Genomic DNA, 144,179 nt, shown 5'->3' with positions numbered 1-144,179 from the left:
TAACAAAACGTGGAAACAGTCAAGTGGTCTGAATACTTTCCGAATGCATTGTATAGTAGGCCTAGTCTATAGAAAGCTGATGAGATCCTTCTCTTTTAAATAGAGGCCATCAAAACTCTGTTTTCTGCGTAGCCTATAGAAATGTTGCGTGAACTCGTGGGCTCTCATTAAGTGTTTGATTAGATCTTCTATTACATTTCCATTGATGTCAGAGTGATTAGAGGGACAATAGAGTGCAGTTTGCAAGTTTGGTAGGCTACTAATGACCAGCAGCTTCAGAGCTTGGAGAAGCCTAATTACTGTGATTTAAGCGGTCATGTGGAATTTGACTTCTGTCATGACTCGTGACCACCGAGGTGGTGGTAATACGGTCACCGCAACAGCCCATGTCATGCCTAAGTTTTCAAATCTTGTCAACCTAAAAGTTCTTAAAGTGGTTGGCAATATCAAAGAGTTTTGTTATGAACAAGCCATCTGCCTCAGTGAAGGATGGAGCGGAGTTTGCTTTTTTTGGCCTAGAATTTCATTTAAGGTACTCTAGAGCTTTTTACTATTATTCTTTATATAATTTCTCATTTATTTATTTTTGAAGTAGTTTTTTGGGGGGGTTGATCATCTTTAATATTGCAGATGGCGTGGTTGTAGCTTTCATCAATGTAATATATATATATATATATATATAAACTTAGCAAAAAAAGAAACGGCCCTTTTTCAGGTCCCTGTCTTTCAAAGATAATTTGTAAAAATCCAAATAACATCACAGATCTTCATTGTAAAGGGTTTAAACACTGTTTCCCATGCTTGTTCAATGAACCATAAACAATTAATGAACATGCACCTGTGGAATGGTCGTTAAGACATTAACAGCTTACAGACAGACGGCAATTAAGGTCACAGTTATGAAAACTTAGGACACTAGAGGCCTTTCTACTGACTCTGGAAAAACACCAAAAGAAAGATGCCCACAGGGTCCCTGCTCATGCCTTAGACATGCTGCAAGGAGGCATGAGGACTGCAGATGGGGCCAGGGCAATACATTGCAATGGCCGTACTGTGCAATTTGTTCCAGTCATTGGCAGCAGAGAACTGTAAGGAAAGGCGGCCAATTAGGAGATGGCTTTGGGGGTGACCAGTGAAATATACCTGCTGGAGCGCGTGCCACAGGTGGGTGCTGCTATGGTGACCAGTGAGCTGAGATAAGGCTGGGCTTTACCTAGCAAAGACTTATAGATGACCTGGAGCCAGTTTGTTTGGCGACAAATATGAAGCCAGGGCCAGCCAACGAGAGCATACAGGTCGCAGTGGTGGGTAGTATATGGGGCTTTGGTGACAAAATGGATGGCACTTTGATAGACTACTTCCAATTTGCTGAGTAGAGTGTTGGAGGCTATTTTGTAAATGAAGGATCGGTAGGATAGTCAGCTTTACGAGGGTATGTTTAGCAGCATGAGTGAAGGATGCTTTGTTGCGAAAAAGGAAGCCATTTCTAGATTTAATTTAGGATTGGAGATGCTTAATGTGAGTCTGGAAGGAGAGTTTACAGTCTAACCAGACAACTAGGTATTTGTAGTTGTCCACATATTCTAAGTCAGAACCGTCCAGAGTAGTGATGCTGGACGGGCGAGCAGTTGAAAAGCATGCATTTAGTTTTACTTGTGTTTTAAGAGCAGTTAGAGGCCACGGAAGGAGTGTTGTATTGCGTTGAGGCTTGTCTTTCGTTTGTTAACACAGTGCCCAAAGAAGGGTCAGAAGTATACAGAATGGTGTCGTCTGCATAGAGGTGGATCAGAGAATCACCAGCAGCAAGACCGACATCATTGATGTATACAGAGAAAATAGTCGGCCCGAGAATTGAACCCTGTGGCAACCCCATAGAGACTGCCAGAGGTCCGGACAAGAGGCCCTCCGATTTGACACACTGAACTCTATCTGAGAAGTAGTTGGTGAACCAGGCGAGGCAGTCATTTGAGAAAACAAGGCTGTTGAGTCTGCCGATAAGAATGTGGCGATTGACAGAGTTGAAAGCCTTGGCCAGGTCGATGAAGACGGCTGCACAGTATTATCTTTTATCAATGGCGGTTATGATATCGTTTAGGACCTTGAGCGTGGCTGAGGTGCACCCATGACCAGCTTGGAAACCAGATTGCATAGCGGAGAAGGTACGGTGGGATTCTAAATGGTCTGTGATCTGTTTGTTCACTTGGCTTTCGAATACTTTTAGAAAGGCAGGGCAGGATGGGTATAGGTCTGTAACAGTTTGGGTCTACCCCCTTTTGAAGAGGGGGATGACCGCGGCAGCTTTCCAATCTTTGGGGATCTCAGACGATACAAAAGAGAGGTTAAACAGGCTTGTAATAGGGGTTGCAACAATTTCAGCAGATCATTTTAGAAAGAGAGGGTCCAGATTGTCTAGCCCAGCTGATTTGTAGGGATCCAGATTTTGCAGCTCTTTCAGATCATCAGCTGTTTGGATTTGGGTGAAGGAAAAATGGGGGAGGCTTGGGCAAGTTGCTGTGGGGGATGCAGAGCTGTTGACCGGGGTAGGGGTAGCCAGGTAGAAAGCATGGCCAGCCGTAGAAAAATGCTTATTGAAATTCTCAATTATTGTGGATTTATCGGTGGTGACAGTGTTTCCTAGCCTCAGTGCAGTGGGCAGCTGGGAGGAGGTGCTCTTGTTCTCCATGGATTTTACAGTGTCCCAGAACTTTTTTGAATTTATGCTACAGGATGCACATTTCTGTTTGAAAAAGCTAGCCTTTGCTTTCCTAACTGCTTGTGTATATTGGTTCCTAACTTCCCTGAAAAGTTGCATTTTGCGGGGGCTATTCGATGCAGATGCAGTACGCCATAGGATGTTTTTGTGCTGGTCAAGGGCAGTCATGTCTGGTTACTACAGAGTTTGTGTGTCTAAACTTTTGACTGGTACTGTACATACACATATACATTTATATAATTTATCTTTGTTCTATAGTAATTAAAAAAACATAAAAAATAAAAAAACTTAAGTCTTAAAGTGCCCAGAGAAAATGTAACTACAGCTGTAGTCACCAATTAAGACTTTACAAAAATGATTGAAGTAGATTGTTTGTTCACTACTCAGGTTCATTATTATATGTGAATGTGTGTTACTGCTTTAGTGTTTTCTTGTGTGATTGTGTGTATAATATGCTTATGTTTGTCATTTACAACTAATTTCTTTGTTTCCAGGAGAGCACTGTGCTTCGAGGTCGATGGAGGCTTGTACTGCTGTGTCAGATGACGCCATGTTCAGAGACAAACTCAAACACATGGGCAAATGTAAGGCATCCTCTACCAGCAGGCCACTCAATACACATTATTACCATCCCCTGTCTCTCTCTGGCAATGGCCAGTTAACGAACTCAATCACTAGAACAGCATACTTTTGCAAACCCCCCCAATACGGTTGTCTTCTCTCCCACCTAGCAACAAGAAAGAAGCTGTTTGAAATCGCCAGATCATTCTCTGACAAGACAAAGAGAAGAAAGTTAAAAAGAAGAACGCTCCTGAAGCACCAGTCGTATCCTTCATTGCCAGTCGATACTAATTTCCAATCAGAAACATTGGATGGGTTCCGTTTTTGCAGTGATGGCTTTTTATAGAACTCAATGTTCAAGTGCCACACACTGTATAATACAGATGCATACAGTGCCTTGCAAAAGTATTCGGCCCCCTTGAACTTTGCGACCTTTTGCCACATTTCAGTCTTCAAACATAAAGATATAAAACTGTATTTTTTTGTGAAGAATCAACAACAAGTGGGACACAATCATGAAGTGGAACGACATTTATTGGATATTTCAAACTTTTTTAACAAATCAAAAACTGAAAAATTGGGCGTGCAAAATTATTCAGCCCCCTTAAGTTAATACTTTGTAGCGCCACCTTTTGCTGCGATTACAGCTGTAAGTCGCTTGGGGTATGTCTCTATCAGTTTTGCACATCGAGAGACTGACATTTTTTCCCATTCCTCCTTGCAAAACAGCTCGAGCTCAGTGAGGTTGGATGGAGAGCATTTGTGAACAGCAGTTTTCAGTTCTTTCCACAGATTCTCGATTGGATTCAGGTCTGGACTTTGACTTGGCCATTCTAACACCTAGATATGTTTATTTTTGAACCATTCCATTGTAGATTTTGCTTTATGTTTTGGATCATTGTCTTGTTGGAAGACAAATCTCCGTCCCAGTCTCAGGTCTTTTGCAGACTCCATCAGGTTTTCTTCCAGAATGGTCCTGTATTTGGCTCCATCCATCTTCCCATCAATTTTAACCATCTTCCCTGTCCCAGGTGGCTTGTGGCAAACTTTAAACTACACTTTTTATGGATACCTTTAAGAAATGGCTTTCTTCTTGCCACTCTTCCATAAAGGCCAGATTTGTGCAATATACGACTGATTGTTGTCCTATGGACAGAGTCTACCACCTCAGCTGTAGATCTCTGCAGTTCATCCATAGTGATCATGGGCCTCTTGGCTGCATCTCTGATCAGTCTTCTCCTTGTATGAGCTGAAAGTTTAGAGGGACGGCCAGGTCTTGGTAGATTTGCAGTGGTCTGATACTCCTTCCATTTCAATATTATCGCTTGCACAGTGCTCCTTGGGATGTTTAAAGCTTGGGAAATCTTTTTGTATCCAAATCCGGCTTTAAACTTCTTCACAACAGTATCTCGGACCTGCCTGGTGTGTTCCTTGTTCTTCATGATGCTCTCTGCGCTTTTAACGGACCTCTGAGACTATCACAGTGCAGGTGCATTTATACGGAGACTTGATTACACACAGGTGGATTGTATTTATCATCATTAGTCATTTAGGTCAACATTGGATCATTCAGAGATCCTCACTGAACTTCTGGAGAGAGTTTGCTGCACTGAAAGTAAAGGGGCTGAATAATTTTGCACACCCAATTTTTCAGTTTTTGATTTGTTAAAAAAGTTTGAAATATCCAATAAATGTCGTTCCACTTCATGATTGTGTCCCACTTGTTGTTGATTCTTCACAAAAAAATACAGTTTGAAGCCTGAAATGTGGCAAAGTTCAAGGGGGCCGAATACTTTCGCAAGGCACGTATGTATCAATATCCAGGCCTTTAGGTGTTTCCCTTGACCATATCCCCTCTAAGACTGGGCACAGCCAACTCCACAGCCAACCTCCTGGAAGATGTGGAGGGAAGCCCAGAAGATGGCCAGCCCAGAAGATCAGACACTCAGGAAGATGATGTGCCACACAAGGAGCCTTTGTCATGGTGAAAACCTGTCTCCTTCCCTGTTGGAAATTGTATCACTTTACTCTGTGTAACTACTATAACCGCTCTAATCAAACATTATTGTTGACTTACATCATTTGTTTATAGATAGGCCTTTTGGCTGTAATCTGACAAACATGTCACCTCCATTTCAGATTCTCCAAGGCTGCACCACATCAGGGTTTCCATGGTGACAGCAGAATGACCCATGGCTGGTGGCCACGCAATACTTTGGCTCCCTCCCCTAACACAGGCCCGCCAATCTCAGGCCCAGAAGTGACCTGGGACCACCCCCTCGCCCAGGAGGAGAGGAAGCAGACTGCTACCACCTCTCCTTAACTCTGACTGTTCATAACCGCATTGGATTACCATTATAATCTCTGTATTATAACTCTTAGTTAATATATGATTTCATATGTAAAGGGAAGATGCATTAGTCTTTTGACAGTTCTTTTTTTGTTGTTGTGTCAGCTCCCTTTAATCCCCATTGCAGAAGGCATGGCAGCCCTGCTGGTGATGATCTTAACATATGGACTCATCTAGTGTTACCACTCTAATCTCTTTGATATGGCTGGGGTAGGTCACTCTAGAGCAGGTCACTCTAGAGCCAAAGTGTGCACAAGCACCTCTGAAATGTCCCATAATAAATCATGTTCACTCCCAGTACCCATGTGTTGCTATGCCCATTTGGTCACAGTTTTAAACAGACAGTAACCAGTGATGATGTGGCAAGTTTTCAACTAGAATCACAGCTCAATCCCATGTTTCCTGAAAGTTCAGGACACAGAAACAACTTGTAAACAGAGACTCTAACATTACAGTTGACTCCCCCTTGTAAATCTGGATTTGCCTCGGAGCAATTTGACAGCAGATGATATCATCAGAGACCTGTGTATGTCAGTCAAGGGGTTGTTATTTAAGTTGCCCTGCTCAAATGTCAACAAACCCTTCTGTTGCACCCTCCTATATCAAAGAGGCATTCAAACCTGCCAAAAGGGTCACTTGTTCCAAGCGGGTCATATTTCATCCCATATTGTTATGTCAATGTGTAACTAAATGCCAAGTGTAACCTTTAATCCCATTTCAGGAACTCTGACAAACTTCTTAAGATTTCATGTGAACTGAAATATCCCTCAAGCTAACTGACTGCCATATCTCACTATTCTCATGTCTTTTTCAATACAGTCTTTATATACTAACCCTATTTCGTTGAGAGTAAGGAGGGGTGCATATTGCTGAATTTGTGTCATTAATGAGTACACAATAATATAACTAGTAGAAATATTTGCTAAACAAATATGCCAGTGATCTGTGCACATTGTTGATAAACGTGTTTTATGTGGTGTAATGGGAAATGAACCGTTTGTAATGGGAAGTGTTGGGCATGGAGAGAGCAGAACATGATATGGATGATGCCTCTGTGAGGTGAGGACTGGCATTGATCTTGATTAGATGCTGTTGGGTGTATCGGTAGAAAAGAGGAGGCTGATGATGACCCAGCGCTGTGATACGAGTTTCAACAGACAGTCGAGCTAGATTTAAAGTCAACCCTTTGAGCCACTATCTGATTCGCAAGGTTCCACATTGATCCGTCACTTTCCCAACTATTGGAAATGATTACTGTCTTATTCTGAAGCCTTCTCCCCGAAGGGTGCTCTTTGCTCACGATCGTTAAAAAGGAAGGGACAGACTGGTGTCGGAAATATGGTGTCAACTCTCTCCACCATGCTTCAAAAAATGTCTATGTTTTAAAATTGATGCATAAAAGTGAGCAAGCCAAGTGCACACTTTAGGGAGAAGGGTGGGGAATTGGAACACCAATTCATTCACTCTACCTTCTTAAATGGATTTACATGTAAATGTTTGATTTGCTACCTCTCAATCTAGATGGCTCCATGATTGAAACGAATGTTTTTACTATTGAAATGTAAGATGATTCAAATCAAATCACCCATTTACAGTTTTTCCTTGATTCAGGAATGAGACGTGTTTTAACCCTTCTCTGTCAGGATGTTGACAGAAGACCTCATTGGTGATAGGTCATGTGTTGTATATAAGGAGAAAGGTATGTTTGTTGAACATACGGAGAAAGTTTTCTATGTACAAGTATTGACTGTGATGGGAGGCTGAAATCGACCCTTTCAGTGTTCTTTTTGAAGTCTTGATGTTATGGATTGGGTTTGGAATTTTGCCCCTTTGACAATTTCTGTCTGTTGTCATTTTCTTGTTTGTTAGTTTTGCTCTCAGCATTTTTCTCATATAGGTCTTCAAACTCTCTAAACATGTTTGCCAATAAAATGTGTTTATTGCCCTTGCCATAATGAAAAAGATTAGCCATAATGTCACCCACTCGTTTATACTGTTTTTGAGCGGCAGATGGGGGGCGCCATTATCCAGCTTACTCAAACTGCCATCAGACTATCCAGACTTCATTGTTACTGTCATGCTATTCACATCAGTGGAGGCTGCTGAGGGGAGGACGGCTCATAATAATGGCTGGAATGGAACGATTGGAATGGCATCAAACACATAAAAACTATGTGTTGGATAACATTCAACTGATTCCGCTCCAGCCATTACCATAAGCCCGTCCTCCCCAATTAAGGTGCCACCAACCTCTTGTGATTCACATTCATATCCATATAGGTATTTCAAATGGGTATGTGTAATATACACTACCATTCAAAAGTTTGGAGTGACTTAGATATGTCCTTGTTTTTGAAAGATAAGCACATTTCTTTTGTCCATTTTAAAATAACATCAAATTGATCAGAAACACAGTGTAGACATTGTTCATGTTGTGAATGACTATTGTAGCTGGAAACAGCTGATTTTTAATGGAATATCTACATAGGTGTACAGAGGCCCATTATCAGCAACTGTCACTCCTGTGTTCCAATGGCACATTGTGTTAGCTAATTCAAGTTTATCATTTTAAAAGGCTAATTGATCATTAGAAAACCCTTTTGCAAAGATGTTAGCACAGCTGAAAAGAAGCAATAAAACTGGCCTTCTTTAGACTAGTTGAGTATCTGGAGCATCAGCATTTGTGGGTTCGATTACAGGCTCAAAATGGCCAGAAACAAAGCACTTTCTCCTGAAACTCGTCAGTCTATTCTTGTTCTGAGAAATAAAGGCTATTCCATGCGAGTAATTACTAAGAAACTGAAAATCTCATACAACGCTGTGTACTACTCCCTTCACAGAACAGTGCAATCTGGCTATAACCAGAATAGAAAGAGTGGGAGGCCCCGGTGCACAACTGAGCAAGAGGACAAGTACATTAGTGTCTAGTTTGAGCAACAGACGCCTTATTTTCAGTCCTCAACTGGCAGCTTCATTAAATGGTACCTGCAAAACACCAGTCTCAACGTCAACAGTGAAGAGACGACTCTGGGATGCTGGCCTCTAGGCAGAGTTCCTCTGTCCAGTGTCTCTGTTCTTTTGCCCATCTTAATCTTTTATCTTTATTGGCTAGTCTGAGATATGGCTTTCTCTTTGCAACTCTGCCTAGAAGGCCAGCCAGTTGAGGACTTGTGAGGCACCTGTTTCTCAAACTAGACACTCTAATGTACTTGTCCTCTTGCTCAGTTGTGCACCGGGGCCTCCCACTCGTTCTATTCTGGTTAGGGCCAGATTGCGCTGTTCTGTGAAGGGAGTTGTACACAGCGTTGTACAGGATTTTCAGTTTCTTAGCAATTTCTCCCATGGAATAGCCTTCATTTCTCAGAACAAGAATAGACTGACAAGTTTCAGAAGAAAGTGCTTTGTTTCTGGCCATTTTGAGCCTGTAATCGAACCCACAAATGCTGATGTTCCAGATACTCAACTAGTCTAAAGAAGAACAGTTTTATTGCTTCTTTAATCAGAACAACAGGTTTCAGCTGTGCTAAGAAAAGTGTTTCTTTCAAAAACAAGGACATTTACTGGATACTGGAGTGCTTTCATTTATTTATATAGAATACATTCTAACTCATATCTGCAGTAGCTGAGAGAGCATCTTTGATAAGACACAGGTTACGTTTGTTTACAAAAGCCTGTGACAGTTCACCCACTGACCAGTCAGCAGGTTTATGTCTGTCTATTACAACATTACATGATATCAGTAAGTCACCAAGTGCTTGCACTCCATTGGTCTATTGCTTAGTTTTGTTCTTTTCAGAAAAGAGAGAAGGGAAAATGTTTTTTTGTATCTTCAGTTCCAGGCTTTTGACTGACATCTGAACACGAGTGCAGTTTTGTTATTGCACTGTCGAGGGCAAAACTCGTCTGCATGGTTTTGTGACGTGATTTCAAAATGGCTTGATGTTTGATGACTGCTCATAGAAATTTGTAGATACGTTATCCTCTCAGGGAAGCTCCACTCTTTGTACTGTTCTTCCATTTCCAATTTGTGCGACTTGGTAAAAGCACAGTTTAAGAATATAAAAAGGTATATTTAGGCTGGTAGTTTATTTCTTTATAAGCTTCAGATATCATGTTGGTGGCCAGACATGATTTCAAATGCATACTGGAGCGGTCTGTGCGATAGACCAAAAAACTGCATATAGGCCTAGTTGTTGTACGGAAAAGAGCATACTCAAAATAACTTCAAACTTTAACGTTTAACCTTTTCTGACCAATAGACATGCAGCACCACAAATGCTTGGTTAATTCTGTTTTTGTTGAGATGTTTCTAAATACAGATTATTTTATTGTACTGTATGTGTGCCAGATAGGGTGATATGCTTCATTATGAATGTACATGAATAGAGATGAGGCCAGTAGTAGCAGACAACATGCTTGTTTACAATGTACTCATGAGCCTGCAATCTTCTATGGCTCATAATCCTATCATAAGAATGTATGCCATAGTTACGTTGAAGAACTACCACTACAGGCCTGATGGTTTGTAGTTTCGTATGGAACTCGTGCGATCTGTGTGGCCTGTCCATAAACGACCCCTATAGCCTCTAACCTCCAGGCATTTTTGTAGATCTGTTTCTGGACAGGACTGTAGCTAATCCTACCAGTCGGTCAAACGTATGAAAAGCGTTGCTCATTATCAAAACTGATATACATTTCAAGAACTTCAGAATTTGTATGATTCAACATGTTTGTTTGTGTCATATTTTGGAAGGACAAGGTCAGAAGCCAGTTTCTACCCATAACATATGTTTAAGGTTCTTTAAGTGATTGTTGTACTCAAGATTGATTTCTGGATCAGATTTTTCTTACACTTTATTAAGAAAGTTTCTTATAACTATTGAAATAATCAAATTGTCTTGTACCCTGTCTGATGTGATTGTGTGACATTTGTAAAGATTTATTAACCGATTCTGCTCATTAAAGTTGTTTATCGATCCCTTAGACAAGATTGTCACAACTGACCAGAGAAAATGACTTACAGTGCCTTGCGAAAGTATTCGGCCCCCTTGAACTTTGCGACCTTTTGCCACATTTCAGGCTTCAAACATAAAGATATAAAACTATTTTTTTGTGAAGAATCAACAACAAGTGGGACACAATCATGAAGTGGAACGACATTTATTGGATATTTCAAACTTTTTTACAAATCAAAAACTGAAAAATTGGGCGTGCAAAATTATTCAGCCCCTTTACTTTCAGTGCAGCAAACTCTCTCCAGAAGTTCAGTGAGGATCTCTGAATGATCCAATGTTGACCTAAATGACTAATGATGATAAATACAATCCACCTGTGTGTAATCAAGTCTCCGTATAAATGCACCTGCATTGTGATAGTCTCAGAGATCCGTTAAAAGCGCAGAGAGCATCATGAAGAACAAGGAACACACCAGGCAGGTCCGAGATACTGTTGTGAAGAAGTTTAAAGCCGGATTTGGATACAAAAAGATTTCCCAAGCTTTAAACATCCCAAGGAGCACTGTGCAAGCGATAATATTGAAATGGAAGGAGTATCAGACCACTGCAAATCTACCAAGACCTGGCCGTCCCTCTAAACTTTCAGCTCATACAAGGAGAAGACTGATCAGAGATGCAGCCAAGAGGCCCATGATCACTATGGATGAACTGCAGAGATCTACAGCTGAGGTGGTAGACTGTCCATAGGACAACAATCAGTCGTATATTGCACAAATCTGGCCTTTATGGAAGAGTGGCAAGAAGAAAGCCATTTCTTAAAGATATCCATAAAAAGTGTCGTTTAAAGTTTGCCACAAGCCACCTGGGAGACACACCAAACATGTGGAAGAAGGTGCTCTGGTCAGATGAAACCAAAATTGAACTTTTTGGCAACAATGCAAAACATTATGTTTGGCGTAAAAGCAACACAGCTGAACACACCATCCCCACTGTCAAACATGGTGGTGGCAGCATCATGGTTTGGGCCTGCTTTTCTTCAGCAGGGACAGGGAAGATGGTTAAAATTGATGGGAAGATGGATGGAGCCAAATACAGGACCATTCTGGAAGAAAACCTGATGGAGTCTGCAAAAGACCTGAGACTGGGACGGAGATTTGTCTTCCAACAAGACAATGATCCAAAACATAAAGCAAAATCTACAATGGAATGGTTCAAAAATAAACATATCCAGGTGTTAGAATGGCCAAGTCAAAGTCCAGACCTGAATCCAATCGAGAATCTGTGGAAAGAACTGGAAACTGCTGTTCACAAATGCTCTCCATCCAACCTCACTGAGCTCGAGCTGTTTTGCAAGGAGGAATGGGAAAAAATGTCAGTCTCTCGATGTGCAAAACTGATAGAGACATACCCCAAGCGACTTACAGCTGTAATCGCAGCAAAAGGTGGCGCTACAAAGTATTAACTTAAGGGGGCTGAATAATTTTGCACGCCCAATTTTTCAGTTTTTGATTTGTTAAAAAAGTTTGAAATATCCAATAAATGTCGTTCCACTTCATGATTGTGTCCCACTTGTTGTTGATTCTTCACAAAAAAATACAGTTTTATATCTTTATGTTTGAAGCCTGAAATGTGGCAAAAGGTCGCAAAGTTCAAGGGGGCCGAATACTTTCGCAAGGCACTGTATCGCTCAACATCAGGTTCCTGATGAGGCCTATCTCTTTGAAGAGAGAGAAAGATCTAGGACTTTCGTGAGCGAGATTTGAAGTGAAATGGTTCTAGCTAAGACAAAACATTTTGGGAATAGATACTAAATCAAATTTTATTTGTCACATGCGCCGAATACTTACCGAGAAATACTTTCAAGCCCTTAACCAACAATGCAGTTTTAATAAAATTTAATTTAAAATTTAATTTAAGTTAAGAAAATATTTACTAAATAAACTGAAGTTTAAAAAAATACCCATAATGACAAAAAAATATATATATATTTTTTTGTTGCAAATGTGTTCAAAATTTTTAAAAATGATCTCACATTTACCTAAGTATTCAGACCCTTTACTCAGTACTTTGTTGAAGCACCTTTGGCAGTGATTACAGCCTTGAGTCTTCTTGGGTATGACGCTCCTCTTAAACTCTGTCAGATTAGATGTGAAGCGTTGCTGCACAGCTGTTTTCAGGTCTCTCCAGAGATGTTTGATTGGTTTCAAGTCCGGGCTCTGGCTGGGCCACTCAAGGACTTTCAGAGACTTGTCCCAAAGCCACTCCTTTTATTTTTTATTTAACTAGGCAAGTCAGTTTAGAACAAGTTCTTATTTTGTAGGTGGGGATAAAGTGACTATGCATAGATAATAAATAATTGTAATACTCCAGGTTGCCATTTGATCAATTGTTCTGCATTCTAACGGCTTGGGGGTAGAAGCTGTTAAGGAGCCTTTTGGACCTAGACTCCGGTACCGCTTGCTGTGTGGTAGCAGAGACAACAGTCTATGACTTGGGTGGCTGGAGTCTGACAATTTTTTGGGCCTTCCTCTGACACCGCCTGGTATAGAGGTCCTGGATGGCAGGAAGCTTGGCCCCAGTGATGTACGCACTACCCTCTGTAGCGCCTTACAGTCAAATGCAGAGTAGTTGCCATACCATGCGGTGATACAACCGGTCAGGATGCTCTCAATGGTGCAGTTGTATAACTTTTTGAGGATCTGGGGACCCATGCCAAATCTTTTCAATCTCCTGCGGGGGAATAGAGTTGTCGTGCCCTCTTCACGACGGTCTTGGTGTGTTTGGACCATGATTGTTTGTTGATGTGGACACCAAGGAACGTGAAGCTCTCAAACCACTCCACTACAGCCCCATCGATGTGAAGGGGAGCGTGTTCAGCCCTCCTTTTCCTGTAGTCCACGATCATACTATAGTGCACCGTTTGCACTCTCCTTTCTTGTTATATTCAGAAAGGAATTTTAGATTCAGTGTAAACAATCGTGTTTTATGAATGGTAAAGGTCACATCATGTGACCATTAACACAAATGTGTGTCATGTCATGATGTGTCCCATTCCAAGTTCTACAGAGGGTGCTCCAGCAAATAAACAGCAGAGACCTGAGGACACCATCCAACCTGGAACTGAGGGAGTAGTGTTTGTTCTGATGCTATTTTGAAAGCCAAGAAGAAAATTATTTACAACTTTTTTTTAAATAATCACAATCACAATGATATTTTACTTTATGGGGACTGAATGTTTCAAGATGGCGTAGCAACTCATTCCAAGATGGCGTAGCATCTCATTCCAAGATAGCGTAGCATCTCATTCCAAGATGGCGTAGCATCTCATTCCAAGATAGCGTAGCATCTCATTCCAAGATGGCGTAGCATCTCATTCCAAGATGGCGTAGCATCTCATTCCAAGATGGCGTAGCATCTCATTCCAAGATGGCGTAGCAGTCGGACGTGTGTTTGTCTTTGTCTTATCCCGTGTAATAGTTTTTTTTGTATATACACTGCTCAAAAAAATATAGGGAACACTAAAATAACACATCCTAGATCTGAATGAATGAAATATTCTTATTAAATACTTTTTTCTTTACATAGTTGAATGTGCTGACAACAAAATCACACAAAAATTATCAATGGAAATCAAATTTATCAACCCATGGAGGTCTGGATTCTAACTCAAAATTAAAGTGGAAAACCACACTACAGGCTGATCCAACGTTGATGTAATGTCCTTAAAACAAGTCAAAATGAGGCTCAGTAGTGTGTGTGGCCTCCACGTGCCTGTATGACCTCCCTACAACGCCTGGGTATGCTCCTGATGAGGTGGCGGATGGTCTCCCGAGGGATCTCCTCCCAGACCTGGACTAAAGCATCCGCCAACTCCTGGACAGTCTGTGGTGGATGGAGCGAGACATGATGTCCCAGATGTGCTCAATTGGATTCAGGTCTGGGGAACGGGCGGGCCAGTCCATAGCATCAATGCCTTCCTCTTGCAGGAACTGCTGACACACTCCAGCCACATGAGGTCTAGCATTGTCTTGCATTAGGAGGAACCCAGGGCCAACCGCACCAGCATATGGTCTCACAAGGGGTCTGATGATCTCATCTCGGTACCTAATGGCAGTCAGGCTACCTCTGGCGAGCACATGGAGGGCTGTGCGGCCCCCCAAAGAAATGCCACCCCACTGACCCACCGCCAAACCAGTCATGCTGGAGGATATTGCAGGCAGCAGAACGTTCTCCACTGCATCTCCAGACTGTCACGTCTGTCACGTGCTCAGTGTGAACCTGCTTTCATCTGTGAAGAGCACAGGTGCCAGTGGCAAATTTGCCAATCTTGGTGTTCTCTGGCAAATGCCAAACGTCCTGCACGGTGTTGGGCTGTAAGCCCAACCCCCACCTGTGGACATTGGGCCCTCATACCACCCTCATGGAGTCTGTTTCTGACCGTTTGAGCAGACACATGCACATTTGTGGCCTGCTGGAGGTAATTTTGCAGGGCTCTGGCAGTGCTCCTCCTGCTCCTCCTTGACGGAGGTAGCGGTCCTGCTGCTGGGTTGTTGCCCTCCTACGGCCTCCTCCACGTCTCTTGATGTACTGGCCTGTCTCCTGGTAGCGCCTACATGCTCTGGACACTACGCTGACAGACACAGCAAACCTTCTTGCCACAGCTCGCATTGATGTGCCATCCTGGATGAGCTGCACTACCTGAGCCACTTGTGTGGGTTCTAGACTCCGTCTCATGCTACCACTAGAATGAAAGCACCGCCAGCATTCAAAAGTGACCAAAACATCAGTCAGGAAGCATAGGAACTGAGAAGTGGTCTGTGTCACCACCTGCAAAACCACTCCTTTATTGGGGGTGTCTTGCTAATTGCCTATAATTTCAACCTGTTGTCTATTCCATTTGCACAACAGCATGTGAAATGTATTGTCAACCAGTGTTGCTTCCTAAGTGGACAGTTTCACATAAGTGTGATTGACTTGGAGTTACATTGTGTTGTTTAAGTGTTCCCTTTTATTTTTTTGAGGAGTGTATTTTAATCTCACTTTCTATCTACAAACTAAATGTACTTTCCTGCAACCCGCCTCACCCAATGTGGTACGGATCTGCTATTTTTATTCCTTATAACTGGAACCTCCATCAGGAGCTAACTAGCTACTAGCTATCAGTCTTTGTTAGCCACGGCTAGCGGTCTTCCCCTTTAGCTCGGACACCAGCCAGCCGTTGTCTCCCACTCGCCTAGCGTAGTAGCGACTACTGAACGGCTCCCTGACTTAGCTATTGCTGCTCATTGGACCATATGATCACTCGGCTACACAGCTGATGCCTGCTGGACTATTTACTAACGCGGTACCTCTTTGTTTATCTGTCGGCACCATCCTCGAACTCAGGTCCTGTGTGTCCCTAACTGACCCTCTCTGCCCATTCATTTCCATCTACCCGTTGTTGTCTAAGCTCTCCCGATCCACACCCGTAATTGCTTTATGCCTCTCTCTAATGTCAATATGCCTTGTCTACTGCTGTCTCGGTTAGTACTTATTGTTTTATTTCACTGTAGAGCCCCCAGTCCCGCTCAACATGCCTTAGATAGCTCTTTTGTCCCACCCCCCAGACATGCGGAGACCTCACCTGGCTTAAATGGTTCCTCCAGAGAGGCAATCTCTCTCATTGTCACTCAACGCCTAGGTTTACCTCCACTTTACACACATCCTACCATACCCTTGTCTGTACATTATGCCCTGAATCTATTCTACCATGCCCAGAAATCTGCTCCTTTTATTCTCTGTTCCCAGTGCACTAGACAACCAGTTATTATAGCCTTTAGCCGTACCCTTATCCTACTCCTCCTCTGTTACCCTGGTGATGTAGAGATGAACCCAGACCCTGTAGCCCCCAGTACCAGACCTATTCCCCAGGTGCTCTCATTTGTTGACTTCTGTAACCGTAAAAGCCTTGGTTTAATGCATGTTAACATCAGAAGCCTCCTCCCTAAGTTTGTTTTATTCACTGTTTTAGCACACTCCGCCAACTCTTATGTCCTAGCCGTGTCTGAATCCTGGTTTAGGAAGGCCACCAAAAATTCAGAAATTTCCATCCCCAACTACATTTTCCGTCAAGATAGAACTGCCAAAGGGGGCGGTGTTGCAATCTACTGCAGAGATGGCCTGCAGAGTTCCGTCATAATATCCAGGTCTGTGCCAAAACAGTTCAAGCTTATACTTTTAAAAATCCACCTTTCAAGAGAAGTCTCACTGTTGCCGCTTGTTATAGACCCTCCTCAACCCCCAGCTGTGCCCTGGACTCCATATGTGAATTGATTGCCCCCCATCTATCTTCAGGGTTCGTACTGGTAGGTGACCTAAACTGGGATATGCTTAACACCCCGGCCTTCCTACAATCTAAGCTAAATGCCCTCAATATCACACAAATCATCAAGGAACCTACCAGGTACAACCATAAATCCGTAAACACGAGCACCCTCATAGATATCATCCTGACCAACTTGCCCTCTAAATACACCTCTGCTGTCTTCAACCAGGATCTCAGCGATCACTGCCTCATTGCCTGCGTCCGTAATGGGTCCGCGGTCAAACGACCACCCCTCATCACTGTCAAACCCTCCCTAAAACCCTTCAGTGAGCAGGCCTTTCTATTCGACCTGGCCTGGGTATCCTGGAAGGATGTTGACCTCATCCCGTCAGTAGAGGATGCCTGGTTGCTCTTTAAAAGGGCTTTCCTCGTCATCTTAAATAGGAATGCCCCATTCAAAAAAGGTAGAACTAAGAACCAAATATAGCCCTTGGTTCACTCCAGACTTGACTGCCCTTGACCAGCACAAAAACATCCTGTGGCGTTCTGCAGTATCATCGAATAGCCCCCGCAATATGCAACTTTTCAGGGAAGTTAGGAACCAATATACACAGTCAGTTAGGAAAGCAAAGGCTAGCTCTTTCAAACAGAAATTTGCATCTTGTAGCACAAATTCCAAAATGTTTTGGGACACTAAAGTCAATGGAGAAAAATATCACCTCCTCCCAGCTGCCCACTGCACTGAGGCTAGGAAACAATGTCACCACCGATAAATCTACGATAATCAAACATTTCAAAAAGCATTTTTCTACGGCTGGCCATGCTTTCAACCCGGCTACCCCTACCACGGCCAAGAGCTCTGCACCTCCCACAACAACTTGCCCAAGGCCCCCCAAATCCAGATAGCTGATGTTCTGAAAGAGCTGCAAAACCTGGATCCCTACAATTCAGCTGGGATAGACAATCTGGACCCTCTCTTTCTAGAATGATCTGCCGCAATTGTTGCAACCCCTGTTCAAACTCTCTTTCAAATCGTTTGAGATCCATAACGATTGGAAAGCTGCCGCAGTCAACCCCCTCTTCAAAAGGGGGTGACACTCTAGACCCAAACTGTTACAGACCTATATCTATCCTGCCCTGCCTTTCTAAAGTCTTAGAAATCCAAGTGAACAAACAGATCACAGACCATTTAGAATCCCACCGTACCTTCTCCGCTATGCAATCTGGTTTCCAAGCTGGTCATTAGAACCTTGAGCGTGGCTGAGGTGCACCAAACGATATCATAACCGCCATCGATAAAAGACAATACTGTGCAGCCGTCTTCATCGACCTGGCCAAGGCTTTCAACTCTGTCAATCACCGCATTCTTATCGGCAGACTCAACAGCCTTGATTTCTCAAATTACTGCCTCGCCTGGTTCACCAACTACTTCTCAGATAGAGTTCAGTGTGTCAAATCGGAGGGCCTCTTGTCCGGACCTCTGGCAGTCTCTATGGGGTTGCCACAGGGTTCAATTCTCGGGTCGACTCTTCTTTGTATATATCAATGATGTCGCTCTTGCTGCCGGTAATTGTACATAGCCCACCTATAATTTAGCCCAAACAACTACCTCTTTCCCTACTGTATTTATTTATTTTATTTATTTATTTATTTTGCTCCTTTGCACCCCATTATTTTTATTTCTACTTTGCACATTCTTCCACTACAAATCTACCATTCCAGTGTTTTACTTGCTATATTATATTTACTTTGCCACCATGGCCTTTTTTTTTGCCTTTACCTCCCTTATCTCACCTCATTTGCTCACATCGTATATAGACTTTTTTCTACTGTATTATTAACTGTATGTTTGTTTTACTCCATGTGTAACTCTGTGTCGTTGTATGTGTCGAACTGCTTTGCTTTATATTGGCCAGGTTGCAATTGTAAATGAGAACTTGTTCTCAACTTGCCTACCTTGTTAAATAAAGGTGAAATAAAAAAATTAAATTCTCTGATCCACCTCTACGCAGACGACACCATTCTGTATACTTCTGGCCCTTCTTTGGACACTGTGTTTACAAACCTCCAGACGAGCTTCATACAACACTCCTTCCGTGGCCTCCAACTGCTCTTAAATGCTTGTAAAACTAAATGCATGCTCTTTAACCGATCGCTGCCTGCATCCGCCCACCCGACTAGCATCACTACTCTGGAGGGTTCTGACTTATGTGGACAATATGTGGACAACTACAAATACCTAGGTGTCTGGTTAGACTGTAAACTCTCCTTTGACTCACATCAAACATCTCCAATCCAAAATGAAAGCCATCTTCACTCATGCTGCTAAACATACCCTCGTAAAACGGACTATCCTACCGATCCTTGACTTCGGCGATGTCATTTACAAAATAGCTTCCAACACTCCAACACAGCAAGAATCGCTGGAGCTGGAGACTTATATCTCCCTCACTTACTTTAAACATCAGCTGTCAGAGCAGCTTATCGATCATTGCACCTGTACACAGCCCATCTGTAAATAGCCCCCCCAACTACCTCATCCCCATATTGTTATTTATTTTTGCTCTTTTGCACCCCATTATCCCTTCTTGCACAATATCATCTGCACATCTATCACTCCAGTGTTTATTTGCTAAATTGTAATTAATATGCCACTGTAGCCTATTTATTGCCTTACCTTCCTAACCTTACAACATTTGCACACTGTATATAGATTTTTCTATTGTATTATTGACTGTACGTTTGTTTAACAACACTGATGTTAACCTTTCTGGTTATAACCTTTTTCGGCAAGACAGATCTTCCAAGGGTGGGGAAGTGGCAATCTTTACCAAGTCAGTCCCCAAACAATTTGATTTGCTGGTTTTAAGCATTAAACTTTCAAATAGCTCTTTGTTGACTGTTGCTGGGTGCTATTGTCCTTCATCAGCACCGGCCTGTACCCTAAACTCTCTCCTGGCTCCTTACACTAAGTCTGAATTTGTCTTGCTAGGTGACCTAAACGGGGACATGCTTAAACCACCTGACCAAGTCCTAAAGCATCCTAAAGGAGAGTAGCCTTTTCTGGGTGTTTGGAGTCATACCTTGTGGGATTGGAAATAATCTGAGAAACATTTAGGGAGTCCCTTAAATCTTTCTCAGATTATTTCCAATCCCACAAGGTATGACTCCAAACACCCAGAGAAGGCTACTCTCCTTTATGTTATCCTCACAAATAATCCTTATAGATATCAGTCTGGTGTCTTCTGTAATGACCTTAGTGATCACTGTTTTAAAGCCTGTGTTTGTAATGGCTCCTCAGTGAAACGACCTGTCCTTATTTGTCATAGACCCATGATAAAAAACTTTTAATGAGCAAGCCTTCCTTCATGAACTGTCCTCTGTAAAATGGTATAGAATCCGCTTGATCCCCTCTGTCGAAGATGCTTGGAACTTATTTTTTAATATTTTCAGTGTTATTGTTAACAAACACACCCCCATTAAGAAAATGAGAATGAAAAACAGATTCAGCCCCTGGTTCGACCGTGATCTTGCAGAGTTACTCCATCTCAAGAATTGTATTTGGCGCAAGGCTCGGCACACGCATACTCAGGCTGACTCACTCTTGTTCAGGTAAATTAAAAATAACTGCACTCAGGCTATCCAGAAGGCCCACGTTAGTTACTTTAAGGAGCAGTTCTCTCTCTGTGGGTCTAACCCAAAGATGTTCTCGGAAATGGTTAAAGACCTGGAGAAGAAACCCTCCTCCTCACAGCTGCCCATGTCCCTTAAAGTTGATGATGTGGTTGGTACTGACAAGAAGCACATGGCTGAGCTCTTTAATCACCACTTCATTAAGTCAGGATTCCTATTTGACTCAGCCATGCCTCCTTGCCCGTCCAACATTTCCTCATCTCCCACCCCTTCTAATGCGATTGTCCCCGATGCTTCTCCTTCTTTTTCTCCTGCCCGCTACAAAGTTTCTCCCTGCAGGCAGGCACTGAGTTCGAGGTGCTAAAGGAGCTCCTTAAACTTGACCCCAAAAAAACATCTGGGTCAGATGGTTTAGACCATTTCTTCTTTAAGGTTGCTGCCCCTATCATCGCCAAGCATATCTCCAACCTTTTTAACCTGTCTCTCCTTTCTGGGGAGGTTCCCATTGCTTGGAAGGCAGCCACGGATCGTCCTTTATTTAAAGGGGGCGATCAAGCTGATCCTAACTGTTATAGGCCTATTTCTATTTTGCCCTGTTTATCAAAAGTGTTGGAAAAACTTGTGAATAATCAATTGAATGGCTTTGTTGATGTCTAGTATTCTCTCGGGTATGCAATCTGGTTTCCGCTCAGGTTATGGATGTGACACTGCAACCTTAAAGGTCCTCATTGATGCCACCATTTCCCTTGATTCTAAGCAATGTTGTGATGCTATTTGTATGGACTTGGCCAAAGCTTTTGATACGATAGACCATTTCATTCTTGTGGGCCGGCTAAGGAGTATTGGTGTCTCTGAGGGGTCTTTGGCCTGGTTTGCTAACTACCTCTCAAAGAGTGCAGTGTATAAAGTCAATAAATCTGCTGTCTCAGCCACTGCCTGTCACCAAAGGAGTACTCCAAGGCTCAATCCTAGGCCCCACACTCTTCTCAATTTACATCAACAACATAGCTCAGGGAGTAGGAAGTTCTCTCATCCATGTATATGCAGATGATAGTCTTATATTCAGCTGGCCCCTCCCATATGTTGTGTTAATTGCTCTACAACAAAGATATCTTCGTGTCCAACAAGTTTTCTCTACCCTTAACCTTGTTCTGATCACCTCCAAAACAAAGGTTTTGTGGTTTGGTAAGAATAATGCCCATCTCCCCACAGGCCCATCTCCCCACACCTCATACCAGTACTTGGGAGTATGGCTAGACGGTACACTGTCCTTCTCTCAGCACACATCAAAGCTGCAGGCTAAAGTTAAATCTAGACTTGGTTTTCTCTATCGTAATCGCTCCTTTTTCATCCCAGCTGCCAAACTAACCCTGATTCAGATGACCATCCTACCCATGCTAGATTACGAAGACATCATTTATAGATCGGCAGGTAAGGGTGCTCTCAAGCGGCTAGATGTTCTTTAGCATTCAGCTATCAGATTTTCCACCAATGCTCCTTATAAGACACATCACTGCACTCTATACTCCTCTGTAAACTGGTAATCTCTGTATACCTGTCACAAGACCCACTGGTTGATGCTTATTTATAAAACCCTCTTAGGCCTCACTCCCCCCTATCTGAGATATCTACTGCAGCCCTCATTCTCCACATACAACACCCGTTTTGCCAGTCACATTCTGTGTAAAGGTCCACAAACCACACACATCTCTGGGTCGCTCATACTTTTAGTTTGCTGCAGCTAACGACTGGAACGAGCTGCAACAAACACTCAAACTGGACTGCTTTATCTCCATGTCTTCATTCAAAGACTCAATCATGGACACTCTTCCTGACACTTGGCTGCTTTGCGTGATGTATTGTTGTCTCTACCTTCTTGCCCTTTGCTTTGTCTGTGCCCAATAATGTTTGTACCATGTTTTGTGCTGCTGTTGTCATATGTTGCTGCCTTGCTATGTTGTTGTCTTAGGTCTCTCTTTATGTAGTGTTTTCTCTTGTCGTGATTTGTGTTTTGTCCTATATTTATATATATATATTTTTTAATCCCAGTCCACATCCCTGCAGAATGCCTTTTAGTAGGCAGTCATTGTAAATAAGAATTTGGTCTTAACTGATTTGCCTAGGTACAGTTGAAGTCGGAAGATTACATACACTTAGGTTGGAGTCATTAAAACTCGTTTTCAACCACAAACTATAGTTTTGGCAAGTCAGTTAGGACATCTACTTTGTGCATGACACAAGTCATTTTTCCAACAATTGTTTACAGACAGATTATTTCACTTATAATTCACTGTATTACAATTCCAGTGGGTCAGAAGTTTACATACACTAAGTTCATTGTGTCTTTAAACAGCTTGTAAATATCCAGAAAATTGTGTCATGGCTTTAGAAGCTTCTGATATTCTAATTGACATAATTTGAGTCAATTGGAGGTGCACCTGTGGATGTATCTCAAGGCCTACCTTCAAACTCAGTGCCTCTTTGCTTGACATCATGGGAAAAGAAAAATAAATCAGCCAAGACCTCAGAAAAAAAATTGTAGACCTCCACAAGTCTGATTCATCCTTGGGAGCAATTTCCAAACGCCTGAAGGTACCACGTTTATCTGTAAAAACAATAGTACGCAAGTATAAACATCATGGGACCACGCAGCCGTCATACCGCTTAGGAAGGAGATGCTTTGCTGCAGGAGGGACTGGTGCACTTCACAAAATAGATGGCGTCATGAGTATGGAAAATTAGGTGAATATATTGAAGCAACACCTTAAGACATCAGTCAGGAAGTTAAAGCTTGGTCGCAAATGGGTCTTCCAAATTGACAACGACCCCAAGCATACTTCCAAAGTTGTGGCAAAATGGTTTAAGGGCAACAAAGTCAAGGTATTGGAGTGGCCTTCACAAAGCCATGACCTCAATCCTATAGAAAATGTGTGGGCAGATCTGAAAAAGCGTGTGCGAGCAAGGAGGTCTACAAACCTGACTCAGTTACACCAGCCCTGTCAGGAGGAATGGGCCAGAACTCACCTAACTTATTGTGGAAGGCTACCTGAAAAGTTTGACCCAAGTTAACCAATTTAAAGGGAATGCTACCAAACACTAGTTGAGTGTATGTTAACTTATGACCCACTGGGAATGTGATGAAAGAAATGAAAGCTGAAATAAATCATTATCTCTGCTATTATTCTGACATTTCACATTCTTAAAATAAAGTGTTGATCCTGACGGACCTAAGACAGGGAATGTTTACTATGAGTAAATGTCAGGAATTTTGAAAAACCGAGTTTAAATGTATTTGGCTAAGGTGTATGTAAACTTCTGACTTCAACTGTAAATAAAGGTTAAATAAATACATCCAATAAATACAAATCCCCCAATGTAAACGATGCACATTTAATTTTGTTGTCCCCCACACCATAGCTTTAAGCTTCAACAGAAAAATAGTTCTGGTTTGAAAGATATTTGTTATATATACCCATTTGCCTTTGCAATAAAACAGTGCACAGTAAGAGAGAAATATATAAATGGTTGTAAATGAGAGTGGAAAACGGTTACAAATGAAGGGGAGGTGCCATTTTATCACCTTGGTAACTGTGATGACGTTTGACAAAAAAACTCTGCCACACAGATAGACCTCACCTCCCCAGTGAAAGAAAATATGCCATCAAGTCTACTCTTCAGCCATTGTATTTCAACGGTGTGCTTGTAACACAGTCATTTCGTGGATTTCAATATACGCAGATTTTAGCCATCCAGTTGAATTGAACAAAACCTAGTCTGCACACGGATTTTAAAGAAGATAATTTCTAAAATAATTGTTTTTTTTTAGGGCTCACGAGATATTACATTTGCAGCAGGCTACGTGCGCGACGTGCACAGCATTCCAGACGTCGGAATCCAGCTTTCTCTCTGGCTAATTATAACGCTAATTTGTTTATTTTCCACAAAACTTTTGCTATTAAACCAATAGTCTTTTCTCTACGGATCCGGTTTCTATTTAGATGGCAAGCTTCCCTAATTCTGTAAACGAAAATGAAATAGGTAGGTTGAGATCCTTTTCACTATCCTGCTCTGTGTTTGGGGTGGAGGGGTTGCAAACGTTAATGTTCATCTCGCTATCTAAGATACATTAACCTAGATAGCTAGCCAGCTACTATGTTACATCTTTCATCTCGGTGACGTCATAGGCAGTCTTACTATATGTTCTATTGTAGGTCAAGTCGTTCCTTCCATAGCATATATCCTATTTACTAGACTAGCGACTCACACACTACAGTCACATATTCACCATACACCCGCGGCTTATACTAGGTGCCACCACACCAAAGACAATATGGTAGAAACTCTGTATCCACACATCGCGCGAGCAGTCGGCACACTTTGTTTCTCAAGTCATTCCGTGGTGGAGGCGACGGCGGTAAACTACGTTTCTGAAGTATGACTCTTTAGTCGGGGAAGCGCACTGATTTATCAGATAACTATTGTATAAAATTGATGTTTTGTTGCAACACCTCTATTGCGTAATACATTAATGTGATATATGATGTCTCATTTATATTCCAACCGAATGTTTGTTACCCACTTAAAATAAGTTGGGCTAATAATAAATAAATACAATAGTGTGTTTTGTTGCAACACTGCGTAATAAATCAAAGTGATATATGTCTCGTTTAGCTACTTGGTCAACCATATCTTTATGATACACTTATTTTAAATGGGTATTTGGGCTAATAATATGTTGTGTTTTATAGCCAACTTCATTATCATTGATTTACATGTAATGGGATGTCAAATAACAAAACAGTATTGACTCTCAGAATCTCTCAGTAAAGTTACTTTTAAGCATCAATTCTGACATTGAACGTTCATATCCAGCTACACCAGAGGTTTCTGTTTAGGGTGGTGGAACCAGCCTGATCTGTGTTCGCCTTTAGAAATAGATTGATGAATGCAGCGACCAGGCTGGTGAAATAGAATGATGAAAGCAGTGATCAGGCTGGTTCCACCAGGCAGAGGTCAGTTGGCCCCGAAGCATCTTTTCTACACTATCATTCAGATGTTGCTCACAAGCACCATGTCAATGTGGTATTTGTGCTATTGTTCCCGTGCTGACCTCTTGTTTCTGTTTTTAGGTAAGGCTAAGTTCATTGGTGAACTCTTAGTGCCTGTTGCTCCCTTTGACCAGAAGTCTGGGCGAGAGACCTGGACTGTAGCCTTTGCACCTGATGGTTCCTACTTCGCTTGGTCTCAAGGGCATCGCATTGTGACGCTCGTTCCCTGGTCAAAATGCCTGAAGAATTTGTAAGTACCTGTACTAGGCCTAACCACGTTCTTGGTCAGTACAATTGTGATCAGAAAGTAACAGGTTAGGCCCTACTTCAGAGGTCTGTTTACATTTTGAGGGAGGCCTACAGAAGCAACTATTCCTTTTGAGTTTTGAAATTCAACAGTTTAACATATCTGAATAGCCTAACTAATTTGTCTGTGCAATGAATGCACTGACTGGCGTGGAGTCCTATTTGGCAGTAGAGAGCAGGGGAGCAAGAGAGACAGTGAATGTGGCATGTGCTGGTGTGTTGCTGGTGCCCACTGGGTATTCATTTGGCGGCTGCCGTGCCTGTTTCATTGTCTGGTGTTTTAAGGCCCTTTCAGCGCTCCTCCATTCTTACTTTAACAGGTCGCACGGCACACTTCCAAAGGCTTCAACAAGAATTAAGCACAAATACTGCATATACAACAGCCTCCTGTCAGGCCAGTGGTGGCGCTCCTTCTCTGACCACTGGAGCTGCGTCAGCCAGGCTACGCTGGCCTGTTACTCAACTTAAAAAGGAAGTAGGCTGTAGCCCCCCCACTGGTACTGTATATAAATAAATAAAAATCCCCCACAGTAAAATAAAGATAAATCATTGAATGAGTACGTTTGTCCAAGCTTTTGACTGGTACTGTATTTTTATACATTGTTGCATCATTCCTGTCTCCTAATGTTTCTTACAATATGCTCTTTTGTTTTGCTTGAATATCTTGATGGTGTTCTGTACTAGATTCTGCTATTTTTAAAGCAGCAGCTGATTGTTGATAACGTAGAGTGGACTTTCATTATTGAGGAGTTCTTGGTAAACCAAGTTAGAGGAAAGGAGACACTGCTTCTTGTTATTCAGAAGTGGATATATACTCAAGGGCCTTGTGTTATCTTAGCCTATAATTTTAGCACGTTAGAAAAGCTTCTGTAAAGTGCAGTCAAACTTTTCTTGTCTTTGGCAAGAGAAAGCAACACACAGCAGCTTAGGGTTTTATTACTGTATCCTTATGTTGTAAAATAATGTAAGGTTTACTGCCATGAAGTCAACTACTTGGTGTCAGGCTGTAAACCCTTCTGTAAACAATGACACATCAAATCAATACTAAAGGAAGGCTGAGGGCTATAAATGCACTTTTACATTATTTCAGGGCTACAGCCTACTTCCTTTTTATGTCGAGTAACAGGCCAGGGTAGCCTGGCTGACGTGGCTCAGGTGGTCAGAGGGAGCTCCGACCCTGGTCTGGACAGGAGGCTGTTGTAAAATGCAGTATTTGTGCTTCATTCTTGCTGAGCTTTGATTGGTTCTCTGATGTGTTTTTTTTTCATGGGGGGTTGAGACTTCACATTGTTTGAGTTTGAAAATCCAACAGTTGTATTGGAAGTGCAGTGCTCAGGGGCTGTATGTGGCTCACCATGTGGGTGTTTGAGTGAGAAAGACCGAAGATAACTAATTATTTAAAAAACACAGCCTTCATTATCGAGGCATCATGCTGACATCAAAATAGTCTATCCAGACTCTAAAGTCAGGAGGACTTCGAGTTAGGTGTCAGTCAGACTAAGACCTAGGTGCATCCAATCTGATTTTCTAATATCCACAACATTCTATAACACCACAGAACTGAAAATTCATTCTAGATTCTGACAGTCCAAATTGTTGTTTACAATTCTAGTTGAGTTCTTGGGCTCCTTCTAGAATATTCTAGTAGTTGTAGTTCATTACTTGTGCTATCCTTCCCTGTGAGGAGGAAACAGTGCAGTGTGCTGTGGAGCAAGCTACCAAGGACACGTGGCATGTATTATCAGTTGCCTTTCTGCAGAGCTGGCTCTTTTTCCACACAATAAAGCCTTGTGACCTCCCCAGAACCTTTTCAACTTGTCTGAGCAAAAAGTGCTTATTGTATAGTAGACATGTTGTAGTACACTGTTTGGTATTACCTATTGGATGTTGTTGTGGTTAGCTTGGCAAGTCCTGTCTAGTGGAGAGAGATTGTTATAACAACTAGGGATGCACGATATATCGGTGAACATATCGGTATTGGCCGATATTAGCTAAAAATGCCAACATCGGTATTGGCCCGATGTCTAGTTTAACGCTGATGTGCAAAACCGATGTCAAAGCTGATGTGCATACCTATATAACGTAGGTAGATGATGTAATGACGCCACATAAAACGTTGCGCTACACGTGCAACACAGCATTCCTGACCTAGCCCACAATGTCTGTTGTGTGGCTCGAGCAGGCATTTGAAGGAGTAAGGAAATTTCAGCGAGGCAACTCAAAGCCGAAATCCATTAACGGCAAGATAATGGAATTCATTGCCCATGACAATGAATGAGTGATATTGGCTTTCGCCGACTGGTCGAGCACCGGTACACACTACCAAGTGTGCTATTTTTCAGATGTTGCCCTCTCGGAGTTACACAGTAATAGCGTCACTGCTATTAGCTTCACGACTGACATGTGGACCAGCGATATCAGCCCTATGAGCATGCTAAGTCTGACAGCAAAGTGGGTCATCGAGGATTTCGTACTGAGGAAAGTTGTATCTGAGAAGCTTTATGTGCGTATGTAAAAAAAAAAAAAAATTCAGGTCATGAAACATGGGACCAACACTTTACATCTTGCGTTTATATCTTTTCTAACGCCACCGATTCTGTCACATAACAGTGGAGTGCGCATGCCCATTCTGACTTTGTCAATGCTAAGCTAACCAGTTAGCTAGCGTGTGGCATTAGTGCTGACTATTTTCTATGGAGTGAAGATGGCCCATTTTCCTGATGAGTTGGATGTTTTTACGGGCCCACATTGGCGTATGAAACAGTTGCCATTGACAACAGTTTGCCCCTGCAACAAAACGGCCCACACAGGCTGTGAACAAGCAATTCGGTGACATTCTCTCTTTACCCTGTCGCCACCATGCTCAATGTTATATACAAGGACCGCTACTGTGATGTAGACAAGAAACAAGGTTTACATGAAATGTACATACACAGCTGGACATGACGGAAACGGACACAGTGACAGTGCGCTCCGAGGAAGAGGCTACGGACAGAGCTGAAACTTCACTGCTTGACATATATGATGAAATCCTGGATGAGAATGAAACAAATGAATAACGAAACAGCACAGCAAGTAAGTGAAAGAAATAGGTTTTGATTATGTTTTACTGGTAATGGGGACCTATGTGAATGCCAACAAAATAACTTTTTGGTGTGTGTGTAACCTTTTATTTAACTAGGCAAGTCAGTTAAGAACAAGTTCTTATTTCCAATGACTGCCTACCCCGGCCGAACCCGGACAACGCTGGGCCAATTGTGCACTGCCCTATGGGACTCCCAATCACGACCGGTTGTGGTACAGCCTGGATTCGAACCAGGGACTGTAGGGATGCCTCTTGCACTGCGATGCAGTGCCTGAGACCGACGTGTGTGTGTGTGTGTGTGTGTGTGCGATTTAACTGTACTAGAATGCTGCAATATTTTGATTTTGTTGCAGCAAGAGAGGAGAAGCCTGTCTCACATAAGTATGTAGAATGAAAGGTAATTAATGTCTTCGCTGCCATCTCGCTGAGTTGTGGGTATTCTCTGCTGCTGAACAGCCAGAATGTGGAAAGGCACATCTCATTAAAATGAGTGTCCCGCTTTCTTTTTATTCTCGCCAAATTTGAGCAGCAGTCCCATTGGTACAGAGTCCGATATAACGTCCCATCGTAATCCATGTCCCGTTATGTAGGCCTACTTGTTCAGAACACAGAACATTGGTCAAAACATTGAATCAAGGCTTAGACCTAGAGGTTCAATAGACTATACATTTGAAAAGGACACCCATGGCTGATTTTTGTGGCTCATGGGCCCAGATATCAGTTACTAAGACCTGTTTATGATGACTTCTGTCCTTAGTGGTTACCTGGAGGCCAAATTCCAATAGGGAATAATCATCAGAATATCTTTCTTAACAATATGAAACTAATGGACCAAGTTAGCCAACCCTCTCTCACCACATTAGACTGCATGTATCACTCAGTCCTCTCCTCCTGTATGTGCATAATTATTTTAGCTGTTTGGCACCTGGATCTATTGAATTCAGGTGCGTAACATTAAAAAGTAATGTTACCTACATGTAACTCACGTTTCTCCCTCTCCTTTCCCTCCATTACCCTCATCTCCATTTCTGTCCCTTCTCTTTTTCTGCCCCCATCTCACTCTCCGTCTTTCCTCTTTTTCTATCCCACTCTCCAGTGTTGGGGAAGGCTCCACCGGAGCGGGCCCTCAGCGTTTGTCGCGGCAGAACAGCGAGGGGGGAACAGTGGTGCCAGTGGGCGAGCCCAGGGAGCATACCATCGACTGCGGTGACATCGTGTGGGGCCTGGCCTTTGGCTCGTCTGTGCCAGAGAAGCAGAGTCGCTGCGTCAACATCGAGTGGCACCGTTTCAAGTTCGGTCAGGACCAGCTGCTGCTTGCCACGGGCCTCAACAATGGACGTGTCAAGATCTGGGACGTCTATACTGGTGAGCACCTGATTAAACATGTCTTATTTATTTTACCTTTATTTAACTAGGCAAGTAAGGAGGAATTCTTATTTTCAATGACGGACTAGGAATAGTGGGTTAACTGCCTGTTCAGAGGCAGAACGACAGATTTGTACCTTGTCAGCTCGGGGGTTTGAACTTGCAACCTTCTAGGCTATCCTGGGTGCCCCAAACATGAACATCACGACCAGCTGGGCGGCTCTGTTTTCACAGTGCATTATTCCTAGTTCCATGTACCAATGCAAGTTATTGAATCAGTATGTCTCTTCTCAGCAGGGAGGAAGTTGAAGCCTCGTAGGGGCGTTTCTTGGATCAACTTTCTCCACACACATCCTGGGCTGTGTTTTCATTCCAGAAAATCCACTTCGCCCTTCTACCTTTTTTCACTCTCACAGATCTTAAAGTTGAAAGCAGCATGGCAGAAATTGGGTGGGGCTCTTTACACCTACAGTGGGGCAAAAAAGTATTTAATTAGCCACCAATTGTGCAAGTACTCCCACTTAAAAAGATGAGAGAGGCCTGTAATTTTCATCATAGGTACACTTCAACTATGACAGACAAAATGAGAAAAAAAATCCAGAAAATCACATTGTAGGATTTTTAATGAATTTATTTGCAAATTATGGTGGAAAATAAGTATTTGGTCAATAACAAAAGTTTATCTTAATACTTTGTTATATACCCTTTGTTGGCAATGACAGAGGTCAAATGTTTTCTGTAAGTCTTCACAAGGTTTTCACACACTGTTGCTGGTATTTTGGCCCATTCCTCCATGCAGATCTCCTCTAGAGCAGTGATGTTTTGGGGCTGTTGCTGGGCAACACGGACTTTCAACTCCCTCCAAAGATTTTCTATGGGGTTGAGATCTGGAGACTGGCTAGGCCACTCCAGGACCTTGAAATGCTTCTTACGAAGCCACTCCTTCGTTGCCCGGGTGGTGTGTTTGGGATCATTGTCATGCTGAAAGACCCAGCCACGTTTCATCTTCAATGCCCTTGCAGATGGAAGGAGGTTTTCACTCAAAATCTCACGATACATGGCCCCATTCATTCTTTCCTTTACACGGATCAGTCGTCCTGGTCCCTTTGCAGGAAAAACAGCCCCAATGCATGATGTTTCCACCCCCATGCTTCACAGCAGGTATGGTGTTCTTTGGATGCAACTCAGCATTCTTTGTCCTCCAAACACGACGAGTTGAGTTTTTACCAAAAAGTTTTATTTTGGTTTCATCTGACCATATGACATTCTCCCAATCTTCTTCTGGATCATCCAAATGCTCTCTAGCAAACTTCAGACGGGCCTGGATATGTACTGGCTTAAGCAGGGGTACACGTCTGGCACCGCAGGATTTGAGTCCCTGGCGGCGTAGTGTGTTACTGATGGTAGGCTTTGTTACTTTGGTCCCAGCTCTCTGCAGGTCATTCACTAGGTCCCCCCGTGTGGTTCTGGGATTTTTGCTCACCGTTCTTGTGATCATTTTGACCCCACGGGGTGAGATCTTGCGTGGATCCCCAGATCGAGGGAGATTATCAGTGGTCTTGTATGTCTTCCATTTCCTAATAATTGCTCCCACAGTTGATTTCTTCAAACCAAGCTGCTTACCTATTGCAGATTCAGTCTTCCCAGCCTGGTGCAGGTCTACAATTTTGTTTCTGGTGTCCTTTGACAGCTCTTTGGTCTTGGCCATAGTGGAGTTTGGAGTGTGACTATTTGAGGTTGTGGACAGGTGTCTTTTATACTGATAACAAGTTCAAACAGGTGCCATTAATACAGGTAACGAGTGGAGGACAGAGGAGCCTCTTAAAGAAGAAGTTACAGGTCTGTGAGAGCCAGAAATCTTGCTTGTTTGTAGGTGACCAAATACTTATTTTCCACCACAATTTGCAAATAAATTCATAAAAAATCCTACAATGTGATTTTCTGGATTTTTTTTCTTCTCATTTTGTCATAGTTGAAGTTAACCTATGATGAAAATTACAGGCCTCTCTCATCTTTTTAAGTGGGAGAACTTGCACAATTGGTGGCTGACTAAATACTTTATTGCCCCACTGTATGTGAAAGGGAGCAAACAAGGGGAGAGGATATGTCTTGGGTAGAGCTCAACTGGTGGTACCTCGTGTCCTAAATGGAATGTATTGAATTTTTTTCAGCAGCGGTGTCAAATTGAGCTTTTGGGGGCTTTCAGGCAGGTTCCTTTTTGCTGGGTGGGGTCAGGCACACCTGTGATATATATTTTTTTGCATGATTATGAGAAGGTCACTTCTGGTGACTTTTAAAAGGACATTACACAATTTAAATAAATTTAGTATAATTTCCAATTCAAAAGCGTTACAACCTTTTGCCCAATTGAGCTGTATAGCAGCTTTAAATAAATAGGCTGGAGAATGGGGTTGACCATCTGCATTTACCCAATTGAAGAACCACAAAAGACTCTGAATGCATTCAGTTATACAAATGTACGTTGTAACTTGGAACTCCAGGGTTTTATATGGATCAAAATTGGGCTTAGTATTTAGAGGTCCTTATCTTTTTTTCTGTTTTAAAGGGAATTTCCTGCAATTATACACAATGTGTCATGGTGCAGAGAGAGAACATTAAAGTTTTAAAGCTACTTTCCTGCAATTTTACACATTTTGCAATGGTTTATGATGTGTTCTTATGCTATCTAAGTGGCTCAATCATAACAAAATCAATGGGTGCCTCATGCCATGATATTTATTTTGATTTGGGTGATTCTTAGTGCTCAAACCTCCATAATAGGTCCATTTTCTTTTCCACATACTTTTTGTAGTGGCGGCAACGAATATAGGGGGAAAACACTGGCTCTGGATATATGTTTGATTGCTGTGACATCAACAGTTGCCCAGATGCAGGATTATTAGGTACTCTTTTTAGTAGCCAATCATTTAAAGAGAGTAGATTTATCCCAGTCGGGTTACATAAGCCTTCCTGATGCACACAGGGCTATAATATGAGTTTTTCTAAAAGTGCCAAGAGAATGCTCATTGTTCTGTTCCAGAAATGAAACAAGGTCACCATGCCATTCTGCCCATCTCATCATCTACCCACCCACCTCTAGCTGGCATCCTGTTTTATGGTCTTGTTAGGTTCTAAATGAACCTATTAAAACTCACGGACGATTAGTAAAGTTTAAACCAAGTTTATTCACCCATTGGTTCATACAGCTGCATAAGACAAATGCATATTTCCACCAGTGGTAGTATATAAACTCAGCAAAAAAAGAAACATCCCTTTTTCAGGACCCTATCTGTCAAAGTTAATTTGTAAAAATCTAAATAACATCACAGATCTTCATTGTAAAGGGTTTAAACACTGTTTCCCATGCTTGTTCAATGAACCATAAACAATTAATGAACATGCACCTGTGGAACAGTCGTTAAGACACTAACAGCTTACAGACGGTAGGCAATTATGGTCACAGTTATGAAAACTTAGGACATGAACGAGGCCTTTCGACTGACTCTGAAAAACACAAAGAAAGATGACCAGGGTCCCTGCTCATCTGCGTGAACGTGCCTTAGGCATGCTGCAAGGAGGCATGAGGACTGCAGATGTGGCCAGGGCAATAAATTGCAATGTCCGTACTGTTAGACGCCTAAGACAGCGCTACAGGGAGACAGGACGGACAGCTGATCATCCTCACAGTGGCAGACCACACCTGCACAGGATCGGTACATCTGAACACCACACCTGCGGGACAGGTACAGAATGGCAACAACAACTGCCCGAGTTACACCAGGAACGCACAATCCCTCCACCAGTGCTCAGACTGTCCGCAATAGGCTGAGAGAGTCTGGACTGAGGGCTTGTAGGCCTGTTGTAAGGCAGGTCCTCACCAGACATCACCGGCAACAACGTGACAAACATGACAATGCCACCAGCCATACTGCACGTTCTGCACGTGATTTCCTGCAAGGCAGCAATGTCAGTGTTCTGCCATGGCCAGTGAAGAGCCCGGATATCAATCCCATTGAGCATATCTGGGACCTGTTGGATAGGAGGATGAGGGCTAGGGCCATTCCCCCCATAAATGTCCGGGAACTTGCAGGTGCCTTGGTGGAAGAGTGGGGTAACATCTCACAGCAAGAACCAGCAAATCTGGTGCAGTCCATGAGGAGGAGATGCACTGCAGTACTTAATGCAACTGGTGGCCACACCAGATACTGACTGTTATTTTTTTATTTTGACCCCCCCGCCCCCCATTGTTTACACATGTTAAGTTTGAGAGGACGTACATTTTTTAGCTGAGTTTATGTACCACAATTTGGGTGGAGTCTCCTCCTCTCTAAACATGACATCTTTATTACTAGGTTAAGTGATACGGGCCACAAACTGTTCCTTCTCCCTTAAGCTGACCTGACCTCTACCCCCTTCCTCACTACTCCACAGCTCTCCACCATTATCAGTGACTGCAATCATGTGATTGCCTCTCCTCTACTCAGCACCTCCCAAAGCCCCCTGGCTCCTATCCAACCTTCCCTGACCCCATATACATTCCTCCTACAGATACCCATTAACTTCTGGTGTAGAAACTAAACTATGGCACTCCTCATGCCTCTAGTATAACTGATGATTAACAATATTTAAAGTTTAGAAATCCTACCCATCAGGCTCTGTTGGAGACAGTCAGTGGGTGATATAATGTGTTGACGTTAATTTTAGCCCAGCTGGCTAAATTGCACCTCCTCTCCTCCCATGTTTTTTACTGACACACCTGAATGATGATGTTTGCCCCGGCCCCTCTCTCCCTGCTGCCAACACAGTGCTGATGTCACAACCCCGCTAGGCCCCCCTCTCTCCTAGACTCTTTGGTTCTCTCTCCCACTCTTTCTCTCACACACCTACAGTTGAAGTCAGAAGTTTACATACACCTTAGCCAAATACATTTAAACTCGTTTTTTCCCAATTTCTGACATTTAATCAGAGTAAAAATTCCCTGTCTTAGGTCAGTTAGGATCACCACTTTATTTTAAGAATGTGAAATGTCAGAATAATAGTGTAGAGATTTATTTATTTCATCACATTCCCAGTGGGTCAGACGTTTATATACACTCAATTAGTATTTGGTAGCATTGCCTTTAAATTGTCAAACTTTTCGGGTAGCCTTCCACAAGCTTCCCACAATAGGTTGGGTGAATTCTGGCCCATTCCTCCTGACAGAGCTGGTATAACTGAGTCAGGTTTGTAGGCCTCCTTGCTCACACACTTTTTCAGTTCTGCCCACAAATTTTCTATGGGATTGAGGTCAGGGCTTTGATGGCCACTCCAATACCTTGACTTTGTTGTCCTTAAGCCATTTTGCCACAACTTTGGAAGTATGCTTGGGGTCATTGTCCATTTGGAAGACCCATTTGCGACCAAGCTTTAACTTCCTGACTGATGTCTTGAGGTGTTGCTTCAATATATCCACACAATTGTCCATCCTCACTTTTGTGAAGTGCACCAGTCCCTCCTGCAGCAAAGCACCCCCATGATGGGATGGTGTTCTTCGGCTTGCAAGTATCCCCCTTTTTCCTCCAAACATAACGATGGTCATTATGACCAAACAGTTATATTTTTGTTTCATCAGACCAGAGAACATTTCTCCAAAAAGTACGATCTTTGTCCCCATGTGCAGTTGCAAACCGTAGTCTGACGTTTTTTTATGGAGGTTTTTGAGCAGTGGTTTCTTCCTTGCTGAGTGGCCTTTCAGGTTATGTAGATATAGATACTTTTGTACCTGTTTCCTCCAGCATCTTCACAAGGTCCTTTGCTGTTGTTCTGGTATTGATTTGCACTTTTTGCACCAAAGTACGTTCATCTCTTGGAGACAGAATGTGTCTCCTTCCTGAGCGGTATGACGACTGCAATTTTTCCAAAAAATGACTTGTGTCATGCACAAAGTAGATGTCCTAACCGACTTGCCAAAACTATAGTTTGTTAACAAGAAATTTGTGGAGTGGTTGAAAAACGAGTTTTAATGACTCCAACCTAAGTGTATGTAAACCTCCGACTTCAACTGTAGTTCATTCCTGGCTCCAGTGATCGCGGGGAATTCTGACATCGATCCAGATCTCCAGTTCACTTTATCAATAACTGATTATTCTGGCTTTGCTTTCTTTATTTCATGGCTGAATATTGCCGCTGGCATTACTTTTGTTAGGATTTGGCTTCAGGTGCAATTAGGGTGTTATTGTAATAACTATTATAATAGATTATTATACCCCAATTTAGAGTTGTCAACTGTTAGCAGACTATTTGAGAATAGCTACTGTAATTGAGTCCCATTCTCCCCTCAATGGAACCAGTGTTTGGACTGAGTATCAGGAAGTAACAAATTGCAGGGTTTAATTCAGGATTACTCTGCTTTCAACTATTGTGTGTCAGTCTACCCAGAGGGTATTCTGAGTCACTCTTACTGTCAACACCAGGACCAGCCTTTGAAATAGAGCTCTCCTGGTCTCCAACTCATCATGTAAAGAAAAGAGCACAGTCAGTGGGACTAGTTGTTACATGAAGAATTCATTTGTGACCGCCCTCTTTCTTTCCCCTCTTAAATATTTATTTTCTATACTCTATCTAACTCTTTTTTTCTGTGCCTCTGTACAAACTGACAGTGCTCTGGTTACTTTTCACATGGGTGTGGAACCCACACTATTCTACACCCCACACCACATAAAGCAAATTGCAGCTCTGTGGCATTTTAATCCACAAATCATGACAAATTCCCCAAGGCTGTGTACACAGAGGTGGTGGAGTTGACCTACAGTAACTCGTCTGTGCTGTGTATCTCATTAGCTTTATTATTAACTCTGGGGTTGTTTGCCTTTACAGGAAAGCTGTTGCTGAATCTCATGGACCATACAGATATAGTGCGAGACCTGACTTTCGCCCCTGATGGCAGCCTCATGCTAGTCTCGGCATCCAGAGACAAAACCCTGAGGGTCTGGGACCTGAAAGATGACGGTAAGAACACTGAGCCCTGAGGAACACCTTTTTATCTTCTTGGAACTGAAACCATTTTCCATGCTTGTTAACATAGTTATTGTTTTTGTTAGAGATTTGTACAGCTGTGCCAGCAAGCCACACTGATGTGTTGAGGTCAAGATTATTATGATTCATGCAGATGTCATTTTTGTGTGTTTGCCTTATACACATCCACACACGAAGCTGAAGAAGTAGGGAGTATGTGATAAGTTGCTTTTGTTCCAGTGGAATGAGCTACTGCTTCTGGCGGTTCCACCTTGAAAGGCCCCTCACCCCCTGCATGCGTTCTAAGCTCACATGAGCAGAGAATGTTCAAATTGGGCCCAAGTCCAAGGTCTCCTGAACAAAAGTCTAGAGGAAGGCATAGCCATGGCATGGTCTGACCTAGTTTCTCCTCTATTGGCTAACACATCTATTTTATCTGTGAATTTTCAAATGACACAATCAACATATCCAAACGCAAGCAGTAGGAGCCTAGTCTCCAGAGCTTAATTGGAAAAACCTACATTTTACTATCTAAGCACATTAATTAAAATAGCCCAGTTATCCCTATTGAAATCTTGCAGACAATCCTATAAACCTTGGAAACATCATCAGCAGACATTTGTACTGTTACTTCATCACAATAATCATTTCTTTAAAGCAAAAAGTTTGTGCATTTTTTCGTCACATGTACATGTCATAACAACCTGTGATGCTGTGTTGTAGGCAACATGGTGAAAGTGTTACGGGGTCATCAGAACTGGGTCTATTGCAGCGCATTCTCACCAGACTCCTCAGTCCTCTGCTCTGTCGGAGCCAGTAAATCAGTACGTACACCTGTTCCCCTTTTTCTCCCTTTTGAGATGAACTGCTTCTCTGTGTGCTATTGCTTGTCTAGTTATGCTCAATGACCTACCAATGAAACACTCCCACCTTCCCCTCAACTGAATCTTGACCGTTATGCTTGGAGTCATGACTAGTTCAACAACCCTGCCTGTAGTTCGGTTTGGCTTGGTTTGAAATAGCTTTGGTAATGTAATATGCATGTAGACTAAACAAATGATCACACACTTTTTTGTAATAGTTCCGGTATTTATCCTCCATCTACAATCCAGCTCACAATCTAAACGGTTCATTTGATGCTTTAGAATGTGGGATGCAGATTGCTATGCTTTATTTAATGACCTTTGTACCTCAATGCAGACCAAAATCATTCAAAGAAATGTTCTAAATATTTTTGGATTTCCCTTTTTGATAAAATCTACCTGGTATTTAGTAAAGAGTATGCAAGAAGAAAATGAGATGGTTAGCTAAGTGGCGTAGTCCTCAAAATGGCTGCCCAGCCAGTGCGGGATTGGACCCAATGACTTCAGTCACAGATGTACACTTTGCAAGAACCTCATTAACATGCTAGTAGTTAGTTACTGTAGCCAGTTCCACCCTTCTTGTGCAGGGTGCAGCTAGATTGTTGTTAGGCTGTGTGTCCATAAGTGTCTTGCTTTCCCTGTCACAGGTGGCAGGTGTGTGAGTGTTTTTGAAGGGAGGGAGCGCCGCGCTGACATAAAGCAGCCGGTGCAGACGGCTGGCTGGTGGCACCAGTGCCACTACTACTGCCGGGCTGGGACGCACTGTGCCTCTGCCCAGGGGGCAGGGCAGCCTTGCACCTACCTGACCGCAAGGTCTCCCGTACGTAGGTGCTGCTGTCTCCATGTTTGTCTACCTCCGCTGTCGCAGTTCCTCCTTTTATATCAGTTCTAAAACAGTGATTTTAAAACTGCAGTAAAGTAAATACTTCCCACCCACATGGTCCCTTACCCCTCTCCTTCACCTCCTACTGTCCCTCCCTCCCTATCTCACCTCGCCCCCCACTCCCAAATGTACTTCATTAGAAACCCTACCTATTATAGCATACCTTAACTGACATTTTGTTAGTTGAGGAGTTTTTGTCAGTTCAATGTCAGTCTCGCCCTCCCACAGTCTCTAACTTGTATGAATGACATTGTTATGATTATTTATGTCTCTCCATAATGAGGAGGTTAACATCAGTTAATTTTAGTTTGATATCCTTAGTTCTCCATTATCCTCCTAACTTCTCTCCCTGGGCCCATGTTTAAGGGCCAGTCAGCACGCCCGTCTCTATTGTGGCTGCCCCGCTCAGCCCCTTTAGTAATGGAGTTAGTGTGCAGGGGTCAGGTCATTGTTGGCGTAAATGAGAATTGAAAGGACTCTTTGTGGCTCTGCAGACTGCCGTCATCCCCATAAATGTCTGCCTTTGTCCCAAACACTCCACCAAAATGAACATGGACTATGTTGGAGTTGAAAAAAACATGAAGTAAGTTAGTGAATTCCCTGTTGCCTCATAATTGGCCAAAGGGCAGTATTTTCCTCACGGAAATGTCCCATTTTGATTAGCATTTGCATATTTATTTGTTAAAACAGAGAAAACAAACCTAACGGTCAATCATTTTCTGTGACTATAGTGGGAGAGGAAGAACAGTCTCTCATACAGAATGACTGGAAACCAAAACACATACTCGTCATAGTACAAAAAACAAAACTGCTAATACATTCAAACTGAACTCTAAATTGCTTGAACAGAAATTTTATAGAGAACTGAGCCTCATTAAAAATGCCACAGAAAACAAAGGAGGCAACTGTAACTGTCTGCCATTTTGGAGCAGATTTTCCAGTCACTGGCAGCTGGCTGTCTTATAAACTGTGGAGTGGTGTAGCTTGCCTAAAATGCAGGCAGTAGCCTCATGCGTTGGATTCCTTTCATTTCACACTAACGCTAGAGGAGGGAGTAGGAGAACATTTTGAACTGAAGTAGCACCCAGAAACCATTGACTTGTTTGTGGAATGGCATTTTATCTACTTTAGCTGAAATGTTGCACTTTTGCTCAAGTGCAATGTTTGCAGAACTCCTTGTGACGTTTTCAATAGGCCTATACAATCGTGTTTTGGTTCTAAAAGTTACAAGTTCAACATCACTGTTAAAGCCTCTCTAGAATTGGAGTTTAATTAGATTTGCTCTGTTCTGGTCAGTTTAAAGTTTTAACAAACAACAAGGCATGTTCCTCTTGCGCATGCCTTACATTGCTCTGGAGCAAAGGAACATTCAAGGCTTTATGGCTGACTGTTGAAAACCGTGTGCACATGTTGCAAATGTGTGTCCAAAGGCGTCAACCTTTTGGCCATCAAATGTTTTTTTTCTCTTGCAGTATGTCTCTTCGTAGGCTTCCACCGGAGGTGCGAGTCTTTTGTAATCACAGTGAACTAGAACTCTGAAAGGGGAAACCAGTGGAGTAACATTATGTTACCTTAAGTTACTACTTGTTTTATTTTCTTATTTTTCTATAGACTTAAAAATGTTTATATTGAGAACGTTGTAATTGGATATTAATGTTTAAATGCTAGCCTACGTCAAGAAAACTACAATTTATATGGAGCACTATTTTAGCAGCTATGTTAAGAAATCAGATGTGCAGTGACATGCATTTTGTTACATAACATAGAATTGCTGCTTGAGTAGCATGAGATTTATTTTGTGCAGTGTTTGGTCTGTAGTTCAACACAAGCCATAAAATGACACTGAGCATACAAAGTTTTTTTCTGTTTATTTCTTGTTTTATTTTTGTTGCTTAATTTAACTACTTGTAATTTACATTACATCTGTTTTGACATTTTATGTCAGAGGTTTTTAGGTTAAGTGTTTTAAGTTGTTTAAAATGCTTGTCCCTGCATAGTGTTATTCCATTGGCTCTAACATGAACCTCTTCCTTCTGTAGGTGTTCCTTTGGGATATGGATAAATATTCCCTGATCCGGAAGCTGGAGGGTCACCATAATGACGTGGTGTCCTGTGAGTTCTCTCCTGATGGCGCCTTGCTCGCCACCGCTTCCTACGACACCCGCGTCATCATCTGGGACCCCCATGTGGGCACTGTGCTGCTGGAGCTAGCGTAAGTCACAGACACCAGGAACTAGGGCAAAGCAATGACACAATGATGTTGTTAAGACCTTGTTGAAGTTTTCTTATCTCTGTGTTTTTCTCTCCTTCAGGCACCTGTTCCCTCCCCCCTCGCCCATCTTTGCAGGAGGGGCCAACGATCGCTGGGTACGTTCCGTAGCATTCTGTCATGACGGGCGTCACATCGCCAGCATCACTGACGACAGGTAAGGAACAAAGGCTGAGACCTGTGTCTGGTGCATCAGAAGGGTCCAATAAGGAAAAGCTCAGCTTTAAAAATGTTTGAGATTCTTATGGCTACTTGATCCTCTCTCTAAGGCGTTCTCTTCTACCACACGTGTAGAGCGTGGCTGGTGTAGATTTGTAAGTTTGTGTTGGCCATAGCTGCTTCACCAAGCTCACTTGCGCTGTCACACTTCACATTGTACATGGTAAACTGCGTGCCCTCTGCTGATGAAAAAGTCTTAGTTTGCTGCAGTAGCAGAGCGCTGTGAAGCAGAGGGAGAGAGAGAGTCACGGCTCTTAATGGGGTCTGAGTGAGAACAGAGCTGTTGCAGCCAGGCAGGGCCCCCTTTGGGAATGGGTCACATGACGGCCATTAATCAACCGCTGACGCCTTGCTTCCTTCTCTCCTTAGCCCTTCCCTTCGTTGGTTAGGCTGCTAAGTGTTTACCAGTGTGAAGGCAGTGCTAGAGGGAGAGGAGGAACAAGTCTCACAAAATGGCGGGGACAAAAAAAATTCTCAGCCACATCTGCCAAGATTAGTTTGTCAGATAGGATGAGGATAAAACATTTTGAATTTGAACAGTTACATTTGATTTAATAGTGAAAATAAACCCTTTTAAAAATTGAAGCGGAACAATATGAATCCTACATTCTTTCAGCCAGCTTGTTTTGGCTCTAATGCAGTTCCCTTGTGATCTGTGTCAGCTGTGTCTGACCAGCGTCTATCTCTCCCTCTTTATTTTGTCCTTCTCTCTCTTCTACACACCCACTAACTCATTCTGTCCATCCCTCTCTCCCCAGAATGGTGCGTTTCTGGACCATTGATGAGAAGTCTCCCAAGGCCATCGCTCCCCTCATTAATGGCCTCTGTTGTGCCTTTTCCATTGATGGGAGTGTCTTAGCAGCTGGGTGAGGCGCACACACACTCCTACACACCTACTTACACCTCTCCAGACACACACACACCTAACTACACTTCTCCAGACACACACTCCCACACACCTAACTACACCTCTCCAGACACACACTCCCACACACCTAACTACACCTCTCCAGACACACACTCCCACACACCTAACTACACCTCTCCAGACACACACTCCCACACACCTAACTACACCTCTCCAGACACACACTCCCACACACCTAACTACACCTCTCCAGACACACACTCCCACACACCTACCTACACCACTCCACACACACACACACCTAACTACACCTCTCCCCACACACACACACACACACACACACTCCTACACACCAACCTACAGCACTCCACACACACACACCTAACTACACCTCTCCACACACACACCTACACACCAACCTACACCTCTCCACACACTCCTACACACCTACCAGCAACTCTCCACACACACACACACACCTCCACACACACACACTTCTACACACCTACCTACACCACTCCACAAACACACACACACACCTAAATACACCTCTCCCCACACACACACACACACACACACACTCCTACACACCAACCTACAGCACGCCACACACACACACCTAACTACACTTATCCACACACACACACTCCTACACACCTACCTACATCTCTCCACACACACACACCTACCTACACCACTCCACACACACACACACCTACCTACACCTTTCCACACACACACTCCTACACACCTACCTGCACCTCTCCCCACACACACACAACTACACACCTAACTACACCTCTCCACACACACACTCCTACACACCAACCTACAGCACGCCACACACACACCTAACTACACCTCTCCATACACACACACTCCTACACACCAACCTACACCACTCCACACACACACACCTAACTACACTTCTCCACACACACACACTCCTACACACCTACCTACATCTCTCCACACACACACACACACCTACACACCTACCTACACCACTCCACACACACACACACCTACCTACACCTTTCCACACACACACACACCTACCTACACCACTCCACACACACACACACACACCTACCTACACCTTTCCACACACACACTCCTACACACCAACCTACACCTCTCCACACACTCCTACACACCAACCTACACCTCTCCACACACCTACCTGCACCTCTCCACACACACACCTCTCCACACACACACACTTCTACACACCTACCTACACCTCTCCACACACACATATCTCTCCACACACACACACACACACACACACACACACACACACACACACCTCTCCACACACACACACACTTCTACACACCTACCTACACCACTCCACACACACACCTACCTACACCTCTCCACACACACTCCTACACACCTACCTGCACCTCTTCTCTCACACACACACACACACACACCTAACTACACCTCTCCACACACACTCCTACACACCTACCTGCACCTCTCCACACACACGCACACACACACACACACACACACCTACCTACACCTCTCCACACACACACCCACTCTCATACACACCTCTCCACATACATACACTTCTACACACCTACCTACACCTCTCCCCACACACACACACACACACACACACACACACACACACACACACACACACACACACACCTACCTACACCTCTACACACACACACACACCTACCTGCACCTCTACACACACACCTACCTGCACCTCTACACACACACCTACCTACACCTCTACACACACACACACCTACCTACACCTCTACACACACACACACACCTACCTACACCTCTCCACACACACACACACACACACACACACCTACCTACACTTCTCCACACACACACACACACACCTACACACCTTCCTACACCTCTCCACACACACCTAACTACACACACACACACACACCTACACACCTACACACACACACACACACACACTCCTACACACCTACAGTTGAAGTCAGAAGATTACATACACTTAGGTTGGAGTCATTAAAACTCGTTTTTCAACCACTCCACAAATTTCTTGTTAACAAACTATAGTTTGGCAAGTCGGTTAGGACATCTACTTTGTGCATGACAAAAATTGTTTACAGACAGATTATTTCACTTATAATTCACTGTATCACAATTCCAGTGGGTCAGAAGTTTACATGCACTAAGTTGACTGTGTCCTTCAACAGATTTGAAAATTCCAGAAAATTGTGTCATGGCTTTAGAAGCTTCTGATAGGCTAATTTACATAATTTGAGTCAATTGGAGGTGTACCTGTGGATGTATTTCAATGCCTTCCTTCAAACGCAGCCAAGACCTCAGGAAATAAAATTGTAAAAAGTATAAACACCATGGGACCACGCAGCCATCATACCGCTCAGGAAGGAAACGCGTTCTGTCTCCAAGAGATGAACGTACTTTGGTGCAAAAAGTGCAAATCAATCCCAGAACAACAGCAAAGGACCTTGTGAAGATGCTGGAGGAAACAGGTACAAAAGTAATCTATATCTACATAACCTGAAAGGCCACTCAGCAAGGAAGAAACCACTGCTCCAAAACCTCCATTAAAAAACGTCAGACTACCGTTTGCAACTGCACACGGGGACAAAGATCGTACTTTTTGGAGAAAAAAAAATTCATCTGGTCTGATGAAACAAAAATATAACTGTTTGGTCATAACAATTTCATCGTTATGTTTGGAGGAAAAAGGGGGATGCTTGCAAGCCGAAGAACAACATCCCATCCGTGAAGCACGGGGGTGGCAGCAAGCATCATGTTGGTGGGGGTGCTTTGCTGCAGGAGGGACTGGTGCACTTCACAAAATAGATGGCATCATGAGGATGGAAATTTAGGTGGATATATTGAAGCAACACCTCAAGACATCAGTCAGGAGGTTAAAGCTTGGTCGCAAATGGGTCTTCCAAATGGACAATGACCCCAAGCATACTTCCAAGTTGTGGCAAAATGAGCCCTGACCTCAATCCCATAGAAAATGTGTGGGCAGAACTGAAAAATCGTGTGCGAGCAAGAAGACCTACAAACCTGACTCAATTACACCAGCTTTGTCAGGAGGAATGGGACAGAACTCACCCAACTCATTGTGGGAAGCTTTTGGAAGGCTACCTGAAACGTTTGACTCAAGTTAAACAATTTAAAGGCAATGCTACCAAATACTAATTGAGTGTATGTAAACTTCTGACCCACTGGGAATGTGATGAAAGAAATACAATTTCAAATAAATCATTCTCTCTACTATTATTCTGACATTTCACATTCTTAAAATAATGTGGTGATCCTAACTGACCTAAGACATTACATTTTTACTCTGATTAAATGTCAGGAATTGTGAAAAACTGAGTTTAAATACTGTACCTACACCTCTGCGTGCGCCCGCACACACTCCTACACACCTACCTACACTTCTCCACACACACCCATACAGTCCATTTAGGTGCTCGGGGGGATTAATCCTGTTTGAATTGCACACACCCTAGTCTATAGGCAAGTGGCAGGTGATTAATCAAGACTGTGTACTGCCAGAAACTGCTTTTTTGCATGCTGTAGGAAGCGCAGCGGCTCCTATATGTTAATGGTTATCCAGGAGCCTGGGTGTATCTTACAATGATGATTCAACCAGTTCTGTTAGGTAGACCATGGCTACCTAGTACCTACCTTTCAGTGCTGTTGTGAGGGATAGATTGACATGGGAATAACTTTCTCTCGCCCCGTTTCTCTCTCAGATCTCGAGACGGCAGCGTGCATTTCTGGGCGTGCCCAAAGGGCATTGCCAGCCTGCAGCACCTGTGTCGCATGGCACTACGACGGGTCATGTCCACCCAGCAGGTGCAGACGCTGCCCATCCCGCCCCGCATACGCTCCTACCTGTCTTACCAAGATCTCTAGCCCTTCACCCTCACCGCTCAACACCGCACGCTGGAAACCAATGAATATTACCTTCCTAGAAAAAACACCCAGGATAAAGAAGACAACAAAAGAGAAAAACTTGATTTACAGACTAACACCCCCATGCTCTTCTGTGGCAAGGCAGCTTCTTTTTCTATGTATTTATTTTTGTTGGTTTACTTTCGTTTGTGCAAGCCACGGTGTCCCTCAGGGAGTGTGCTTGAATGGTTAAGTTATTTCAGTGGCCTGTCTCTCTGCTTAAGATGGCCTTACCATATCAGTCACCTCTGGATAGTTCTGCATTCTTCCTGCAATAGAGACTTGTTCTCTGTAGATAATTGGCCGCTTTTAGATTTTCGATGCTCCCTAACTGTCTAGCTTAGATTTCGAATGCTTGTTAGAAAGCTGGGCAAATCGAGGAGACTATAAAAGTAGGGGTCCATTATCCTTTCTACAATTTCCATTTGGTTTTGGTAATTTCAATATCAATTGAGATTGTTTTCCCTTTCCCTAAATACCTTTTTTTATTTATTTATTAAAAAAATAGTCAAACCATCTGCGGGTCGGCTTGAATGCACTCGCGGGCTGGATCCGGTGTTTAACATCACTGGAGTAAGTGAATGACTGCTGATAAGATTTAGTGTAGTGCCCTCCCAATGTTTTCTGCTACCCTAGATCTCCCCAGGTCTTAACCCTCACTCACTTGCTGCCCCAGCTCCTCAATGGGCTTTTCTTTCCACACTTCCATCCTCACTCATGTCCAGGAGGGAAATGAGGGCCTGTAGCCTTCACTGTCTCACATCTCACTCCAAAATAATAGCGACCCATGGCCTGACCTGTTTTGCTTCTCATAATATGTATATTTTTTACCTGTAAAAAAAACAAAATCTTTATAGACAATTGTGTGCAAGTATGTGTGTGTATATACACAATATATTAGAAATACCTATTATTATACCAGTATATGAATGTATCAGAGGGCGTAGTATGTTTTTTACTGCTGTTTTCTTTTTGAATAATAGACTGTTGAAAACGGGTTTTTCCCTCTGTACATAGTTTTCGCTCATTTTAATGTGAAGACCTGTAAATGAATGAATGAATGAGACGATCTCTTATTGTAGAGATCAGGGTGTATGTAGTCTGTGCTCCTTCAGAATCGGTGAGACGGAGACTGTGAAAGTGTGGATTATAGTGTGCCCTAGGACTTATTCAAAAACACAGAAAAAGCCTAAAAGGCGGTTGCCATCCGTATTAATGACGGTCTGAAACCCATTTTCTATCCTGTGCTATGCTGCGCAACTCTAAAGTGGTGTTTCTAAGTGTAAGAAATAACCTATAGGGGAGAGCTATACAACATCTTCTGAAAATAAGTATTTACAGTTGCCATCTGTAGCATGGGCTCTTTATTGATTGTGTCATACATGACTGGCAGGTTTTTGAAGGCAGACATTTGATAGTAAATATTTAATTGGAGGGAAAAATGAATTATTTTCAGACAGAATGTTGAGAAGAGCCTAATGCAATAGTATTAATGGTCTACTTTTTGTATTTTGTCTTATGTTGACCTAGGTAGTGGATACAGGCCTGCTGTTAATCAATCTTGGAAATACGTTTTCTGTCTGTCAATGCTGATGCCAAAGGTCTCTCTTTCTCTCTCGGTTTATAGCCTGTGCTCTTGTCAGTCAGTGACTTTTCTCTCTCATGGCTAAAACTTCTAACTATTGTGCATCTGTGAATTTGATTTGATTTATCCTGTTAGTAAAGCCATAAGGCTGTTGTCTTCAGTAACCGGTTGGGTTGGTGTGTTTAGTAAAGTCTTTGCTGATTAGATCTAGAGCCAGTGAATGAATCCAAGAGCTGGGTTCTCACCAGTGTTGGGTAGTAGTAAACTACATGTAGTTCAACTAGTAATTTAACTACATTTTGCATAAGCTTGGTGGTTACTTAATTCAATCTCGGTTGTTTTTTTTAATGTAGTTAATACATGTTTTTGCCATGTAGTGGTGTAGCTAACTAAAACTATGGGTGAAGTAGGCAATCATTTCCTAAATGTTTGGGCATCAAACCTGCCAAATTCTCAATTGGAACATTAGATTTAGTGTTTAATAGGCTAAATTACACATTTTGTTTAACATACTGTATGACCCCAAAGTGATCTTTGCTTGCAATTTATAGTCTGACATTTCAGATTTACATATACTTTTTCACAAAGTAGTTTGGATGTAGTGAACTACTTTTTCAAAGTAACTTTAAGTAAACTATATTTTTCAAAGGGTTAGCTTAACTTCTTTCAGTGTGAAGTAAGTTTACCAAGCTACCAATATCATTACAGAATAGCTTCCCCAAGTGTAAGTAAAATGTTGAATATATCAAATTTAAATTAAATATTTTTCTTTCTTTCTGGTCTGCGTCATGCATGTATTGTTTTTTTGCATTTATAGTTTGAATAAAGCCTTTTTTTGAAAACCAAAAATAAGTCATGTTTTTTTTGTTTTGTCCTTTTCTTGAAGTCTCCAGTCAAGCTTTATCCTGGAACCCACAAGGCAAAAGGAAAAGAGGTCACTTGAGAAACACTGAAGTCTTGTTCACACTGCAGGCCTTAATGCTGAAATAATTTTTTAAATTTCAAATCCATTTTGCAAAAATGACTATCCGAACAGCAAGTTTCAAGTGACCAAATGTGTGTGTTCAGACGACAGTCATTTGGTGACACTGTTAGTTGTCATAGTAATGATGGTGGTGTGTGCAGTGGTGGAGGCTGATTGGTGGTGGTGCTCGTGCTTTCTATTACTCAAGTTATGTAGCAAGCTAAGGTGATAATACCTGCCAAGAACGTTCCCCAGTTACTTTGAATGTTCAAAATCATAGCATACAAACACTTAAATCCTCCGCAAAGTGATCCAACTTTCAAAATGAGTCCTTTCTGGCAAGCCACAGCAGTCAACTAGCTAGGTAGGTAGCTGTTTCTGGCTAGCACATCAGTCAACTAGCTAGGTAGGTAGCTGTTTCTGGCTAGCACAGCAGTCAACTAGCTAGGTAGGTCGCTGTTTCTGGCTAGCCACTACAGTCAACTAGCTAGGTAGATAGCTGATTCTGGCTAGCCACAGCAGTCAACTAGCTAGATAGCTGATTCTGGCTAGCCACAGCAGTCAACTAGCTAGGTAGATAGCTGATTCTGGCTAGCCACAGCAGTCAACTAGCTAGGTAGGTAGCTGATTCTGGCTAGCCACAGCAGTCAACCAGCTAGGTAGGTAGCTGATTCTGGCTAGCCACAGCAGTCAACTAGCTAGGTAGGTAGCTGATTCTGGCTAGCCACAGCAGTCAACTAGCTAGGTAGGTAGCTGTTTCTGGCTAGCCACAGCAGTCAACTAGCTAGGTAGATAGCTGATTCTGGCTAGCCACAGCAGTCAACTAGCTAGGTAGGTAGCTGATTCTGGCTAGCCACAACAGTCAACTAGCTAGCTAGATAGCTGATTCTGGCTAGCCATAGCAGTCAACTAGCTAGGTAGGTAGCTGATTCTGGCTAGCCACAGCAGTCAACTAGCTAGCTAGGTAGCTGATTCTGGCTAGCCACAGCAGTCAACTAGCTAGGTAGGTCGCTGTTTCTGGCTAGCACAGCAGTCAACTAGCTAGGTAGGTCGCTGTTTCTGGCTAGCCACAGCAGTCAACTAGCTAGGTAGATAGCTGATTCTGGCTAGCCACAGCAGTCAACTAGCTAGCTAGGTAGCTGATTCTGGCTAGCCACAACAGTCAACTAGCTAGCTAGGTAGCTGATTCTGGCTAGCCACAGCAGTCAACTAGCTAGGTAGGTAGCTGATTCTGGCTAGCCACAGCAGTCAACTAGCTAGCTAGGTAGCTGATTCTGGCTAGCCACAGCAGTCAACTAGCTAGCTAGGTAGCTGATTCTGGCTAGCCACAGCAGTCAACTAGCTAGGTAGATGGCTGATTCTGGCTGGCCGCAGTAGTCAACTAGCTAGGTAGATGGCTGTTTCTGGCTAGCCACAGTAGTCAACTAGCTAGGTAGATGGCTGTTTCTGGCTAGCCACAGTAGTCAACTAGCTAGGTAGGTCGCTGTTTCTGGCTAGCACAGCAGTCAACTAGGTCGGTAGCATTTTCTGGCTAGCCACAGCAGTCAACTAGCTAGGTAGGTAGATGCTTAGCTGTCTAGCACATTCACTCATTTGTAAACTATTAACAAGATAATAGTTAGCTACCTCGTATTCTTGTCAAACTGTCAACAGAGTAGCTAGATATGCCAAATAGCATTCTAAAAACAAATCTGATTTCAGCGATTTGTATCTGACTTCAAACCACCTACGAATGGGATTTGAAATGTGGCTTGAAATATCCGATTCCATTTGCTTTTTGGCTGTTCAGATTGCTGGAAAAATAACAGATTTGAATCCGATATGCAAAAAAAATAGGACTTGAGTGACTTCAACCTGCCAATGTGAACCAGGTTTTAGAAACAGGAGCATGAGGCAAATTAAAGCAAGGTTGTTTGCCCCCCCTCTTTCTCAGCTGTGGTAACTGCCTCCACCGGCCTCCAGGACCTCCAGAAGATTCTAGTAGTCTGGGAGAAGGAGAGAGTGAGGAGTTACTGTATATCTCCAGCTGTCCTGCTTTGTCAGCTGTGACACAAGTGACCAGAACACTCCTGAAGCTTCATTTTGGTTTAGAACAATATCAGCTGTTAATTACTGAAGCCCAGTTTTATTTTACACCAGATCCATGCCACACTGACATATGACACACAGTACTGAATATCCAGTTTAAAACAGACCACAATCATCAGTCCTAGGCAGTGTTCCTTGTAAGTGTGTAAGATTCCGTTCAATCTCAATCTCTTCAAAACATGTCATGGGAAATTCTAAATCATCACACACTCCCGAGTGGGCTCCTGAGTGGCGCAGCAGTCTAAGGCACTGCATCTCAGTGCTAGAGGTGTCACTACAGACACCCTGGTTTGAATCCAGGCTGTATCACAACCGGCCAAATAAGAATTTGTTCTTAACTGACTTGCCTAGTTAAATAAAAATACACATACAGCTAAAATTTCACATGGGAAAACTGTCCTCGATTTTTATTTAACTAGGCAAGTCAGTTAAGAACAAATTCTTATTTACAATGACAGCCTATGAACAGTGGGTTAACTGCCTTGTTCAGTTGCAGAACAACAGATTTTTACCTTGTCAGCTCAGGGATTCGATCCAGCAACCTTTCGGTTACTGGCCCAACGCTCTAACCACTAGTCTACCTGCCTCCCCAATAACAGCACAGTACTGGAAAAATACGTTGTAGCTGTCTGTGATCACAAATTTGCTGGTTTATCATTGACTTGAACCCTTAATACTCAAGTTAAACATTAAGGGCCCTGACTGATTAATTAGGACATGAGCAGGCAGAGAGCATACCAGGAGGCTGTTGGCTCCACAGAGATGGAGATCAGAGATGAGAGATTGAGGTAGTAAGTAGCCTATGATTACAAGGAGGGCAAGAGCAGGTCCCCTGACCCACTAGCCATCAAAACAGATGTGCTGTAAGCTGACTGACTATCTGACTGTAAATCTTCCAAGTTCTTTTTTGGTGCACTGTGCTGTAACTATACATACATGACCTTTGTTCTCATTCAGGGATTCACCTCCCACACATTTTTTTCACTGTGACCCACCTAAAGCGTTTTGAAGTGTCTTGCTATTCACCAAGTAAACAAAAATATTGTTTCTTGTCAGAGGCCATGCAACCTAAAGGGTCTAGCAATTTTGGAATCACTCTTTTGAATTGTTAACAGGTGACTCAACGTCTCGATTTTAATGCCATTAGGTCATGATGATATTACAAATGTTGACAAATTCTCTCTCATGAGTAGATCAATCTTAGAATGGTAAAGGAGGAACATTCTTGTTTTTCTAATCCATAAAATATGGAACATTTTAGAAACAGAAATGGCTACTGTGGAGAACTAAATCTAATTTAGTCTTATTTCCAAACGAGTCAAGATTATTTATTTGGGACAGGAACTCTTCCATAAAGCCGTTATCAGTTCCTGTCCTTGACTGATAGGATAAAGATAGCCTCTGTGTGCTTGTGTGTATTTGAGGGCGTAGTGGAGGGCTTTTTCCTTAGCCTTGAAAAACGATTGTAAATTATGTGTTGGGTAGCGCAAGTCATATGCTCAACGGCCACGGTTCCTGAAACATAATAGTATTGACACCTCGTGGAAAAAAGTGGGAAAGAGGGGGAAAAGGATAGAGAGAGAGAGAGAAACGGAAATTGAGAGAGAGGGAGGGGAGTAGGGAGAGTGGGCGTGTAGAAACAACTATCACTTCATTTGGAAACTGGTCTGTCTTTTTCACTTTTTCTCCCTTTTTCTTTCTTTCGCCATCTGTAGTGTGTTGATTTTATTGTTTCAGTCTCACTCAGTAGTGCTTTCTGAGTGATTTCTGTCAATTTAGTACTGTTGTGCATCAGTGACTGGCCTAGTTGGCCCCTGATATCTGACTGTAAAGCTGCCTCTGTGGGTCACAGGTCAGCAGATGGAGGAGCTCAGCAGCCTAAAATAGACTCAGGCACCCTATCCCTCATGGGCTCTGGCCAAAAGTAGGGCGTTATATAGGGAATAGGATGCCATTTCAGGTGCACAACCCCTACTTTTAAACTATGTTTTGGAATGGCGGATGAAGAGAATCTGGCACCACAGGAGGCCCTCTCCTTGTGCCTGTGAAATATCACGTTGTTCTCATAGTGACGTGTACATGGACAAAGACACAAATTGATCCATGCACTGAGAACAGGGAGAATATGGTGGAACTGTGACTAGTACAAGTTTTTTAGCAGGCAGGGAAATGTGCGACTTAAATTGCACGTTCATTTGCATTAGCTGCATTAGCATGCAATAGCTGTTTCACTTGCAGTTGATCACATTTATACAACCATTTTATTTGTGTACTAATGTGACAAAGATCTTGTTTCTTAAACGTGGCATGACATTTGAGGATTGATTAAAAATATTAATATAAAAAGAACAAAGCGGATATGCAGAAATAAATATTGATACAATGACGTTACCGAGTATGTGGATACATTATAGAGGGCTGTAAATATCAAGGGATGAATTAACATTCTTTCCCTTCCTCCAATTGTGTCCACTTCCTGTCTCTCAATCTCCGTACAGCGTCACTCCCTGTCCTTGTTGAGTGTCTTCATTGCCAACTACGTCAATCTTTTAACAGACCTAAATAATATATATATATTATTTACATCGAAAATAAGGGCCACTTTAGAATTCATTCATTTAATTGACGGGAGGGGAAATGGGACTCTCTCTCTCTCTCTCTCTCTCTCTCTCTCTCTCTCTCTCTCTCGCTCTCTCTCTCTCTCTCTCTTTCTCTCTCTCTCTCTCTCTCTCTCTCTCTCTCTCTCTCTCTCTCTCTCTCTCTCTCTCTCTCTCTCGCTCTCTCGCTCTCTCGCTCTCTCGCTCCCTCGCTCTCTCGCTCTATTCACTGACCTTATTGTACCAGTAGATGGCAGTACATTCTCACAAAAAAGTAGGGACAAGAGGACAAAATAACAGTAATACAAAATTATGTTACAACAATCGTCCCCAAACATTGGGAGCAGAGTCAACTTTGTTGAGGGTAGCGGGCATTAGTGCCACGAAGGACCAGTTTCTCTCTAATCACTTGAAATCTAGGCAACTTGGCCCGAGGGCTCTGAGGAGGACTATGTCAGTGCTGTTCTATAGAGCCAATCGGTGTGAATGTGATTAGAATTTCATTAAACACAGCAAGTTGCCTGATGCCAGAACCCTCTGGGTTAATTACCCATTACTGTACAAATTCTAGGTGAGTTGCATTGGGCTTTGAGAGTGTATGAAATCCAATGTCTTTGAATTCTGTCTGCATCTGCCTCCCTTACAGAGCATTAAAGTATTCCCAAAGTTAAGGCACTTCTCCAGGACTCCAGGACTCCTGTCCTCCGGGATTTGGCTCCTCCTCCTCTCCTGCCTATGTAGGGAGATTTTTTTCCCAGCTGTTTTGGAGAGGGGAGCTTTCCTATGGGAAACACAGGGAGGGCAGATCACAGCATGCCAGTCAGAGCTTCATCTCAACACACACATTTAACAAAAACCTGGTTATTCTCTGCGCTCTGCCAACTACTCTGGTTCCCACCATAGTTCACAAATTGAACTATACCTGTATACTGGCAAATCACATACATAGAGAACATTTAGTGAGCATGTGCTGTGATCTTTGTATTTGGTGATAGTTAAGCCAAGGGTTATTGTGATAATCGGTGTGCCCTTGAGCAGGGCACTTAACCCTAAACCTTAACCCTGCACCATTGAGAGCATCTTGACTGGCTGCATCAACGCTTGGTATGGCAAATACTACAGAGGGTAGTACGTACAGCCTAGTACACACACTAGGGCCGAGAGGAAGGCCCCAAATTGTATCCAGCCACCCAAGTCATAGACTGTTCTCTCTGCTACAGTACGGCAAGTGGTAAGTCTGGAACCAACAGGACCCAGGACCCCCAACCAGCCACCTCTTCCCTCCATTCTATTGCCCAAGACGAGTGAACAATCTTGGCCAATAGAATCACTTGATAATAAAATTGATTATCTTCTATCATGGAATTGCCATCAACAGGGCTGTCGTAACTGCAATATTCTCTGCTTTTCTGAAACATGGCTTTTGGCCAAGATACCCCCCATGGCTATCCAACTTGATGGATTCTCCATTCACTGAGTGGACAGGACAGTGAAGTCTGGGAAATCAAGAGTGGGAGGGGTTTGCCTCTTCATCAACAACAAATGGTGTGCCGACTCGAGCGCAGTGGAAGTCTTGACCCATCGTTCACCCGTCTTGGACTACCTGATGGTCGAATGCCGACCCATCTACTTCCTGAGGGAGTTTTCAGATATTATTGTGACTGTTGTATACATTGCATCTCAGGACAAGAAAAAGAACAAGCTGGCACTTAACAAACTGCATGAGGCTATAAACAAGCAGTAAAACTTGCACCCGGAGGCTGCTTTCCTTGTTGACACGTGATGCCCAACTTCCAACAACACGTCTCCTTTGCTACCAGGGGCGAAAAAGTCCTAGACCCCTGTTACTCTACCCACAAGCAAGCATACAAGGCCCTCCTTGTCCCCCATTCAGCAAATCAGATTATGACTCTGTACTCCTGCTTCCTGTTACAAGCAGAAGCTCAAACAGGAAGTACTCTTTGCGTTGAGAAATGGTTATCAGAATCAGAGATTATGCTACAGGACTGCTTTGCTATCGTTGAATGGAATATGTTCCGAGACTAAACCGATAGCATTGATGAGCTAACCACCTCCATCACCGGCTTCATTAGGAAATGCATCTGCAACGTTGTCCCCACAATAAAGATACGCTGCTTCCCCAATAGACAGCCCTGGATTAACACAGAGGTTGGCACTAAAGGACAGGGCTGCCACGCACAGGGCTATCATAGACAACCCTGAGGCTACGGTTGAGGACAGGAACAAGTACAAGAAATCCCGCTACGAACTCCGCAGTCATCAAACGAGCAAAATGACAATATAGGAATAAGGTGGAATCATATTACACAGGCTTCAACGCCCGCCGCATACGGCATGGGTTACTGTCCATTAATCAGGTCAACACGTGCAATGCCGTGGAACCGGAAGATATTCCAGGGCGAGATCTCAGAGCATGCTCAGAACCGCTGGCAGGTCATTTTCAACCTCTCCTTGTCCCAGTCTGTAATCCTCACATTTTAAAATGACTACCATATTTTCTGTTCCCAAGAACTCTAAGGCAACATGCCAGAATGACTACCGCCCTGTAGCACTCACATCAGTAATCATTAAGTGTTTTGAAAGGCTGGTTATGGCACACATCAACTCGATCATCCCAGACACCAAGGACCCACCCCAACAGGTTCATAGACGACACAATCTCAAATGCTCTCCACACTGCCCTCACCCACCTAGACAAGACGATTACCTATCTGAGAATGCTGTTCATTGACTACAGCTCAGCCAGCGTTCAACAGCATTGTCGCCTCCAATCTAGTAATGAAGCTTAGGACCCTGGGACTGAACACCTTCCTCTGCAACTGGATCCTGGACTTCCTGACAGGCCGACACCTGGGCTCCATAGGGGTGTGTGCTTAGTCCACTTTTGTACTTCCTGTTCACCCACTACTTTGTAGCTACGCATGACTCCAACACCATCATTAAGTATGTATCATTAAGTATGCCAACGAAACAACGGTGACAACAGTGAGACAGCCTATAGGGAAGAGGTCAGAGACCTGACAGTGTGGTACCAAGACAACAATGTCTCGCTCAACGTGAGCAAGACAGAAGAGTTGATCGTGGATCACAGGAAAAGGAGGGCTGAGCACACCCCCATTCACATTGATGGGGCTATAGTTCCTCGTGTTCAAATCCCTAAGGACTTAAAATGGTCCAAACACACCAACACAGTAGTGAAGAGAGCAAGACAATGCCTATTCTCCCCCAGGAGGCTGAAAATGTTTGGCATGGGACCTCAGATCCTCAAAAAGTTATACAGCTGCACTATTGAGAGCATGGTTGCATCACTGCTTGGTATGGCAACTGTTCGGCATCCGACTACAGGGCACTACAGAGGGTAATGAGTTTTTTTGTGCTTGCCAGTTAGCTATAGTTACATGTCTATAGTTAGCTAGTAGTCTATGGTTAGCTAGCTGTTAGCAGCCAACGGCTAGCAGTTTCTTACTGGTGATAAAAACAGATGATTGCCATCATTTTTTCGAGACAATACTGAATTATTTAATGTAACAAATTGAACCTTGTAAAAATGTGTGGTAATTCATGGTAACTGCATAAACAATTCATTTAGACTCGCCGTTTATTTGAAACAGGCGTTTATTTGCTGAAATGTGGGCCGTTGCCCCACAGAAGTTAAAAGACGACCTGGAACGCGACCACTCTGTCAAACACCATGCAGAAATAAGTAATTTACGTAGCTCTTGAGAATACACGGAACCCACTGTGTGTTCATTGAAGTGACAGAGCTACCAATGTAAAGGTCGTAGATGAACTGTTCTATTAGTTCGCTGTTCAAACTCGTGTAAACCTACCAAGCCGTGCCAACGACGAGGAATGGATATTGTGCCCGTCAAAGGTGGAAGGATGGTTCAAAGTAATTAACTATCGGACGGGGACAGTATAGGTGGCGCAGCGATGGACAAGGACGCACTCCACCAGTGCGAACTCATCCAGAATATGATCGAGATCTCCATCTCTAGTTTACAAGGACTCCGAACCAAATGCGCAGCATTGAGCGACCTCACTCAGCAAGAAATACGCACTTTGGAGGTACAGTATGGGTAGCATAGGCATAACATACACTTTGACTGCTATCATAATAAAGTTCAGCTTGTTGGTGTGTGCCTGCGTGCGAGGGAGAGTGAGTGATGGTGGAAAATGTAAATGTTTGATGTGTGTTGTTCTCATGATATAGGCTACTAGATTGTTTTTTATATACAAGACAATAGACTAGACATTGCAGGCTCCACATTCTTAAAATAAATACAAATAATACAGTAATCTCGTGCATGTAGGCCTGGCCTATAGATGAACTGTCCTTGATGTGTTGTAGGCCTATAGTAGGTATATTGTATTTAGGTTCAACTTCCTTGTTCCTTCCATGCCCATAATCAATAACAGTTTCGTAGCCTAAGGCAACACTCAACATGTCACACATCAAAACAGCCTAACAATCAAAGTTTCAACCAATGTGTTAAAACTGTTTATTACAGATTCTAAACTAATAATTAACAGTTTATGAACTTTTAGAACTGTAAGACAGAAACATATTGATGAAAGAAAATGTGGTACAATGAAGGATATACCTGGCTGTCATCAGACAAAGTCTGTGTGATATTCTCACACATCTGTCCCCCTCAATGAATCCTGTCAGTTTCACTTCTCCCTCAAGTCAGTCTGTCCCTCAAGCAACCAACAATGCACATCTCTACTCCTCACTAAAGGAACATTGAGTAGCCACTTCCACCGCAATCCATTCACGTTGTTAATCAACTAGGTATTACAAACGGAGCAACGTCCTTATAATGTAAAGCCCTTTAGGATCATACATACTGTACATGGAGACGCCAACTATCATTATACGTTATTTTGTACATAATGTTTCTGCCACCGTATCTTATGACCGAAAAGCGCTTCTAGATATCAGGACAGCGATTACTACTACATACTGGAGGAATACTTTTTCTTCAACGAGTCGGACAGGAAGAATTTACTTCCCGACAAGGCCCTCATCCCCGTAATTCGCAGGAGAAAGAGACGGAGGAATCGTGTACGAGGATCCGTCGCCGAGAGGGTAATCTACCTTTACCATCGGTCCTATTTGCCAACAAACAATCAATTGATGATAAAATAGACAAACTACAATGATGTATGTCCCACCAATGGGACATTAAAAGCTGTAATATTTTATGTTTCACCAAGTTGTGGCTGAACGACAACATGAATAACATACAGCTGGCGGGTTTGAAGCTTTTTCGGCAGGATAGAACAGCGGCCTCTGATAAGACAAGGGGGTGGCGGTGGAACAGCTTTCGTTGGTGGTAGGAAGAGTGGACCAAAGCGCAGCGTGGAAAGTGTTCATGATTCTTTTATTTAAAAAAAATACTCAAACAAAATAACAAAAAAATGAAAATGCACAGCACTGGGTTGTGTTGGCGAACTGGGGATACCGCGCGTAGAGCTGGCGCAGGATATCCTGGGCCGAAGAGACCAGAGACCGGAGACCAGGAGCGCTGAGCCGGCACAATCCATCCTGGCTGAATGCCCACTCTAGCACGGCAAATGCGGGGAGCTGGAACAGAGCGCACCGGGCTGTGAATGCGCACTGGAGACACTGTGCACATCACCGCATAACAAGGTGCCTGACCAGTCACACGCTCCCCACAGTAAGCAGCACAGCAAATGTGGGGAGCTGGAACAGAGCGCACTGGGCTATGAATGCTCACTGGAGACACTGTGCGCATCACCGAATAACAAGGTGCCTGACCGGTCACACGCTCCCCACTGTAAGCACGGGGAGTTGGCTCAGGTCTAAACCCTGACTCCGCTAATCACCCCGTGTGCCCGCTACAAAACATTTTTTGGAGCTGTCTCTCGGGCTTCTGTCGTTGTCTTAACTCCTCGTATCATCCGCCGTTCCTCTCTTGCTGCCTCCGCCTGCTTCCATGGCAGGGTCTTGTCCCCTGCCATTACCTCCTCCCAGGTCCAGGATGTCCTCCACTCCCTTTTCTCCCGGGCCCAGGATCCCTGCTCCTTCTGGCCACGCTGCTTGGTCCTTTGATGGTGGGATCTTCTGTAACGGCTCTCGTTGGTGGTAGGAAGAGTGGACCAAAGCGCAGCGTGGAAAGTGTTCATGATTCTTTTATTTAAAAAAATACTCAAACAAAATAACAAAAAAACGAAAGCGCACAGTTCTGTCAGGCAGAAACACTAAACAGAAAACAAGATCCCCCAAAACCCAAAAGGAAAATGACAACTTATATGTGATCCCCAATCAGAGACAATGATAGACAGCTGCTTCTGATTGGGAACCACACCCGGCCAAAAACAAAGAAATAGAAAACATAGACTTTCCCACCCGAGTCACACCCTGACCTAACCAAACATAGAGAATAAAAAGGATCTCTAAGGTCAGGTCGTGACAGGCGGTCTATGTATATTTGTAAACAACAGCTGGTGCACGAAATCTAAGGAAGTCTCAATGTTTTGCTTGCTTGAGGTAGAGTATCTCATGATAATAAGCTGTAGACCACATTTTTTGCTAAGAGAGTTTTCATCTGTATTTTTCGTAGCTGTCTACATAACACCACAAACAGATGCTGGCACTAAGTCCTCACTCAATGAGCTGTATAAGGCCATAAGTAAACAGGAAGACGCTCACCCAGAGGCGGCACTCCTAGTGGCCAGGGACTTTAATGCAGGAAAATTCAAATCTGTTTTACCTAATTTCTACCAGCATGTTAAATGTGCAACCAGAGGGGAAAAAAACTCTAGACCACCTTTACTCCACACACATAGATGTGTACAAAGCTCTCCCTCACCCTCCATTTAGCAAATCTGACCATAATTATATCCTCATGATTCCTGCTTACAAGCAAAAACTAAAGCAGGAAGCACCAGTGACTCGGTCAACAAGAAAGTGGTGAGATGAAGCAGATGCTAAACTACAGGACTGTTTTGCTATCACAGACTGGAATATGTTCCAGGATTCTTCCAATGGCATTGAGGAGTACACCACATCAGTCACTGGCTTCATCAATAAGTGCATCGATGACGTCGTCCCCACAGTGACGTACATACCTCAACCAGAAGCCATGAATTACAAGCGACATCCGCACTGAGCTAAAGGGTAGAGCTGCTGCTTTCAAGGAGCAGGACTCTAACCCGGAAGCTTATAAGAAATCTCATGCCCTGTGACGAACCATCAATCAGGCAAAGTGTCAATACAGGACTAAGATTGAATTGTACTTCACTGGCACCGAAGCTTGTCGAATGTGGCAGTACTATTACAGACTACAAAGGGAAGCACAGTCGCGAGCTGCTCAGTGACACGAGCCTACCAGATGAGCTAAATTACTTCTATGCTCGCTTCGAGGCAAGCAACACTGAAGTATGCATGATAGCATCAGCTGTTCTGGACGACTGTCTTATCACGCTTTCCTTAGCCGATGTGAGTAAGACCTTTAAACAGGTCAACATTCACAAGGCCGCAGGGCCAGATGGTTACCAGGATGTGTACTCCGACCATGGGCTGACCAACTGGCAAGTGTCTTCACTGACATTTTCAACCTGTCTCTGTCTGAGTCTGTAATACTAACATGTTTCAAGCAGACCACCATAGTCCCTGTGCCCAAGAGAACACTAAGGTAACCTGCCTAAATGGCTACCGATCCGTAGCACTCACTTTTGTAGCTCACATCAACACCATTATCCCAGAAACCCTAGACCCACTCCAATTTGCATACTGTCCAACAGATCCACAGATGATGCAATCTCTATTGCACTCCACATTGCCCTTTCCCACCTGGACAAAAGGAATACCTATGTGAGAATGCTATTCATTGACTACAGCTCAGCGTTCAACACCATAGGGCCCTCAAAACTCATCACTAAGCTAAGGACCCTGGGACTAAACACCTCTCTCTGCAACTGGATTCTGGACTTCCTGACGGGCCTCCCCCAGGTGGTAAGGGTAGGTAACAACACATCCGCCACGCCAGGCCTGATCACCAACAATGACAAGACAGCGTATAGGGAGGAGGTCAAGAGACCTGGCCTTGTGGTTCCAGGACAACAACCTCTCTCTCAACGTGATCAAGACAAAGGAGATGATTGTGGACTACAGGAAAAGGAGGACCGAGCACGCCCCCCATTCTCATCGAAGGGCCTGTAGTGGAGCAGGTTGAGAGCTTCAAGTTCCTTGGTGTCCACATCACCAACAAACTAACATGGTCTAAGCACACCAAGACAGTCGTGAAGAGGGCTAGACAAAACCTATTCCCCCTCTGGAGACTGAAAAGATTTGGTATGCGTCCTCAGTTCCTCAAAAGGTTCTACAGCTGCACCATCAAGAGCATCCTCTCCCCACTGGTTGCATCACTGCCTAATATGTCAACGGCTCAGCCTCAAGTTTGCAAGGCACTACAGAGGGTAGTGCGTATGGCCCAGTACAGCACTGGGACCAAGCTTCCTGCCATTCAGGACCTCTATACCAAGTGGTGTCAGAGGAAGGCCTAAAAATTGTCAAAGACTCTAGCCACCCTAGTCATAGACTGTTCTCTCTGCTACGACACCGGAGCGCCAAGTGTAGGTCCGTCAGGAAGTCAGCTTCTACCCCCAAGCCATAATACCCCTGAACATCTAATCAAATGGCTACCCAGACTATTTGCATTGCCCCCCTCTTTTTCACGGCTGCTACTCTCTGTTTATTATCTATGCATAGTCACGTTAATAACTCTACCTACATGTACATAAACTCAGCAAAAAAAGAATTGTCATCTCACTGTCAACTGCGTTTATTTTCAGCAAACTTAACATGTGTAAATATTTGTATGAACATAACAACTGAGACATAAACTGAACAAGTTCCACAGACATGTGACTAACAGAAATGGAATAATGTGTCCTTGAACAAAGGGGGAGTCAAAATAAGAGTAACAGTCAGTATCTGGTGTGACTACCAACTGCATTAAGTACTGCTGTGCATCTCCTCCTCATGGACTGCACCTGATTTGCCAGTTCTTGCTGTGAGATGTTACCCCACTCTTCTACCAAGGCACCTGCAAGTTCCCGCACATTTCTCGGGGGAATGGCCCTGGCCCTAGCCCTCCGATCCAACAGGTCCCAGACGTGCTCAATGGGATTGAGATCCGGGCTCTTCGCTGGCCATGGCAGAACACTGACATTCCTGTCTTACAGGAAATCACGCACAGAACGAGCAGTATGGCTGATGGCTTTCCCAAGCTTTAAACATCCCAAGGAGCACTGTGCAAGCGATAATATTGAAATGGAAGGAGTATCAGACCACTGCAAATCTACCAAGACCTGGCCGTCCCTCTAAACTTTCAGCTCATACAAGCAGAAGACTGATCAGAGATGCAGCCAAGAGGCCCATGATCACTCTGGATGAACTGCAGAGATCTACAGCTGAGGTGGGAGACTCTGTCCATAGGACAACAATCAGTTGTATATTGCACAAATCTGGCCTTTATGGAAGAGTGGCAAGAAGAAAGCCATTTCTTAAAGATATCCATAAAAAGTGTCGTTTAAAGTTTGCCACAAGCAACCTGGGAGACACACCAAACATGTGGAAGAAGGTGCTCTGGTCAGATTAAACCAAAATTGAACTTTTTGGCAACAATGCAAAACGTTATGTTTGGCGTAAAAGCAACACAGCTGAACACACCATCCCCACTGTCAAACATGGTGGTGGCAGCATCATGGTTTGGGCCTGCTTTTCTTCAGCAGGGACAGGGAAGATGGTTAAAATTGATGGGAAGATGGATGGAGCCAAATACAGGACCATTCTGGAAGAAAACCTGATGGAGTCTGCAAAAGACCTGAGACTGGGACAGAGATTTGTCTTCCAACAAGACAATGATCCAAAACATAAAGCAAAATCTACAATGGAATGGTTCAAAAATAAACATATCCAGGTGTTAGAATGGCCAAGTCAAAGTCCAGACCTGAATCCAATCGAGAATCTGTGGAAAGAACTGAAAACTGCTGTTCACAAATGCTCTCCATCCAACCTCACAGAGCGCGAGCTGTTTTGCAAGGAGGAATGGGAAAACATTTCAGTCTCTCGATGTGCAAAACTGATAGAGACATACCCCAAGCGACTTACAGCTGTAATCGCAGCAAAAGGTGGCGCTACAAAGTATTAACTTAAGGGGGCTGAATAATTTTGCACGCCCAATTTTTCAGTTTTTGATTTGTTAAAAAAGTTTGAAATATCCAATAAATGTCGTTCCACTTCATGATTGTGTCCCACTTGTTGTTGATTCTTCACAAAAAAATACAGTTTTATATCTTTATGTTTGAAGCCTGAAATGTGGCAAAAGGTCGCAAAGTTCAAGGGGGCCGAATACTTTCGCAAGGCACTGTATGTAGCCTTGCTATTGTTATTTTAATGCTGCTCTTTAATTATTTGTTACTTTTATTGATTTGGGGTATTTTTTTCTTAAAACTGCATTGTTGGTTAAGAGCTTGTAAGTCAGCATTTCACTGTAACCTGTTATATTCGGCGCATGTGACAAATACATTTTGATTTGATAACATCACCTTTTCTGTACAGGTTATATCAGGTACACTAAATTGGCCTACTAGCCTCTCTCTCATGGGATTGTTCAATTCAAAGCGCTGGAGAAGGCCGTCTGATCTGGATTTCTCATCGCTATTAATGTAGCAGCATCTAAATTTGGACTTCTCTCCCTCCCACACATTCTCAGTGCGGGCTGTTGAAAGCTAAAGATAGAGTGAGAAACAGTGGGAGGAGAGGAAGGAAGGGGAGAAAAAGGGGAATGAGGAAAGAAGGGAGGAATATATGAAGAAGGAGATATCCAACATGGCTGTCTCTTATTAAAGCTGAATATCGAGGGGCTTTCTTTGAGACTGGACTGGAGGAACCACGGAACCAGCAGACAACAACATGGTTACGAACAAAAGAGGCAGCCTAAGCCACTGCCAGGCCTTTCTCTCTTTCTCTGTATGTCTGTGTCTCTTTCCTCTCCCTCTCTCCTCTCTCCTCTCTCCCTTCCCCCCACCCCTCTCTCTTTCACTCCTTCTCTCTTTCTCTGTATTTGTCTCTCTTTCCTCTCCCTCCCTCCTCTCTCCTCTCTCCTCTCTCCCTTCTCCCCACCCCTCTCTCTTTCACTCCCTTTCTCTCTTTCTCTGTATTTGTCTGTCTCTTTCCTCTCCCTCCCTCCTCTCTCCTCTCTCCTCTCTCCCTTCTCCCCACCCCTCTCTCTTTCACTCCCTTTCTCTCTTTCTCTGTATTTGTCTGTCTCTTTCCTCTCCCTCCCTCCTCTCTCCTCTCTCCCTTCTCCCCAACCCTCTCACTTTCACTCCCTTTCTCTCTTTCTCTGTATTTGTCTGTCTCTTTCCTCTCCCTCCCTCCTCTCTCCTCTCTCCCTCCCTCCTCTCTCCTCTCTCCCTTCTCCCCACCCCTCTCTCTTTCACTCCCTTTCTCGCTTTCTCTGTATTTGTCTGTCTCTTTCCTCTCCCTCCCTCCTCTCTCCTCTCTCCCTTCTCCCCACCCCTCTCTCTTTCATTCCCTTTCTCTCTTTCTCTGTATTTGTCTGTCTCTTTCCTCTCCCTCTCTCCCTTCTCCCCACCCCTCTCTCTTTCACTCCCTTTCTCTCTTTCTCTGTATTTGTCTGTCTCTTTCCTCTCCCTCCCTCCTCTCTCCTCTCTCCCTTCTCCCCCCCCTTCTCCCCCCCTCTCTTTCACTCCCTTTCCCTCTTTTTATTCTCTACCCCCCCTTTCATCTCGAACCCACAATAGGCCTGTCTGTCTGTATAGGGTGGTCAGGCCTGAGCTAAGTGGCTGCATGGGGAGTTGGGTTACTCAGGTCTGTCCATGTAAACGGCCTGTATTGTGTTTACATTGGATATTGGAGATGAGCAGCACTGTTCTACACTGTCATTGTCATAAAGTGATGGATAAAGGACTCTGACCACAAGGGGCAGATATTATGTCCGTCAGGACAGGTGTGTGGGGGGTTGGGATAGGCTAGACTTGAGCGTTGCTGGACACCAGATGAGGAAGAATTGGAGAGATGTTTGGTGCTGCCTGAAACATTAATCTTATGTAATTGCAGAAGTGGTGTTGTCTTTCCGACTGGTTTTCAACTTCCTCATATTAGTTGTACTGCAATTGCATAACAATAAGGTAATTATTGTGTGAAGAGGATCATTCTTGTGTACAAGATTGTCTTTGAATAGTTTGAACCAAAACACTGTCTTAGAAGATTGAGCTGTGCAGCTCGTAAACCAGGGAAGTAACCTTTTTAAAATCATGTCATCGGTCACGTAAACTGAAGTCGCTGTCCTTGTAAACTTCTCAGGCGTGTGATGTTGAATGTATAGCGAGGTTAATCCTGGGTGCTACTTAGGGCTGTTATGGTGACCATATTACCACCACACCAGCAGTCACTAGTCATGACCGCAGTCAAATTCCACATGACCGTTTAGTCATGGTAACTAGGCTTCTCCAAAACTGTGCACTGGCTGATGGTCATTAGCAGCCTACCAAACTTGCTAACTGCCAGTCGCTAATGGCCTGATACTCAGGGCTCTATTGTCCCTCTAATCACTCTGACATCAATGCAAATGCAATCGAATATCAAATCAAACACTTTATGAGAGCAACATTTCTATAAGCTATGCAATAGGGTGGGAAAACAGAGTTTGAGTGACCTCTGTTAAAAAAGGGAGGATCCCATCAGCTTTCTATAGGCTAGGCCTACTATATTTATTTCTCAACTTTTCTAATATTAATAAGCACATTGTTTCGCTTTACAACCGGAGTAGCCTAACTGGCTAGCATGAACATTAACCCCGGCAAAAGTGTCTTCCATGTGCTGTTTAAGTGCATACATATGACATGTATTTTTTCCCCCTGCTACATGTTAATGGCCTATTCTCAATCAAAATGTACTTCACACATACAGTGCATTCGGAAAGTATTCAGACGCCATGACTTTTTCCACATTTTGTTACGTTACAGCGTTTTTCTAAAATAGATCAAATAAAAACATGTACCTCCTCAATCTACACACAATAGCCCATAATGACAAAGCAAAAAACGTTTTTTAGAAATTGCAAAAACAGAAATATCTCATTTACATAGGTGTTCAGACCCTTTGCTATGAGACTCGAAATTGAGTTCAGGTGCATCATTTTTCCATTGATCATCCTTGAGATGTTTCTACAACATGATTGTTGTCCACTTGTGGAAAATTCAATTGATTGGACATTATTTGGAATGGCACACACCTGTCTGTATAAGGTCCCACAGTTGACAGTGCATGTCAGAGCAAAAATCAAGCCATGTGGTCGAAGGAATTGCCTGTATAGCTCAGAGACAGGATTGTGTCGAGACACAGATCTGAGGAAGGGTACCAAAAAATGTCTGCAGCATAGAAGGCCCCAAGAACACAGTGGCCTCCATCATTCTTAAATGTAAGAAGTTTGGAACCACTGAGACTCTTCCTAGAGCCGGCCGCCTGGCCAAACTGAGCAATCGGCAGAGAAGGGCCTTGGTCAGTGAGGTGACCTTGGTCAGGGGGCATTTAACCCAACCTCTCTGAATCAGAGAGGTGAGGGGGGCTGCCGTAATCGACATCCACGTCTTCGGCGCCCGGGGAACAGTGGGTTAACTGCCTTGCTCAGGGGCAGAACGACAGATTTTTACCATGTCAGCTTGGGGATTCGATCCAGCAACCTTTTGGTTACTGGCCCAACGCTCTAACCGCTACCACCCCAACCCGCTTGGAGTTTGCCAAAAGGCACCTAAAGGACTCTCAGACCATGAGAAACAAGATTTTCTGGTCTGATGAAGCCAAGATGGAACTCTTTGGCCTGAATGCCAAGCCTCACGTCTGGAGGAAACCTAGCACCATCCCTACAGTGAAGCATGGTGGTGGCAGCATCATGCTGTGGGGATGTTTTTGAGCGGCAGGTACTGGGAGACTAGTCAGTATCGAGGGAAAGATGAACGGAGCAAAGTACAGTGAGATCATTGATGAAAACCTGCTCCAGAGTGCTCAGGACTTCAGACTGGGGTGAAGGTTCAACTTCCAAGAGGAAAACGACCCTAAGCACACAGCCAAGACAATGCAGGAGTGGCTTTGGGACAAGTTTCGGAATGTCCTTGAGTGGCTCAACCATGGCCCGGACTTAAACTCGATCGAACATCTCTGGAGAGACCTGAAAATAGCTGTGTAGTGATGCTCCCCATCTAACCTGACAGAGCTTGAGAGGATCTGCAGAGAAGATTGGGAGAAACTCCCCAAATACAGGTGTGCCCAGCTTGTAGCATCATACCCAAGAACAGTCGAGGCTGTAATCGCTGCCAAAGGTACTTCAACAAAGTACTGAGTTAAGGGTCTGAATACTAATGTAAATGTGATATTTACGTTTTCTTATTTTTTTTATCAATTTGCAAAATTTGTAAAAGCCTGTTTTTTCTTTGTGGGGTATTGTGTGTAGATTTATGAGGGAGAAATACAATTTAATCCATTTTAGAATCAGGCTGTAACTTAATAAAATATGGGAAAAGGGGTCTGAATACTTTCTGAATGCACTATATATTATTTAGTATACAGTACCAGTCAAAAGTTTGGACACACCTACTCATTCAAGGGTTTTTCTTTACTTTGACTATTTCCTACATTGTAGAATAATAGTGAAGACATCACAACTATGAAATAACACATATAACACACATATGTAGTAACCAAAAAAGTGTTAAACAAACCAAAATATATTTTAGATTTGAGATTCTTCAAAGTAGCCACCCTTTGCCTTGATGACAGCTTTGCACACTCTTGGCATTCTCTCAACCACCTTCATGAGCTAGTCACCTGGAATGCATTTCAATTAACAGGTGTGCCTTGTAAAAAGTACATTTGTGGAATTTCTTTCCTTCTTAATGCGTTTGAGCCAATCAGTTGTGTGCTGACAAGATAGGGGTGGTATACAGAAGATAGCCCTATTTGGTAAAAGTCCATATAATGGCAAGAACAGCTCAAATAAGCAAAGAGAAACGACAGCCCATTATTACTTTAAGACTTGAAGGTTATTCAATCCGGAAAATGTCAAGAACTTTGAAAGTTTCTTCAAGTGCAGTCGCAAAAAACATCAAGGGCTATGATGAAACTCTCTCATGGGACTCCCAATCACAGCCAGTTGTGATACAGCCTGGAATCAAACCAGGGTGACACTTCTAGCACCGAGATGCAGTGCATTAGACCGCTGCGCCACTCGGGAGCCCCTAAATGGTCAGTTCGTCCATGGCCTGCATAGTTATCAGACATGTCACCCATTGAGCATGATGCGTTTATATTTTTGTTCAGTTTAGGAGGACCTGTTTCTTCGTTAACCTCTCAACACAGAATACAGCATTTCCTCCCTTGGAAATCTTTTGGAGAAAATGTCCTTTCTATTTTATTCAGCTTTGTTCAATTGTATTCTTCTTACTACAAAATAATATAAAATAATGCCACAGGAATTATAAGCAAATCTTGTCTGCTAAAATAACTAGTGTAGCACACAGATGTATGGCATAGCCAGATCAGGGCCTGACATGAAGACAATTTACACTATGCTATTCTGTTCTTCTGAAATAGACTACATTTTCTTCATATCATGTTTCTTTAGACCTGCCTAAAATAAATAATGGATGTTTTTTGTGATGATGTAGGCTAAATTAAATGGATTTATTGCTCTTAATTTGACTTTTTAAAATATAGATGTTCCAAACGTCTGTATCAGTGGCTTCTAGGCTATGCGTGGAAGCAAGGAGATGCTAAACGTGTTTATGTTAATTAACGGTCATTTACCTTGAGGCTGGCAGTTATTTGCATGACAATCACCGGCTGACAAAATGTCATGACCGTCACAGCCCTAGTGCTACTGGCACCTTATTACAGGGCTCTGTGACTCCTTCAGTCGAAAGTTAAATCTACAGACTGACCACACCTAACTAACAGCCTTCATCTGATTTCCATACACTAACTAATAATGCCAAGGTGGTCAGCTTCTACTCTGTAATCAGATCTGGCATCCCAGGGATGGACATGGCCCATATTATCTGCCCACATTGTCTGTTTCTGGGAAACCTGTCATTAAATAAACACTCATTAAATGACTATCATTTTGCAGAGATTTTTACTTTTGAGGCTCTTGTCACACTTTTTTGGGAAGATCATAGAAGTGCTAGTTTGATCATTTTGGCGATTATCCTAAGCAGCAGCTACGGTGCAGTCAGTGGAAGAAACAGAACTACAAAATGATGGGTCGTGTAGTGTCAGGAAACTCCCATGTGGTTTTGCAAACGATCTGTCTCTCGTTCCCCTCCCCACCTCTCTTTCTCTTTGTCTTGTTCGATTTCTCCTTCCTTTCTTGACCTTTTTGCTCGCTCTCTTTGTCACATCTATCACTGTTTCCTTTGCCTTAACTAAGACACACAAATGTTTTTTCCATAGATGGAAACTTACACGGAGAAGTGATGCTTACCATTTGCGTACTGTGGTATTTTTCATAACTGCAATATACAAGTCAGCTTCAAGGAATGAACTGTGGTAGTAGTTGAGAATGATATCTTGAGAACCAGTATCGTCCCTCCCCCACACAGGCGTTGTCTGGTACTTAGAGACTAACATTCAAAAGTTGAGTACTGGCAGCCAAGGCAACCTCCTTTATTCTTTCTGTGAAAAGGCCCTTTCCTTGGGTCATTGTCACACACAATAAACACAATTTAGTTACACACACTGTGGTAAAACATGTGGGCACAGATACGTGCTGCCTGTCTGCCCCATGGTCCCCACTCAGCCTGCCCCACCCCTCGCTGCATGTGCCTGCCATGTAACAGAGCTGGGAGATGGAGAGAAAGATAGACAGTGAATAACGAAGAGCGCCACAGCGGAACAAGGCCAGGCGGTGTAGGGTGCAAACCAACACCGCCTGGTTTCCTCTAGTCGCTCAGTGAAGTACATCAAATCAGCCATGGCCATTCTCTGATAGGGAAAGAGACAGGAGGTCATTCAGAGACAGCCTCCGTCAGACTGGTCTAGTGCTAATGAAAATTTAATGCTGTTCCACTAGGCCAGGCTCTCTAAAACCTACCAGGACCATCAGTGACTAACGATGGGAGCCTAAACATGAACTTAAACCTATTTACAGTTGCCTACCCTCTTAACTCACTCACCTTCAGCCCCAGCTTTTTGGTTGAAATAAGCTAAACATCCAGCTTTTAAAAAACAAAATACTTAAAACAATGACTGAAATTCTGCAGTCGTATTACTTTCAGAAGTAATACTTCTGGCTGGACAGAGGGATAAGACTAGAAGTAATGCTTGTGGCTAGACTGAGGGATAAGACTAGAAGTAATACTTGTGGCTGGACAGAGGGATAAGACTAGAAGTAATACTTGTGGCTGGACAGAAGGATAAGACTAGAAGTAATACTTCTGGCTGGACAGAGGGATAAGACTAGAAGTAATACTTGTGGCTGGACAGAAGGATAAGACTAGAAGTAATACTTCTGGCTGGACAGAGGGATAAGACTAGAAGTAATGCTTGTGGCTGGACAGAGGGATAAGACTAGAAGTAATGCTTGTGGCTGGACAGAGGGATAAGACTAGAAGTAATGCTTGTGGCTGGACAGAGGGATAAGACTAGAAGTAATGCTTGTGGCTGGACAGAGGGATAAGACTAGAAGTAATACTTCTGGCTGGACAGAGGGATAAGACTAGAAGTAATACTTCTGGCTGGACAGAGGGATAAGACTAGAAGTAATGCTTGTGGCTGGACAGAGGGATAAGACTAGAAGTAATGCTTGTGGCTGGACAGAGGGATAAGACTAGAAGTAATACTTCTGGCTGGACAGAGGGATAAGACTAGAAGTAATACTTCTGGCTGGACAGAGGAATAAGACTAGAAGTAATACTTCTGGCTGGACAGAGGGATAAGACTAGAAGTAATGCTTGTGGCTGGACAGAGGGATAAGACTAGAAGTAATACTTCTGGCTGGACAGAGGGATAAGACTAGAAGTAATGCTTGTGGCTGGACAGAAGGATAAGACTAGAAGTAATACTTCTGGCTGGACAGAGGGATAAGGCTAGAAGTAATGCTTGTGGCTGGACAGAAGGATAAGACTAGAAGTAATACTTCTGGCTGGACAGAGGGATAAGACTAGAAGTAATACTTCTGGCTGGACAGAGGGATAAGACTAGAAGTAATACTTCTGGCTGGACAGAGGGATAAGACTAGAAGTAATACTTCTGGCTGGACAGAGGGATAAGACTAGAAGTAATACTTCTGGCTGGACAGAGGGATAAGACTAGAAGTAATGCGTGTGGCTGGACAGAAGGATAAGACTAGAAGTAATACTTCTGGCTGGACAGAAGGATAAGACTAGAAGTAATACTTCTGGCTGGACAGAGGGATAAGACTAGAAGTAATACTTGTGGCTGGACAGAAGGATAAGACTAGAAGTAATACTTCTGGCTGGACAGAGGGATAAGACTAGAAGTAATGCTTGTGGCTGGACAGAGGGATAAGACTAGAAGTAATGCTTGTGGCTGGACAGAGGGATAAGACTAGAAGTAATGCTTGTGGCTGGACAGAGGGATAAGACTAGAAGTAATGCTTGTGGCTGGACAGAGGGATAAGACTAGAAGTAATACTTCTGGCTGGACAGAGGGATAAGACTAGAAGTAATACTTCTGGCTGGACAGAGGGATAAGACTAGAAGTAATGCTTGTGGCTGGACAGAGGGATAAGACTAGAAGTAATGCTTGTGGCTGGACAGAGGGATAAGACTAGAAGTAATACTTCTGGCTGGACAGAGGGATAAGACTAGAAGTAATACTTCTGGCTGGACAGAGGGATAAGACTAGAAGTAATACTTCTGGCTGGACAGAGGGATAAGACTAGAAGTAATGCTTGTGGCTGGACAGAGGGATAAGACTAGAAGTAATACTTCTGGCTGGACAGAGGGATAAGACTAGAAGTAATGCTTGTGGCTGGACAGAAGGATAAGACTAGAAGTAATACTTCTGGCTGGACAGAGGGATAAGGCTAGAAGTAATGCTTGTGGCTGGACAGAAGGATAAGACTAGAAGTAATACTTCTGGCTGGACAGAGGGATAAGACTAGAAGTAATACTTCTGGCTGGACAGAGGGATAAGACTAGAAGTAATACTTCTGGCTGGACAGAGGGATAAGACTAGAAGTAATACTTCTGGCTGGACAGAGGGATAAGACTAGAAGTAATACTTCTGGCTGGACAGAGGGATAAGACTAGAAGTAATGCGTGTGGCTGGACAGAAGGATAAGACTAGAAGTAATACTTCTGGCTGGACAGAGGGATAAGACTAGAAGTAATGCTTGTGGCTGGACAGAGGGATAAGACTAGAAGTAATGCTTGTGGCTGGACAGAGGGATAAGACTAGAAGTCATTATTGTGGCTGGACAGAGGGATAAGACTAGAAGTAATGCTTGTGGCTGGACAGAGGGATAAGACTAGAAGTAATGCTTGTGGCTGGACAGAGGGATAAGACTAGAAGTAATGCTTGTGGCTGGACAGAGGGATAAGACTAGAAGTAATGCTTGTAGCTGGACAGAGGGATAAGACTAGAAATAATGCTTGTGGCTGGACAGAAGGATACGATTAGAAGTAATGCTTTTGGCTGGACAGAAGGATAAGACTAGAAGTAATGCTTGTGGCTGGACAGAGGGATAAGACTAGAAGTAATGCTTGTGGCTGGACAGAGGGATAAGACTAGAAATAATGCTTGTGGCTGGACAGAAGGATAAGACTAGAAGTAATGCTTGTGGCTGGACAGAGGGATAAGACTAGAAGTAATGCTTGTGGCTGGACAGAAGGATACGACTAGAAGTAATGCTTGTGGCTGGACAGAGGGATAAGACTAGAAGTAATGCTTGTGACTGGACAGAAGGATAAGACTAGAAGTAATGCTTGTGGCTGGACAGAAGGATAAGACTAGAAGTAATGCTTGTGGCTGGACAGAGGGATAAGACTAGAAGTAATGCTTGTGGCTGGACAGAGGGATAAGACTAGAAATAATGCTTGTGGCTGGACAGAAGGATAAGACTAGAAGTAATGCTTGTGGCTGGACAGAAGGATAAGAGGTACAGTATATGTGAGTCCAGTTCAGTCCACTGGTTGCCAGGTAAAAGCTTGCTTTCTGGGATCTGGTGTCCGAAGGTAAGGTGGACAACTTGACTCTGCTTTAATCTAACTCAAGGATGGGCAACTGGCCCCCCCTTTTAATGCCCCCGGATTGATCCCCCCCACTGCATCCCTCATAATAAATTCAGATTTTCTGTGGCCCCTAACCCCATCAAAGTTGCCCATCCCTTCTCTAACTGATCTCTCAAGTCCTCTCTGTGACCCCAGCCCAGCATCTCCCATAATCGCATTTTTTACATAAACCGTTTCCGCTGTCTGTGGCTGCAGGGTTTCCATGGTGCTCGGTTGTCATGGCAGTGGCACAAGCCGACGCCCCCATGAGAAAGGCAGCTTGGTGTTCCTCTGAGTTTGTAGGTAATGAGGACTGTTTGCTGTTTGCTGTTCTGAGGGGAGAACTGTTAAATACCCAGTCAGTCAAGGATGAACTGGAACTGGCCACTCCATCTCCACCTTCTCTGTTTAGGAGGTAGGAGTGCATATCAATATTCTACAGAGACATTTTCTCCTTGTTTCCTCTCCTTCATCAACGTTCTCCATTCATGTTCTTGAGAGCTTATGAGGTGAGGTGCTTCTGAGACAAAGTTGTTACTTTTTAGGCCTGAGTATACAAAACATTAAGAACACCTTCCTAATATTGAGTTGCACCCCCCTGTGAAAAACCCAGCAACGTTGCAGTTCAAACCTGATGTGCCTGGCTAGGTCTGTGGCGGTCATGAAATTTCGTCAGCCGGTGATTGTCAAGCAAATAACTGTTAATTGACTGTTAATTAACATAAACACATTTACACTAGTTCATTTAGCAGACAATTCTGTGGCATTATATTATATTATTTTATAGTATGAAGAATACAATTGAACATAGCTGAATGAAATAGAAAGGATATTTTCACAAAATGATTTGAGGGAGTGCGCACATGTTGCTATTCTGTGTTGAGCAGTTAACAAAGAAACAGGTACTCCTAAATGCTTAATTTAGAGTTATTTATGTAACTTTAGTTGTGATACAAACATTGGGCTGTATGTTTTGATTTTAATATATTCTAAGTCTGCGACTATAATGATAATTTGAAAAAAGTTGCATGAAAGGCATGAGCTCTGCTTTGTTTTTTTGTGAGGCTGTACACACTTCATCAGTCTCTCATTCACAATTTGACAAGCATTTGATAATCCCCTTTGTGTGTTTTTTTGCGGCCAGTGGCCGTTGTGCCCTTGGGCTGAATATAATCATTATAATTCCCTTCTCCAGGCTGCATGCTCCAAAGCCCATTTCACTCAAATGGCTCTCCGTCACGTGATTGGGTCTTTCTCACAAACTACAATTGAAGACAGACACATTGGAGATGCAACTGTGCAAGTCCTTATCCAATTCTGAAGTGAATATTGAAGATATTGGAAGAACTGTCCTCATTTACTTTTCGTCAGTCAACAAGATGAGTAGGCTTAACGAACAGCAAAAGCACTAGCCTATGTCAATCTACTATCCCCCATAGTGCAAAAGTTGACCTATTCTATGAGAGAAATAAATATTCCAAACATAGTCTGGGACAGTTGTGGTTTAGGAAAGATCCCAAATGAATACAACTAGCATCAAAACTACTTTTTTAAGCATTGAGGCTGACACAACAGATCAGAACATTTAGCTTAAAATGTTGATAAACTATTAGGCTATTTCTTCACATTATAAGAGCAGCAATGCGCACATGGCAGTATGCTATAAGCGCGAATGTTCCATTAGCGGGAAAACACCATTCTCAAAAGGACGGCAAATGCGATTATGCAAGTAATGCTTTTATTAAAAAGGTGAATTTTTATGGTGAAAATGATCTTCCCCAAACTTGAAACTCACATGCTGCGTATGAATGCCAGTTAGGTTTTAAACCCATTGTATAGCTGATTAATGTGCTTACTTTTAGGTTATTTGGCCACTTTTGTTGAGATACAAACATTATCAAAACATATAGGCCTGTGGGCTAGGATACATGAGGTGTGTGACTATGATTTGGAAAAGTCGGGGGAAAAAGGCATGCATTTCTTGCCTTACTGCACACATGCTGGGCATCATGACAAGTGATAATATATCATTCACAAGTAATAGGCTAATAACAACTCTTCTTGATGTAATCTTGTCTTTACATATACTAAATAATATATATGTGAAATTAGTTTTGATTTAGTCTGGAGGGAAAAAATGTAATCTATGCACTTAAATAGCGAATGGGGGACACTTTTCCCATGGTTCATTTTCATGCCAGCCAGGTAGGCTATACTCCTGTTTTAAAGTGAAGCAATGTGCTTAATATTAGGAAAGTTGATCAATAAATATAGTGGGATACTGATGGGATACTCCTCTTTTTAATAGAGGCTGTCATGTACTGTCATGTTGTGTCTTGTCTCTGTCCTTTCCCTTCACCCTGTCTCCCTCTGCTGGTCGTTGTTAGGTTACCTTTTCTCCCCCGCTTTCCCCCAGCTGTTCCTTGTCTCCTCTAACTACCCATTCACCCCGTTTCCCACCTGTTCCCTTTTTCCCTCTGATTAGGTCCCTATATCTCTCTCTGTTTCTGTTCCTGTCCTTGTCGGATTCTTGTTTGTTGTGTTTCATGCCTGAGCCAGACTATCGTCATGTTTGCTGTAACCTTGTCCTGTCCTGTCGGAATCTGCCGGTCTATCTGAGCCTACCTATGTTTGGTTATTAAAGAAGCTCTGTTTAAGTTAGTTCGCTTTTGGGTCCTCATTCACTCACCATAACAGAAGAATCCGACCAAGAATGGACCCAGCGACTTCGGATCCTCTCCACTCAGCCGTCGGGATCCAGGGAGCGATGCTAGGCAGACACGAGCAGGAAGTGTCTGCTGCTCGACATGCCGTTGAGACCCTGGCCACCCAAGTCTCCAACCTCACAGAACAGGTTCACCATCTCCGCCTCGATCCACCGGCCACTTCCAGGGCTTTCGAATCTCCGGAGCCCAGAATCAATAACCCGCCGTGTTACTCTGGGGAGCCCACTGAATGCCGCTCGTTCCTCACCCAGTGTGATATTGTGTTTTCTCTCCAGCCCAACACTTACTCCAGGAGCACTGCTCGTGTCGCCTACGTCATATCTCTCCTTATTGGACGGGCTCGTGAGTGGGGCACGGCAATCTGGGAGGCAAGGGCTGAGTGTACTAACCAGTATCAGGACTTTAAGGAGGAGATGATACGGGTTTTTGATTGATCTGTTTTTGGGGAGGAGGCTTCCAGGGCCCTGTCTTCCCTATGTCAAGGCAATCGATCCATAACAGACTACTCTATTGAGTTTCGCACTCTTGCTGTCTCCAGTGGCTGGAACGAGCCGGCCTTGCTCGCTCGTCTTCTGGAGGGTTTCCGCGCAGAGGTAAAGGATGAGATTCTCTCCCGGGAGGTTCCTTCCAGCGTGGATTCCTTGATTGAACTCGCTATTCGCATTGAGCGACGGGTTGATCTTCGTCACCGAGCTCGTGGAAAGGAGCTCGCGCTCTCCGTCGCCTCCCTCTCCGCATCACTACCATCTTCCTCTGCCGGCTCGGGTGATGAGCCCATGCAGCTGGGAGGTATCCGCATCTCGACTAAGGAGAGGGAACGGAGAATCACCAACCGCCTCTGTCTCTATTGCGGTTCCGCTGGTCATTTTGTCACTTCATGTCCAGTAAAAGGCCAGAGCTCGTCAGTAAGCGGAGGGCTACTGGTGAGCGCTACTACTCCTGTCTCTCCTTCAAGATCCTGCACTACCTTGTCGGTCCATCTACGCTGGACCGGTTCGTCAGCTTCCTGCAGTGCCTTAATAGACTCTGGGGCGGAGGGCTGTTTTATGGACGAGACCTGGGCTCGGGAACATGACATTCCTCTCAGACAGTTAAAGGAGCCCACGGCCTTGTTCGCCCTGGATGGTAGTCCTCTCCCCAGGATTCAGCGTGAGACGCTACCTTTAACCCTCACTGTTTCTGGTAATCATAGTGAAACCATTTCTTTTTTAATTTTTCGTTCACCTTTTACACCTGTTGTTTTGGGCCATCCCTGGCTAGTTTGTCATAATCCTTCCATTAATTGGTCTAGTAATTCTATCCTCTCCTGGAACGTCTCTTGTCATGTGAAATGTTTAATGTCTGCTATCCCTCCTGTTTCCTCTGTCTCTTCTTCACAGGAGGAGCCTGGTGATTTGACAGGGGTGCCGGAGGAATATCACGATCTGCGCACGGTGTTCAGTCGGTCCAGGGCCACCTCTCTTCCTCCACACCGGTCGTATGATTGTAGTATTGATCTCCTTCCGGGAACCACCCCCCCCCCGGGGTAGACTATACTCTCTGTCGGCTCCCGAACGTAAGGCTCTCGAAGATTATTTGTCTGTAGCTCTTGACGCCGGTACCATAGTCCCCTCCTCCTCTCCCGCCGGAGCGGGGTTTTTTTTTGTCAAGAAGAAGGACGGGTCTCTGCGCCCCTGCATAGATTATCGAGGGCTGAATGACATAACAGTGAAGAATCGTTATCCGCTTCCTCTTATGTCTTCAGCCTTCGAGATCCTGCAGGGAGCCAGGTTTTTCACTAAGTTGGACCTTCGTAACGCTTACCATCTCGTGCGCATCAGGGAGGGGGACGAGTGGAAGACGGCGTTTAACACTCCGTTAGGGCACTTTGAATACCGGGTTCTTCCTTTCGGCCTCGCTAACGCTCCAGCTGTCTTTCAGGCATTAGTCAATGATGTCCTGAGAGACATGCTGAACATCTTTGTTTTCGTTTACCTTGACGATATCCTGATTTTTTCACCGTCACTCCAGATTCATGTTCAGCACGTTCGACGTGTCCTCCAGCGCCTTTTAGAGAATTGTCTTTTTGTGAAGGCTGAGAAGTGCACTTTTCATGCCTCCTCCGTCACATTTCTCGGTTCTGTTATTTCCGCTGAAGGCATTAAGATGGATCCCGCTAAGGTCCAAGCTGTCATTGATTGGCCCGTCCCTAAGTCACGCGTCGAGCTGCAGCGCTTTCTCGGCTTCGCGAACTTCTATCGTCGTTTCATCCGTAATTTCGGTCAGGTGGCAGCTCCTCTCACAGCCCTTACTTCTGTCAAGACGTGCTTTAAGTGGTCCGTTTCCGCCCAGGGAGCTTTTGATCTCCTCAAGAATCGTTTTACATCCGCTCCTATCCTTGTTACACCTGACGTCTCTAGACAGTTCGTTGTCGAGGTTGACGCATCAGAGGTGGGCGTGGGAGCCATCCTTTCTCAGCGCTCCCTCTCTGACGACAAGGTCCACCCATGCGCGTATTTTTCTCATCGCCTGTCGCCGTCGGAACGTAACTATGATGTGGGTAACCGCGAACTGCTCGCCATCCGGTTAGCCCTAGGCGAATGGCGACAGTGGTTGGAGGGGGCGACCGTTCCTTTTGTCGTTTGGACTGACCATAGGAACCTTGAGTACATCCGTTCTGCCAAACGACTTAATGCGCGTCAGGCGCGTTGGGCGCTGTTTTTCGCTCGTTTCGAGTTCGTGATTTCTTATCGTCCGGGCTCTAAGAACACCAAGCCTGATGCTTTGTCTCGTCTCTTCAGTTCTTCAGTAGCCTCCACTGACCCCGAGGGGATTCTCCCTGAGGGGCGTGTTGTCGGGTTGACTGTCTGGGGAATTGAGAGGCAGGTAAAACAAGCGCTCACTCACACTCCGTCGCCGCGCGCTTGTCCTAGGAACCTTCTTTTCGTTCCCGTTCCTACTCGTCTGGCCGTTCTTCAGTGGGCTCACTCTGCCAAGTTAGCCGGCCACCCTGGCGTTCGGGGTACGCTTGCTTCCATTCGCCAGCGTTTTTGGTGGCCTACCCGGGAGCATGACACGCGTCGTTTCGTGGCTGCTTGTTCGGTCTGCGCGCAGACTAAGTCCGGTAACTCTCCTCCTGCCGGCCGTCTCAGGCCGCTTCCTATTCCCTCTCGACCGTGGTCTCACATCGCCTTAGATTTTGTCACCGGACTGCCTTCGTCAGCGGGGAAGACTGTTATTCTTACGGTTGTCGATAGGTTCTCTAAGGCGGCTCATTTCATTCCCCTTGCTAAGCTTCCTTCTGCTAAAGAGACGGCACAAATCATCATCGAGAATGTTTTCAGAATTCATGGCCTTCCGTCAGACGTCGTTTCGGACAGAGGTCCGCAATTCACGTCTCAATTTTGGAGGGAGTTTTGCCGTTTGATTGGGGCTTCCGTCAGTCTCTCTTCCGGCTTTCACCCCCAGTCTAACGGTCAAGCAGAACGGGCCAATCAGACTATTGGTCGCATCTTACGCAGTCTTTCTTTTCGTAACCCTGCGTCTTGGTCAGAACAGCTCCCCTGGGCAGAATACGCCCACAACTCGCTTCCTTCGTCTGCGACCGGGCTATCTCCTTTTCAGAGTAGCCTCGGGTACCAGCCTCCGCTGTTCTCATCTCAGTTCGCCGAGTCCAGCGTCCCCTCCGCTCAGGCTTTTGTCCAACGTTGCGAGCGCACCTGGAAGAGGGTCAGGTCTGCACTTTGCCGTTATAGGACGCAGACTGTGAGGGCTGCTAATAAGCGTAGAACTAAGAGTCCTAGATATTGTCGCGGTCAGAGAGTTTGGCTCTCCACTCAGAACCTTCCCCTTAAGACGGCTTCTCGCAAGTTGACCCCGCGGTTCATTGGTCCGTTCCGTATTTCTCGGGTCATTAATCCTGTCGCAGTTCGACTTCTTCTTCCGCGATACCTTCGTCGCGTCCACCCGGTCTTCCATGTCTCCTGCATCAAGCCCGTCCTTCGCGCCCCCGCTCGTCTTCCCCCCCCCCCCACATCCTTGTCGAGGGCGCACCCATCTACAGGGTCCGTAGAATTTTGGACATGCGTCCTCGGGGCCGTGGTCACCAGTACCTCGTAGATTGGGAGGGGTACGGTCCTGAGGAGAGGAGTTGGGTTCCCTCTCGGGACGTGCTGGACCGTGCGCTGATCGAGGATTTCCTCCGTTGCCGCCAGGTTTCCTCCTCGAGTGCGCCAGGAGGCGCTCGGTGAGTGGGGGGGTACTGTCATGTACTGTCATGTTGTGTCTTGTCTCTGTCCTTTCCCTTCACCCTGTCTCCCTCTGCTGGTCGTTGTTAGGTTACCTTTTCTCCCCCGCTTTCCCCCAGCTGTTCCTTGTCTCCTCTAACTACCCATTCACCCCGTTTCCCACCTGTTCCCTTTTTCCCTCTGATTAGGTCCCTATATCTCTCTCTGTTTCTGTTCCTGTCCTTGTCGGATTCTTGTTTGTTGTGTTTCATGCCTGAGCCAGACTATCGTCATGTTTGCTGTAACCTTGTCCTGTCCTGTCGGAATCTGCCGGTCTATCTGAGCCTACCTATGTTTGGTTATTAAAGAAGCTCTGTTTAAGTTAGTTCGCTTTTGGGTCCTCATTCACTCACCATAACAGAGGCCATCACTCTGTTTTCTCACACAATTGCATATCCTACAGAAATGTTGCTCAACATGAGCTCATGGGCTCTCATGAAGTGTTTGCTTAGATTTTACTGTGACTAAACGATCACGTGGAATTTGACTGCCATCATGACTCGTGACTGCCGGTGTGGTGGTAATACGGTCACGGTAACAGCCCTACACCTGGCACCCACTACCAGGTACTTAAATATCTTGCCTTGCCCATTCACCCTCTGAATGGCACACATACAAAATCTATGTCTCAAATGTATCAAGGCTTAAAAATCCTTCTTTAACCTGTCTTCTCCCCTTCATCTACACTGATTGAAGTGGATTTAACAAGCAATATCAATAAAGGATCATAGATTTCACCTGGATTCACCTGGTCAGTCTGTCATGGAAAGAGCAGGTGTTCTTAATATGTTGTGCACTCAGTATACAGTGGGGCAAAAAAGTATTTAGTCAGCCACCAATTGTGCAAGTTCTCCCACTTAAAAAGATGAGGCCTGTAATTTTCATCATAGGTACACTTCAACTATGACAGACAAAATTAGAGAAAAAAATCCAGAAAATCACATTGTAGGATTTTTAATGAATTTATTTGCAAATTATGGTGGAAAATAAGTATTTGGTCAATAACAAAAGTTTATCTCAATACTTTGTTATATACCCTTTGTTGGCAATGACAGAGGTCAAACGTTTTCTGTAAGTCTTCACAAGGTTTTCACACACTGTTGCTGGTATTTTTTTGTTGTTGTTGAGTTTTTACCAAAAAGTTATATTTTGGTTTCATCTGACCATATGACATTCTCCCAATCTTCTTCTGGATCATCCAAATGCTCTCTAGCAAACTTCAGACGGGCCTGGACATGTACTGGCTTAAGCTGGGGGACACGTCTGGCACTGCAGGATTTGAGTCCCTGGCGGCGTAGTGTGTTACTGATGTTAGGATTTGTTACTTTGGTCCCAGCTCTCTGCAGGTCATTCACTAGGTCCCCACGTGTGGTTCTGGGATTTTTGCTCACCGTTCTTGTGATCATTTTGACCCCACGGGGTGAGATCTTGCGTGGAGTCCCAGATCGAGGGAGATTATCAGTGGTCTTGTATGTCTTCCATTTCCTAATAATTGCTCCCACAGTTGATTTCTTCAAACCAAGCTGCTTACCTATTGCAGATTCAGTCTTCCCAGCCTGGTGCAGGTCTACAATTTTGTTTCTGGTGTCCTTTGACAGCTCTTTGGTCTTGGCCATAGTGGAGTTTGGAGTGTGACTGTTTGAGGTTGTGGACAGGTGTCTTTTATATTGATAACAAGTTCAAACAGGTGCCATTAATACAGGTAACGAGTGGAGGACAGAGGAGCCTCTTAAAGAAGAAGTTACAGGTCTGTGAGAGCCAGAAATCTTGCTTGTTTGTAGGTGACCAAATACTTATTTTCCACCATAATTTGCAAATAAATTCATTAAAAATCCTACAATGTGATTTTCAGGATTTTTTTTTGTCTGTCATAGTTGAAGTGTACCTATGATGAAAATTACAGGCCTCTCTCATCTTTTTAAGTGGGAGAACTTGCACAATTGGTGGCTGACTAAATACTTTTTCCCCCCACAGTATATATTTCTCTGTCCTCTCTCTCTCTCTCTCTCTCTCTCTCTCTCTCTCTCTCTCTCTCACTTCACTGCGGCCCACTCTAACTCTTAGTCGACAGGGGGATTTCCTCAGCCTGAGCTCAAGTCTCGCTTCTCACCGGTATTTTGCATAGAACACCAGACCTCATGCTGAAAATAACAAGAAAGAAACACCATGCAGTTCAGTTTGTTCTCAAACATCAGTGGGTTTCACACCCGCAGTTGTCAGTTTGTCGTCAGTCTCCTTTGTTAAAATGAAATGAAACTCCCACACACTGTGCTTGCAAAGGATCAACTGTTTGTTGTGCTGCAAGTTTCATTATACACTCATGTTGTTCTACTTGGTTATAACAACAATCAGATAATGCTTTTGCTTAGCATCATCTGTGTTTCAGTTATTTTCGGAACTTTCTTAATGACATTTTCCCCAAAAATATTTTTGGAGCTCAGATCAAGCGGCGTCTTAACGCTCTTGTATTTGTGTTGTCACCCCCTCCAGGTGAAACTGACTAAGTACATCTGTAAGCAGCTGCAGTGTAAGCAGAGAGTGCCTGAGAGACAGAGGACCCAGGCCCTGGCCAGCTACCCTCGACTGGGAGACTGGCTCTGCACCATCAACCTCAGACCTGAACTCATACAGGTACTATTTGTTCACACTGTGTGTGTGTTCTTGTTTTGCTGACCCTATGAGGACATTGAACTGTTTGCACACCTTCCATGTGTGGACGTCTTGACAAACTGGGGACAAAATCATGTTCATGTTCAGGCAGACCATTGTAACTGATAGAAAATTGCATGCTAATATGTCTAGTATGAATATCTCATTATTTGGGTTCAGTACCCAGAAGGTGTTTTTTTTCAGTCACAGTGTATGTGAGTGTGTATCCAGAGAGCGCCCCCTGTACCTGGGTTTTGGTACTGCAGTGTACATATTTAATGAGGCTCCTATGCATTTGCATAACATTAGCAAATTAGCATATTTGTGTAGATTTTTTTAAAATGCATGTCAATTATCCATAAAAGTACATTAATAAAATATATATTATACCTGACCAGAAGGGTTCCCTATGAAAAATATGCTTACCAATCAAATCGTTTCAGACACACATATTATATGAATAGGTCTATATTACATAGTCAAAATAAACACTAGCTAAATGCATTGTATGATCAAATAATATCAGATAGATTTGCAAAACTGCCATTGACCAATCTGCAATGTTTTGCCATTAAAACATCAAACGTTGTAATACATGTGTTAGCATAACACAAGATGGCTAGGTTGTCTACAATAGGCTAGCTGGCTATGTTGCCTACAATAGGCTAGCTGGCTAGGTTGCCTACAATAGGCTAGCTGGCTAGGTTGCCTACAGTAGGCTAGCTGGCTAGGTTGCCTACAGTAGGCTAGCTGGCTAGGTTGCCTACAGTAGGCTAGCTGGCTAGGTTGCCTACAGTAGGCTAGCTGGCTAGGTTGCCTACAATAGGCTAGCTGGCTAGGTTGCCTACAATAGGCTAGCTGGCTAGGTTGCCTACAATAGGCTAGCTGGCTAGGTTGCCTACAATAGGCTAGCTGGCTAGGTTGCCTACAATAGGCTAGCTGGCTAGGTTGCCTACAATAGGCTAGCTGGCTAGGTTGCCTACAATAGGCTAGCTGGCTAGGTTGCCTACAGTAGGCTAGCTGGCTAGGTTGCCTACAGTAGGCTAGCTGGCTAGGTTGCCTACAGTAGGCTAGCTGGCTAGGTTGCCTACAGTAGGCTAGCTGGCTATGTTGCCTACAATAGGCTAGCTGGCTAGGTTGCCTACAATAGGCTAGCTGGCTAGGTTGCCTACAATAGGCTAGCTGGCTAGGTTGCCTACAGTAGGCTAGCTGGCTAGGTTGCCTACAGTAGGCTAGCTGGCTAGGTTGCCTACAATAGGCTAGCTGGCTAGGTTGCCTACAATAGGCTAGCTGGCTAGGTTGGCTGCAATAGGCTAGCTGGCTATGTAGACTAGTAGGCAAACTGTAACAACATTAAACAAACCCAAGTGAAAAGCAAAGTAGTTTGCAAGCATTAATTGAGTATTATACATACACTGAAACCTTTGTATCATACCTAAAACTTGGCAAAATGTCCCCAATTGGTAAAATATCTATTAGTTTACTCTTCTATGGGGACTTTTGGTCCCCACAAGTATAGTTAAACATGTGCACTCTTTCACACACAATCTACACACATATTATTCATTAGTTGAATTGTTTATATATTGTTGTATTTTAGATTAAACAAAATATTTAATCCTGTATGTTTGGGAATTTTTCTGCAATAATATACTCAGTCCAAAACTTTGCACAGCCCATAGATTGATGCGCCTGCCTCAGATAAGATGCTTGCATGTCTATGAACTTTAGGGAGAGGGGACCCACATCATGTGAAGTCGGCACTTGTTTAGCTATTGCAGAGAAGTCTCCGCTCTGCATCAGTATGTAATAAGTCCCTAAAAAACTGAATCACCTTTGTGAGGAGACTGAACTCATCAAGTCTTGTTTCAAAGTTATCTTTCAGTTTAATTAAAAACTCTGACATCTGTACTGATGATGACTGGATATAGTTACGCACTGTAGGAAAATTGATGATTTTGTTTGTGGGCTCATATCAGAGGAGAAAATAACACATTTATTTTGAAAAGCAATACATTTTTCAAGCATGCCAATAACTGTTTTATCCCTCCCCTAAGCTATGTTCAATGTTTGTGTAATGAACAGAGAGCTCGTTTCAAACGCAGGGCGCAGCAGGTGTTTATTGCAAAGGACCACAGGAGGAGGCAGGTAGCTGGGTCCAGGGGCAGGCAGAAAGTCATACACAGGAGGAGGCAGGTAGCTGGGTCCAGGGGCAGGCAGAAGGTCATACACAGGAGGAGGCAGGTAGCTGGGTCCAGGGGCAGGCAGAAGGTCATACACAGGAGGAGGCAGGTAGCTGGGTCCAGGGGCAGGCAGAAGGTCATACACAGGAGGAGGCAGGTAGCTGGGTCCAGGGGCAGGCAGAAGGTCATACACAGGAGGAGGCAGGTAGCTGGGTCCAGGGGCAGGCAGAAGGTCATACACAGGGGGTCCAAAAGGGCAACAGTACAGGCAGGGAAAAGGCTAGTAATGTAGTCCGGGAGATCAGGCAATAGATTGATAACAGGAAATCCGATAGGCTAAAGTACAGGCAGTGAATAGGCAAAAGGCGTTGTTAGTGAGGTAGGCAAAAAAATATCATACACAGGAGGAGACAATCACGGGAAAACCAGAGCTCTGAAAGCCACAATACAGGTGATCAGAATTCAGGTGATAGGGATCTGGAGAGTGAGCTGCGTTCAGGGGATCTACGTGTTTGTTTGAGGGTGTGAGTTGGAAGCAGACGTTACAGTAAGCAGCCAATTCCAGTGAGAAATGCTTAGTCTGAAGCCATTCGGCTATGGGTTTCACAGTCCTATAATAACTATACAAGTTATATCACCTTAAAAAGGGTTTACTTACAACCTCTGGGGTATAACATGTTGGGCAAAGTGGTATAGGAGAGTCTAACGTATAACCCATAACCAGAGTTCAGTGTTCGCCAATGAGAATTAAGAGAGGCCTAGCTTTGTCAAAGATTTTCATAACTAAACCAAGATAGACCACAGCCTGTTGTTTACAATGGGAACAAATTAGTCATAGTGGGCAGAACAAGCAAGGAAGTAGGCAGAGCCAAGCACGAGCTAGAGAGATTCTATTGGCGCGTTCTTGCATACATATGCATATTTTGTTTATGGAAAGCCTCTGTGTGTGTGTAAAATCCATCTCGTTCCATCTTCTCCCACTGCCAGCCAGTGGGCTTCCTCTCTCTACCATATTTGGTAGTGAGTGGAAACGCTAAGCGGATGCTTCACATTGATACATCTGGTCCACAATTAATGAAGTCTTGAGGTATTGCTCACCTGAGGTAGAGTACCTCATGATAAGCTGTGGACCACACTACCTACCAAGAGTGTTTTCATCTATATTTTTCATAGCTGTTTATTTACCACCACAAACTGATGCTGGCACTAAGACCACACTCAACAAGCTGTATACGGCCATAAGCAAATAAGAAAATGCTCACCCAGAAGCGGCACTCCTAGTGTCTGGGGATTTTAATGCAGGCAAACTTAAATCCGTTTGACCTAATTTCTACCAGCATGTCACATGTGCAACCAGATGAAAACAACTCTAGACCACCTTTACTCCACACACAAAGACATATACAAAACTCTCCCTTGTCCTCCATTTGGCAAATCTGACCATAATTATATCCTCTTGATTGCTGCTTACAAGCTAAAACTTAAGCAGGAAGTGCCAGTGACTCGCTCAATACGGATGTTGTCTGATGATGTGGATGCTACGCTACAGTACTGTTTTGCTAGCACAGACTGGAATATGTTCCGGGACTCATCCAATGGCATTGAGGAGTACACCATCTCCGTCACCGGCTTCATCAATAAGTGCATCGACGACATCATCCCTACAGCGACCGTACGCACATATCCCAACCAAAAGCCATGGATTACAGGCAACATCCAGACCGAGCTAAAGGCTAGAGCTGCTGCTTTCAAGGAGCGGGACACTAATCCGGACGGTTATAAGATATCTTGCTATGCCCTCAGACGAATCAACAAACAGGCAGTGTCAATACAGGACTAAGATTGAATCGTACTACACAGGCTCTGACGCTCATCAGATGTGACAGGGCTTGCAAACTATTACGGACTACAAAGAGAAACCCATCCGCGAGCTGCCCAGTGACGCAAGCCTACCAGATGGGCTAAATGTATTTTATGCTTGCTTCAAGGCAAGCAACAGCATGCATGAGAGCACCAGCTGTTCCGGATGACTGTGTGATCACACTGTGTGATCACACTCTCCGTAGCCAATGTGAGCAAGACCTTTAAACAGATCAACATTCACAAGGCCCAGATGGATTACTAGGACGTATACTCAGAGCATGCGCTGACCAGCTGGCAAGTGTCTTCACTGACATTTTCAACCTCTCCCTGACCGAGTCTGTAATACCTACATGTTTCAAGCAGACCACCATAGTCCCTGTGCCCAAGAATGTGAAGGTAACCTGCCTAAATGACTACTGCCCCATAGCACTCACGTCGGTAACCATGAAGTGCTTTGAAAGGCGCTATAGAGGGTAGTGCATACGGCCCAGTACATCACTGGGTCTTGCCCGGTTAAGGGGAGAGTGAGTAGGGTTGGTGGGGTGAAGGGATGGTTGTGAATGTGTGGAGCCACTCTCCTGCATTGATTACAAAATGTATTCTTCAGACCACAAGAACAAAGGGGAACGGTAATACGGCATCATTTATTTTCTTGAATAAAGGCCATTTTCAATTCTGGTTCTTAAGAGGCCAATTTATTACTTGACTTGGCACTGAATTTAATATTTATAGGTCTAGAAGCGTTTCAGTTGCACATACTGTAAGAATGTGGATTTTGTGTGTGTGTGTGTGTGTGTTTGTGAGAGCGTGCACGTGTGTGTGTGTGTGTGTGTGACTGTGTGTTTGTGTGTGTCTGTGGGTTTGTGAAGAAAGAGAAAGCAACTGAGCGACTATGTAATGAGATCCCTGTTCAATCCCCTCTGAAAGGTTCAAGTAACCAGGTTAGTTTGGTTAGTTTGCATCCGACTTAGAGAGGGCAATCATGTTGGACTCCTCAGATTCCATGTACTCTGGACCAGGTCCATTTTGCCCTAAGCTGATGGGGACATCATTTTTGGGCGGCAGGTAGCCTAGTGGTTAGAGCGTTGGGCCAGTAACCAAATGGTTGCTAGCTCGAATCCTCGAGCTGACATGGTAAACATCTGTTGTACTGCCCCTGAACAAGGCCGTCATTGTAAATAAGAATTTGTTCTTAAACGACTTGCCTAGTTAAATAAAGGTTAAATAAATCAAACTAAATTAACATGGCATAACAGTTTGTTATTCAAGAGAAGACGTTCCTGCACATTGCTTACTATAATTTCAGGACAGGTGTGGTTTCCCATCAATATCCAATGAAAATTTCCACAATAGGAGCAGCTTGTGAGCCTTTTTACTTTAAACATTGTTGAAGAACATGGTTAACTCCAATAAAGAACATCTTACGATACAAAACATCGTTAACTCCTCCAATGCAACGTAAGCATCATTAGTGAACTAGCAGTACCATCTCCCTTTATCTGTGTCAGATTGGATTTGGGTCTTTGTTTATTTTGGACAGTAACATGCTTATGATAGGGCATATTTCATAGCAATTAAGGCCTTTGCTGGAAGCTGAAAGCAGGCTTTTGTAGTTCTGCTCTGTATCCACCCTTCCAGTTGGCAGTAGCTGCTTCATGGGGAGAGTTTCTGCCACTATTTTGTCAGGACTAGTACAGACACAAAAACATTTAATCTGGTGTTTTTATAGAGACTATTTGTTCTGCCAATGGAAAATGAGCGATCACTTTTTACCATCAATTTCTTCTCTCCAGGACCTGCATTTAGTACTGTCGTTGTACACTTTGGGTTCTGAAAACGACCCACCCCCAAACCCTATTGGTCTGTAGTCAACTCTTCACGTGATCCAATCCATGTTCCTGCTACTGTCCCTGGCCTCCAGCCATGTACTAAAATGACAGAACATGTATGCATGTATAATGCACACCCAGCAGGTTTATGCAGATCATGCTATTCAGGAGTTGGCAACTGTCAAAAACAGAATAGGAGGATTCTGTTTTGTTATATACGTGTCCTGGCCCCACGTGTTGTCACTAATCTGTGTCTATCACAGACCAGTTTAACCTGCTCCTCTCTACCAAGCCCTCTTTGCAAATACAGCCCACTGGGCAAAAAGTGGTTGAATCAGCGTTATTTCCACGTCATTTCAACAAAACATTTAATGTGATGAAATTGGTAATTTTGTATTTTTTCACCCTTTGAATTGCAATTCAGAGGAAGATTTTCAAAAAGTAAGTGAATATTTAATCGCTATTTGTGATTATATGAAGCCTGTGCCAGTGGAAAAATATGTTGATGTGGGGCGCCGTCCTCAAACAATCGCATGGCATGCTTTCGCTGTAAAGCCTATTGTAAATTGGACAATGCAGTTATATGAACAATTAATTTAAGCTTTTAACCGATATAAGACACTTGTATGTACCTAAATGTCTAAGATCCATAATTTTTATGATTATTTATTTGAATTGCGCGCCCTCCAATTTCACCGGAAGTTGTCGACAGGTGCCCTGCTGACAGGACGCCTAACCCTAAGAAGTTTTTAAGACTGCAATATGAGAGATTCTGCAGAATCCTACAGAAAGGCTAAGATTACGTTGAAGATTAAGGCTAGTGAAAGAAATACATTTAAATAGTGACACAGAAAGAAAGAGTGAGCCCCAGGAAAGAGATAGAATTAAAGACATAGTGTGGTATAGAGTTAGTGGATAGGTTGTAGTGTTTTCAGGGCCCACACCAGCTACAGTACATTCCCCTCTCTCTCGCTGATGATGAACACTCACCAAATCTAGCTCTGCCTGGCTCTAGCTCTGCATGGAGGGCCCAGAATGTGCACAGTCAGCTGCTCCCCCCTCTGTCCCTGCCTGCCACGCTATTTATACACACGGTCCTGCCTCCCCACATACCACACACACACACTCACATGCATGGACGTAAGCACTCTCTCACACACACGCATGGATGTAGGCACTCTCTCACACATGCATGGACCTGAGCACTCTCACTCACACAGACATGTAGCACTGGACAGTGTAGGATTGTCGCTACAGACTACAACACAGGAACATAAGTGGCTGAACTTCAGGACCTTAGCAGTGGATTCAACAGGTGGACTTACAGGGAAAGAGAGACAGAGGAGGTATTTTCAAACCAGGAGATAATAGTGTCAAACCAGGAAATAGTAGTGTCAAACCAGGAAATAGTAGAGTCAAACCAGGAGATAGTAGAGTCAAACCAGGAGATAATAGAGTCAAACCAGGAGATAGTAGAGTCAAACCAGGAGATAGTAGAGTTAAACCAGGAGATAGTAGAGTCAAACCAGGAGATAGTAGAGTTAAACCAGGAGATATTAGAGTCAAACCAGGAGATAGTAGGGTCAAACCAGTAGATAGTAGAGTCAAACCGGGAGATAGTAGAGTCAAACCAGGAGATAGTAGGGTCAAACCAGTAGATAGTAGAGTCAAACCAGGAGATAGTAGGGTCAAACCAGGAGATAGTAGGGTCAAACCAGTAGATAGTAGAGTCAAACCAGGAGATAGTAGAATCAAACCAGTAGAGTCAAAACAGGAGATCAAATCAAATCAAATTTTATTTGTCACATACACATGGTTAGCAGATGTTAATGCGAGTGTAGCGAAATGCTTGTGCTTCTAGTTCCGACAATGCAGTAATAACAAGTAATGTAACTAACAATTCCAAAACTACTGTCTTGTACACAGTGTAAGGGGATAAAGAATATGTACATAAGGAAATATGAATGAGTGATGGTACAGAGCAGCATAGGCAAGATACAGTAGATGGTATCGAGTACAGTATGTACAAATGAGATGAGTATGTAAACAAAGTGGCATAGTTTAAAGTGGCTAGTGATACATGTATTACATAAGGATACAGTCGATGATATAGAGTACAGTATATACGTATGCATATGAGATGAATATTGTAGGGTAAGTAACATTATATAAGGTAGCATTGTTTAAAGTGGCTAGTGATATATTTACATCATTTCCCATCAATTCCCATTATTAAAGTGGCTGGAGTTGAGTCAGTGTCAGTGTGTTGGCAGCAGCCACTCAGTGTTAGTGGTGGCTGTTTAACAGTCTGATGGCCTTGAGATAGAAGCTGTTTTTCAGTCTCTCGGTCCCAGCTTTGATGCACCTGTACTGACCTCGCCTTCTGGATGATAGCGGGGTGAACAGGCAGTGGCTCGGGTGGTGTATGTCCTTGATGATCTTTATGGCCTTCCTGTGACATCGGGTGGTGTAGGTGTCCTGGAGGGCAGGTAGTTTGCCCCCGGTGATGCGTTGTGCAGACCTCACTACCCTCTGGAGAGCCTTACGGTTGAGGGCGGTGCAGTTGCCATACCAGGCGGTGATACAGCCCGCCAGGATGCTCTCGATTGTGCATCTGTAGAAGTTTGTGAGTGCTTTTGGTGACAAGCCGAATTTCTTCAGCCTCCTGAGGTTGAAGAGGCGCTGCTGCGCCTTCTTCACGATGCTGTCTGTGTGAGTGGACCAATTCAGTTTGTCTGTGATGTGTATGCCGAGGAACTTAAAACTTGCTACCCTCTCCACTACTGTTCCATCGATGTGGATAGGGGGGTGTTCCCTCTGCTGTTTCCTGAAGCCCACAATCATCTCCTTAGTTTTGTTGACGTTGAGTGTGAGGTTATTTTCCTGACACCACACTCCGAGGGCCCTCACCTCCTCCCTGTAGGCCGTCTCGTCGTTGTTGGTAATCAAGCCTACCACTGTTGTGTCGTCCGCAAACTTGATGATTGAGTTGGAGGCGTGCGTGGCCACGCAGTCGTGGATGAACAGGGAGTACAGGAGAGGGCTCAGAACGCACCCTTGTGGGGCCCCAGTGTTGAGGATCAGCGGGGAGGAGATGTTGTTGCCTACCCTCACCACCTGGGGGCGGCCCGTCAGGAAGTCCAGTACCCAGTTGCACAGGGCGGGGTCGAGACCCAGGGTCTCGAGCTTGATGACGAGCTTGGAGGGTACTATGGTGTTGAATGCCGAGCTGTAGTCGATGAACAGCATTCTCACATAGGTATTCCTCTTGTCCAGATGGGTTAGGGCAGTGTGCAGTGTGGTTGAGATTGCATCGTCTGTGGACCTATTTGGGCGGTAAGCAAATTGGAGTGGGTCTAGGGTGTCAGGTAGCTGGTCAAACCAGTAGATAGTATGGTCAATTGCAATTGATTGACAACATTGTTTTATCAACATTGTTCTGTTGAGTCCATGAATGCAAATGCACCACTGCATTTGTAGTCTCACTGGCATACCTTTATTTACAAAGCCATTTTGGGTTTACTACCATTTTATTTGGCCATTTTTATTGTTCAGAAATGTGGTGAGTACTCTTCGTTCACAGGACTTTATCCTGCTAACTCTTCCAAATGTCCGAGCTGAATTTGGTAAAAGGGCTTTTATGTACTCTGCGCCATCGGCTTGGAACGCCTTACAAAATCTGTTTAAACTTGTCCCGATTGGTGTTTTTAAATCACTGATGAAGGATTTTGAAGCTGATTCCCTGACATATCAATGTTTTTAATTTGCTGTTTTATAATTTTGTTATACTCTTGTGAATTCTATGGTTTTTACTAGATTACTTGTAGTTTTTCATGTTGTCTGTTTGTAATTGTGTAATGACTTGGTGCTGCCTATCTTGGCCAGGACGCTCTTGAGCTCAATGAGCCCTTCCTGGTGAAATAAAAAATAAAATGTCCTTGCAGAACAAGAATGTTTAGACTTTTCCTGTAAATCTGTTGCACTGTTTTAAATGAATAGGTTAGACTACAAGCCATTCTCTACTTTAGCATCTGTGTGGACCATGCTACCACAGCTCATAGGATGGGATTGTCAATTCACTCCATAACGTTTTCCCTCCCTATGAAAGTGTCCTGACAAAAATTGCCATTCATTTAGCCAGGGCTCCTCTCCATTCACTATATGACTCACAGTGCAGGAATGTATGCCTCATCACACAAAAAATGTCACCAGTCGGCTGACAGTCTCTGTTGTTGGGTACATTTGGGATCCGATGTGCTAAAAGAGCTAGCCTGGTCCCGATATCGGTTTGTGCTGTCTTGCCAAGTCCTGGCAGTAACAATGACCATAGGAGTTAGGAAGACAGCGCAAACAGATCTCAGACTAGGCTATAAAAGATGCCAAATAATGAACGCTCTTCTCCCAGCCCTCAGCCATTGTAAACCCTGGGAGATATTAGAGAGAGGGCCACTGTTTCCACAGGAAGAGGTGAGGAATGGCCCTCAGGGCAGAGCCCAGATCAGACGTGCCTCTCTACCACATTTGCATGACTGGACAGTTTTGTGAAGAGGCAGTGATAACCAGGGGAAAAGAGCTGTGTTAAGTTAGCATATCTTCACTTTTCGTTCCTATCAAATAATCAACCATTTTTATAAATATTTACTCATTTACATGTATATAGCTACTTAAAGACTTGGGACATTCTTGTGTACACCTTCAACTAATGGGAAATGTCAATATGTGTTAAGGATGATTTGGTGTCATTTGGGACCAGATTGAATCAACACATGTATGAAGAACCAGGGGTTAGTTAGTGTAATCTCAGTACCTCAACAAATCCTCTGTTTCCTGTGCCTTTGTGGAAGATATATACCCCTCCCACCTTCCCCCTCTCCTCCTCCATCCTCCCTTCTCACTATCCTCTGTTATCTGGTCTTATGGCCAGCATTTGTCTTATCCAGAGCGTCCAGGACGATGGCCTGTGGAAAAATGCTCGTTTTCAGAGGAAGTGGAGGCAGTCTTCTGAGATTGGGTGGCAAAGCACTGATTAGTTATGGGTCTCTCCTCGTCTTCAGGGTCCTGTCTGCAGGAAGGACATCCTGAGCCATCAGAGACTGAGAAAGATATATGAATCAACCACATAAAGTAGTCTCTATGGCTGTTAGACTTGAGGTCACTGGCTGCATTCTGCACAGACTGCCTATCTGTTGAGATTCTCTACTACTACTGTTTCTAGCAGTCTCCTATTCTACTGCGGCTGCTTTGTGGGGTTACTTGGGCCCCTGTGTTTGGCGGGTTGCTGTTGTGTTGGGCTACTCTGTATGGCTTCCCTGTGACATTGTTGTGTATGTATGCCCAGGGCAGCATGGAGAGGGGGGGAAGAGAGGTCAGGGGTGATCAACTGAGTTTACCATCACCAGTTGCTGATGCACCGCTTTGGCATGCCAGAAGCAGGAAGACAGACAGTCTGGCTATCTGGCAGAGCCTGCTTGGAAATAAAAGAGAGAGAGACAGAGAAGGAGGGAGGGAAGGGAGTGGAGGGACTGAGGGAGGGAGCGAGATAGAAAAAACAGGGAGTGTGAGAGACTGGAGAGAGGAGTTGAGTTCTCACAGTGTTTTTGACAGCGGTTTGGAGCACTAGGGATATCACTGGGACATTAGAGAAGAGGCTACAACACAACAGGGTCCATAAGGAGCACATGGTACGTACTATAGGAAAGCTTTAGAACAATCTACTGAAGGAAAGCCTTTTGTACAGCAACATGGCTGATTTTACCAGGTGTTTCCTTGTTTCCTGTTAGCTGCTTTTTACTAGAGAGTGACTTGTTTCCGCAGTGCTGATAGACTGTAGCTCTGCGTACGCTAAATTATTAACTGATAATACTGTTTTAGTACACAATATATGGGATTTAGTTGCACAGTGAAGATTAATGTTGTTTAATCTGGCCTCTTTTAATGTGGGGATATAAGAGGCGGTTGTTTAGTTTAGTTTGTTGATGTTAACAGGTTTTAGTATGCTTCCGTCTGTGTGTGTTTGTGCGTGTCTGTGTCTGTGTGTGTGTGTGTTCATGTGTGTCCCTCTCTAAGTTTCTTTTTCTTTGTTTATAGTATTTCATTTCACTCCAGATACAAATGTATACATACAAACAACAACTTACAGACCCAGCGATGACTTCATCTCCTCTGCTCAGATCCACATTCTCACACCCCTTTCCCTAGTGCCTGCGTTATTGTTTGCCACTTGGCCTTAAATTGATTCCATTTGTTTTTCGCAGTCACCCATGCTATTTCAATAATAAATCCTTTGATTTTTACCTTGTGGTAATGATTGGTGGATTGATGTCCAGCCCATTGGGTATCTCACTACACCTACATAAGTTTCTATATGTATTCCAGTAGCTTGGCCGATTAATGTGTTCACCTCCTGGCTCACGTGTATGTTCTGGGTGTCTGGATGAGTGTGTTTGTTTGATGATTTATAGAAGGGGGCTTGTCCTGAGTGTTATTAAATCCTTAAGAGTCTATTGATTGACCCACCCGTGTGTCAATCTAAGTAACATAATAAAATAATCCCCATCAAAATCCATCAATTTAAGCTAGCGATATCGTTTTTTTTAATGGACTGCGTCTCAAGATGCCTGATGCACCTATGTTGGCCTTTCGCATCTGCGGTGGAAGGTGGCCGAGCTGTGTTTGTCAGACCATGAGACATCTCCAAAATTGGTCTTCTAACAAAATGTCTGTAGTGTCCGAACGGTTTGGCTTACACTGTATGGAAATATGAGACTCTTACGAACACTATCAGGAATCAAGGTAAGACCCAGATTCAGACACGTTGAATAAACAATGGTTTAATAGTCCAAGGGGCAGACAAGAGACCGGACAAGGCAGGCAGAGGTCAATAACAGGAGAAAAAACAGGAGTTGACAGGACACACGCTGGTAAGCTTGACAAACAAGACGAACTGGCAACAGACAAACAGAGAACACAGGTATAAGTACACCGGGGATAATGGGGAAGATGGGAGACACCTGGAGGGGGGTAGAGACAATCACAAAGACAGGTGAAACAGATCAGGGCATGACAAACACGAAGGCGGTCTCCATTTTGCTCTAAGACCCCCCCAAGTGTAACAGGACTCGTCTGAAGGTAACGCATACTAATTAATGGAACTATGGAGGTAGTTTTGTGACAACAAAAATAAGGGGTTAAATATGTATCCAAAAGAACTAAAGTATTTCCTGAGCTTTCGTATACATCTCCAAGATATACGACTTCAAAACCTTATTCCTTATGATTTATTTATTTATTGCCATTTATGAATGTGTTATTCAATGCGTTTCTATGGGCTATAATAGTAAAGGCTTAGACTTTTAGAGGTTTAATGCGTGCAGGTGGGACAGGGATGAGATAAGTGGTTTGTGTGTGTTCATGGTGTGCGTGGTCATGCGTCTGTTTGTGGTTAAGGGACTGTTTAGTTGAGCTGTTTTTGGAAATCTCTCTCTGGTTGTGTGTTGTCAGTCATTCGTTCTGTCATTATTAGGTTACGTCAAAACCAAACACAGCCAGTCATGACATGCCCAGACAGGCTGACACCCAGCCTTTTCATACACTTTCAGTTTGAAGTTTTAGCCTGCCCCACACACTCTCTCTCACACACACACCTGCTGTGTGTGCTCTGTTTTCCTTGTGTGTGTGTATGTGTGTGTGTGTGTGTGTGTGTGTGTGTGTGTGTGTGTGTGTGTGTGTGTGTGTGTGTGTGTGCATTCAACAGATTATTTAAGAGTTGGTAAGGTTGTACTGACTCTAGTCTCTGGCTGGCATGACAGTGCAGTTGGTTGAGATTGTGTCATATAGTCCCAAGATAAAGAGTCTAAAGGTACTTTCAAACAAAACCATATCCCCATTAGACACCTTGCTTCCTGGTGAATGTCCAGCTCAGCTTGTCTTTTGTTGTAGGAAATAAGTCTGTCTGCTGATAAGAAGAAAAGAAGAAAATCATTCTATGGAGGGATTGAGTTCCATGGTAGACCATTGCCACCCCAATACATATTAAGTGCCACAGTGCTTAGCGAAGAAGCAATACCTTAGGCAATAGTGATACCTGCTGCTATAGGAAATATGTATGACAGGCAGAGGAGTAATCAGGTTTTAATGGGGAGGTTCCAGCCAGGGGCTCTGTATCCTGGGACTCTATCCATCTGCCCAGATACAGAACAGTAACCCTGGTCGGGCCTGCTTCCACCCACTCCACCCTCACTTTGTTACTACTGGAATAAGTGGGCACTTATCTAGGCCTCTGGTCCCAACCATGTCCCTTACACAATTACCTTGTCGTTAATAATCTGTACATAAAAGGGATTCAGTTCTATAGCACTTAAGATACAAGCTGTTGAATTGATTACCTATTTCTGCCGCGTGTGCATGCACACACACACTCACAATCTTTAAATATAATAGCAAAACATTGACTGACTGGGTGGGTGGGTTCCTCCAGGGTGGGTGGGTTCCTCCAAACCTGTGCAGTCCAGCTAGTTTATTTCTGTCAAGCAAAACAAAAGTTTCCAAAATAACAACAATGACTAAAAATAGAACCTGGCGTGGCGTGTCTGTTGTCACCAGTTGCCGAACCTCCTGGGCCCTGCTGTGAAGGCCAGTGGTTCTTAGACGATGAGGGAGTCAGTATGAGGGCTGGGGGAAGGTGGCCTGCTGTTCTACATCTGTGTAGTCAAATCAAATTCCATTTGTCACGTGCCGAATACAACAGGTGTAGGTAGACCTTACTGTGAAATGCTGACTTACTTTTTATTCATTTATTTATTTTTATTTCACCTTTATTTAACCAGGTAGGCTTGTTGAGAACAAGTTCTCATTTACATCTGCGGCCTGGCCAAGATAAAGCAAAGCAGTGCGACAAAAACAACAACACAGAGTTACACGCGCTCCAGCAGGTGTATCTCACTGACCATCCCTAAAGCCAACACCTCATTTGGCCGCCTTTCCTTCCAGTTCTCTGCTGCCTGTGACTGGAACGAATTGCAAAAATCGCTGAAGTTGGAGACTTTTATCTCCCTCACCAACTTCAAACATCTGCTATCTGAGCAGCTAACCGATCGCTGCAGCTGTACATAGTCCATCGGTAAATAGCCCACCCAATTTAGCTACCTCATCCCCATACTGTTTTTATTTATTTACTTTTCTGCTCTTTTGCACACCAGTATCTCTACCTGCACATGACCATTTGATCATTTCACTCCAGTGTTAATCTGCTAAATTGTAATTATTCGCCTACCTCCTCATGCCTTTTGCACACAATGTATATAGACTCTTTTTTTCTTTTTCTACTGTGTTATTGACTTGTTAGTTGTTTATTCCATGTGTAACTCTGTGTTGTTGTCTGTTCACACTGCTATGCTTTATCTTGGCCAGGTTGCAGTTGTAAATGAGTACTTGTTCTCAACTAGCCTACCTGGTTAAATAAAGGTGAAATATATATATATTTTTTTAAACACATGGAATAAGCAAACGTACAGTCAATAACACAATAGAAAAATCGATGTACAGTGTATGCAAATGTAGTAAGATTAGGGAGGTAAAGTGTAGTTCCAAGATGGCGTAGCAGTCGGTCGTGTGTTGTGTTCGTCTTTGTCTCATCCCGTGTCTTATTCCGTGTAAATAGCCGTTTTTTCCCCTTCTTTTTCTCGTATACATTTTAATCTCACTTTCTATCTACGAACTAAATATACTTTCCTGCAACCTGCCTCACCCAATGTGGTACAGATCTGCTATTTTTATTCCTTATAACTGGAACCTCCATCAGGAACTAGCCAGCTAACTAGCTAATAGTCTTTGTTAGCCACGGATAGCAGTCTTCTCCTTTTAGCTCGGACACCGCCAGCTTTAGCTTTGGCCAAGTAGCTGTGGGGGGTGCAGGGCTGTTGGCCGGGGTAGGGGTAGCCAGGTGGAAATCATGGCCAGCTGTAGAAAAATGCCTATTGAAATTCTCGATTATCGTGGATTTATCGGTGGTGACAGTGTTTCCTAGCCTCAGTGCAGTGGGCAGCTGGGAGGAGGTGCCCTTATTCTCTGGTGTCCCAAAACATTTTGGAATTAGTGCTACAGGATGCAAATTTCTGTTTGAAAAAGCTAGCTGTAGCTTTCCTAACTGACTGTATATATTGGTTCCTGATTTCCCTGAAAAGTTGCATATCGCGGGGGCTATTTGATGCTAATGTGGTACGCCACAGGATGTTTTTGTGATGGTTAAGGGCAGTCAAGTCTGGAGTGAACCAAGGGCTATATCTGTTCTTAGTTCTACATTTTTTGAATGGGGCATGCTTATTTAAGATGGTGAGGAAAGCACTTTTAAAGAACAACCAGGCATCCTCTTCCACTTCCAGGATACCCGGGCCAGGTTGATTAGAAAGGCTTGCTCGCTGAAGGGTTTTAGGGAGTGTTTGACAGGGATGAGGGGTGGTCGTTTGACTGCGGGCCCATTACAGATGCAGGCAATGAGGCATGATCGCTGAGATCCTGGTTGAAGACAGCGAGCTGTATTTAGAGGGCAAGTTGGTCAGGATGATATCTATGAGGGTGCCCATGTTTATGGATTTAGGGTTGTACCAAGTAGGTTCCTTGATAATTTGTGTGAGATTGAGAGCATCTCATTGAGATTGTAGGACGGCCAGGGTGCTAAGCATATCGCAGTTTAGGTCATCTAATAGTACGAACTCTGAAGATAGTAGGGGGGCAATCAATTCGCATATGGTGTCCAGGGCACAGCTGGGGGCTGCGGGGGTCTATAACAAATGGTACCAGTGAGAGACTTATTTATGGAAATGTGGATTTTTAAAAGTCGAAGCTCAAACTGTTTTGGCACAGACCTGGATAGTATGACAGAACTCAGCAGGCCATATCTGCAGTAGATTGCAACTCCACCCCCTTTGGCAGTTCTATCTTGACTGAAAATGTTGTAGATGGAAATGTCAAATTTTTGGGTGGCCTTCCTAAGCCAGGATTCAGACATGGCTAGGACATAAGGGTTGGCGGAGTGTGCTAAAGCAGTGAATAAAACAAACTTAGGGAGGAGGCTTCTGATGTTAACATGCATTAAACCAAGGCTTTTACGGTTACAGAAGTTAACAAATGAGAGTGCCTGGGGAATAGGTGTAAAGCTGGGGGCTACAGGGCCTGGGTTAACCTCTGCATCAACAGAGGAACAGAGGAGGAGTAGGATAAGGGTACGCCTGAAGTCTATAAGAACTGGTTGTCTAGTGCACTGGGAACAGAGAATAAAAGGAGCAGATTTCTGGGGGTGGTAGAATAGATTCAGGGCATAATGTACAGACGTGAGTACAGTGGAGGTAAACCTAGGCATTTAGTGACGATGAGAGAGCTTGCATCTCTGGAGACACCAGTTAAGCCAGGTGAGGTCTCCCCATGTTTGGGGTGTGTGACAAAAGAGCTATCTAAGGCATGTTAAGCTGGACTAAAGGATCTACAGTGAAATAAAACAGCAGAAGACAAGCCATATTGACATTAGAGAGAGGTATATGTAGCCGAGTGATCATAGTGTCCAAAGAGCAGCAATAGGTGAGTCAGGGAGCTGTTCGGTAGTCGCTACTATGCTAGGCGAGCAGGAGGCACAGCGTTCAGAAAGCTAGCGGGCCGGAGCTAGCAGATGGGTCTTCGGCGACATCACCACGGAAAAGCCTGCTGAAACCACATCGGATGATTATGTCGGCAGACCAGTCGCGATAGATTGGCGGGGCTCCATGTTGGCAATAAAGGGTCCAGGCCAATTGGCAAAAGAGGTATTGTAGCCCACAAATTAGTGGGTATACCTCTTCGGCTAGCCGGGAGATGGGCCGAGCTCAAGGCTAGCTCAAGGCTAACTGGTGCTTGCTTCAGTACAGAGGCGTTAGCCAGCAGTAGCTACTTGGTTGCAGCTAGCTAGTTGTGATGATCCGGTGTAATGGCCCAGAGTTTGCCGCAGGAATCCGGCGATGTGGTGGAAAAAAGGATTCCGATATGCTGGGTTGATATCGCTTTGTGCATCGGTAGTGACCGAGCTAAAGCTGGCTGGTGTCCGAGCTAAAGGTGAAGACCGCTAGCTGTGGCTAAAAGTGACTACTAGCTAGTAGCTGGCTAGTTACTGATGGAGGTTCCAGTTATAACATATAAAAATAGCAGATCTGTACCACATTGGGTGAGGCGGGTTGTAGGAAAGTATATTTAGATCGTATGTTTAAAGTGAGATTAAAAATATATATGAAAAAAATTGAGGAAATCAACTATTTACATGGGACAAGACGGGACAAGACAAACACACATCCGGCTGCTACACCATCTTGGATTAAGTAAGGAAAAAAAGCTAGCCTTTGCTTTCCTAACTGACTGTGTATATTGGTTCCTGGTTCCTGTCTTCCCTGAAAAGTTGCATATCACAGTGGTTATTCGATGCTAATGCAGTACTTACAAGCCCTTAAATCTTCTTAAGGCTAGGCGTCCCGCTAGTGGGACACCTGTCGACAACATCCAGTGAAATTGGAGGGCGCACAATTCAAATAAATAATTGTAATATTAAACATTTATGAACATACAAGTATCTTATATCGTCTAAAAGCTTAAATTCTTGTTAATCTAACTGCATTGCCGATTTATAATAGGCTTTACAGCGAAAGCATACCATGCGATTGTTTGACGACGGCGGCCCACATCAACATATTTTTCAACATAAAATCACACATAGCGCTTAAATTGAATATCTTCCTCTCTTTGCAATCCCAAGGGTCCCAGCGAAAACATGAATGGTCGTTTTGTTAGATAAAATCCTTCTTTATATCCCAAAATGTATGTTTAGTTGGCGCCATCGATTTCAGTAATCCACTCGTTCAACATGCAGACAAAGGAGTCCAAAAAGCTACCGCAAACTTTGTTCAAACAAGTCAAACAATATTTCTATTTAATCCTCAGGTATCCTAAAATGTAAATAAACTATAATGCCGTTTTAAAAAAAGCAGCAGTAAAATAACAATAGTGAGGCTATTTACAGGGGGTACCAGTACAGAGTCAATGTGTCGGGGCACCGGGGTTAGTTGAGGTATTTGAGGTAATATGTACATGCAGGTAGATCATAAACAGAGAGTAGCAGCAGTGTAAAAGGGGGGGGGGGGGGCAATGCAAATAGTCTGGTTAGCCATTTGATGAGATGTTCAGTAGTCTTGTGGCTTGGGGGTAGAAGTTGTTTAGAAGCCTCTCGGACCTAGACATGGCGCTCCAGTACTGCTTACTCTGCGGTAGCAGAGAGAACAGTCTATGACTAGGGTGGCTGGAGTCTTTGACAATTTTTAGGGCCTTCCTTTGACACCGCATGGAGGTCCTGGATGGCAGTGACGTACTGGGCCTTACGCACTACCCTTAATAGTGCCTTGCGGTCAGAGGTTGAGCAGTTGCCATAACAGGCAGGCAGAATGCTCTCGATGGTGCAGCTGTAGAAGCTTTTGAGGATCTGAGGACCCATGCCAAATCTTTTCAGAATCTTGAGGGGGAATAGGTTTTGTCGTGCCCTCTTCATGACTGTCTTGGTGTGCTTGGACCATGTTAGTTTGTTGGTGATGTGGATACCAAGGAACTTGAAACACTCAACCTGCTCCACTACAGCCCCTTCGATGAGAATGGGGGCGTGCTCGGTCCTCCTTTTCCTGTAGTCCACAATCATCTCCTTTGTCTTGATCACGTTGAGGGAGAGGTTGTGGTCCTGGCACCACATGGCCAGGTCTCTGATCTCCTCCCTATAGGCTGTCTTGGTGTTGTTGGTGATCAGACCTACCACTGTTGTGTCATCAGCAAACTTAATGATGGTGTTGGAGTCATGCCTGGCCATGCAGTCATGAGTCAACAGAGAGTACAGAAGGGGACTGAGCACGCACCCCTGAGGGGCCCCCGTGTTGAGGATCAGCATGGCGGATGGGTTGTTACCTACCCTTACCACCTGGGGGCGGGATCCAGTTGCAGAGAGAGGTGTTTAGTCCCAGGGTTCTTAGCTTAGTGATGAGCTTTGAGGGCACTATGGTGTTGAACGCTGAGCTGTAGTCAATGAATAGCATTCTCACATAGGTGTTCCTTTTGTCCAGGTGTGAAAGGGCAGTGTGGAGTGCAATAGAGATTGCATCATCTGTGGATCTGTTGGGGCGGTATGCAAATTGGAGTGGGTCTAGGGTTTTGGGATAATAGTGTTGATGTGAGCCATGACCAGCCTTTCAAAGCACTTCATGGCTACAGACGTGAGTGCTACTGGTCGGTAGTAATTTAGGTAGTTTACCTTAGTGTTCTTGGGCACAGGGACTATAGTGACCTGCTTGAAACATGTTAGTATTACAGACTCAGACAGGGAGAGGTTGAAAATGTCAGAAGACACTTGCCAGATGGTCAGAGCATTCTCAAAGTACACATCCTGGTAATCCGTCTGGCCCCGCGGCCTTGTGAATGTTGACCTGTTTTAAGGTCTTACTCACATCGGCTACAGAGAGTGTGATCACATAGTCGTCCGGAACAGCTGATGCTCTCATGCATGTTTCAGTTTTACTTGTCTCAAAGCCAGCATAGAAGTAATTTAGCTCGTGTCACTGGGCAGCTCGCAGCTGTGTTTCCCTTTGTAGTCTGTAATAGTTTGCAAGCTCTGCCACATCCGATGAGCGTCGGAGCCTGTGTAGTATGATTCGATCTTAGTCCTGTATTAACACTTTGCCAGTTTGATCGTTCGTCGGAGGGCATAGCAGGATTTCTTATAAACTACTTGAAAGCTCCCTTTAGCTCAGTGTGGATGTTGCCTGTAATCCATGGCTTCTGGTTGGGGTATCAGTCACTGTGGGGACGACGTCATCGATGCACTTATTGATGAAGCCATTGACTGATGTGGTGTACTCAATGCCATCGGAAGAATCCCGGAACATATTTCAGTCTGTGCTAGCAAAACAGTCCTGTAGTTTAGCATCTGATTCATCTGACCCATTTTTTATTGACTGAGTCACTGATGCTTCCTGCTTTAGTTTTTGCTTATAAGCAGGAATCAGGAGTATATAATTATGGTTAAATTTTCAAAATGGAGGGCGAGGGAGAGGTTTGTATGTGTCTCTGTGTGTGGAGTAAAGGTGGTCTTGAGTTTTTTCCCCTCTTGTTGCACATTTAACATGCTGGTAGAAATGAGGTAAAACGGATTTAAGTTTCCCTGCATTAAAGTCCCCGGCCACTAGAAGTGCCGCCTCTGGATGAGGGTTTTTGCTTAGGGCCTTATACAGCTCATTGAGTGCTGTCTAAGTGCCAGCATCGGTTTGTGGTGGTACGAAGAATATAGATGAAAATTATCTTGGTAGATAGTGTCGTCCACACATTGTCATGAGATACTCTACCTCAGGCGAGCGAAACCTCAAGACTTCCTTAGATATCGTGCACCAGCTGTTATTTATAAATATACATAGAGCGTCACCCCTTGTCTTACAAGAGGCTGCTGTTCTATCCTTTCGATAGAGTGTGTAACCCGCTATACGTGCTTGTAGATTTTTCCACTTTATTATCCAGCGATTGTACGTTGGCCAATAGTATCGATGGCAAAGGCAGATTAGCCACTTGTCGCCGGATCCTTACAAGGCACCCCGCTCTCCTTCTGCGATATCGCCGTCTGACGGGGATGAGGGCCTCGTCGGGGGTCTGGAGAAAATCCTTCTCTTCCTACTCATTAGTCTCAGTGCTTTTCTCAGCTGCTGACTCAATGTTAAATGCATTGAGGTCCATTGTTGTGTGGACTTAGTAACGTTATGGTCAACTAGGTTATTGGGAATAGGATTTATGAAGTAGAATTCTGATAACCAGGTCTCATCATTTCAGTGAAGCAGGGAAAGAAATTGCTTTTTATTTCCATGAGTATTGTGAGGTACTACAATAAAATGAACATGCCACAGTAAGAAACTAGGCAACGGGACTTTGAAGTTGATTCAAGCCCCAGTTTTCCCAACTGTAGAAATGTATACTCAGTGGCTCTCTAGATCGTGACAAAAACTAATAGACCTAGATAATATCCAACTCCTCAGTCTCCTGCCTCCCTCACTGTATCATGCCACAAGGCAAGACCCAGATGCAGACACAGGAGGCAGATGGTTGGAGTCTAACAATGTTTAATAATAAAAAGGGGTAGGCAAGAGAATGGTCGTGGACAGGCAAAAAGGTCAAAACCAGGTCAGAGTCCAGGAGGTACAGAGTGGCAGGCAGGCTCGTGGTCAAGGCAGGCAGAATGGTCAGGCAGGCAGGTACAATGTCCAGAAACAGGAAAGGGTCAAAACCAAACATACAAGATGAACTGGCACAAAGAGATAGGAAACACAGGGATAAATACACTGGGGAAACAAGCGACACCTGGAGGGGGTGGAGACAATAACGAGGACAGGTGAAACTGATCAGGATGTGAGGGGTGTGACACACTGGGCCAAACACCACTTCATGCGCCCTTTTGTCCATTTCATCCGTTTACTATGGAGACAATGCAGGAACCACATGGTTGCCAGGTAATTAAGACTCCATCACAGAAACCCTGTGATGGACTGTCGCCAGGGAGACCAGAGGTGGGAAAATTAATTGTGGTAAAATAACAGGGGTTGATGGTGGTATATGGGTTAAATCTTCTTTTCATGGCTTGCCAGTAGATTCCGGAATTCACCAGTCCAGCACTTGGGTACCTCATCTCAGAAATCTCTGAGTAAACTATACTGAACAAAACAACTATTTTAAATATTTTTCCCCAATTTTGTGATATCCAATTGGTAGTTACAGTCCTGTCCCATCGCTGCAACTCCTGTACGGACTTGGGAGAAGCAAAGGTCGAGAGCCGCGCGTCCTCCTAAACAAACTCCACCAAGCCACACTGCTTCTTGACACAACGCCCGCTTAACCCGGAAGCCGGCCGCACCAATGTGTCAGAGGAAACACCGTACACCTGCCGACCGCGTACATTGCGCCCGGCCCGCCACAGGAGTCGCTAGTGCACGATGGGACAGGAACATGCCTGCCAGCCAAACCCTCCACTAACCCGGACGACGCTGGTCCAATTGTACGCCACCCCATGAGTTCCACGGTCATGGCCAGCTGCAACAGAGCCTGGACTCAAACCAGGATCTCTAGTCGCACAGCTAGGACTGCGATGCAGTGCCTTAGACCACTGCATCACTCGGAAGGCCACATACAACCATTTCTAATGTTTTACTCTGTTACTGTTCATATGAGGAAATCAGTCAACTGAAATATATTCATAAGGCCCTAATTTATGGATTTCACATGACTGGGAATACAGATATGCATATGTAGGTCAAAGATACCTTAAAATAATGGGTCTCAAAATGGGCCTGAGGATCGCATCCGGTATTTCTGTGCATTAAAATTGCCATCAATAAAATGTCAGTAGCTTATGCCTGCCCATACCATAACCCCACCACCACCCTGGGGAACTCTGTTCACAACATTGAGGTTAGCAAATCGCTCCCCACATGACGCCATACACGTGGTCAGCGGTTGTGAGGCCGGTTGGATGTACTGTCAAATTCTCTAAAACGATGTTGGAAGCGACTTATGGTAGAGAAGTTAATTCAGTTCTCTGGCAACAGTTCTGGTGGACATTCCTGCAGTCAGCATGCCAATTGCAAGTTCCCTCAAAACATCTGTGGCATTGTGGCCACTAAGGCCTTTTATTGTCCCCAGCACAAGGTGCATCTGTGTAATGATCATGCTGTTTAATCAGCTTATTGATATGCCACACATCTCAGGTGGATTATCTTGGCAAAGGAGAAATGCTCAATAACTGGGATGTAAACAAATTTGTGCACAACATTTGAGAGAAATAAGCATTTTGTGCATATGGAATATTTCTGGGATCTTTTATTTCAGCTAATGAAACATGAGACCAACACTTTACATGTTGCATTTATATTTTTGTTCAGTGTAGCCATCTCTTTAAGGATAGTGTTTTTCATTGGACTATAGCCACCAAGTAACCTCCAGATTGACCAAATGTCACATATTACACAATGTCCCCCCACTCCCTGCCTGCCCTGAAGTGACACAGTGTTGACACTGTCCTGTCTAAGGGTTGGGTTGATAGTGTGTCACAGCACGTCTGTGTAGAATGTCATAGCAACTTGTTTGGGACAACCACGCACACATTTCCCACATTTCTCTCTCATCCTTCTCTCCTTACTTTATCTCTGGCACACATACCTCCCTGTCTCAGTCTTCTACCCATCTGTTTCAGGTCTCCTTCCATCCTCTTTCTCATTCCTCTCTCCATCTCTCTCTCTCTGTGTCCAGGCTGTACCAGTGAAGCTGTCCCTGGATGCTTTGCTGCAGATGTCCAGTTGTCAGGTGCAGGACACCATGAGACAGCTGGGCTCTGAACCAGAGGAGTGCTCCCGACTCACTGCTGCCCTCTCCTGCCTAAAGAGTGCCAGTGAGACATGTTTTCTGTAATTAATAACAGTGTTGATTGATGCTGTGTGCTCTGTAGTTTAGTAATGTTTGTAACTCTAACTTCTGACTTCTGCTTTAGGTGGGGACATCAGAGAAGACCCAGGAACCTGGATATCAGAGCCTCCCCGCCGTGACAGTAACACCTTACCTCCTCCGGACCGTCGCCCCTCCACCCCCGCCACACTACCCCGTGGCTCCATCCTCAGTCCGCATACCCATGCCCGTTCTGTCTCTGTGACTGTCGTACCCTGTGTGGACGATAAGGGGCATCAAGTCTACACAGGAGGCATGTCGGACGCTTTCCCCTCCTCGCCACTGCTCTTCTCCAATTCCCCTCCCTCCAAGAGACGCGCCAAGCACCCTCCACGCATGTCCCCCTCCCGAAAATTGCTGCAACTCCCCTTCAATATCACCCTCACACGCAGCAAGAGCCACGAGTCACAGCTGGCCAACCGCATAGAAGAGCCAGTGCCCAACAACAAGTGGGTGTTTCTCTATTATGTCGTCTTTAATTAAATTAATTAAGGCAGCCATTTTGTTGTGTTCCTTTGTTGTTTGAACTAGCTATTTTGTGTTTTCTTTTATTGAATATGAGCGACAATTTTCATAGCAAGTGTGGGTGTTTGAGTTAAAACCTATGGAATGAGTTGGTTTCTCTGTGAATGATGTGTCTGTTCTCTGAGTGACCCACACAGCTAGCCCTCTCTTTGTTCTGCAGGGGTGGGAAGAAGAACAAGCTGCTCCTGAATGTGCACATTAACAGTAGCAGTGGAAACGGGTGTGAAGACTCCACCCGGACCCCTGGCCCAGCCACCGCCCCCTACACCCTCCCAGGAACCCCTACGCTGCTGGAGCGTGAGTCCTGATGCCCCAGTGGAACCTGGGAACTCTGCCTTTCTGTTTCCCTCTCTACTTGATTGGAACTACATCACTTTTCTCATTTTTCTTTCTCCCACTCTTTGTTTCTCTTCCTCCACCTCCAACTTTCTAGCTCCTGTCCTCTGTTCCCCTTTCTGTCTAGTTCCTCTCACACTCTCTCTCATTCCCTTCCAGATAACCTAGCATTGCACCGGGGGTCTCCACAGATGATGAGGAGGGATATCGGCCTCTCTGTAACACACAGGTAGGACACATCATCAAGACCTGTGTCACACCATACTTACGTATCTATCGTTTAAGCCCTAGAGGCCCTCAGGGTCTTAGTGGAGTTTGTGATGGGACTGTGAAAAAATACATCCCGGTTTTGAGCTCAGCGTTCTACCTTGGCACAGACCACAAACATTTCTTGCATCGGTCTGGTGAGAATGGCGTCTCAAGAATCTGAGAATTTGAGTTATGCAGACACTCAGCCAGACCCGTGTTTATCTGACTGGAAAGTGTATATTTATTAATTTTGATATTGCATGAAAGTTCTGGGAAAATAAATAACAGATTCCAATGAAAACCATTTTGGATATGACAGAATTCCAACACACTTCTCTTGAACATCCCAGTTTGTCCACTACCCAGTAGGCACCTCCAACATTAGAAGCTGTGATATAACTGAAATATATTCATGCTTTGCTCTCTCTCCTTCTAAGGTTTTCAACCAAATCCTGGCTCTCACAGACATGCCAGGTGTGTCAGAAGAACATGATGTTTGGTGTTAAATGCAAACACTGCAAGTAAGAAGAAACCATCTATACATCGCTGCTTTCATTTGTTCACAAGTCATTCTTTGCTCCTCTTCGAACTACTCTGTCCTCTGCTTCCAGGTTAAAGTGCCATAACAAATGTACCAAAGAAGCCCTTCCCTGCAGGATATCTTTTCTCCCACGTAAGACCTGGTCCATTCCTGCATACAAAACGGCAAAAAATGCACACTGTAATGATCCTTTTCCCGGTACATCCCAAGAATGTCAATTTAGTACTGAGTCATTGTTCCCTATATTTCAGTCCCGCAAATCCGCCGGGCAGAATCCGTACCGTCTGATATCAATAATCAAATTGACCGTACGGCAGAGTTACCAATCCAGTTTGGCACTTTACCTAAGGTGCTAACCAAAAAGGTAGAAAAAAATGTTTTAGCATACGTGTGTATGTGTATTAATAGTAATGTCACCATACATGGAACCTCTAATTTGTCCTGAACCTTAATTTATGAAACGTTTCTGTTGAAAACCCTCTCTTTCAGGACAACCCTCCCATGCTGAGCCAGATGGATTCCAGCAGTAACCCTTCCTCCACCACTTCCTCTACGCCCTCCTCGCCCACCCCCTTCCAGCAGAGCAACCCCCCCAGCATCAACGCCACACCGCCCCCCAACTCCTCGCCCGGCCCCCAAGGGCCCCGAGACAGCCGCTTCCACTTCCCAGGTCGGGCCCTCACAATGACAGGCCCAAGCACGCTCTAGATTCCTACTCTGTTCCACAAACATGTAACTCCAAAGCAACAGTACTCCAGTATCTCTCACAGGCCCCCACCCCAAAGACTCTAGATTCCTACTCTGTTCCACAAACATGTAACTCTAAAGCAACAGTACTCCTGTATCTCTCACAGGCCCCCACCCCAAAGACTCTAGATTCCTACTCTGTTCCACAAACATGTAACTCTAAAGCAACAGTACTCCTGTATCTCTCACAGGCCCCCACCCCAAAGACTCTAGATTCCTACTCTGTTCTTCTAACTCACAACACTAAACTCCAAATCCACCCTAAGCCAGTAAAATAACATCTCTAATCATACTCCAATTCATAATCACACTTAATTTGCTCTATTACCACTAATCATATCCTATTATAACATTTCCTTAACTGCTTGTGGCTTATCTAACCTTGTCTAACCCAATCATATCGCTCTCTCCTCTCCATTTTCCTCTGGTGGTTGTTTCTCATCTTGTCCTTTAGCTGGCGGTTATTTACAACCTAGACAACAGTTTATTTTCCCTGGTGAGTTAACACTGAGTTAATACCGCTCCCTCCATGTGTGTCCTGTAGTCCCGCCCAACTCGTAAAATACCATCCCCTTTTCATGTGTTGTCATCTGCCACTGTCCTTTATGACAAGCTTTTAGCAAAGCTATTACATGCTGATAGCTTTGGCTTTTACAGTGCATGGCTGCTCTCTGGTGGACAAAAAGGTGAACTGACTGAATGCTGCTTGGCGCTGTGTATAGTCGGACAGAGTTAGAGGCAGCCATCACAATTTAGAGGATGCATGCTCTGAAGTGAAGTGAAGACAGATAGGGTTAGTTAAATAATAGTTTTACTATGAATCAGATATTTGTGTTCTTTTGCTCAACATCCTCATTGTCCCACACACAGATGTTTCCTCTTCACCATATCCTGTTGGACTACACTCTGAAGGCTACCATGACACTGGGTAAGAGGCAACAGCTTAGAGTCCGAGTAAAGACCATTTAAAATGTTGTGGTTTTTCACCCACATTGTCTACTGTAAGTCCCACCATAATTGACCATAGTTTCTACTAGACAGGGTTACGTTAAAATTAGGAACCGCTGTTTATGGTGATGTTTGTCCCCACAGAGACACACAGCAACTGGCACAATCAGAACCTCCATGTCAAGGACGGGAATGTGGAGCGGTGAGTACTCAAAATCCCCGGTGGCAGAAATAATAATAATAATGTATTAATTACATTTGTAAAGCACTTTTCACTTTTCATTATACAATAATCTCAAAGTGCATAAGATTAAAAAGAAATAAACTAGTTAAAAAACAAATATGTACTGTGTGTCTAACCAAATCATAACAGCAACAATCAAAGTGTAGGAGGAAGGGTAGGACAGATGATAGGACTGATGATAGGGAAGAACATTAAGGCCTGCTTTAAAAGGAGTTTAACGTGGCTTGAACGTAGAGGGCGTGGAGGTTCATGGGGGAGAATTGGTCTGACAGGTAGGTGGGTCAGATGCCATTCAAGGTTTTTCAGATGAAGTGGAGAATATTATAGTCAATTATTTGAGGAACAGGTGGAGCTCAGCAAGAATGGGGGGGGTGTGGGCAGACTTTTTAGTTTATGTCAAGAACTGCGTTCCCATGATCAATTCTGGAGAAAATGAATACATGGATTAGCTTTTCTGCGTCAGATGTTGTGAGGGAGGGTCTTAGGCGGGAGATGTTCTTCAGGTGAAAGAATGGCGTTTAACAGACTAATGTGGACATTGAAGGAGAGAGCAGGGTCAAATTTCACACCCAAATTAGTGATGACTGATGAGAGTGGGATGATGTGGCTGTCTATGGCAGGGAGGATGCTGCATGGCGAATGCTGTAGGGCGGACGCTGCAGGAGTTGATCTGCTGGGGGCTGTCTATCAATATTGCCTAAGTCTTGCTGCTGTTGAGTTGGAAGGAGTTGTTCTGCTTTTAAGATTTGACCTCTTCCAGACAGTTGGACAAAGTTGACAGAGCAGATGTTGAGTCAGGCTTTGTCTGCGTAGCAGTGCAATTGGACACTGTGCTGTCTGAAGATCTGGCCAAGTGGGAGCATGTAGAGCAGGAAGAGGATAGGTGCTAACACCAACCCTTGTGGGACACCGCAGGCTATGGCAGACTCCTCTGATCTTGCCTCACTGAGGGTGACATTCTGCTTACGGTTAGAGTGGTAGGAGTTAAACCAGTTTAGTGCAGTCCCACAGATTGGTAATGTGCTCTCTGAGGCGCTCCAGTAGAATGGCGTGATCTACTGTGTCAAAAGCAGCACTGAGGTCCAGAAGAATCAAGATGGTGGGAGATCCTGTATCTGCAGCCATGAGCAGGTCATTTATAACCTTCGCCAGGGCTGTCTCAGTACTGTGCAAGGACCTAAAGCCAGACTGGTGAGCTTCATAAAGCTGGTTAGCACTGATGTGTGAGTGAAGCTGAGTTGCCACTATCTTTTCCAGGACTTTAGATAAAAATGGGAGGTTGGAAATAGGCCTGTAGTTTGAGATGAGGTCTTGGTTTCTTGAGCAAGGGGGTGATGACAGCAATGTTGAACAGTGACGGCACCTGCCCAGTGGGGAGATAATTGTTGAACAGGTTGAAAGCAGCTGAGCATGTTTTGAACATTGACGTTACAATAGGGTCACGGGGGCCACCGGTAGTCTTCATTTTTTAGATATGGGCGGTAGGGTAGGAGCTAGAGTGGGGTTGAGGTTGGAGGATACAATGTTCTGTCCAATGGTGTTGATTTTAGCCTTGAAGAACTCAACAAATTGGTTGCATTGTTCGGTAGTTGCTGAGGAAGTGAAATAGAAGACGGTTCCATGTTTTGCAATGGGGAAATCACCCAGCAGCATTTACCTGATCAAGTGAGAGTTCTCTAGTCGAGTTGATTATGTGGTGCAATGATACTGATATGATCATTTTACCATCTAGAAAAATGAACAAAAGGCTGGTTCTCTATTTCTCTAAGGAGATGGCGCCAGAGGAGATGGCTGACGTTCTTGTATGGTCCCCTAACCAGTTGTGCTATTGTGTGTGTTTTTTCAAATTATTTGTAACTTGTTTTGTACATAATGTTTCTGCCACCGTCTCTTATAACCGAAATGAGCTTCTAAATATCAGGACAGCGATTACTCACCCCTTACTGGAAGAAGATTTTTTCTCCAGACACCCGACAAGGCCCTCATCCCCTTCATTTGCAGGAGAAAGAGATGGAGAAATCGGGGACGTAGGTCTGGGTGCTTGTAAGGATCCGACAGCGAGTGGGTAATCTGCCTTTACCATCGGTCCTATTAGTACAATTATTGGATAAAATGACAGACAAACTATGTGCACGTATATCCTACCGTTTTCAAGGAGTGGGACTCTAACCCGGAAGCTTATAAGAAATCCCGCTATGCCTTCCGACAAACCATCAAACAATCAAAGCGTCAATACAGGACTAAGATTGAATCGTACTACACCGGCTTCGACACTCGTCGGATGTGGTAGGGCTTGCAAACTATTACAGACTACAAATTGATGCACAGCCGCGAGCTGCCCAGTGACACGAGGCTACCAGACAAGCTAAACTACTTCTATGATTGCTTCGAGGCAAGTAACACTGAAACATTCATGAGAGAATCAGCTATTCCGGACGACTGTGTGATCACGCTCTCCGTAGCCGGTGTGAGACCTTTAAACAGGTCAACATTCACAAGGCCGCAGAGCCAGACGGATTACCAGGACGTGTACTCTGAGCATGCGCTGACCAACTGGCAAGTGTCTTCTGACATTTTCAACCTCTCCCTGTCTGAGTCTGTAATACCAACATGTTTCAAGCAGACCACCATAGTTCCTGTGCCCAAGAACACTAAGGTGACCTGCCTAAATGACTACCGACCTGTAGCACTCACGTCTGGGGCCATGAAGTGCTTTAAAAGGCTGGTCATGGCTCACATCAACACCATTATCCCAGAAACCCTAGACCCACTCCAATTTGCATACCGCCTCAACAGATCCACAGATGATGCAATCTCTATTGCAATCCACACTGCCTTTCCCACCTGGACAAAAGGAACACCTATGAGAATGCTATTCATTGACTAAATCTTAGCGTTCAACACCATAGTGCCCTCAAAGCTCCACTAAGCTAAGTACCCTGGGACTAAACACCTCCCTCTGCAACTGGATCCTGGACTTCCTCACGGGCCGCCCCCAGGTGGTAACCCCAGGTGTAGGTAACAACACATCCGCCACGCTGATCCTCAACATGGGGGCCCCTCAGGGGTGCGTGCTCAGTCCTCTCCTGTACTCCCTGCATGGCCAGGCATGACTCCAACACCATCATTAAGTTTGCTGATGACACAACAGTGGTATGCTTGATCACCGGCAAGGATGAGACAGCCTATAGGGAAGAGGTCAGAGACCTGGACAACAACCTCTCCCTCAATGTGATCAAGACAAAGGAGATGACTGTGGACTACAGGAAAAGGAGAACCAAGCACGCCCCCATTCTCATCAACGGGGCTGTAGTGGAGCAGGTTGAGTGCTTCAAGTTGCTTGGTGTCCACATCACCAACAAACTAACATGGTCCAAACACACCAAGACAGTCGTGAAGAGGGCACGACAAAGCCTTTTCCCCCTCAGGAGACTGAAAATATTTTCTATTAGTCCTCAGATCCTCAAAGTTATACAGCTGCACCATCGAGAGCTGGTTGCATCACTGCCTGGTTTGGCAACTGCTCGGTCTATGACCGCAAGGCACTACAGAGGGTAGTGCGTTCGGCCCAGGACATCACTGGGGCCAAGCTTCCTGCCATCCAGGACCTCTATACCAGGCGGTGTCAGACGGCAAGCTTACCATACGGCAAGCGGTATCGGAGCACCAAGTCTAGATCCAAAAGACTGAACAGCTTCTACCCCCAAGCAATAAGACTCCTGAACAACTAATCAAATGGTTCCCAGATTTTTGCATTGCCCCCCCCCCCCCCCCATCCCCTTTTTACGCTCTGTACCGGTACCCCCCGTATATAGCTATTGTTATTTTACTGCTGCTCTTTAATTATTTGTAACTTTTATTTTTTATTTAACACGTATTTTTCTTAGAACTGCATTGTTGGTTAAGGGCTTGTGAGTGAGCATTTCACTGTGACAAATACATTTTATTTTATTTCATTTGGGTTTCAGTTTTTATTCCAATCTCTCTAACTGTGCTGTCGTGAGCAAATAAACCAGCAAAAAAAATCTAACTGAAACTGATTTCCAGAAATCTCAATCTGCAATTGATTGAATATCTCCCTGATTGTATGTTTTGTCTGGGTTGACATGACACAATTTGTGCATGCTTTGTCTCTGTGTATTCAGGAAGAGGAGGAATACCCAGGGGATGAGGGAAACGGTAGCAAGGAGGGCAGAGAGAAGGGCCACTCAAACGGAGAGTGTGATGGGGACGAGATAGAGGACCTGCCCAGCTACCGGGGCCGACTAGCCGGTGGCCAATGGAGGGGGCCTATCTCCCGTAAGGCCAGCCAGACCAGCGTATATCTGCAGGAGTGGGACATCCCCTATGAGCAGCTGGAGCTGGGGGAGCTCATTGGCAAGGTGAATGACTCCAGCTTTACATGGTGGTAATTTTGCACTCGGCGGTCAGTTTATTAGGTACACCTACTCGTTCGCTTCTACAGACAGTGAGTCATGTTGCCATGGCTTGCTTATAGAATACAGGAAGACAGGAATGGAGGCATTAGGTTACTGTTGGATTGAAAGTTAGAATGGGCAAACCGAGTGACTAAAGTGTCTTTGAGCGTGGTATGACCATCGGTGCCAGGCGCGTTGGTTCTAATATCTCAGAAATGGCCGGCCTCCTGGCGTTTTCAGGTAAAACAGTGTCTAGCGTTTACCAAGAATGGTGGGACAAACAAAAAGCATCCAGTCAGTGGCAGTCCTGTGGGCGAAAACAGCTCGTTGATGAGAGAGGGCGAAGGAGAATGTCAAGAATCGTGCAAGCTAATAGCCATACAGGCATATAACGGTGCCGTACAACAGTGGTGTGCAGAACAGCATCTCGGAAAGCACAACTCGTTGGTCCTTGCCATGGATGGGCTATTGCAGCAGACGACCACACCGGATTCCAGTCCTATCAGCTAAAGAAGAAGAGGCTCTAGTGTGCACGTGATCACCAACACTGGACAATTCAGGAGTGGGATTGAGGAGTGGAAAAACATTGCCTGGTCCGACGAATCCCGGTTCCTGTTGTGTCATGCTGAGGCCCCATCCTGCCTGGTGTCAACGGTACAGGCTGATGGCGGTGGTGTAATGGTGTGGGGAATGTTTTCCTGGTGCATGTTAGGTCCTATGCTACCAATTTTGCAATGTTGGAACACCACAGTGTCTGAACATTGTGGCATCCCTCCATGGCTACAGAGGTGTCTGACCCGGTACTAGATGAGTGTACCTAATAAACTGACCAATAAGTGTATATGACAACAGCGGTATCTACACAGAGGTGGGGTTGTAAGGGCTCATATTCAAAGTCAATTGGTATCTGCATGTCTCCTTTAAAAAAAGGCCAATGGACTAAATTAGAGTTCCTTGAATGGAAACAGAAAAAAATAGCTAATAACACAAGTACCCATACATACTTCCCTATTCCAGGGCCGCTGGGGGAAGGTGCATAAGGGGCGCTGGCATGGAGAGGTGGCCATTCGGCTGCTGGAGATAGATGGTAATAACCAGGACCACCTGAAGCTGTTTAAGAAGGAAGTGATGAACTACAGGCAGACCCGCCACGAGAACGTGGTCCTCTTCATGGGGGCCTGCATGGCCCCGCCACACCTCGCCATCATCACCAGGTTAGGGGGAAGGAAGTGGGAAAGGGAGGTGGGGATGTCTAGGGGAATTGAGCAGAGAAAAGCTGGAACCCTTGAATCAATCTATGAGAGGTATTAAATGTGTCTTGGTTTAACAAATGAGGAAACCAGGAAAGGCTTTGTTTTGACATTTCCTCTGGTTTTCTCTCAGTTTCTGCAAAGGTCGGACACTATTCTCTGTTGTAAGAGATGCCAAGAACACGCTAGACATCAACAAGACAAGGCAGATCGCTCAGGAAATTGTTAAGGTGTGGTACTACTCAACTTCTCTTGAATTGTAAGTACATTGTAAGCAGCCTACTCTTCCTTTCACTGAAATGACGAAACTCTGACCTCTCCCTCAGGGTATGGGCTACCTTCACGCTAAAGGAATCGTTCACAAGGACCTGAAGTCCAAGAATGTGTTCTATGACACAAACAAAGTGGTAATCACAGACTTTGGCCTTTTTGGAATGTCCGGAGTGGTACAAGAGTACCACAAGAGGTAAGCAAAAAAAAACGTTGTCAAAAGTTAAACACACTAGCCTCCCAAGTGGCGCAGCTGTCTAAGGCGCTGCATCGCAGTGCCAGCCACGACCGGGTTAGGGCAGGGTTTGGCCAGCTGGGATGTACTTGTCCCATCACGCTCTAGCGACTCCTGTGGCGGGCCGGGCGCATGCACGCTGATGCGGTTGCCAGGTGTACTGTGTTTCCTCCGACACATTGGTGTGGCTGGCTTCCGTGTTAAGCAGGCCTTGTGTCAAGAAGTAGTGCGGCTTGGTTGGGTTGTGTTTCGGGGGACGCATGGCTCTCGACCTTCGCCTCTCCTTAGTCCATACGGGAGTTGCAGCGATGTGACAAGACTGTAACTACCAATTGGATATGACAAAATTGGGGAGAAGTATATATATATAAAACATGTAAACATACTGAGGAGTATACTTCTACACCTTTTCCGTCCAGATGAAGGATAAAAAATGTATGTTTGTCCATCTGTGGGTGTCTGTGTGCGTGTCCAGGCAAGAGAACGAGCTGAGGCTCCCTCATGGCTGGATCTACTACCTGGCCCCTGAGATCGTCCGCAGAATGGGCACTGGAAACCATGAGGACCGCCTGCCTTTCTCCAATGCTGCAGACGTCTATGCCTTTGGGTACACACAACTTCATCTCATCTTACATCCTGCCATAATAATAATACTGCATTTATACTGAACAAAAATATAGATGCAACATGTTGGTCCCGTGTTTCATGAGCTGAAATAAAAGATCCCAGACATTTTTCTTTTTCTGCCAAGATAATCCATCCACCTGACAGGTGTGGCATGTCAATAAGCTGATTAAACAGCATGATCTGCAGGAATGTCCAACAGACCTGTTGCCAGAGAATGTAATGTTATTTTCTGTACCATAAGCCGCCTCCAACGTCATTTTAGAGAATTTGGCAGTGCATCCAACCGGCCTCACAGCCGCGGAACTGTAACCACGCCAGCCCAGGACCTCCACATCCTTCTTCTTCACCTGTGGGATCATCTGATGGTGGGGGTGCTGAGGAGTATTCCTGTCTGTATCATTGAAATTGTTGCATTTATATTTTTGTACAGTATACTTAAATATAGGACATCTGAATGTTTTAAAAAGAAAATGTGGGCGAAACATACATAAATATGCTGAAATGTGGCTCCCCATGAAATGAATGTGTGAGTAGGTGTATGCTGTTTGTATACAGGGTTAGGACTCAGGTGCTAACCATGCAGTATATTTCAATCCCTAGCACCATTTGGTATGAGCTGCAGGCCCGTGGCTGGCCACTCACCAACCAGCCGGCAGAGGCCACCATCTGGCAGGTGGGCAGTGGAGAGGGCATAAAGAAGGTCTTGGCTAAGGTCAGCCTGGGCAAGGAGGTCACGGTAAGGTCAAAGAGCAGTGTGATGTCCTCTGGGAAGCTTAGTATACTGTATTGACATAATAAACCAAACAATATTATTCTCAGTGTGCGAGTGATATAAAACAGACTGACATTGCACTACCAGAGCCAAAACATTTGGATGGATTATCATCTACTGTTTATAGCCATAAGGATGGATGTGGGATTAGATAAATACCCCCTCCCTCCTCTCCTGTAGGAGATACTGTCTGCCTGTTGGTCCTTCAAGCTGGAAGAGCGTCCCTCCTTCACCCAGCTGACTGACATGCTGGAGAAGCTGCCGAAGCTCAACCGCAGGCTTTCCCACCCAGGACACTTCTGGAAGTCAGCCGAGTATGTATCCTAAAGACCAGGATCCCTTTTGAGATATACTGAATATACTCACTGTATATATATATGTGTGTATATATGTGTTTATATATATATATATATATACAGTGAGGGGAAAAAAGTATTTGATCCCCTGCTGATTTTGTACGTTTGACCACGGACAAAGAAATGATCCGTCTATAATTTTAATGGTAGGTTTATTTGAACAGTGAGAGACAGAATAACAACAAAAAAATCCAGAAAAACGCATGTCAAAAATGTTACAAATTGATTTGCATTTTAATGAGGGAAATAAGTATTTGGCCCCTCTGCAAAACATGACTTAGTACTTGGTGGCAAAACCCTTGTTGGCAATCACAGAGGTCAGACGTTTCTTGTAGTTGGCCACCAGGTTTGCACACATCTCAGGAGGGATTTTGTCCCACTCCTCTTTGCAGATCTTCTCCAAGTCATTAAGTTTTCGAGGCTGACGTTTGGCAACTCGAACCTTCAGCTCCCTCCACATATTTTCTATGGGATTAAAGTCTGGAGACTGGCTAGGCCACTCCAGGACCTTAATGCGCTTCTTCTTGAGCCACTCCTTTGTTGCCTTGGCCGTGTGTTTTGGGTCATGCTGGAATAACCATCTACGACCCATTTTCAATGCCCTGGCTGAGGGAAGGAGGTTCTCACCCAAGATTTGATGGTACATGGCCCCGTCCATCTTCCCTTTGATGCGGTGAAGTTGTCCTGTCCCCTTAGCAGAAGGGAGGGAGAGGGAGAAGGGAGGGAGAGGGAGATTGACAGTTCTTTTGTGTTTCTTCCATTTGCGAATAATCACACCAACTGTTGTCACCTTCTCACCAAGCTGCTTGGCGATGGTCCTGTAGCCCATTCCAGCCTTGTGTAGGTCTACAATCTTGTCCCTGACATCCTTGGAGAGCTCTTTGGTCTTGGCCATGGTGGAGAGTTTGGAATCTGATTGATTGCTTCTGTGGACAGGTGTCTTTTATACAGGTAACAAACTGAGATTAGGAGCACTCCCTTTAAGAGTATACTCCTAATCTCAGTTCGTTACCTGTATAAAAGACACCTGGGAGCCAGAAATGTTTCTGATTGAGAGGGGGTCAAATACTTATTTCTCTCATTAAAATGCAAATCAATTTATAACATTTTTGACATGCGTTTATCTGGATATTTTTGTTGTTATTCTGTCTCTCACTGTTCAAATAAACCTACAATTAAAATTATAGACTGATCATTTCTTTGTTAGTGGGCAAATGTACAAAATCAGCAGGGAATCAAATACTTTTTTCCCTCACTGTGTATGTATATATATATATACACACACACACTACTTCTCCTACGTCTATGGGGATGCCACTGTTGGTTTTGGGCTCTCTCATGGCTGGATGTACCTGTTGATCCCTGTCCCTCCAGTGATGTCACATTGGATGGAGCTGGGAGAACAGGAGGTGTTGATATGTGTGAATAAGAATGTGTTTATGGTGGAGGGGTGTAGCCATCCGACAAACCTGGGCCTACTCTGTTTTTTTTTTTTTGTAGGACCTTTGATTTAAATAACTAAAATGGATGAATGTGATGCAAATTACCAGCTTTATACAGTGAGAAGAAATGTCGTCTTAAATAGGGAATTTTTGCTAAAAAATCATTTTTAAGTAAAGTTGAACAAGACAAAAGGTTTAATAGCCTGTTGAAACTGTTTGGTTTGTGACTGTTCATTTCAGAGCTGAATGCCTAAATCTGTCCATGTTTTAAAATTGAATGTACTTTATAATAGCACCACCCCCTACCCCTCTCCCTGTGGGCAGTGATTGGAGGCTTGAGTGTCACACCTCTCCTGTGTCCCCCTTTCTGTCAATATTTCTTTCATACCTCACTTGTCATCTTTGTTTGGGTCTCCCTCCCTCCCCCCTCCCCCTCTGGGCGCTGCTGCTTTCTCCTGGATGACCACTGACTGACTCCACCTGTTCCTGCTCCACTTCACTCACCCTCCCTCCCTCCCTCTCGCTCTTCCTCTCTGGGCGCTGCTGCTCTCTCCTGGATGACCACTGACTGACTCCACCTGTTCCTGCTCCACTTCACCCTCCCTGTCTCCCTTGGTCCCCTCCACCTCCTCTTTACTTCCACCCCCCTCAAACATCAACTCTTGTTTTCCCATATTATTTTTTCCCTCCTCCACTTCTTGATCTATCCCATTATCTTTCTTCTTCTTTCCTTGCTCTCCGTATGAAGACCCTGGGTTCATCATCATTGCCTGCGGGACCATTGCAGTCAGGGTCTGCAGTCTCGCTGCCCCTACATATACAAATAACACATATCTCAGTGATCACCGGTGCTTATCAATCCGTAGGAATAGCCTGTTTGGTATTAGATTCAGAGGAATGGACAACCCAGCAAAATAACTGGTATCACAGCCAATAGTGCCACCAATATATAGAGTCATGTATCTTTGTCAACTTGCTAAATGTACCATAATGCACTGCCTGGGTTGTTTGTTAGTTTCTTGTTCTTTGCCTAACTTCAGTTTGTGTATTAACATTTTGGTGCTAGTAGTGGCTAATGCAAACAGTCTAGTCTAACCACTTGCTTTCTTTCAATTTTCCCCTCTCTCCTCTTTTTCCTCTCTCTATTTCTCGCTCTCTCTCACCCTACAACTTAGGTTGTAGCCTTCAGTATGCAAGATGAAGTAATAATGAGGTTCAATGTAAGATGTTGACTTGCCTCTTGTGCACTCTTTGTGTGCCTGTGTCAACATGCTTGTTTGGTTGGTTGCTGAATGTAATGTACTGGACAACCACAGATTAACCCTGTGAAAGACTGCAGTGATTGAATGTTAGCAGTGATAACAAAGATAAATGTATCCGATATATAAATATAGATAGAATTGTTTTATTTAATGTACAGATAACATTTGTTTTATGTGTACAAAGTTTTTTCATTACATTATAGGTACTTCACATCTAATTATGTAGAACTTTAAAACATTTCCCCCTCACAAAACACTGTGTAAACAAAAATTGTACATTAAAAGATGGGTTGGTGTTTTTTATGTCATAAGAATGTATATTTTTGTACAGATTGTGGCTACATTCAAGGTGTTTCTGGTTTCCTCAGTGAAAGACGATAAAACTGAACTCACATCATTTGGTTCTGTGTCTTGTTGTGGAATGCTGACAACAGTTTAAATGTATGATCAGTTTGATAAAGGTATCACTTTACATTAAGGATTTAAGCAGCTACATTACAAGCACACTTTCCACTAGACACCCTTTATACAGTTGATTTATCTCCAAGTGTTTTGATTTGATTTAAAGGGGCAATCCGGGATTCAAAATGTTGATTGACCTTAAATATGGGTGTCACTGACTCACCAGTTCCCAGGAGAGAGAGGAGGATGCAGAGAGCAGGCATGTTCATGATGACCGAGACAATGGTGGTCCCAATACACTTCTGCTACTGATATGCAGGATTACATCAAAAAGTGTGTTGTAAAATATACAGTATGTGCAAAATGTCAGTACAAAGTAGTACATGATTATTTCTCTTCTAGCACATTTTGAGACAAATACAAATAAATGTGAGTCTATTTGTGGCATTATTACTAAAATACCAAAATAATAAAGATTGTCACTGAATCCAGGAGAGACAAATGGAAGTGCCTCCTTATCAGAATGTTCAGATTTCTGCTCACTCAAAATGCAACATGCAACAATTTCAATGATTTTACTGAGTTACAGTTCAGTAAATCAGTCAATGAAATAATCTATGGATTTCACATGACTGGGAGCTATAGGTGCAGCCATGTGTGGGCATAGGCCACCCACCTACCGGGGAGCTGGCCCAGCCAATCAAAATTAGATTTTCCCCCAAAAAAGGGCTTTATTACTGACAGAAATACTCCTCAGTTTCATAATCTGTCCAGGTGGCTGGTCTCAGATGACCCTACAGGTGAAGAAGCAGGTTGTGAAGGTCCTGGGCTGGCGTGGTTACACGTGATCTGCGGTTGTGAGGCCGGTTGGACTTAGTGCCAAATTCTCATTGGAAGTGGCTTATGGTAGAGAAATTACATTCAATTATCTGGCAACAGCTCTGGTGGACCTTCCTGCAGTCAGCATGCCAATTGCACACTCCCTCAAAACTGTGGCATTGTGTTGTGAAAAAACTACACATTTAAGAGTGGCCTTTTTTATTGTCCCCAGCAAAAGATGCACCTGTGTAACGATCATGCGGTTTAATCATATTCCCTTGGTTTGTTTAAGATTTTGCAACACCAGCGATAATGATTTGTAACGTCAATTTTAGGGCATGACCTATGACATTGTTAACCTGTGCAGTATGCAACATTTTATCAGGACACTGGTGTTTGTACACGCTTAAGGTGGCCACACTGACAGTAAACAAGCAACTTCAGCTTCAAATGGTGTTCAGTTTTTGTCTTTCCCCAAAGGAAAAAAATGACATAAAAAATCTATGATATGGTAGAAGACCATGTTTTAAAAGGTATCTTACTGCTTGGCTAGAGCAAAAGCCTCCACCCTCACTGGCTTTCCAAGCCTGAGTAAGGGTTGACTGTAATGTCTAACTTGGATGTGGGGCCCCTTAGTCATAATCTTGTTTGGAATTGATCATGTGGTTTATCAGCTCCCACTTCTCCCACATGGTGACCTCTGACGTCACATACTAAGGAAATGACCTCGATAACAGCGTTTGACAGTTATGCAACAACAAAACATGATTTATAAAAAGCAATCTATGAATATGGGTTTTGATCACTATCATTTGTTTGCAAGCATGATAGCTGTATTTTTTGTTTACCCAGCTTGTTGGCCATTATCCAATCAGCGTTTCTCGAATAGTTCAAAGCACTTGAATGCATCCGACTAGTATTTATGACTGCACAATTGGTAAATTCCACCTCCCAATTGCTTACAAAAGCAGCATAAAAACAAACACCATTGTTCTGTACCCCTGCCCTCCTCAGTAGGCTAAAGAACAGTTGTAACCTACAGTTAGTTCTCGGGTTGAGGTGTCAATAGGGCAATTAATTCAGATATAGAATAAGAATTGATTTGAAATGAAAAAGGTTCCATTAGGATGACATTTTCCATGGTGATGTTAGCATGTATGTGTTGTGCAAGGAGACAAACTGACATCTACACACAGCAAACTTTGTCCAACTTTGGCTCATCTTCCCGAAAACATCACCTGACTGTGAGTGATTGCTGGTTAATGATTAAAAAAGCATAAGAATATATCGGCGCGCATCGTCTCTTGAGTAGTCTGTGTAGGCCTACCAAGTAAAAAGTAAGTCCGATAACGCGCAACTGCAGCATATATACACGTATTCGACAGATGTATTCCTTAGGTTAAAACCCCTAAATGTAACGAGGACATTTTAAACTAGGCCACATTGTTACTTACTTCCTCCTCCTTCCCCTTCAACGCATGAAAAAACGAAACTGAACATTTCTGACATTCTATCATCACTGAGAGGAGAGCGTTGAGCAACTGAGAAGAAAGACGCTTCGACTGACAGATTTGAAGAAATGGCATTTTATAACCAAGAACCTTTTCATAATCCGGTATGTTTATTATAAGCATTTATGTGATTTGTTGTGTATTTAAAATGTAGATGTACTTAATGTTTAACTTTGAGAGTTGGGCGTGTGCATACGGTCACATCGGGTAATCATCATGTGCTCCCCCCGCTCAGTAATCTACATTATTTAGCCAGTTTTAGTCTGACTTGTTCCTTTCACAGATGTAATGCTAAAATCGATAGATGCATAGCTAGACATTCATAGTATCAATTCATGCTATTGTGCAAATGTAATATTTATCTTATTAGGCGACAGTGAATGTCTCGCGTACACCGTTATGTAGACTTACTCCTGTTAATTTGTATTTATTATGGATCCCCATTAGCGGCTGCCAAAGCAGCAGCCACTCTTCCTGGGGTCCAGCAAAATTAAGGCAATTTATACAATTTGAAAACAACTTAAAACGTTCACAACACACTGTGTGCCCTCACCGAGGTAAAGAAAGTTTCAGGTTGGATATTCGCCTGTAGTCTTACGTCCACCAGCAGCAGTTAGGGACCGTCAACATAGTGACAAATCAACATTTTCAAATTACAATAGCTATTTACCCATTACTCCTAAGACTTTCAAAACTGGTTCTCGTTAACCCGATGGCATAGACACACATTGCACACTTATTTTTTTGTCAATTTACATTTCGCACTAATTTTAAATTATTTATTTACATTTTTGAATTTCAATAGCTCCTTGGTCATGTGACCTAATGACTTCAAACAAGGTTCAGAATGGCCACTGACTACTCTTATATATTGCACACCCTTTAGTTTGTCCATTTTCATCTCACAAGATTTTACATGAATTTTTCAAAATGTAAAATTTCAATAGCTCCTGACTTCAAACATGGTGCAGAATGTACCCTTCTATATTACACACTCTTGTTTGTGTACCGTAAAATCACGTGATGTAACGTACATTTTTCATAGTTTTAAATTTCAATAGCTCCTTGGTCATGTCAATTACACACCTATGTGTGCAGTGGATATACACCCATATTGCATAACCTCTTACGTCTCGTCAATATGGTTGTACATTAGTATTAGTTTGACAATTAGGGGGTTCAGTCTAGTGTTTACCCTTTTCTTTCATATTTATCTAATAATAATTGTTAGTTCTAAGTACTTATTCCCCCCCCCCCCCCCCACAGTATTTAACAGTGTTACACAATAGGAGAGGGACAGACGTCTCCTTTTGTCGTTATTATCAACCATAAAGGAAAAGGGCAAAGTACGAGTCATGCTATTAATTGTCCAAAGCATGGATGGAGAGTGAGCTAGTGAGGTGGGCTGCAGTGGGTTTGCTGGTCAAACAATATCCTGAACATGTAACCACAGTGGCAAGTAAATCAGTGACCAGTAAATCCATTGATACAAATGTAATATTGACAAATTAAACAGAAATTGTAGACCTTTTAATCTTTTCCAACATGTCAACAGACAACTTCAAATAAGTATGAAACATTTCAGTGTTCAACTTTCTCTTATCCCTGGTTGATGTACATTTCAGAGCCTCTTCAGTGTGGATGGGGTATAGCATACATTTTCAACAACAAACGCAGCACTTCCAGTTTGTGTTCTTCACTCTGTTGAACTCTTGTCTTCATTCCTAGTTACAGCACATGGAACCACCGTTGGCATGCAAAACATTCAATCTAAAACAAAACAAAGCGTAACACGTTATAAATAATATCAATGTAGTATGACGAATCAGCCATCCATTGTGTTATATCATAAATTGTCTTGCATGCCGTCACTGTTGTCAAAAGATATAAACATTTTAAATAAAGTTACTAACCCAGTCAGTCTTCGGTCCACATCCAGGTTCTTCATCAGGGGCACACATGAAGCAGTTGTTGGCTTTGTTGAACTCAGAAATCATAGGCATGAACTGAACATATGGCTGTCTGACACAACTACATGAAAATAAAGAATTTACTTTGAATTAAATGTCATTACATACCAGACATTTTTATTATATCCTCAGCCATTTCTTTTCGCAGTTGCTCCATGTGTTTTTGAAGGTTCCATATAAATTTGGTTGGGGATTTTGGGGAAGTTCTGTGCAACTACCTTGGCCATCTACACCAAAAAATAAAATGGAGCTTTTGACTTAATTGTCACATAACAGCTAACCATTCATTAAAATACAACTATCAAACCTGCATTACAAAGACCCCGGAGCTTAAGGTGTCCTGCTGCATGATGAGAGTAATTTCCCCTCCTTTCTACTTTATGTCCACCCAGTTGTCTTTTCCATGGCAGGATCTTCTCGTTTTGAAGTATTCTCTTTTTTATGTAAACATAATGGAATTCTGATTAGTTATAGGCAAATACACAAGCCAAATTTGTATGCTGTTTTCCTTATCACTATAATCTAGTAGTCATTTAGTAGTAGAGGTAATTTCCTTTATGCCCCATTCTACACACAGCCTAAATTATAGGCATTGAACCATTTACAGGACAATAATAAAAGTAGCATATAGGATCCAACCCTATCACAGAGTGAATAAATGTAGAGCGTTTGTAGACTTAAAGAAAAAAATATTAAGTGACAGTTTCATCAGTACGTGCTTAAAGTCATATCACAAAGATGGCAGTGCCTACCAAATCTATTGTGTTTGTCAAAATAATATCTGAAAATGTCAGTTGTTGAACATAATACTTCTATTTGCAATAGCAATTTATGATATATGCAGTTGAGGAATATGCCATGTACCAACACTACATGTAGAACGGACATAAGACATTCCCACATGCACTGTTTTTTATTTTATTTCTTATATTTTATTTCACCTTTATTCAACCAGGTAAGCCAGTTGAGAACAAGTTCTCATTTACAACTGTGGCCTGGTCAAGATAAAGCAAAACAGTGTGACACAAACAACAACACAGAGTTACACATGGAATAAACAAACATACAGTCAATAACACAATAGAAAAATATATATACAGTGTGTGCAAATGTAGTAAGGTTAGGGAGGTAAGGCAATAAATAGGCCGTAGTGGCGAAATAATTACAATTTCGCAAATAAACACTGTGATGTGCAGAAGATGAATGTGCAAGTAGAGATACCGGGGTGCAAAGGAGCTAAAAAATATAAATAAAATAATATGGGGATGAGGTAGTTGGATGGGCTATTTACAGATGGGCTATGTACAGGTGCAATGATCTGTAAGCTGCTCTGATAGCTGATGCTTAAAGATAGTGAGGGAGATATGAGTCTCCAGCTGCAGCAAAAAAAAATGTGTGTTTTTTTTTTTTGCAATTCGTTCCAGTCATTGGCAGCAGAGAACTGGAAGGAAAGTTGGCCAAAGGAGAAATTGGCTTTGGGGGTGACCAGTGAAATATACCTGCTGGAGCGCGTGCTACGGGTGGGTGCTGCTATGGTGACCAGTGAGCTGAGATAAGGCGGGGCTTTACCTAGCAAGGACTTATAGATGACCTGAAGCCAGTGGGTTTGGCGACGAATATGAAGCGAGGGTCAGCCAACGAGAGCATACAGGTCACAGTGGTGGGTAGTATATGGGGCTTTGGTGACGAAACAAATGGCACTGTGATAGACTGCATCCAGTTTGCTGAGTAGAGTGTTGGAGGCTATTTTGTAAATGACATCGAAGTCAGGGATCGGTAGGATAGTCAGTTTTACGAGGGTATGTTTGGCAGCATGAGTGAAGGATGTTTTGTTGCGAAATAGGAAGCCAATTCTAGATTTTATTTTGGATTTGAGATGCTTAATATGAGTCTAGAAGGAGAGTTTACAGTCTAACCAGACACCTAGGGATTTGTAGTTGTCCACATATTCTAAGTCAGAACCGTCCAGAGTAGTGATGCTAGGCGGGCGGGCAGGTGCGGGCAGCGATCGGTTGAAGAGCATGCATTTAGTTTTACTTGCATTTAAGATCAGTTGGAAGCCACGGACGGAGAGTTGTATGGTTAGTTAACACAGTGTCCAAAGAAGGGCCAGAAGTATAGAGAATGGTGTAGTCTGTGTATAAGTGGTTCAGAGAATCACCAGCCGCAAGAGCGACATCATTGATGTATACAGAGAAAAGAGTCGACCCGAGAATTGAACCCTGTGGCACCCCCATAGAGAATGTCCAGACAAGAGGCCCTCCGATTTGACACACTGAACTCTATCTGAGAAGTAGTTTGTGAACCAGGCGAGGCAGTCATTTGAGAATCCAAGGCTGTTGAGTCTGCCGTTAAGTTCCTAACTTCCCTGAAAATGTGCATATTGCGGGGGCTATTCGATGCTAATGCAGTACGCCACAGGATGTTTTTGTGCTGGTCAAGGGCAGTCAGGTCTGGAGTGAACCAAAGGCTATATCTTTTCCTGGTTCTACATTTTTTTAATGGGGCATGCTTATTAAAGATGGTGAGGAAAGCACTTTTAAAGAATAACCAGGCATCCTCAACTGACGGAATGAAGTCAATATCTTTCTAGGATATCTTGGTCAGGTCAATTAGAAAGGTCTACTTGCTGAAGTGTTTTAGGGAGCATTTGATTGTGATGAGGGGTGGTCGTTTGACCGCGGACCCATTACGGACACAGGCAATGAGGCAGTGATTGCTGTCTTCCTTTAAAAAAAATAATAATAATAATTTTACCCCCTTTTTTCTCCCCAATTTCGTGGTATCCAATTGTTGTAGTAGCTACTATCTTGTCTCATTGCTACAACTCCCGTACAGGCTCGGGAGAGGCTGAATGTCATGCGTCCTCCGATACACAACCCAACCAGCCGTACTGCTTCTTAACACAGCGCGCATCCAACCCGGAAGCCAGCCGGAGGCTACACCGTGCACCTGGCAACCTTGGCTAGCGCGCACTGCGCCCGGCCCGCCACAGGAGTCACTGGTGCGCGATGAGACAAGGATATCCCTACCGGCCAAACCCTCCCTAACCCGGACGACGCTAGGCCAATTGTGTGTCGCCCCACGGACCTCCCGGTCGCAGCCGGTTACGACAGAGCCTGGGCGCGAACCCAGGGACTCTGATGGCACAGCTGGCGCTGCAGTACAGCGCCCTTAACCACTGCGCCACCCGGGAGGCGTGATTGCTGTCTTCATCCAGGATCTCAGTAGAGGTGTATTTAGAGGACAGGTTGGTCAGGATGATATCTATGAGGGTGTATGAATGGGTGTCCGAGCTGTGTGCCAGTAGTTTAGACAGACATCTTGGTGCATTCAACATGTCAATCAATACCTCTCATAAATAAAAGTAGTGATGAAGTAGATATTGACATGCATATTATTAATATTAGCTCTCTGTGTACATCTGTGCTGCCCTGTTCTGAGCCAATTACAATTTTCCTAAGTCCTTTTTTTCTGGCACCCGACTACACGACTGAACAGTAGTCAAGGTGCGACAAAACTAGGGCCTGTAGGACCTGCCTTGTTGATAGTGTTAGGAAGGCAGAGCAGCGCTTTATTATAGACAGACTTCTCCCCATCTTAGCTACTATCAATATGTTTTGACCATTGCAGTTTACAATCTAGTGTTACTCCAAGCAGTTAGTCATCTCAATTTGCAAATTGTCCACATGATTTATTACAAGATTTAGTAATAGACATTATAATTATAATAACATTATAGCAAGGGGTGTAAAGCCATAACACATACATTTTTCCAGCACCAAACTATGATCAATACTGTCAAAAGCTGCACTGAAGTCTAACAAGACGGCTCCCACAATAATTTTATCATCAATTTCTCTCAGCCAATCATCAGTCATTTGTGTAAGTGCTGTGCTTGTTGAGTGTCCTTCCCTATAAGCATGTTGAAATTCTGTTGTCAATTTGTATACTGTGAAATATCATTGTATCTGGTCAAACACTAATTTTTTCCAGAAGTTTACAAAGGGTTGGTAACAGGCTGATTGGTCAGCTATTTGAGCCAGTAAAGGGGGCTTTACTATTCTTGGGTAGCTGCATGACTTTAGCTTCCCTCCAGGCCTGAGAGCACACGCTCTCTAGTAGGCTTAAATTGAAGATGTGGCAAATACGAGTGGCAATATCATCTGCTATTATCCTCAGTAATTTTCCATCTTGATTGTCAGACCGCAGTGGCTTGTCATGGTTGATAGACAGCAATAATTTCTTCACCTCTTCCACACTGACTTTACGGAATTCAAAAGTACAATTCGTGTCTCTCATAATTTGGTCCGATATACTTGGATGTGTAGTGTCAGCATTTGTTGCTGGGATGTCATCCCTAAATTTGCTAATCTTGCCAATGAAAAAGTCATTAAAGTAGTTTGCAATATCAGTGGGCTTTGTGATGAATGAGCCATCTGATTCAATAAATGAAGGAGCCGAGTTGGATTTTTTTTCCCAAAATGTCATTTAAGATTCCCCAAAGCTTTTTACTATCATTCATTATATAATTTATCTTTGTTTCATAGTGTAGTTTATTTTTATTTAGTAACATGATTTCTTCATTAGCAGTACGTTTGCCAATCAGTTGGGCTGTCAGACTTAATTGCCGTACCTTTTGCCTCATCCCTTTCAACCATACAATTTTTCAATTCCCCATCAATCCAAGGGGATTTAACAGCTTTTACAGTCATTTCCTTAATGGGTGCGTGCTTATTAGTAACTGGAATAAATAGTTTCATAAATGTGTCAAGTGCAGCGTCTGGTTGCTCCTCATTACACACCACAGACCAACACATTCTTTACATCAACAACATAGGAATCACTACAAGACTTATTGTCTGACCTCTTATACACTATATTAGGCTCAGCCTTTGGAACTTTAGGTTTCCAAGAGATGGCTACTATTTTGTGATCACTACATCCTATGGATTTGGATACTGCTTAAAGCAAATATCTGCAGCGTTAGTAAAAATGGTATCAATACATGTAGATGATTTAATTTCTGTGCTGTTTGTAACTACCCTGGTAGGTTGACTGACAACCTGATCCAGTTTTGCAGCCACTGGTTACAGTTTGAAGTTTTTCCTGAGTGGGCAGCTTGATGTTACCCAGTCAATATTAAAATCCCCCCCCCCCCCCAAAAAAAAAAATACAAATAATTATCACACAGGTAGTAATACGGGATGTAGTAATCAAATCAAATTTATTTATATAGCCCTTCGTACATCATCTGATATCACAAAGTGCTGTACAGAAACCCAGCCTAAAACCCCAAACAGCAAGCAATGCAGGTGTAGAAGTACGGTGGCTAGGAAAAACTCACTAGAAAGGCCAAAACCTAGGAAGAAACCTAGAGAGGAACCAGGCTATGTGGGGTGGCCAGTCCTCTTCTGGCTGTGCCGGGTGGAGATTATAACAGAACATGACCAAGATGTTCAAATGTTCATAAATGACCAGCATCGTCAAATAATAATAATAATCACAGGCAGAACAGTTGAAACTGGAGCAGCAGCATGGCCAGGTGGACTGGGGACAGCAAGGAGTCAGGTAGTCCTGACGCATGGTCCTAGGGCTCAGGTCCTCCGACAGAGAGAAAGAAAGAGAGAATTAGAGAGAGCATACTTAAACTCACACAGGACACCGGATAGGACAGGAGAAGTACTCCAGATATAACAAACTGACCCTAGCCCCCCGACGCATAAATACTGGAGGCTGAGACAGGAGGGAGGTAAAGAGGAAAGAGTCAATGGCCTCTAGCCTACATACAGTATTGATACCCCTTTACTTTTTCGTAATTTTGTTACGTTACAGCCTTATCCTAAAATTGATTAAATTGTTGTTTTTTCCCCAGTAATCTACACACAATACCCCATAATGTCGAAGCAAAAACAGGTTCAGACATTTTTGCAAAAAATGTACATAACTAGTCAGACCCTTTACTCAGTACTTTGTTGAAGCACCTTTGGCAGCGATTACAGCCTCAAGTTTCCCCCATTCTTCTTTGCAAATCCTCTCAAGCTCTGTCAGGTTGGATGGGGAGCGTCGCTGCACAGCTATTTTCAGGTCTCTCCAGAGATGTTAGATCGAGTTGAAGTCCGGGCTCTGGCTGGGCCACTCAAGGACATTCAGAGACTTGTCTCGAAGCCACTCCTGCATTGTCTTGGCTGTGTGCTTAGGGTCATTGTCCTGTTAGAAGGTGAACCTTCACCTCAGTTGAGGTTCCTGAGTGCTCTGAAGCAGTTTTTTATCAATGATCTCTCTGTACTTTGCTCCGTTCATCTTTCCTTCGATCTTGACTAGTCTCCCAGTCCCTGCCACTGAAAAACATCCCCACAGCATGATGCTGCCACCACCTTGCTTCACCGTAGGGATGGTGCCAGGTTTCCTCCAGACATGACGCTTGGCATTCAGGCCAAAGAGTTCAATCTTGGCTTCATCAGACGGGAGAATCTTGTTTCTCATGGTCTGAGTCCTTTAGGTGCCTTTTGGCAAACTCCAAGCGGGCTGTCATGTGCCTTTTTACTGAGGAGTGGCTTCCGTCTGGCCACTCTACCATAAAGTCCTGATTGGTGGTGCTTCAGCGATGGTTGTCCTTCTGGTAGGTTCTCCCATCTCCACAGAGGTACTGTCAAGCTCTGTCAGAGTGATCATCAGGTTTTTGGTTACCTCCCTGACCAAGGCCCTTCCCCCTCGATTGCTCAGTTTGCCTGGGCGGCCAGCTCTAGGAAGAGTCTTGGTGGTTCCAAACTTCTTCCATTTTAAGAATGATGGAGGCCACTGTGTTCTTGGGGACCTTCAATGCTGCAGTAATATTTTGGTACCCTTCCCCAGATCTGTGCCTCGGCACAATCCTGTCTTGGAGCTCTACGGACAATTCCCTCGACCTCATGGCTTGGTTTTTGCTCTGACATGCAACTGTCGGAACTTTAATAGACAGTTGTGTGCTTTTCCAAATCATGTTCAATCAATTGAATTTGCCACAGGTGGACTTGTAAAAACACATCTCAATGGAAATAGGATGCACCTGAGCATCATAGCAAAGGGTCTGAACACTTATGTAAATAAGGTATTTCTGTTGTGTATTTTTAATACATTTGCAAGCATTTAAAAAAAAAAAATCACTTATTCATTATGGGGTGTTGTGTGTAGAGTGATGAGGAAAACATTTAATTGAATCCATTTTAGAATAAGGCTGTAACGTAACAAACAGTGGAAAAAGGGAAGGGGTCTGGATGCACTGTAATAGCTCTTATCTATTCTTATTCAGTTTATCATCAATGATTATGTTTAATATCTGTTGCAGAGACTCCCTTTCACCGGCACTATCCAAGGTGGGCTGCAGGAGGGGAAGACGATCACTATTACTGGGAAACTTCACCATGGGGCAGACAGGTGGGTCACCACTCACCGATATAAACTTTGTTAACACATTACCTCATTCTTTGTCTTCCAGAGATTCAGGGGTTTGCTTTCTAGTCTAGATAATGCATACTACACATTTTCTGTGCAGATTTAAAACTTGTTTGGAGAACTTTTTAAAACAATCAGACCCTTTTTTTCAATTTTCACCTAAAATGACATACCCAAATCTATCTGCCTGTAGCTCAGGACCTGAAGCAAGGATATGCATACTCTTGATACCATTTGAAAGGAAACACTTTGAAGATTGTGGAAATGTGCAATTAATGTAGGAGAATATAACACATTAGATCTGGGAAAAGATAATACAAAGAAAAAAACATGTATTTTCTCTTTTTTGATCCATCTTTGAAATGCAAGAGAAAGGCCATAAATAACTTAGGAGTCTAGAATTTTAGATTTTGGCCACTAGATGGCAGCAGTGTATGTGCAAAGTGTTAGACTGATCCAATGAACCATTGCATTACTGTTCAAAATGCTGTATCAAGTCTTCCCAAATGTGCTTAATTGATCAATTGATAAATGTTCAAGTACATAACTGTGCACTCTCCTCAAACAATAGCATGGTATTTTTTCACTGTAATAGCTACTGTAAATTGGACAGTGCAGTTAGATGAACAAGAATTTAAGCTTTCTGCCCATATAAGACATGTCTATGTTCTAGGAAATGTTCTTGTTACTTACAATGTCATGCTAATCACATTAGCACACGTTAGCTCAACCGTCCCGCGGGGGGACACCAATCCCATAGAGGTTAACATCTCCGGAACCACATGCTCTCGCCCTCTCTCTCTCGCTCTCTCTCTCTCTCGGTTTCTCTCTCTCGCTCAGGTTCCATGTGAATTTGCAGTGTGGTTCTAGGGCAGGGGCGGACATTGCCCTTCACTTCAACCCACGATATGACAGTCACCCTGGATATGTGGTGGCCAACACCTTGCAGCAGTCCAGATGGGGGACAGAGGAGCGGAAGCAGCATTCCCCCTTTCAGCATGGCTCTGGCTTCAGCCTCGTGATCACCGTCCAGAGGGACGGCTTCCAGGTCACCCAAACCCTCCCATACTATAGTATATGGAGTATAGAGATGTAGGATCTTAATTTAAGCCAAAATAATCCCGCAGTAACAAGAAATGTGAATTATTATGTGGATTATAATTAATTGGGATGATACATTTTTCGTTAGGACAAATCAAGTCTGACATTTTTAAAAGGGAAATTACAAACTTTAGAATTCTTTTTAAATCTTGAATACACTAAAAGTTTGCTTTTCCTGCTGTGTAGGAACATTTTCAGAAACAAAAGAGGGATCAGATTAAGATCCTACATCTGTACATTCCGACTACACAATAACCTTTTCCGTCTGTGTGTGTGAATGATTGTAAAAGATTATGCTTACAGAGCTCCCCCATGATTTTAATGAAGTCAGGCACTCATGATCTAACATGGTGTTTCACTCTTGTTTTCTTGAAATGGTATGTTATGTTATTCTATCATTATTCTCTTTTTATCTATTTTACAGTGTGACTCAATTTATGCTAGTCTGTTAAGGAGTTAAAATGGATTTCAATTCATGGGTTTACTTGGAATACTCACTGTCCTCAGGTCCATAATGACTCTGCTCATGGTTGTTCTCTGTTCTCTGCCTTCAGTTGAATGCGAATGGGAAACATTTCATGACCTTTAAGCACCGTATTCCGTTTGACGCAGTGGACACCATCTCAGTCGAGGGAAAAGTGGAGGTGACCTCCATCGCCTTCCAGAACCCTGCAGTGAGTAGTACCTAACACATTTATTAGATGCACAGAGGATTTTAAGGTAAGTTCCACTGATTTTAAAGGGATTTAATATCTTTTAGCCCACCTTTCCTGCACAGCCAGGATTCCCTTCTTATCCGGGATTTCCGGCGCAACCGGGATTCCCTGCGCAACCGGGATTCCCTGCTCAACCGGGATTTCCTGCTCACCCGGGATTTCCTGCTCACCCGGGATTTCCCGCTCACCCGGGATTTCCCACGCAACTGGGATTTCCCACGCAGCAACCGGGATTTCCCACGCAGCAACCGGGATTTCCCACGCAACCGGGATTTCCCACGCAACCGGGATTTCCCACGCAACCGGGATGTCCAGTAAGTTAATCTGAATCATTAATGATCATTTATTGGCCAACCACTTCTTGGTTATCGGATTCATAATTTTTGGGGGGCAGATCTGTGATTTGTTTTCCTTTCATTGTCTTTCAGTCTCTATATGTTGGTTTTATGTTCAGTACTACTGATATTGCCTGTGATGGGGAATTTTAAGATCACTAAAGTTCATATTTAGTTTAGAGTGATTTACTTCCTCATTCAGTACAGTGACTGTATCGTTATGTGAGTATAACCCCTGTCATTGTCTTTAGGCAGATTTCTACAGTAAATATACAGTAACCTGTAGTACATTAATCAACATGCTGTCAAGATCCCTCTCTCCTGTTGCTCCTCACAGGCTCCTCCTCCATATGTCCAGCCACCATTCTTTGTAAATGACCTTCTACTTACTGTATCACATCAATGTCTGTCATAATGAGTGATTTATTCAAATCTTCAATTTTCATCCAGGCTGTTCCATACAAGAACACGATCAATGGTGGACTCTACCCTGGACGCACCATCAACATCCAGGGAGTGGTTAACCCCAATGCAAATAGGTCTGATCCTGTATTATTGTCTTTACTGTAAAGGGGGACCACAGTGAGACATTCACTTCCCCTGGAGTTATAGGCACAATTATAATATGATTTTATATATTTTAAAGTTGTTCCCCTTAGAAAAAAAAGTATAGAAGAACTTTAGCAATTCTAGTTCCTCATTTGCGTGGTATTGAAAGTGTGTGTCAATGACCCCTTGGCTTAGAAAGAGGTAGGCTTACAAAACATCCTGGAGGGTGCAACTATAGCAGTTCTCCTGTCATGGTTTCTCACCAACACTGATCTTATCCTTTTCTCCTTGCCTATAGGTTTAATGTTAACCTACTCTGCAACTCTGAGATTGTGCTGCACTACAACCCCCGATTTGACGAGACCCTAGTGGTACGCAACAGCAGGCTGAGGGATCAATGGGGAAAGGAGGAGCGCTCTGGTGGAATGCCCTTCCACAGGGGCCAGGCCTTCACGGTAACTACCCACCATGAACACGAAGCAGCTTTTATACGTTCTTAGTTTCAAGGATGAATAATTATTTCTTGTTTCAACCCAAAGCATGCCACTCAAGCCCTTTCCTGATACAGAGTTCCTTGATGGTTTAGTCACTCAGACAATGGCATGACGCTCATTAGAGAGAAGATCCACTTTAAAGATTCCAGACTGTTTCTCTCTCTATATCAGAGACGGAGTACTAATAAGGCTAGTTTTGTATTTTCAGCTGTCTATTACCTGTGAGGCTCAGTGCTACAAGATAGTGGTCAATGGGAATCAGACGAGCACCTACAAACACCGCCACACCCTCCTCCAGCAGGTCAACGTTCTGGAGGTGAATGGAGACCTCAGTTTGACCTCCGTGATGGTTTAGGGCTGTGGGTCACAACTGTGACTCAGCCACTTGTTTAATTTTGTGGCACCTCTGACCCAAACCACCACACATCTTTTTGATCTGTTTTTGCTGTAATAAAAATTACATTCACTTTATTTCCTTACTGCTTGCAGTGTCTGTTAGACTACCCCATTTGCACATGTATTATTAGTGAGTGCCGTGCCATTGACTTCAAGGATGAGAAATGTGTTCCTATTTGTTATAAATCAAGGTAGAAAGCCATTAGAAATCACATTGTGATAGAATGCCAGACCTGACGTTAACTCTCATGAGACGTACCCTGAGGACAATGCTTAGTAATTCCATATGTAACCTAGTTTATCACCAGTGGTCTCTAGACACTTTTTTTAAGTTACATTAAGTTACAGTATATACAGTTAAGTGTGACAATATGTTGCGTGAGACTGGCTATGCCAAAACCCTTGTTCACAAAGTGAACTGCAGTATGTGTTCAGACAGCAGTGATTTGCTGACATGGCTACGCTGAGGTGGTAGGCTGATTGGTGGTGCTTGTGCTTCCTATCACTCAGAAGTTATGTAGCAAGTTAAGATGACAACAATGAATGCCATGGACGTTTCCCAGTTGCTTTGAATGTTCAAAATCATAGTGTAAGAACACTTTTAAAGCCTCAGAGGATAAGATTATCCAGCTTTCAAAACAAGTCCTTTTTGGCAAGCCACATCAGTCAAGCTAACTAGGTAGCTGTTTTGCTTTCTACCACATTCACTAATTTGTTTGTAAACAATTAAGAACTAGTTCGACGTGTTCTTGTCAAACTGTCAACAGAGTAGCTAGACGGCAACAATATATGCCAAATAACACTTGAGGGCAAATAAATCAGATTTGATTGTTCAGACACAGGTCGCATGGCCAGGAATCAGATTGTATGTGGCTTGAAATATCTGATTCCATGTGCTTTTTGGCTGTTCAGGCTGCAGGAAAAAGAACCGACTTGAATATGCAAAAAATAAAGTATTTGAGTCACTTCAAACTGCCTATATGAACAAGGCATAAATAAAAATAAACATGTTTTAAGAACTGTGTTTCAGCTATAGGTTACTTTCCTAAAACAATAATTATCTACCTCATGGTTCGGCTGTCAGAAATTTGAGCACTAAATGTATCAGGGTAATTGCATGCATAGGCCTACAGGCTTAGGTGTCCACTGTATATGAATACTTGATATTGTATATATATTATATAAAGGAAGAGAAGCTTAGGCCTAATCCCAGAGAGAAAGAGATGTGTGGATTGCATGTTGCAATGCAACATCAAGCGGTGCAACTTTCACCCCCACATTCTGAAATTGCATTTTTCACAACCAGTTATATCATTGTAATGTGATACAAAACAAGGCACCTGTTTGCTTTAGGACCATGCCTCTGAGCGGTCGGGTAGGTTGTCTGTATTAAAAAAAGATTGTCCCCCCCCCACTTCTAAAACCAAAGTTGCGCCCATGCCGACATGCATTTCCTTATGTCAGATGGCTACTGCGTCTGTTATACAGATATAGACCTACATGAGGGTAATAGCCTGGCAAAAACAGAGTAGGCCTACATTTATCATCCATATAAAATACACTCACACAGAAATCAGAACCATGGATAGCCACATCATATTTAGTTTAAATTGATTGGACTACATTTTAGTTGTCACTGTATTAGACTAAGCAGAGGTGATTAGATGATGTTGAAGTTGAAATGGTGCTGGAATAGTGGATGCAGCTCCTGTTATCTTTGCGAATTGCGGTAACTCTCCGTAATTATAAAACAATAGTTGTTTAGTGGTCCGAAAATGTCGGAAACATTAACTTGCTTGACCATGCTGTAGGTCATGTAACTGTCTGTTACTGTACATGCAATATGCTTTGTGGACTTCACTGGACAGAGGTTGCTATCCGGCTTTGTGATAAAACAAAGGTGTGACTGAATTTATTCTGCCACTGTGTCTTCTTATTGTCTCAGCCTTTAGGCCTGTATATCACGGTCTCGAGGCATATGTGACATGCAGGCCCTTGCAGATAAAAATGACGGAAATCGCTACATGCTAACGGTTATAGATATTTTCTCTAAAATAGCATTTGTATGGGTCTTAAAAAATAAGAGCGGGGCAGAGGTGACCCAGGACATTGACTCTATCTTGAAGGAAGGAGGAGCCCCCAAGAAAGTGGAGACTGATGGCGGAAAATATTTTTTTAATAATACTTTTCAGAAACTCATGAAGAAGCACAATATAGTACATTTTGCTACAGGCTCTGATTTGAAAGCTTCAGTTGTTGAGCGCTTTAACAGAACTCTGAGGGAGCGGATGTGGCAATATATTACAGCTCACAACATGCATAGATATCGATATAGTTCAAGATTTAGTAAAGGGGTACAACAACAGCTACCATAACAGTATATGGATGAAGCCCTCCGAGGTCTCTTCTGAAAACTATTTTCAAGTCTTTAAAAATCTGTATGGTTTGATCCCCCTTCACCGTAAGAATTTTTAGAATTCATAGTGGGGGACTTGGAGCGTTTTTCCAAGTTGAGGGGTGTTTTCGACAAAAAATATGAGCAAGGTTACAGCGAAGAGGTGTTCACCGTTACCGAATGTCTACCGCGCATACCCCGTCTACAAGTTTAAAGAATATGACGGGGAGCTTATAGAGGGATATTTTTATGAGAAGGAATGACAGAAGGTACAGTTGGGTAAAGACAAAGTCTTTCACGTGGAGGAGATTCTAGATCAAAAGAGAGAAAAGGGTAAAACAAAATGGGTGCTGGTCCGCTGGAAAAACTGGCCCCAAAAGTTCAACAGTTGGGTATTAGAGCACGATGTGGTGGAGGCATCAGGGGTTAACTTAAACCCTCATGCATGATAAATACAACATCATTCGCGTGTACACAGGAGTGCATTATGGAACACAGCGGCTTCTACCTGACTCCCCAGTAATGCGTCTGCACATATCGTAATAACTAAAGTTCGAATTATACAACAAATTTTCCAAAGCCTATAGAGTTATCAGAGGCCTGGGAAGTAGGTCTCAGCGAGATTACATACCCCCATAGCTGGTATAATATCAAGGATAAGGACCGTGTATTTTATTGCAAAAGCATATCGGAACCTGCGAAACTTATTAAAAGGGTTCTATAGAACCGTCGACAGGATCGTCTCAGAGTTGAATGAACTCCTAACCCAGAACAATATGGAAATTACTCTTGATCTACAACCCTATACATAAACGTGTACAAATCTCAGGGGATGCTGATGGGGGTATAAAGACCAGCGGTAATTTAGCCTACATGTTGGGGATGGGTCCCAATAAATGGACGTATGTGAAAGATGAACTATTCCCATTCCCCGCGGATATACATGCAGGATTTTACAACATATTTGTGTATACCCACATCATATCCTATCAAAGGGTAGGAGACAGTTCTGTGCCCCTCCTGAGAACAGTTCATATAGATGGAAAGGATGGCGATATAGTCACTGTCACCTACGACAAGCCACACTACGTACCTGTAAGCAAGAAATATATTGAAAACATTCTGGTTGAGCTTAAAACAGATCAGAACGAAAACATTGAATTTACTTATGGTAAAACGATTGTAAAGCTCCACTTTAGACCCACCAAAACCTCTCTACATATATATTATTAGTATTACATATTTTTATAAACATAAAACAAATAAATTAAAAGGGTTATGGACCACCAACATCTCCACCCTAACCGCTATGTTTCATACTATGTTGCTCAAGTGGGTAATGGGTTACCCGGCTATTATGGATCCCCGACCATGTACGGTTCGGGGATAGGCGGTATATTTCGTAACCTCTTTAAGATGGTTTTACCGTTTATGAAGAGAGGCCTCAGCATAGCCGAACCACATTTAAAATCAGCGGCTAAAAATATAGTAAGTGAGGTTGTAGCCAATGCTATGACCCGAAGGGCGTCACCAGATGTCTAGCATCAAGAAGGCTCGGGGCTTATGATGTTGTCTCAAAGACCAAAAAAGAGACCTCCGGGTATAAGGAGCAGTGCTGCCCCTAAAAAGCGGAGGTTAACTGTTAAAAGAAACCCAGTAAGTCAAAGATGTGGTAAAGTGAGGAGGTCTGGACCAAAAACGGTAAAAAGAATACTCTGAAATATTTTCTAAAAGAACAAGCACCATGGCTCTTTTACACCGCATGTCCTCTGAAGCTATAAAGACAGAGCTCGATCTTTTCACGGCCCCCTTAACCCAACATTCAGTAGAGAGGTCCAGTTATGTGGAGATAGCCCCACTCTCTGCCATTACAGACAACGGTCCCATAGAGTTTTTCATACCGGGCCACGGTGACAACTATCTGGACCTCAACAACACCTTGGTGCATTGACGTCTAAAAGTGACCAAAAGAGATGGTACTAATATTGCAGATGATGCCAAAGTGAGTCTCATTAATTACCCCATGGCCACCATCTTCTCCCAAGTGGATGTGACTTTGGGTGAACGTCTAATCAGTCAAAGCAGTGCCACATACCCTTATTGGGCCATCATGGAGTGTTTACTCAACTACTCCGAAGACACTCTCAAGACACAATTCAGCGCTGGGCTGTTTAGCAAGGATACTGCAGGAGTCTCTATGGAATCGACAGACCCATCCACCGGTGCAAACAAAGGACTGGAGGCAGGCGCTCGCTACTGTGCCGAATCTCGAGAGTTTCATCTGCTAGGGCCTATACACTCTGACATTTTCTGTCAAGAACGTTTACTCTTAAATTCGGTTGATTTAAGACTAAAATTAACCAGGGCTAAGGATGAGTTTTGCTTGATGTCTGCCCAGGACGGGGACTTTAATTTAAAGTGTTGGGGGCAACGCTTTTTATGAAAAAAGTGTCTATCTCTGGCAGTTCGCCTGGGTCACTCACAGGCTTTGATGAAAGGAAATGCCTTTTACCCTCTCCAAAGAATTACCATGAACACCTTTAGCATACCTGTGGGCAGTAGAATCTGCAGTCAAGAAAACCTTTTTCTAGGCCCTTTACCCTTATACATGGTTATAGGTTTGGTTGATCACGCCTCTAATACGGGCAGCTTACATAAAAAAACATTTAATTTTCAACACTTCAATGCAGAGTATGTAGCTCCTGGTCAGGACTGACGTCAGGTCCCTGCTAAGGCTTTCCAACCGCAATTTAATAACAATATATCTGTGCGAGAATTTTACAATCTATTCCTGGCTACCGGGAGGCATCTAAAAGATCTCGCTTTACCTATTGACAGAAATGATTTTGCAGAGGTTTACACATTGTATGCTTCAATTTATCACCTGATGATGACAACTCAGTAAATCTGTCTGTGGTGTCCCAAGGTAACCTCAGGCTGGAAATGCGTTTCCGTACACCTTTAGCCTGTACAGTTAGCATGATTGTTTATGCATGCTCTGATTCAATCTTGGAGGTGAATGCCCGAAGACAGGTCTTTGGTGGATTATTATTAAGGATTGGTGAGCAAAGACATGAATACCCAAGCGTTGGAAGGGCTCATGAGCTGATTGATTGGAAAACAATTTTGTGGAGTGTTGGCTTGTGATGAATGACCTATTGAGAAATGGCCGGAGCAGCCGGGGAGTTACTTTTTGAAGATGTTATGTCTCTTTATAATGATGATTTAAGAAGTAATGATAACGTTGTAGCTTGTTTTGTTAGAAAATATCAAAAGTGTTCAAATATGTGTCATTTAAGACCGTGTAATCAAGGCGTATGCTCACGTTAAATGGTTCAAGAATGCCACAAATGTTAAATTGCTTAATTTTTCAAATAAAATGTATTGAATTGAATCATAGTCATTCAAAAGTCATTCAAAAGTCTAACCCCCCTGAGAGATCGGGATTAGGAAAAGGTCCGGAGACATTCAGGGGTGTAAATGAGTTATCATCAGCCCTTTCATAGGGGGGCGGGTTGTTGGGACATCTTTAGGGGTGCTGTAGCTCGTTGAAGGTTTTTGTTTTAAAGCTTGAATCTGTTGACGAAGCTTATAGTTGGGTACCCCCGAGAGGGGAATGTTGAGGATTGCCAGGGCCTTAAGAAACTGATGCCACCCTCAGCAACCTTGTGAGCTGCCTCTGGCATTTGAGCCAATCTCATGGGTAAGAAGTTTAAACTGTCAATGTATCTCTGGTTGAAGGCGGGGTCTACAAAACACTATTTTACTACCTTGAGCTGGGTGCAACGCCTTGCTGTATCAAGGGGTTCAAAAGAAGGTAGGAGTCATAGACCCTAGAATTGTGTGCTATAAACGTGAAGTTTCTGTACTGGGGTT

General features: G+C 43.7%; 4 protein-coding genes across 13 annotated transcripts in view; all 4 read left to right on the top strand.

The window, feature by feature from the left end:
- LOC110504059 (CUE domain-containing protein 1) overlaps nucleotides 1-7,586 on the top strand; it is a 45,896-nt gene extending 38,310 nt beyond the window's left edge. For both annotated transcript variants that reach the window (XM_090218789.1, XM_090218790.1), the window contains 4 exons: nucleotides 3,208-3,297; nucleotides 3,445-3,538; nucleotides 5,136-5,258; nucleotides 5,414-7,586. In XM_090218789.1, coding sequence (XP_090074915.1) covers nucleotides 3,208-3,297; nucleotides 3,445-3,538; nucleotides 5,136-5,258; nucleotide 5,414 — 308 coding nt within the window. In that variant the 3' untranslated portion in view covers nucleotides 5,415-7,586. The remainder of the gene's footprint in view (nucleotides 1-3,207; nucleotides 3,298-3,444; nucleotides 3,539-5,135; nucleotides 5,259-5,413) is intronic.
- A 16,528-nt stretch (nucleotides 7,587-24,114) lies between these two features.
- On the top strand, nucleotides 24,115-48,812 carry LOC110504058 (WD repeat and SOCS box-containing protein 1). Of its 3 annotated transcripts, none has more exons than XR_016491404.1 (10): nucleotides 24,115-24,554; nucleotides 25,646-25,814; nucleotides 30,052-30,320; nucleotides 37,176-37,307; nucleotides 38,037-38,137; nucleotides 38,824-38,996; nucleotides 41,099-41,271; nucleotides 41,372-41,485; nucleotides 42,306-42,413; nucleotides 46,177-48,812. XR_016491404.1 is itself a non-coding variant. In XM_036961148.2 (9 exons), exons 1-9 carry the CDS (start codon nucleotides 24,515-24,517, stop codon nucleotides 46,337-46,339), a joined length of 1,269 nt encoding a protein of 422 aa, XP_036817043.2. In that variant the 5' UTR covers nucleotides 24,115-24,514; the 3' UTR covers nucleotides 46,340-48,812. The 3 variants fall into 3 exon arrangements, 1 of the variants encoding a protein (XP_036817043.2); XR_016491405.1 differs by having other exon boundaries at nucleotides 38,824-39,000; XM_036961148.2 differs by lacking the exon at nucleotides 38,824-38,996.
- A 7,682-nt stretch (nucleotides 48,813-56,494) lies between these two features.
- Nucleotides 56,495-122,578, top strand: LOC110504057 (kinase suppressor of Ras 1). Of its 5 annotated transcripts, XM_036961574.2 has the most exons (21): nucleotides 56,495-57,701; nucleotides 83,404-83,544; nucleotides 107,768-107,906; nucleotides 108,006-108,408; nucleotides 108,645-108,781; nucleotides 108,980-109,049; nucleotides 109,507-109,590; nucleotides 109,681-109,742; nucleotides 109,862-109,974; nucleotides 110,100-110,280; nucleotides 110,812-110,853; nucleotides 111,228-111,285; nucleotides 111,450-111,507; nucleotides 115,695-115,931; nucleotides 116,985-117,181; nucleotides 117,351-117,447; nucleotides 117,544-117,683; nucleotides 118,198-118,329; nucleotides 118,950-119,085; nucleotides 119,302-119,435; nucleotides 121,668-122,578. In XM_036961574.2, exons 1-21 carry the CDS (start codon nucleotides 57,567-57,569, stop codon nucleotides 121,744-121,746), a joined length of 2,775 nt encoding a protein of 924 aa, XP_036817469.2. In that variant the 5' UTR covers nucleotides 56,495-57,566; the 3' UTR covers nucleotides 121,747-122,578. The 5 variants fall into 5 exon arrangements, with proteins under 5 accessions (XP_036817469.2, XP_036817470.2, XP_036817471.2 ...); XM_036961575.2 differs by lacking the exon at nucleotides 110,812-110,853; XM_036961576.2 differs by lacking the exons at nucleotides 56,495-57,701; nucleotides 83,404-83,544 and adding an exon at nucleotides 94,881-95,118.
- A 1,721-nt stretch (nucleotides 122,579-124,299) lies between these two features.
- On the top strand, nucleotides 124,300-138,927 carry LOC110504055 (galectin-9B). Of its 3 annotated transcripts, XM_090218788.1 has the most exons (9): nucleotides 124,418-125,017; nucleotides 134,211-134,299; nucleotides 135,158-135,365; nucleotides 135,973-136,092; nucleotides 136,179-136,399; nucleotides 136,433-136,448; nucleotides 136,920-137,008; nucleotides 137,317-137,473; nucleotides 137,721-138,927. In XM_090218788.1, exons 1-9 carry the CDS (start codon nucleotides 124,982-124,984, stop codon nucleotides 137,865-137,867), a joined length of 1,083 nt encoding a protein of 360 aa, XP_090074914.1. In that variant the 5' UTR covers nucleotides 124,418-124,981; the 3' UTR covers nucleotides 137,868-138,927. The 3 variants fall into 3 exon arrangements, with proteins under 3 accessions (XP_021438543.3, XP_090074914.1, XP_021438544.3); XM_021582868.3 differs by having other exon boundaries at nucleotides 124,300-125,017; nucleotides 136,179-136,448; XM_021582869.3 differs by having other exon boundaries at nucleotides 136,197-136,448.
- The last annotated feature ends 5,252 nt before the right edge of the window (nucleotides 138,928-144,179 follow it).

Source organism: Oncorhynchus mykiss, chromosome 24 (assembly GCF_057628025.1).
Source record: "Oncorhynchus mykiss isolate SJ-2025 chromosome 24, ASM5762802v1, whole genome shotgun sequence".
Lineage (NCBI taxonomy): Eukaryota > Metazoa > Chordata > Actinopteri > Salmoniformes > Salmonidae > Oncorhynchus > Oncorhynchus mykiss.
Note: the sequence above shows the minus strand (reverse complement) of the source record. Positions and strands in the feature narration are given on the sequence as shown.

Coding starts and splice junctions, on each gene's coding strand:
- LOC110504058 (XM_036961148.2), top strand. CDS start 24,515: ATGGCAAGCTTCCCTAATTCTGTAAACGAAAATGAAATAG. Junction 30,321..37,175: donor GATCTGGGACGTCTATACTG/GTGAGCACCTGA, acceptor TTGCCTTTACAG/GAAAGCTGTTGCTGAATCTC. Junction 41,486..42,305: donor GCCAGCATCACTGACGACAG/GTAAGGAACAAA, acceptor CTCTCTCCCCAG/AATGGTGCGTTTCTGGACCA.
- LOC110504057 (XM_036961574.2), top strand. CDS start 57,567: ATGGACAAGGACGCACTCCACCAGTGCGAACTCATCCAGAATATGATC. Junction 110,281..110,811: donor CAGCCGCTTCCACTTCCCAG/GTCGGGCCCTCA, acceptor CTTGTCCTTTAG/CTGGCGGTTATTTACAACCT. Junction 115,932..116,984: donor TGGGGGAGCTCATTGGCAAG/GTGAATGACTCC, acceptor TCCCTATTCCAG/GGCCGCTGGGGGAAGGTGCA.
- LOC110504055 (XM_021582868.3), top strand. CDS start 124,982: ATGGCATTTTATAACCAAGAACCTTTTCATAATCCG. Junction 125,018..134,210: donor AAGAACCTTTTCATAATCCG/GTATGTTTATTA, acceptor TATCTGTTGCAG/AGACTCCCTTTCACCGGCAC. Junction 137,009..137,316: donor GTTAACCCCAATGCAAATAG/GTCTGATCCTGT, acceptor CCTTGCCTATAG/GTTTAATGTTAACCTACTCT.